Source organism: Urocitellus parryii, chromosome 10 (genome assembly GCF_045843805.1).
Source record: "Urocitellus parryii isolate mUroPar1 chromosome 10, mUroPar1.hap1, whole genome shotgun sequence".
Classification (NCBI taxonomy): domain Eukaryota; kingdom Metazoa; phylum Chordata; class Mammalia; order Rodentia; family Sciuridae; genus Urocitellus; species Urocitellus parryii.
Genome location: NC_135540.1, coordinates 126027369 through 126171547, shown reverse-complemented (window position 1 = coordinate 126171547; position 144179 = coordinate 126027369). Strand labels below are relative to the sequence as shown.

General features: G+C 46.7%; 1 protein-coding gene across 1 annotated transcript; it reads right to left on the bottom strand.

Moving 5' to 3' along the window:
- Nucleotides 1–41198: 41198 nt before the first annotated feature.
- On the bottom strand, nucleotides 41199–139006 carry Sel1l3 (SEL1L family member 3). The gene is made up of 24 exons (XM_026403106.2): nucleotides 138782–139006; nucleotides 125827–126397; nucleotides 115395–115521; nucleotides 113702–113823; nucleotides 112942–113057; nucleotides 110051–110109; nucleotides 103085–103217; nucleotides 101202–101334; nucleotides 99578–99718; nucleotides 87913–88124; nucleotides 85967–86146; nucleotides 77944–78063; nucleotides 76065–76205; nucleotides 71999–72061; nucleotides 68705–68881; nucleotides 66355–66482; nucleotides 63428–63511; nucleotides 56071–56161; nucleotides 55854–55938; nucleotides 54526–54635; nucleotides 50606–50733; nucleotides 49915–50017; nucleotides 49764–49836; nucleotides 41199–42289 (listed from the first exon to the last, which is right to left on the bottom strand). The coding sequence occupies exons 1-24, from the start codon at nucleotides 138944–138946 to the stop codon at nucleotides 42150–42152; spliced, it is 3402 nt and encodes a 1133-aa protein (XP_026258891.2). The 5' UTR covers nucleotides 138947–139006; the 3' UTR covers nucleotides 41199–42149.
- Nucleotides 139007–144179: the final 5173 nt, after the last annotated feature.

Here is a 144179-nt window from a genome sequence, read left to right as displayed (position 1 = left end):
AGAGATAACCACCAGAGGCTGCGCATACGGACTTATTGAAAAGAGTCTGCACAGCACAATCATAAGGCACAAACTGGTAAGTCAATTAATAGTACAATAAAAAAATGACCACCCGTGAACTTATCAAATTAAATCAGAAGCACATGGATGCATGGGCATATCAAGTACAAATCAGAGATATCAGACTCAGGAACTTATCAAACACCCCAGACCCCTCTCCTGAGATGCATAAGAGGAAGGTCACCTAAGACAGTGGCATAGTGGCACACACAGAGCCACCATCTTATCAGACCACCTGTGACCATGTCATGAAGTTGACAGGTGATGCGCTTCAAGCTGTTCCCCCAGGGCTTCAGCTCAGCTTGATCTCCCTGCTTGATATGCTCACTTTGAAAGCACCTGTCTCCTGGAACTCTGCCTTGAACAGCTGCACCTTCAACAGCTCTGTGCCCTGAGCAAGTGACTCTGCTGGTTCTTAACCTTATCTGACCACTCGCAGCAACTCTTTTATGTTTGCATCTGTTCTCTGCCTTGGCTCTCAGTGCTTCCTCTGGAAACCCTGTGGCTGCCTTAACCTTTCCAGAGCCTTCTGTTATGATATAGAGTAGTGAAGCTCCAGTGTGACTGGAGGGTTATAGAGATAAGTAATTAAGGGTTATCGAGTAAGTAATGAAGATTAAAATGGAATAAAAGAACCTGTGATTGACTTGCTCCCAATACCGAGTGAACCATGAGTGTTCGGTAAATGAAAGCAAAGGAATGTGATGTGCCTAGTGAATTTACCGTTATTCAACAAATTCTGGCCTTGTGGAAAGACAAACATGTCCCGTCTATGTTAATGGCAAAGCCCACTCACCACAAGCCCTTTCCCTAAGCCATGCAAGCTGGAACGTGTTGGCTTTGAGCTTCACAAAGATGACTACAACAGATCTCGGGTAGACAACCTTCAAGACAGCTGCTCCCATGTCATGCAGGGAGTTCACCAGAGCGCCAGTGACAGAACCAGAGCCACCCAAACGGAAAAGCAGAAGAGCCCATCTGGTCACACCTGTCCTCATTCCACCAGCCAAGATTCTTCAAACTCAAATCCTCAAATCTAGAAATCTTCTCAACTTGCTGCAGTAGACTCAAAACTTTCCCAATTTGCTCAAATATTAACCTTCAGATTCATTTTATTGTCACAGTGCTACCATGAATTCCAGAAATACAATCTGAAATGAAAACTTTAGTTCAATAGTACCCAGATAGAAATTCTTGTCACTTAACAGCTTAACAAGGAGTAGCTTATGCTCTATTTGTAGAAGATGCTGTTTCTATGTTAGTAAATTAAAAATCACTGCCCACAATTTGAAGGACACTAAGAAGCAAGTCCAAATCTTTCACTGATAGGTGCTGCTGCCTCCATTGATTTTTTTTTCAGTTGATTAAATCTTGTTTCCTAGGATTCTCGGTTTTGGGAATTTTCCAGGCTTTGGCCCTTATTCTCCTTATAGTCACATAGTGAGATGCATTTTTTCAGAGGTTTTAAGGAGTCCCCACTGCCACTCTCTCGTCCAATGATTGCCATCAGGACCAAACATTTGGAGAACTAAGCAATCTTACTACCCAAGCTAATAGTGATCATGCAAGTTCCGATAATGAGGACTGTGTGTGTGACTTCCTATGGATGACAGCATCATCAACCGTTGATGAGAAGGTATACTGAGTCTATTTCAGCGACCATGTCAATAGTGAAACAATGTCTCACTTCTCTTGGGAACCATTGTTTGAGTGCATTCTCAGTAAGCCGAGAAAGTTGTCAGAAAGGGGGATTTTGTTAAGTAAAGTAAAACGAAGAGCAGATCTGAAGGAACCCTGAGCCAACCGAGCTGGTTAGGCTTCGTAGTGACCTGACCTGCTCGATTTGCAGACAAGGGAAACTTAACCTGAGTTATTTCTTCTATTTGTTAACTTGTTTTGGTGCTAGGGATGGAATCCAGGGCCTTAGGCATGCTAAGCACCCACTCCACTACTGAGCTACACCCTCAGTCCCTAAGCTATTTCTTACAAATGCCTTCAGTCAACAAAAACAGAACTGAAGCCAACCAGTCAGAAGTAGCCAACAACATGTAATTATATAACTAGGGACATTCTAAAGGGACAGACCAAATACGGCAACGGTATAACTGGAATCAATCAGATTCGTCCTTCATGTCACATCCGTCCCATGAAGCCTCCCTCTGTGTCCTTCTATGAAGCCCCTGAACCACTTGTGGCTTGGAGCTGCTGACCATGGAATGTGCTGCATTTGACCATGCCTCAGTTTACCTTTTGAGCAGTCCAGAGCTGACTCTGACCCTCACCTTTTCAGAACACTGCAGTTCAAATTCCTCTGTGAGTCAAGCGGAAACTTGGTGTTGATTAGATGGCTGTAAAGGGCAACCACGAGCAAGGTGCCCTGTGATAAAGTCTTTCCGATTGGTCAAAGTCCTTTGTCCCAGATCGATTCTGGGGCACTGGGCCTTCTCAGGGAGGGACCAACCCTCCTCACTGAGGGTGTGACCCCAGCTCCAGACAAGAATGAATCTTTTCTGGCAAACTTTATCTTTTATTTCTGCTTTTCTAGGCATGAATTTTGGCCTAAAAATTCATAGGGAGAGGAAGAGGTAGGGTGCATGTGTGGCTGTGTGTGTGTGTGTGTGTATACACCCAGCTGTTGCTATGTTCCCCAGAAGTTTCCTTTAAAATTCACCCTCTATTTAAACAACAGGAATCTCTTCCCCTCCTCTCAGATTCTGAGGCTTTCTGAAAGTGTGCCCACACTGGTTGTGACTGGCTGTCACCTCTCACTCACACTGCAGCTGTCTCCTGCTCACCATCGCTGGCCTTCAGATCACTACTTACTCATTGGGCTCCACTCCACCCATTCCTTTGGGCCCTCAAAGCATCAAGATGGAGCTGTTTAAAGGTTTAGGGCTTTCCTAAAACCTTGACAATGCCACAGGACAGGCAAAGCGGGAAAGAAAACGTGAATCTCAACTCTGCCTGCTGGCCCCAAGCAGTCACCTGAGTCCCTTCCTGCCTGACTTCTTTCTCTGCTGACCTCCATGATGCTGGGCCAGCTCCTTCCTTTCTGCGCTCAGCCTTGTTTCCATTTCCCCTTCTGTCTGGTCCTGGGACCTGGAAACTCGCAGTGCCACAGAGAAGCTCCAAACCAGTTAAGGCCTGGCAGGCCTTGGTGGGCACAGTTACCCTTTACCATCCAGCACGGCTGAACTCTCTTAGAACCGTGGGCATCCTGGCCAGCCCTGGCATGAGCACTGGAGTGATGTTTTCCCCCACAAACCACTGCTCCCCATCCCTTCCCCCCCACAAGGATGACTTTGGAGGCCACCTGCGCAAGCACTGTTCCCAAGGTGGCAGGACCCAGGTCCCATCTCAGGGACTGCGATGCACTGGGTGGGAGCCTAGAATCTGCACTCGTGGAGAGTGCCTGCTGTGGAACAGTGGGGATTCTGCTGCAGGTGATGCTCAGCCCTACTGTGGGGACTCTGTACCCAGCAAGGGACAAACAGCAAGACCTTTCCAATGAGGCTTGCCAGCCTTCTCGTTCTCCTTATCCTCCTCCCTCCCTCCTCCTCATCCTTTTCCTTTTCTCTTTTGCTGTCCTTTCCTCCCCTCCTTCTCCTTCTCCTCCTCTTTATATTGGAACCGACATATTAACAGTCATTTGTGAGAGGTGAAGTTACACGTCATTTTAATTTTTCTATGTATATTTTTGCCCTTCTCCCAATTTTTCCACCATGAGCTTATTTTTCATTAGTAGGAAAATATAATCAAGAATATAAATCCTCAAATGACTGAACTACACTCCAAGGCCCTTAAAAAAAATTATTTTGAGACAGGGTCTCAGTAAGTTGCCCAGACTGACCCCGAACTTGAGATCCTCCTACCTCTGCCTTCCAAGTCGATGAGATTACTGGTGTGAATCCCCGCACCTGGCCAGTCCCTCCATCTCTTGCTCAAATGGAAGTTTGAGATGTAACCGTTTGCATGATGCACTTTCATCGTGTGTCACCTTCATCACAGGCCAACCCAATAGGCTCACCTGATTTGAGGCTTGAACCTTCACAATTGTGAGATACATCAATCTTTTCTCTTTTTAAGGTTAGTTGCCTCCAGTATTTCATTGTAGGAATGCAATACACTCCATGCCACAGTTCTATTAACTTAAGCAATTTTCACCTTCATGACCCTTAGGTTTCTATCTAAAAAATGGGAACAAAATTCCTATTTCACAGAGTTGCTATAAAAATTAAATGAGATTTCCCCAAACCTCAGATATTAAAATCTCTCTTTTTAAATGTTTGCTCTATCTCCCTGCAACCTCTACAATTTGTTTATAAACCTCGCAGCCTGCATTTGCTTCTTCTTAAGCAACAATATTTGTGGTCATGAGGCTGTGTGCAAGTCCTTTTTTCCCCTAAGAAACATTAGATCAAATGCATAACTATTAGAAATTTAAAAGGTCATTTGGGTCCCACTGCAAACATCTCATATGCCTCTAAGTGTATAAATAAAGGACTGGGATCTGTGATGAAAGCACCCAGCACAGCGCCTGGTGCTGGTAAGGATTCAGAACACAGAATTTTGTTGATCCTGAGAAGTGGGTACAGGGCAGTGCAGAAAGTGGGGTAAGAGGAGGAACAAAGGCTTCCCAGAGGCAGCAACAGTAAGGAGGTACTAGAGCCTGAGTTGTCACCAGGCAAATAAAAGGGGCAACTCTAAGATTGCCTAGAGGGCAGGGTGAGAGGCCCCTTGGAGACAAAGGAGCTGAGATAAAGAAGGACCTGCATGCTCCCTGGGGAGTGTGGACTTGATCCTGATGGCTGCATGCAACACAGGAATTTTAGACTCTGGAGTCAACACATTTCAGTTTCCAGTCTAAGAATATCTCAGGAGAATTACCTGATGTGACTCAGGACACTACATAAACTGTTCCAAGGTAGATACTGAGCTATTTGTAAAAAGATGACTTTTTTTTTCTTTTTTGGTACTGGGGATTAAAACTGGGTGTGCTCTATCACTAAGCTACACATCCAGCTCTTTTTATTTTGAGACAGGGTCTAAGTTGCTGAGGCTGGCCTCAAACTTGAGATCCTCCTGCCTCAGCCTCCCAAATCCCTGAGATTACAGGCATGCACCATTGTACCCAGCCTAAAAATATCTCTTGTGCTTTTCATTCTTGTTCCTTTGTGTTTTTCCCCTTGTTCTTTGGGGCTTTCTAATAAGTCAGCTATGTGGAGCTTTTGATTTATCTATGCGGAAGTGAGTGCCTTGTTTCTGGGGTCAGCCTCTGCTGTCCCCAGGAACTGTGGGTATTCCAGAAATTGGAAGTCGTCTGAGCATCTTCCTCAGTAGCACCCCAGCAGCCACAGTTAGCAGGTCGGACAATCTCCCCTTTTCAGTACTGAGCAAATCTTGTCCCTTCTTGGCCGCCTGCTACTCCTGCAGCTCACACCCTCATGGTCTCTCAGTGTCAGCCTGAGGGTACCTCGGTCCCCATACTTAGCATCTACGGGATCCTAAGGAAACCGGTAAATCTTACTGAATCTCAGTTTTATCATCTATCAAATGGGGCTAAGGCAATACTATGTCTTTTTTCATAGGATTGTTGTGGGTTATGTCAGATAGGGCTATGGTTTGGATATAGGATATCCCCCAAAGGCTCATGTTGAAGGTTTGATCCCCAATGAAGCAGGGTTCAAAGGTGGGACTCTTGGGAAATGACTGATTCATAAGGCTATGACGTCATCAGTGGGTTCAGCTATGGATGGATTAATAATCTGATGATCCTATTGGGAGGCAGTGGAAACTGTGGAGGTGAGGCCTGGTTGGAGAAGTAGGTCACTGGGGCCATGTCATAGAAGGTATGTCTTCTCCCTGGGCCTCACTCTGCTCCTCCCTTCCTACCACCACGAGGTGGGGCACTCTGCCTTGCCATGTGCTCCCCACCATGAGGTTCTGCCTCATCTCCACCCCAAAGCAATGGAGCTCGGACTGAAACCATGGAAACTGTGAGGCAGTATAAAGTTCTTTAAGTTGTTTTTCTCAGGTATTTTGCTAACAGGGAGGAAAAGCTGACCAGCACAGAGGGTGTAAAACACTTCTGCTGCATGGTGCATGACAGAAGCGCAGGGAAGACTTGGTATTGACAATAGAACCCCACCTCAGCCCATTCTGTTCATTAGGGCTGCCTAAAAACCCTGCGCTTGGGGGATGGAAGCAACAGTGATCACTTCTCATCACTCTCTCCGAGTTCTGGGAGTTGGTTGGAGGCCCAGTGTTCCCCTCAGTCTCTAGAGCAGTTGCAGTCAGACTGTGGCAGGGATCCCAGCAGAGTCACTTCGAGGCTAGTTGCTCACATGCTTTGTAGTAGTTGCTGGCTGCTGCAGGCTGAGCCTTGGTGGAGGCTATCACCCAGAACACCCGTACAGGGCCTCTCCTGATGGCCTGGACTTATTCATCATAGGGCACCTGGGGTGTCAATATAAAACGTCCCCAAAAGGAGTCAGATGGCAGCTGTAACACCTTTGTTTGACCTGGCCTCAAAAGTCACAAGGCCACTCTTGCTACTTTCTAGTGATTAGTAGTCAATCACTAAGGCCAGACCTTTTTCCAGGGGAGGGAAATAGACCCCATCTCTTAAAATGAGAAGTCAAACAGTTTGCAAGCATGTTTTAAAACCACCAAAGTGCACTCTCTGGTTATAAATTATTTACATTCTCCCCACATGCAAAGTACACCCCTTTCCTTTCCAGGACCCCATAAACCTCTTGTGCTACAGCATCAAGCTTAGTTTCATAGTCCAAGATCTTGTCAACCATATCAAGTCCAAATGCAGATAAATCTCACTGGGTATGGTTTCTCACTTACATGTCCTTGGATAACCTTCCTCTTGGTCTCAAATCCTGTGTGCTAAAGAAACTAGAAATCGGCCCTATACACACCTGACATTCCGTGGTCAGACTGGCATACATTACAGACTCTCACATTCATGAAGGAGGAAAATCTGTGGCACAGTCAAGTATGGCCAGTGTGTTGATCAGGAATCAATCCTTCCACTTGGGAAGCACTCTCCAGATCTTGGCTCCACTTTCAGAGCTCAGGTTTTTATATTCTGAATTTGTTTTTCTTTTCTATAAAACATAGCCCAATTTTGCAGCTGAATATCCATTCTCCCTAAAGAAAACTGGAAGGCCCATAGTTCTCTTCATTTTGCAATGCCTCTGTCCTTTTGACTTGGCAGTGTTTCTGCCAATACAACTCTCTTATAAACTTTGTGGTTTTCTTATTAATCTTATTATGGCCTACTAAATTAGGCAAAACCATAACAATGAATCTCACAGTGCTTAGCCTTTCTCTGTCCTGAGTTCCCTGTAAGTCTGCTATGGGAAAATTTCCTTAAGATCCTATTGATTGTTTGATGGAACAGGTCTGAGAAGAATATTCTTAAAGTCCTTACAGATAGCTGTATCTGTTTGAAAGGATCTATAAGGTACAGCCTTAGCTTTCTCTGAGATATAACTTGAAGGTTTTATATTCACATCCCTGACTTTGTCATTAGGTCATCTTTTCTTTTTTCTGATTGCCTCTGATTTGACCTTTGCTCAGTGTTATTTCTTGATATATCATATTTCACATTTTGATTCAAGTGGGTTATGAACTCCCATTTTACCCCGTATACAGCTTGCAGAATCACATCAGTTACACTTCCATTGATTTACATATTGATATACTCATGTCTGTTGTATTCTGCTGCCTTTCCTATCCTCTACTATCCCCCTCCCCTCCCCTCCCCTCCCCTCTTCTCTCTCTACCCCCACTACTGTAATTCATTCCTCCCCCTTGTATTATTTTTCCCTTTCCCCTCACTTCCTCTTGTATGTAATTTTGTATAACCCTGAGGGTCTCCTTCCATTTCCATGCAATTTCCCTTCTCTCTCCCTTTCCCTCCCACCTCTCATCCTTGTTTAATGTTGGTCTTTTTCTCGTGCTCTTCTTCCCTAGTCTGTTCTTAGTTACTCTCCTTATATCAAAGAAGACATTTGGCATTTGTTTTTTAGGGCTTGGCTAGCTTCGCTTAGCATAATCTGCTCTAATGCCATCCATTTCCCACCAAATTCTATGATTTTGTCGTTTTTTAATGCAGAGTAATACTCCATTGTGTATAAATGCCACATTTTTTTTATCCATTCTTCTATTGAAGGGCATCTAGGTTGGTTCCACAGTCTTGCTATTGCGAATTGTGCTGCTATGAACATCGATGTAGCAGTGTCCCTGTAGCATGCTCTTTTTAGGTCTTTAGGGAATAGACCGAGAAGGGGAATAGCTGGGTCAAATGGTGGTTCCATTCCCAGCTTTCCAAGAAATCTCCATACTGCTTTCCAAATTGGCTGCACCAATTTGCAGTCCCACCAACAATGTACAAGTGTACCCTTTTCCCCACATCCTCGCCAGCACTTATTGTTGTTTGACTTCATAATGGCTGCCAATCTTACTGGAGTGAGATGGTATCTTAGGGTGGTTTTGATTTGCATTTCTCTGACTGCTAGAGATGGTGAGCATTTTTTCATGTACTTGTTGATTGATTGTATGTCCTCCTCTGAGAAGTGTCTGTTCAGGTCCTTGGCCCATTTGTTGATTGGGTTATTTGTTATCTTATTGTCTAATTTTCTGAGTTCTTTATATACTCTGGATATTAGGGCTCTATCTGAAATGTGAGGAGTAAAGATTTGTTCCCATGATGTAGGCTCCCTATTTACCTCTCTTATTGTTTCTTTTGCTGAGAAAAAACTTTTTAGTTTGAGTAAGTCCCATTTGTTGATTCTAGATGTTAACTCTTGTGCTATGGGTGTCCTATTGAGGAATTTGGAGCCCGACCCCACAGCATGTAGGTCGTAGCCAACTTTTTCTTCTATCAGATGCCGTGTCTCTGATTTGATATCAAGCTCCTTGATCCATTTTGAGTTAACTTTTGTGCATGGCAAGAGAAAGGGATTCAGTTTCATTTTGTTGCATATGAATTTCCAGTTTTCCCAGCACCATTTGTTGAAGATGCTATCCTTCCTCCATTGCATGCTTTTAGCCCCTTTATCAAATATAAGAAAGTTGTAGTTTTGTGGGTTGGTTTCTGTGTCCTCTATTCTGTACCATTGGTCCACCCGCCTGTTTTGGTACCAGTACCATGCTGTTTTTGTTACTATTGCTCTGTAGTATAGTTTGAAATCTGGAATCGCTATACCACCTGATTCACACTTCCTGCTTAGTATTGTTTTGCTATTCTGGGTCTTTTATTCTTCCATATGAATTTCATGATTGCTTTCTCTATTTCTACAAGAAATGCCATTGGGATTTTGATTGGCATTGCATTAAACCTATAGAGAACTTTTGGTAATATCGCCATTTTGATGATGTTAGTTCTGCCTATCCATGAACAGGGTATATTTTTCCATCTTCTAAGGTCTTCTTCAATTTCTCTCTTTAGGGTTCTGTAGTTTTCATTGTATAAGTCTTTCACCTCTTTTGTTAGGTTGATTCCCAAGTATTTTATTCTTTTTGAGGATATTGTGAACGGAGTGGTTGTCCTTGTTTCCATTTCAGAGGATTTGTCACTGATATACAGGAATGCCTTTGATTTGTGCGTGTTGATTTTATAACCTGCCACTTTGCTGAATTCATTTATTAGCTCTAATAGTTTCTTTGTAGACCCTTTTGGGTCTGCTAGGTATAGAATCATGTCATCTGCAAATAGTGATAATTTAAGTTCTTCTTTTCCTATTTTTATGCCTTTAATTTCTTTCATCTGTCTAATTGCTCTGGCCAGTGTTTCGAGAACTATGTTGAATAGAAGTGGTGAGAGAGGGCATCCCTGTCTTGTTCCAGATTTTAGAGGGAATGCCTTCAATTTTTCTCCATTCAGAATGATGCTAGCCTGAGGCTTAGCATAAATTGCTTTTACAATGTTGAGGTATGTTCCGGTTATCCCTAGTTTTTCGAGAGATTTGAACATAAAGGGATGCTGTACTTTGTCGAACGCTTTTTCCGCATCTATCGAGATGATCATATGGTTCTTATTTTTAAGTCTATTGATGTGGTGAATAACATTTATTGATTTCCGTATATTGAACCAGCCTTGCATCCCAGGGATGAATCCTACTTGATCATGGTGCACAATTTTTTTGATATGTTTTTGTATCCGATTCACCAGAATTTTATTGAGGATTTTTGCATCTAGGTTCATTAGAGATATTGGTCTGTAGATTTCTTTCTTTGAAGTGTCTTTGTCTGGTTTCGGAATCAGGGTGATGTTGGCCTCGTAGAATGAATTTGGAAGCTCTCCCTCTTTTTCTATTTCCTGAAATAGCTTGAAAAGTATTGGTATTAGTTCCTCTTTAAAGGTTTTGTAAAACTCTGCTGTATACCCATCCGGTCCTGGGCTTTTCTTAGATGGTAATCTTTTGATGGTTTCTTCTATTTCCTCAATTGATATTGGTATGTTTAGGTTGTCTATATCCTCCTGACTCAATCTGGGCAGATTATATGACTTAAGAAATTTATCGATGCCTTCACTATCTTCTATTTTATTGGAGTATAAGGATTCAAAATAATTTCTGATTATCTTCTGTATTTCTGAAGTGTCTGTTGTGATCTTGCCTTTTTCATCCCGTATGCTAGTAATTTGAGTTCTCTCTCCTCTTCGTTAGCATGGCTAAGGGTCTGTCAATTTTATTTATTTTTTCAAAGAACCAACTTTTAGTTTTGTCAGTTTTTTCAATTGTTTCTTTTGTTTCGATTTCATTAATTTCAGCTCTGATTTTAATTATTTCTTGCCTTCTACTTCTTTTGCTGTTGTTTTGCTCTACTTTTTCTAGGATTTTGAGATGAAGTATGAGATCATTTATTTGTTGGTTTTTTTCTTTTTTTAAGGAATGAACTCCAAGCAATGAATTTTCCTCTTAGAACTGCTTTCAATGTGTCCCATAGATTCCGATATGTTGTGTCTGTGTTTTCATTTAACTCTAAGAATTTTTTAATTTCCTCCTTGATGTCTTCTAAAACCCATTGATCATTCAGTAACCTATTGTTCATTCTCCAAGTGATGCATGATTTTTCCTTCCTTCTTTTATCGTTGATTTTCAGTTTCATTCCATTATGATCAGATAAGATGCATGGTATTATCTCTACTCCTTTATATTGTCTAAGAGTTGCCCTGTGACATAATATATGATCTATTTTTGAGAAGGATCCATGTGCTGCTGAGAAAAAAGTGTAGCTGCTTGATGTTGGGTGGTATATTCTATATATGTCAATTAAGTCTAGGTTGTTAATTGTGTTATTGAGTTCTATAATTTCCTTATTCAACTTTTGTTTGGAAGATCTGTCCAGTGGTGAGAGAGGTGTGTTGAAGTCTCCCATGATTATTGTATGGTGGTCTATTAGACTCTTGAACTTGAGAAGAGTTTGCTTGATGAACATAGCAGCACCGTTGTTTGGAGCATATATATTTATGATTGTTATGTCTTGTTGGTGTATGGTTCCCTTGAGCAGTATGTAGTGTCCCTCTTTATCCCTTTTGATTAACTTTGGCTTGAAATCTATTTTATTTGATATGAGTATGGACACTCCTGCTTGTTTCCGCAGTCCATATGGGTGATATGATTTTTCCCAACCTTTCACCTTCAGTCTATGTATATCTTTTCCTATCAAATGCATCTCCTGTAGGCAGCATATTGTTGGGTCTTGTTTTGTGATCCATTCAACTAGCCTGTGTCTCTTAATTGGTGAGTTTAAGTCATTAACATTTAGGGTTATTATTGAGATATGGTTTGTTCTTCCCGCCATATTTGTTTATTAATGCTACTAAACCTGATTTGTTTTTCTCTTTGATTATTTTTCCCCCTTTACTGTCCTACCTCCCACTGTTGGTTTTCATTGTTGTTTTCCATTTCCTCTTCCTGTAGTGTTTTGCCAAGGATTTTTTGAAGAGATGGTTTTCTAGCTGCAAATTCTTTTAACTTTTGTTTATCGTGGAATGTTTTAATTTCATCTTCCATCCTGAAGCTTAATTTCGCCGGATACACGATTCTTGGTTGGAACCCATTTTCTTTTAGCGTTTCAAATATGTTATTCCAGGATCTTCTAGCTTTTAGAGTCTGTGTTGAGAGATCAGCTGTTATCCCGATTGGTTTACCCCTAAATGTAATCTGCTTCCTTTCTCTTGTAGCTTTTAAAATTCTCTCCTTATTCTGTATGTTGGACATCTTCATTATAATGTGTCTAGGTGTGGCTCTCTTATGATTTTGCACATTCGGCGTCCTGTAGGCTTCTAGGATTTGGGATTCTGTCTCATTCTTCAAGTCTGGGAAGTTCTCTCATATTATTTCACTGAATAGATTGTTTATTCCTTTGGTTTGGAGCTCTGTGCCTTCCTGTATCCCAATGACTCTTAAGTTTGGTCTTTTGATATTATCCCATAGTTCTTGGATGTTCTGCTCATGGTTTCTTAGCAGACTTGCTGAGCTGTCTATGTTCTTTTCAAGTTGAAATACTCTGTCTTCATTGTCTGATGTTCTATCTTCTAAGTGATCCACTCTGCTGGTAGTATTCTCAATTGAGTTTTTAAGTTGGTTTATTGCTTCCTGCATTTCTAGGATTTCTATTTGTTTGTTTTTTATTACCTCTATCTCCCTGTGAAATTGATCTTTTACTTCCTGGATTTGTTTATGTAGTTCCTTGTCAATGTGATCTTTCATTGTCTGATTTTGCTGTTTCATGTCTTCCTTGAGACTCCAGATCATCTGAAGCATGTATATCCTGACCTCTCTATCTGACATTCCATCTGTTGCAGCTATTACCTCTTCTAAAGTTGAGTTGACCTGCATTGCCTGTGGTCCTTTCTTTCCTTGTCTTTTCATACTGCTGGCGTTTCTTTCTGCTTGGTGAAACTGTTGTGTTTTTGAAATTTTCCCTCTATTTATTTATATTGCTCTTGTATAGTTGAAAAATCTCCCTTGCAGAGCAGGTAGTGGCTGTGATCCTCCTCCAATTGGTGTGATCTGTCTACCATGCTGGCGGGCCCTAGGTCTGCTCTGCTGGTCGGTCGAAGGTCCGCCTACCCAGCAGGCGCGAGGGGCACCTCTGTCACTCCGCAGGTTGCTGGGCCTAACCTCCCGGTGGCTCGCAGGCCCGCCTACCTTGCAGGCGCGGGGGGGAGGAGGCGGCTCCGCCCCTCAGCAGGCAGCTGGGCCTGATCTGCCGGTGGACACAGTCCCGCCTACCTTGCAGGCACTGGGGGAGGGGGGGCCTGCCCCTCAGCAGGCCGCTGGACCTGTCCTGCTGGTGGGTCACAGGTCCGAGTTCCCTGCAGGCGCGTGTAGCAACTCCATCACTCGGCAGGTTGCTGGGCCTGACCTGCCCGTGGGTCGCAGGTTCGCCTACCTTGCAGGCACTGGGGGAGGGGCTGGCTCCGCCCCTCGGCAGGCCGCTGGGCCTGATTTGCCGGTGGTCACAGTCCCGCCTACCTTGCAGGCACTGGGGGAGGGGACGGGCCTGCCCCTCAGCAGGCCGCTGGACCTGTCCTGCTGGTGGGTCGCAGGACCGAGTTCCCTGCAGGTGCGTGTGGCAGCTCTGTCACTCGGCATGTTGCTCAAGTGTTATTTCTTAATTTGAGAATTGGTTGCTATCTGTTGAGGATGGGAATAACAAATAGTTTCATTTTCAAACCCAGAAAATTCTAGCTCCTTTATATTTAACAATTCATTGTTTATCTTTTACTCTTCTCTCTTTTTTATTCTAGAACAGACAAAAATAGCACCTTCAACATTCTGTCTGGAAATGTCCTTAGATAAATCATCTTTTCATACCTGTTATCCATTTTCCATGTGGCCACATGTAACTGTGTTGATAAACTTTCCACAGCATAACAAGGGTCTCCTTTTTTCCAGCTTCTAGCAGCATTTCTCTTACTTGCATTAGGGACTCCCTGACAATAACCCTTTAGGCTTCTCACTGCCTGCTGTCCCGTCCCAATGCCAATGCCACATATTTAGGTTTCATTCAGGCACACTTCCTTACTATATCAAAATATGTTTCCATTTACTATAGCTGTGTAACAAACTGCCTCAAACTTAATGATACACAGAGCAGTAATCTTTTGTTATTTCTCCCAGTTCTAGAGGGTGACTAATGTATTAGTTTGCTAATGCTGCTATAACAAAGTACTTCAAATTGGGTGACTTAGAAACCACAGAAATGAGCTAGAAGCAGTGGAGCAGTGGTGCGGCCCTGTAATCTCAGTGGCTTGGGAGGCTGAGGCAGAAGGATGGTGAGTTCAAAGCCAGCCTCAGCAATGGCAAGGAGTTAAGCAACTCAGTGAGACTCTGTCTCTAAATAAAATACAAAATAGGGCTGGGGATGTGGCTCAGTGGTCAAGTGCCCTGAGTTCAATTCCTGGTACCAAAAAAGAAACCACAGAAATGTATTGTTTCACAGTTCTGGAGACTGAAATCAAGATACTGGCAGACCCACACTCCTCCTGAAACATGCAGGGCACCTCTCCCTTGCCTCTTTCTAGCTGCTGGTGTTATGACAACAATCTTTAGTGTTCCTTGGCTTGCAGATGCACTGGGCTAATGTCCCTTCACAAGGCAGCCCCCATGTGTCTTTGAATTGTCCAAATTTCTGTGTCTGTCTCTACGTCCAAATTTCTTTCTTTTTTTTTTTTTTTAAAGGACAGCACTCTTCATTGGCTTAAGACTCAGGCAACTACTCCAACCTCCCACAAAGAATCAACACCTGGCTCTACTTTCTTCCAGTAGTATTACATTTGTAAACTATTTTATAAGCAGCAAGTCAACTCCATGTTATAAAGCACCATAGAGTATTTCATTCCATACAAAGGAAATAAATTAGAAGATTTTACAACAGGATTCCTGGGAAGGCACTTTAGTTAAAAAAAAAAAAAAAGACTCACCTAGAGGACATCGTTTTAACGTAATCGCCTCTGTAAAGACAACAATTTCTACATAAAGTCACTGGGGCTTAGACTTCCACATGTCTTTTTGGAGGAACACAATCAATTCCACCCTTGACAACTGGGCTCTGCTAGGTGGTTCTCTCTCAGTCCCCAGCAGCTGCTGCCGCATGCTGGTTTGGGCTGGTGTCATCTCGAAGGGTTCTTTTTGTGTAAGTCTGATTTTTGATCTGGGGTGTTGGCTGGGGCTCATTGGGGCTGTCAGCCAGAATACTTACATATGGTCGCTTCATGTGTCATGGGTTCTCAGAGCAAGGCCACCAGAGGGAATAATTGGAGACTCCACTTCTTGAGGGGACCAGTGTCAATACATTTGCAGCATAGGTTTAAATTGCACTCTCCACCCCAGTCTTTTGACTGTGCTGCCAATAGTGCCAATGTCACAAATCCAATTGTGACATTCTTTGCTTGAAACTCTTTAATAGTGTCCCATTTCCAGTGAGACAGAGGCAACACCCTTGAACATGACCTTGGAGGCTTCTGCTTTCCTCTCTGCCAAGGACCACAGAGACGCCAGGGAGCCTGTCAGTGCGCGGCATCCTTAGGTGCTGGAAGCAATGAATCCTAATTCCCATTTGAGAAAGGCAGGTTTCCAGATCAATAACAATGAAATTGAAGCTGGCATATGCAGTCACCCACAAGAGACAGAGTGGCTTCCAGGCCAAAGGACTTGGCTGTAAAACCAAGTGAAAGAGTCTCCACATCCAAAGTGAGGCTGTGCTTATCAGAAATGGGGCTGGTCAGCCCCAGAAGCCAGCGGGCAGCTCCACTCCAGTGTGGTCAGGAGATGGGGAGCCCTGGCCTAAGGGCCTGGCCTGTTGATTCTGGAATTCCTGCTGCAGAGATTAACTCTTGGAATCCCTAACACACTGGGACTACTTCCTACTCTCAAGATGCATATAACTGCACCGTGATTACCACCGGGCTCCCAAGTAGCTTGTGCTGAGAGAGCACGTACCGCAACACATCCACGTCTCTCCACACGAAAATGAACTGGGCTCGGGTGTCTTCTCTAGCCTTCTGCATTGGGCTCCTGGCAGTTGTTCAGATCTGCTCTCCGGAGTCTTACTGTTGGTCAGATCTCTCCGAGGTCAGCAGCAGATCTCTGAGCTCATGTGACTAAGGAGCCACAAGGGTGGAGCTAGGATGAGGCCAGAGGGGCACAGACCCTGAGGAGGGGCTCACTTGTCTCCTTCGTGTTGGTGATGCTTCTCTTGGGCATCCCAATCTCAGCTGTGGTGCACACAGCAAAGCTAATGCATATTTGGGGTCAACTTCATCCAACTGAGACTAACTTCCTAGTGATGGAGGTGAGTCTAAAATCTCTTGGGTCGCCTCTAGTCTGAGTGGTCCAGCTGGGACTAAAGAGCAAGCTCTCATGTAGCCTGTTGGGTGCCTTGCTCTTGGCCCAAGAGGATAGGTGGGATTGGGGAGAGCCCAGGGAAGATTAGGTTTACAGGGTCACCAACGGAGGGGGCTCAGGCATTTACTGATTGTGGAGTACCAGTGTCATGAGTTCCCAAGCACCCAGTAGGGATCTGTGCCGCAGTCTGGCTGGGCACAAAATAACTGAGCCACCACACAGCCTTGTAGGTTCAAAACAGGAACTCCTTTATTCTCCGCACTCCCGCGAACGCCACGCACCCGGCCTTCTCCGGGACACACCACACACCAACCGGAAATCCCTCTCCTGGCACTTCCCCAACCAATGGGAACTCTCCAGGAATCCCCAGGAGAACTTCAAAGTAGCAGGCCTAGGCGGACAGCAGGGGTCTAATATACACAGCTTAACATAACCATTATCATCTCAATGGCTTGCTGTCACCTCTCAACCACTCCCTTCTGGCAAAAATGCCATGTGGCTATGGCTGTCAGCACATCTGCAGCAATTCCAGCAGACAGAGGCTGGATAACGGGGGCTGGTACTAAGATGTGCATCTAACTTCCTGCCCCTCAACCTCTTGTAAAGGAGAAAGCCCTCCCTCTCAGCTGCTCTCCCATTGATCGGGCTTCTGGTCCTGAGCTACTAAGGCACTTGCTGATTGGAGGAGGTAAACTGATTTCTGATTACACAGGAAGAGCCCTGGCCCTGAGGTTGGGGTCCTGGGGGTGGCAGAGGGCAGGGACCAGGCATCATCCTATCAGAGGGGGTTCAGGCAGACCTATGTCTCTGTCTTAGACTTGTCATTGTGAGCGGGTGATGGGAAAGGGGATCCACTTCACAACGATGGGAATATTTTGGTGTTTGCGCAGCACTGAACTTACTATATGCTACTTAACTTCTCACTTTAAAATAGTGGTCGCTCTTGCTAGGGTTGAGTGATGCAGGGGACATAGGAGAGGAGTGATGGAAGTAGAGGACACAGGGAGGTCTCAGCTATCTTGTGCATCTGTCCTGGCCCATATTTTAGAACTCCTTTCAAATCAACGGGTTAATGTAGCGAAACGAGACCACATCAGGTTGGTCCCAATCTGGTACTTGGGATTAATGTATCATGAAAGGAATGAAGTGTGCAGATGAGGCCAATTAGGAAGTCAGCGGTGTTAGGAACGCCAGTCAGCAGGGTTTGCACCCCGTGGGGCTTTCCGTTTGTCCTGCTGTTGTCCCCCCTGCTTCCCCTTTAGTCCCTGCTCTACTCCAGCCCAGAGGGAGTGCAAGCCATGGGGGAGTCTTAGGAGGAAGCCAAATGTGGCTTTGAATTCTAGATCTGCCACTGACCATTGGTGAAAACAGGTTGAGTTGTTTAACATCTGTGAGCCTCAGTTTGCCCACTGCAAAATGGGGACTATAAACCCACCCAGAAGTGGAATGTTAAATGGGGTAGTGGCTACAGAGCATCAAGCAGGTTGTAGAGCCACTGATGCTAGTCATACCAGTGAGTTTAGCAAGTCTTTTTTCTTCTTTTCAAACGAAGGGCCGATGATTTTTATAAACTTAATAGGAATGAAGGAGGAGGTAACTGCATTGGAACTTTTTGAAAAGATTTCTAGTGGGTTCTCTGGGCAAGAATTCATAATAACGATGACAGATGACTTAGGGAGCATTTGCTGTGTGTGTGGCCCTGGTCTAAGTACTAACTCAGGGTCCCCACCAGCTCTGTGAGGCAGATCCACACAGATTTAAAAATGAGGAGAAATACCAAAGTCACTTAGAGCACATGTTCACCTTTTTATCTCTCTTGGAATGTTTCTTTATTTGTTAAATAGTGGTTTTATGCTTCTCCCGATTTCTTAATAATGTAATGAAGTGAAATTCCCATAACATGGAATTAAATATCTTAAAGCAGACAGTTCAGCAGCATTTAGTATATTCACACTTCCACCCAACCACCACCTCTAGTCCCCAGACATACCCATTATTCCAAGTGGATCCCTACCTAGTAGGCAGTTTCTCCCTATCACACTCTCCCCTCCCCAGACCCTGGTGACCACCCATCTGTGTTGTGTTTCTATGGGTTTATCTACTCCAGGTATTGCATACAAACAAAATCATATGATATGTGACTTTTCTCCTTTTTTTAGATTCATCCAAGTCCTAAGCTGCATCAGAGCTCTACTATGCATGTAAAGCATGACTTCTCCATTCATGGGTTGATGACGATAGGACTCTTTCCCCTCTTGGCTATGAATGCTGCTGTGAACAACTGTGCACGTGTACTTCTTTACCTGTTCTCAATTTTTTTCTTTCTTTCTTTTCTTTTCTTTTTTTTTTTTTTTTGGTACTGGGTATTGAATCTGGGGGTGCTTTACCCCTGAGCTACATTCCCTGTCCTTTTTATTTTGATATGACTTTGCTAAGTTGCTGAGGCTGGCCTTGAATTTGCAATTCTCCTGTCTCAGCCTCCTGAGTTTCTGGGATCACAGGTATGTCTCACCCTGCCTGGTCCCCATGTGATTTTGATCTCTCTGGAACAGGTATAAAGACAGTCATTCCAAGCCTTGGACTAGGAATGAGGAGAGATGCCAAGACGGGTGACTCAGCATGCCAAAGGAAGGGAAGAAAACTCCTACAACTGTTATCTCTTCCTGTTAACTGGGAGGACTGCTCTCTATTTATGATTTTATCAAAGGTAAGTTGAGTGGCCCTTTGAAATAATTTATTTGTAAAACTCAGTGGGAAGAGCAAATGGTACAAACCATGTGGCAACATCTAGAGCCCGTCAGAGCTTAGTGCAGGTAACGTATCTATGCACAAAACTCATCTTTGTATAGGGAAGCAAAATGATTTCCCATCATTTGAATAATGTACCTCCTCTGTTGATTTTTCTGATATCCTGAATGTGAAAACCTTCTCCAGGTTGGTAATTTTAATATAGAATTTTCCGGTTTTCGAGACATGTTCACAGTCTGTTGTAGTGAAAAAGACTTGACCTGAAATAAGACTCCACTCTAATTCGAGGTGGTCAGTGACCTTGAAATAGTGAATAATGCACCTGAGAGGAACTCCACGTTTATAATACGTCAACCACACCAGACTTGCTGCTGGATGAAGAGAAGAGGATTACTGTTTTCTAAGCATTTACCACTGGATGCAAAACCTTTGTTTTCTCATTTAATCCTTGCAAATGCCTGTGAAGTAGATTTTTTTTTCTTTCTTTCTTTAAGGTATTCTTATTTCTATGTTATAGATATGGAAACTGAGATACATCGAAGTTAAGGCTCTTGTTCTAGACAGAGTTCTAAGAAGTCTAAGAGCCAGGACTACATGATTTTCAAGTCTACACATCATCTTTTAGAGTCAAAATATCAGCAGAAACACAGGTTAGTTCAATTGTAACAAACAAAAATGAAAAGAGGCCCCCAAATGACCCAACTAATTCACATGGAACATTCTCTTGCCTATATATATTTAAACTAATTAAGCTGAACAGTGTATGAGTCTCTGGTGGACTTGAACAGAACATCATTTCACAGCTTTATGTATTTATTTATTTGTTATTTAGTTAACTAGTTAGGTAGGTTAAATTGTATGAGATGATTTTTTTTTAAGGTACTAGGGATTATACCCACGGGTGCTTAACCACTGGGCCACCTTCCCAGCCCTTTTTATTTTGAGACAGGGCTTGCTAAATTTGTTAGGGCCTCGTCAAGTTGCAGAGGCTAGCTTTGAACTTGTGATCCTCCTGCCTCAGTATCCTGAGCTGCTGGGATTCTAAGCGTGTCCCATTGTGCCCAGCCCAAGATGATATTTTGATACTCATATACATAGTGAAATTATTATAGAAAAGCAAATAACATAGCCCCCCCCACCCACCCCATGATTGCCTGCTTTGGTATGTGGTAAGAGCACCTAAAATCTACACTCTGAACCAGTTTTCATATACAACATTGCCAGCTCCTTGAGTCGCTTACTCAAATTGCTGATTGCAGAGGGAGTTTCATTTTCTCCTTCCCCCAGGAGGTTTCCAGAGCAGGTTCCAGGGTAAAGTGACAGTTCTAGGGTGCAGAGGGCTTCCAGGATTGCCCTTCCCTTGAGGCAGCTTCCGGAGTTAGAGCAAGAGAAGAGAGTGTTTCTGTTCCCTGAGAATCCAAGGCCAGCCACCTGCTGTGTCCTAGACTATCACTTCACCCTTGGAGGCCAGAGAAACTGAGAATCTGTCTGGAAATCCAAGCATCTTAAGGGAGAGGTCTGGCCAGGTCCAGCCTGAGGCCCCCTGCAAGCCAGCCACCATATTCCTTTCCCAGGCACTTACCACCTAAGCCTGAGAATTTATCCCAAAGGAATTAATATGACCTAGTAAAGATTTGATTACAAGAGTTTACCCCCTTCAGACTGATTATATGAACCAAAGGTCAGAGATAGCATAAAGGTCTACAGTGATGTGAATAAATAAACAAAATGGGGGAAAATCCATATAATTAAATAAAATTCATACATTAAAAATATAAAGGAAAGGTAATTTTTTCAGCATAGAAAGTCATTCTGTTTAAGTGCAAAGAAAGAAGTCCAAAATATTACAAAGCAGTATCATTTGTCTGTTAAACCCATCCAAGTCCTCTCCCAGTACCCATCTCCAAAGGCTGAAAGTACAAACCCTGTTAGCCACGGAAAACCCCAGCTATAGGTGATTATGGAGATTTTTGTTCTTTCCTGTTCTCTCCAGATTCTTGGTAAACTACATGTTATTTTTATAAATGGTGTGAAATTTTATTAAAAAAACAAAATTTAAAATAGAGCTAGAGTTTCATGTTTGAAGAACATAAAATGAGAAGGCTTCAGTTGAATTTGCTTCCAGGGATGAGATTTTAAATGTATGTTGAGGCCACAGCCCTGATCCACCTGCACAGCTGAGTGCAGATTAGGCCATGGTGCTGAGTTTCTGGGAAGCCCCTCTCCTGGTTCCTCGGGAACACCACCACTCATGTCATGTTGGGGAAGATTCTAATGCTCTGCACGGGACTCCTGTGTTTGGAGTCCTGCATGTTAGCTATGGCTAGACTCCTTGACTGACCTCAAGGCCCCTCCGTAGCCAGGAGGGAGTTCTACCTGCACTCCACAGTTACCTCTTCAGACAGGGGCTCTGACAATGTCTAAAAGGCATTTATCAAGATGAGACACTTTCTTATGTTTCATTTGTATTCATACTTGGCATTAGAGGGCTGGCCTTGGTTTGGGGGCATTAAACCAACTATTCCTGGAAATGCAGGGAGGAGACTGCTAGCTCTTGAGGACTTGGGGACCCCAATCAGCCAGCTTGGGTTTGGAGGCAGGCAGGGAGCTTGCTTACATCACATTCTGCATCCGGCCTGCAGATAAACTCGCGCAGCTGTTCATCTCTCTACCACACTGTTTCTGCATTTAAAAGCAGAAAAAATAATCCTCACTACACAGGGTTGCTGTGAGTTTTCAGTAGGATGTAGAAACATGTGGGCCTCTTTGTGTCACAGATTCCATGGTCTTTCAGTGTCTACCCCACTCCTGACTTCTCTCCAGGGGACCCCTTGTGAGTGTGTGTATGGTGTTTTAGGATCTTTTAAAAACCATTCTGCAAAGGCAGAGCAGTGAGCTTCCATCCCAGCTCTGCCACTACCAACTGGATGACCCTAGGCAAGATGAATAACTTCTCAGTGCCTCAGTTTCTTCATCTCCAAAATGGGAGTGGTAATAGGACCACTCAGTAGGACTGTTTTAAGTTAGAACAGGTATAGTTCTCAGTATAGTGCCAGGCTCTATACTGAGAGTGGTAGCTACTTGTACCAGTCTCCCCCTCCATGGAAAGAGTCCCAAAATTAATCTATAAATTCATTGATTTTAAAATTATTTTGGAAGAACAAAGGCAAGCAGAGTAGTTAGGACAAATTTGGAGAACACAGAGGAGCGATTTGCCTTGCCAGACAAATATCAAGATGACATCAGACCAGGGAAGACCTAGAAAAGCAGATAGCTCAAACCACAAAATAAAATATAAACATGACCATTTGCATGAGAAAAATGTCAGTATAGATGAAAGACCAGTGAACCATCTGGGAAAAAATGAACACATCACACCACAGACAGAGCTCTAATTTCATTAATAAATAACTTGTAAATTAATGAAGTGCCAATAATTTGATGGGAACAGGCAGACCACAGAGAAGTATGAAAGAGGACTCTTAAAAATCTAAGTTAGATTTTTGTGGCTTAAGTTCACTAATAGTAACAGAAATGTAAAGTAAAGCCACGTTGAGATCCCATTTTCCATCTATGAGATTATAAAAATCCAGATGTCTGACCGATGTCAGTGTCCATGGAAAAGGAAATAGACTGTGGTCAAAAATCAAAGTTACTCAGTTTGTAACAGCAAAAGGTAGGAAACTGCTAATTATTCACCAGCAAGGAACTGGTTAAATATGAATTACAGTACCTTTATATTATGGAGTTTATGGAGCTGTTAAAAAATTTTAAAACTCTGATGTCTGATATGGAATAACCTCCAGGATACATAGTAAAGGAGAAAACCCCTCAAGATATGTATGGTGTTTACAATATGCTAACATTTGGGTAAAAAAGTAAAAATGTTTATTTATATTTTCCTCCTGTGTGCATAAGATAATTCTGGAAGGGTACCAAGGTATGTACAGTGTTTACAGTATGCTAACATTTGGGTTTAAAAAGTAAAAAAAAAAATTATATTTTGTGTCTATAAGCAAGATATGATAATATAATTGTGCATAAGATAATTCTGGAAGGATATTAGGGGCAACTGGGTGACTTAGAGGAGTCAGGAGAGACTTTGATGTGTGCTTTTGGTATCTCCTGAATTTTGAGCTATATGCATGTATTATCTTTTGAAAGAAGGAATAATATACTTAAACTTAGCAAATTACATTGAAATTAAAAATTTCAATACCATAAGAGAAATTATTAGAAAGGTAAACAAGTAAGTAACATAGTGGGAGATTATATTTCCAACACACATAACTGAGAAAAAATCAGCGCCCAGAATTCCCAAGCAAAACAATCCCATAGGAAAATGCACAGAAAGTACCATGAAAGCAGCCACAGGAGAAGCAACGTGTGGCCAGGACACGCTGCTGCTTCTAACAACCAGGAAGCCACGGGCTGAAATGAGCTGCCATTTACCCCATCAGATTGGAAAGTAGATAAAATTCTGACAATACCGGCTGGCTGCAGAGGAGATAGGAGAACAGCCAGACCTCCTGGGGGAGTGGGCGTGGCTTTCACCACCCTGGAGAGCTCTAGGGCCAAGTGGTGGAAAACAATCATGCTTATCTGACAGCTCCTGCACTTTTGGTGTATTCTAGGAAACTTCTAGAACATACTCATAAAGAGGACACATACAGAAAATACTCACCGACACATAACCAAATCCAACAGAGAATGGATAAATAATGCTATTTAATCACACTGAATTAGAAATACTGAATAGAAATAAAGGTGGCCTCTGGGTAGAGAGGGAGGAATTATGGGATATTTTTGGTTTGTATTTCTTAAAAAATTGATCATTAAAAAAATTTTTTAAAAGCCCCTTTTTATTTCAAAACTGGTTGATGGGTACCCTAGTATCTTCCACACTTTTTAATGTTTGAAATAGTTTATGAAAATTATATGATCACAGTAGGGACTTGACATAGAAAGCTCAAGAGCAAAGATTATTTTTCCAGGATTTCCTTCCCAACTTCACCATCTTGTAAGTACTGGGATGCAGGGAAGGTCACAAATCTCTTTAAGATGGATTTTCCTCAGATGCAAAAGGATAATAATTATACAGCAGAATCTAGAAGATGAAGTAAGAGGAAGAACAAAGTTGATGGATGAATGACCCTGTGCACAGGGAGGGAAAAGTAAGCATCGCCAGTATTAGCCTCATCAGTCTGAGAGGGAAGCCTTTCCTGAGTTAGCTCCCAGATTTTGACTGTTCAGGTGAGATTTTGGTCTCAGGTTTGCATGAAGAGTAACTCAAAATAAGGTTATAAGCTTAGAATTCTTCCTTTCTTCCCTCCTACCTTCCTTCCTACCTTGTCTGCTTTTAATAAGCTGAGTTCTGGCAAGGAGCTACTAATTAAGTCTTCCAGGACGCAGTGCTGATTAATCTAGCCATACCTGCTGATGGAAGATGCTGTCAAATTCTCCCAGCACTGTGGGGCCACAGTACTGTGCTCACTCTTCGGGGGCTTGTTTCTGTGGAATCTGCCAGGATACCCACAGTGGTGCATACCACAGGTTTCTTGGTAGGAAGGTAGGAGAAAATGCACCTGACCAGTCCTTCTACAAATTATGGGCTGGGGGTACAGCTCGGTGGTAGGACCCACACATTTTCCATGCATGAGGTTCTTGTTTTGATTGATCTTTAGGATTGCAAGAAAGAAAAAACAATACCATTGCCATTACAATTACTCACTGTGTACCTTCTCTCAGCCAGCACGATCAGTGCTAGGGTGACCCACAAGTGCCCTCGATGAAATAACTCAAAAATTCTACTAGGGACACAAAGCAAACACCAAAGAACTAAGACCTGAATAATGTGGCAAAAGTATGTAACTAATTGCTTTGTTGGGCAGTAAAGACAACAAGATAGAGGAATTCCTAAGGGGGGGCCACAATGGAAGCAGCTCCAGCTTTGGTATCAGACAATGGAAGCCTTAAACCAGCTCCTCTCCTCTCCGCGGGAGGTGTGGCCCGTGATTTGACTTGGCTGCATTCTTGTGCTTTGGCCAAGGGACCTTTAGTGGAAGTGACAGGAACAAAGCCTTCAAATGTGAGGCTCAGCTGTGCCTTTGATCCTTCTGGCCATGAGATTGTTGAGAAAGAAAAACTTTTCCTCCATCTTTTTAGATTCATTCCTGGAGGTCTGTAAATTTAAAGGTAACAAAAGAGATGTACAGAAGAAAAGGCATACAATTTATATCAGTATGTTACATGCATGGAAGTTTATAGAAAAAAAGTGAAACTTAAGTGGTCAGCCTCGGGGCCTTAAGTACCACCTTAACAAAGGAAAGGGGGCTTGGGCTTGCAGGAGGGCTGAATCACTGGGAAGTGACTGGGAAATAAACAGGGTAAGGTTGTTTCTGCAGAGTGACCAGGAGCTGGCTTTCTACCTCTGGTCCTAGAGTCTCACCTCTTTCTGGTATGGGAGAGGTAGACCCTTTCTCAAGGGAAATTTATGCCCTGATTTTAGGCAGAAAATGGAAGGAAGAATCCTCTTCTGCACCCATGACTCTCAAAAATTCTTATACCCAAGTGGCACATTTTTTGGGGGGGGGAGTACCCAGGATAGGTGCACTCAGCCACTGAGCCACATCCCCAGCCCTATTTTGTATTTATTTAGAGACAGGATCTCACTGAGTGGCCTAGCGCACCGCTTTTGCTGAGGATACAGGCATGCACCCAGGTGGCACATTTTTATCTGACATATTTAGGATGAACGTGCCCTAGTTGCCTGCTGATCTCAGAATAAAGGACACACAGAGAGTGGCTGGACACAGCCCAGCCTGGACCGGAGCCTTGCTGAGTGCAGCCAGATCCACTGAACCACAGCCAACCTGCAGGTGTCTGGTGAGAAAGACATGTTTTAGCTATGTGTCTCTGAGATTTGGTGGGGCTTGGCACTTGCATTGTTGTGCTGAAAGTTTATTCTTCTGTAAAATGGGGATGTGTCTCTCTTTTAACTTATGGGAATTAAATGAAATGTAAACCTAATATCTCTCAACACTCTGAGAATACAACTGTGGGCACATTAATATTGTCACATGATTTGTAGCAGTCCTTAGGTAGGATAGAAAGAATGAAAAATAGGTAGAAAGGAGACATAAAGAAAGGACAAGAAAATAAAACTTAGTCAGAAGTCCCACCTGCTTTTCCAGGTCTGTCACTTCCTAAGCCAGTCTCTCTCCTAGGCCTGTTAACTCCCAAATTCCTGGGAAATCTGTAAATCTACTTGTGCACTGTCAATTATCCTCACCTACCAATAAATTGATGAAGTCAAGAGAGATATGATATTTTGAGATAATTTAGGGGATCCAGTACTATCTACTGATCAGATAATGAAGACAAGGATCCTGAGGATCTGGAGATTGACCAGCTTACCAGAAACCATCTTGAGATCACCTGACTAGTGTAGTTCCTACTCACCTTCCCATACCCTTCCCTTAAAGGAAGAACTGGGAACCCAAAAACTGTGCCTCTCACTCTCCAGATGGCCCGATTCTCCCTTGAATGAGAACCTACCTTCCTAAGTAACCGAACGTCTACACTTCTGACTGTTATGTGCCGAGATCCTATGCCAAGAACCCTCTGGTCCTGGGCAAGCTCCCCACTCTCTGGGAACTCCTTGGACCCTTCTTTGGAGGAACCTCTTCTCCCATGACAATTCCCCTAGGCAGAAGGAACTTGCCTTCCCAGAAAAGAGGTCCCAATGTTGCTCAGCCTTATAGGGTGCTCCCCAGTGCCGTCGCCAGCTGCTGGGCCTCACACGTCCTGGAGTGTCACTCAAAATTTTGGGTCAGCACCTTTTGATGGACTTGGGCTGGTCATCTGGGGGAACTACCATGGAGAGTCATCAACCGACAGCGGATGACTTGAGCTTCAGGAGGCAGGAGAGCCCCACTCACTTGGTTACTTAATACCTACCATGTACCTATTATGGCCAAGCAGGGCACAGCGTCCACCGAGCCAGGTTCTGGACTTCCAGAAATTCCTTTACTAGGGAGAAAGAGGAGTACAGATATTAGGTTCCTCATTCGCACTCAGTAGTGAACTCCATAGCTGGTCAGGCCCCTGGAGTCAGAATCAAGGGAACACCTCCTTCAGTCTTGAAGAGTTTCTAGAATGGCAGGCTTGAGGAAAGGTCCTGGGAGAGCGACAAGAGCTCACCAGGCCGGTTCTCTGGAAGCCCTCAGGGTTGGAGCTGGCCTGGGCCCAGGGCCCTGGGATCCTCTTCTCTGCACCTCTGCAGGTCCTTCCCAGAAGTGGTCCTCAGCTCTGTCAGGCCTGTCTGGGAATGCTGGGTCCCAGCCACGAACAGGGGCGCAGATATTTTCCCAGAGGGTTTCCTAGTCTCCAGGTAAATCCATTTACAAATAGCTTCTGGGGTACCCTGGGTGCTCCCAGGGCACAGATGGGGTCTTGCTAGGACTTGTGCTTTCAGAAATCAGTGTGGCCAGCCCTCAGAGGGTGGGCCACAGCAGCCCTCTCTTCCACGCCCCGAGGGAGAGAAAACTTGAGGTGCATATTGGAACATTTGGATTGAAAAGGGGAAGGGCCAGAAGTCTCTGTGCCCATCTTGAGGGGGCAAAACCCAACTGTTGTACTTCAGGACCTGGGGTGGCGAACAAGACCAGGAAGTGAGCCTCGGTGCCACCTCGGAGCTGCATGATCCCGTCCCTGGATCCCTGTGTGGGATGATTTCTACAAATGTTAATTGATGTTTTCATTTAAACCAGTTATGGATGTTTTGGTTGCTGCATTTCTATTGGGGGTAAAGCAGGACCCTGTATAACTGATCATGTTGGGAGACACTCCTGTCTTCCAGGCTTGTCCCCACTGAGCTCGCCCGTGGTCCTGCCCAGACGGCTCTGTTCTTCGTCAGAGCTATGACTCCAAGTCCTCGGGCTGCTGGTGCCAGCCTTACCAGCAAGTCACGCTGGCCGCAGGTGCAGACCGGAGCCTGGGGTGCATCCCATAGTACGCAGTTGGGGTCAAAACAGCCCCAATGGGCAGGGCCTCGCTGGCCCACACCCGCCTTATCCTGTGGCATCCTGCAGGATGTTCTTCCTGCTTCACTGAGCAGCTCAGCCATGGAGGGGGTGCAAAGTGTGGGTCAGGCCAGTCACTGAAGATGAAGATGAAGAGAAACTGGAGGACAGAGCTCCCGATGGCCAGCCGGCTCTGGTCTGTCGCTGGTTCACTCATGTCGCCGTACATTATAGTGGACACACTGCCCACAAACGGAGCACAACTTCTCATCCTCGGCTGTACGAGGTGCAGAGTCGCAGTGGTAGCGCAATCGTAAGTATGTAGGGTAAAAGTGTCTGTCTCCATCCACCGTCCTTCCCATCCACACACCTCCCCCCTCTCTCAGTCCTCTCTGCCCAATCCAAAATTCCTTCTTCTTCCCTACCTCACTTCCTCATTAGGGATCAGCAACCACTGGTCTTTTCTTTTTCTGGGATTGGCTTATTTCGCTTAGCATGATTTCCCTCCAGTTCCATTTACATGAAAATGCATGATTTCATTCTTTACAGCTGAGTAATATCCTGTTGTGTACATTATCCATTCATCTGTTTAAGGGCAGCTAGGTTGGCTTCATAGTCTAGCTAATTGTGAATTGAGCTGCTTTGAACGTTGATGTGGCTGTGTCACTATAGTATGCTGCTGATTTTAAGTCCTTTGGGTATAAACCGAGGAGTGGGATAGCTGGTTAAATGATGGTTCGTTCCAAGTGTTCTGAGGAATCTCCAGGCTGCTTTTCACAGTGGTTGCACCAATTTGAAGTCCCACCAGCAATGTATGAGTGTGCCTTTTCCCCATATGCTCTCCAACATTTATTATTGCTTGTGTTCTTGATAACTGCCATTCAGTCTAGAGTGAGATGAAATCGTAAGAGTAGTTTTGATTTGAATTTCTCTAATTGCTAGAGATGATGAACATTTTTAAAATATCTTTTTTGATGGATTATATTTCTTATTCTGTGAAGTATCTATTCAGTGCCTTAGCCCATTTATTGATTGGGGTATTTGTTTTTTTGGTGCTAAGTTTTTTGAGTTCTTTATATATACCGGAGGTTAGTGCTATATTTGAGGTTCATATGGTAAAGATTTTCTCCCATTCCGTGGGCTCTCTCTTCAGTTTATTGTTTGCTAAGAAGCTTTTTAATTTGAATCCATCCCATTTGTTGATTCTTGATTTTTCTTCCAGTGCTTCAGGAGTCTTGTTAAGGAAGTGAGGTCCTAGGCTGTGATGGTGAAGATTTGGGCCTACTTTTTCTTCTATCAGGCACAGGGTCTCTGTTCTAGAGCCTAAGTCTTTGATCCACTTTGAGTTGAGTTTCATGAGGTTCAATTTCACTTTGCTACATATGGATTTCTAGTTTTCCCAGCACCGTTTGTTGAAGAGGCTCTTTTCTTCAATCAATGTTTTTGGCACCTTTTTCTAGTAAGATAACTGTATTGATGTGGGCTTGTCTCTGTCTTTTAATCTGTTTTTGTGACTATGGCTCTGTAGTATAGTTTAAGATCTGATATTGTGATGCCTCCTGCTTCTCTCTTCTTGCTAAGGATTGCTTTTGCTATTTTGGGTCTCTTCTTTTTACAAATGAATTTCATGACTGCTTTTTCTAGTTTTATGAAGAATGTCATTAGGATTTTAATAGGATTTGCATTAACTCTGTATAGCATTTTTGGTGGTATGACCATTTTGAAAATATTAATTCTGCTTATCCAAGAACATGGGGACTCTTTCCATCTTCTAAGGTCCTCTTTCATTTCTTTCTTTAGTGTTCTGCAGTTTTCATTGTAGAGATCCTTTACCTCTTCTGATTGATTGATCACCAAGCATTTTATTTTGTTTGAGGCTATTGTAAAGGGTGTAGTTTTCCTAATTTCTCTTTTAGTGGATTCATCACTAATGTATAGGAAATCCTTTGATTTACCCCAGTCTTTTTTGATGTTTAACTTTGAGACCGTCTTGCTGCATTGCTGGGGTTGGCCTGGAACCTGCCATTCTCCTGCCTCGGGTTCCCTAGTGGGGTTACAGGCCTGCACCGCCCAGCCCAGCTAGGACTCAACTTTTTTAGAAAAAATAAGACTGCAACCATAAATGGCAAAATACCAAGCCAACTGCAGCAAAGTAACTGGCCAGCCTGCCCCCCACCCAGCAGCCCTTCCATTAGTTCTTCCCAGAGTTGCAGCTGGGATTCAGGTGTGTGCCACTGTGCCCAGCTTGTCATGTGTTTTCTTTATTTTCCTTGCAATCCAGCTTTTCTTTTAAGCCTGGGTTCTCTGGGTATCCATGGGCTGGGTTGAGGGGAGTGGGCTGGGGAATTGACTTGGTCCATGGCATAAACCAATTCCCTGCCTGTGTGATGCTCCTTCCCTATGAAAATGCCTACTCTCAGAATCCTTCACCACACCCATGATTCCCCACCTCCAGGTACAGCTAATGTATGAATCCGGAGATTGAATTTCCAATACATGAACATGTTTAGCCGGGGCCTGGGCAGGAAAATCAGCCAGTCTGGCACATTCCAGTGGCGAGGACAAATGTCTTTATGCCCAGGGCTCCTCTGTGTTTAAGCATCAGTCTTCCTGGGGAGAAGATGTCGAGAGGAATTAAAACAAAAAACAACTGTTGGGCTCAGTGGCCCACACCTGTCATCCCAGAGACTCTGGAGACTGAGGCAGGAGGATCACAAATTCAAGGCCAGCCTCAGCAACTTATCAAGAACAGGATGTAGCTCGATGCAGTACTGCAAAAACAAAAACAAACAAGCCCTGGCATCTGCTTTTGTCCTCTAAATTATTTTTCTGTTCTCTCCCCGGCCCCTCCTTCAGACCAGAATCAGTGGGTTCTCCTCCTGCTTTCCCTAGTCTAGTCTCTCAGCCCAGTTAAAGCTGCCATAAGTGGATAGGACCAGCTCTACCAAATGTAGAAGAGCTGTGATCCCATTCTCCACTCTGTTCCTAGTAGGAAAGCCACTCCCTCCAGCCACCTGGCGCCAAGCTCAGTGTTCTGCTAATGAATACTGTCGTCTGCTCTCCTGGGCTCTCTGTTACAGCCTTCGGGGCTTTCCCTGAGGAAGAAGGTCGCACAGGGATGTGAATTGTAAGGAAAATTAAAATACATGGCTTTACTGTTTGCCAATCTCATGCCCCGTTTTATCTTGTTTAACACTGCGCTTTTATGTAACCTTTTGTATTTGTTGGTCTTTTCAAGTGAATAAAATGGTCATCTTATCTGCCCTGGATTTCTAGAAACGACTATATTCAGAGTAAACACATAAGATGATTAAAAATCAAATTACTGGATATCTTCACTGAGGTGTAACTGATCTGTAGGAACTGCCTGGGCTTAAAGAACACCATCTGATGGGTTTTGACGTATGCACACACCAGCCAAGCCATCATCACAGTCTGATAATGACCGTGTTCATCGCTACTGAAGGTTAAAGGCCTCCCCCACCCCACCCCGGCCGTCTGATCGGGCTCCGCTCCCCGCCACCCAGCTTTCTGCTGCTGTAGATGGGTTTGCATTTTCTATTACTTAAACGGACTCTTTCGACATGTACTCTTCTCTGGTGTGGCCTCTCGTCGCCCACCGTGATGACTCATCCACGTTAGGTGTTGTCTTGGTCCATTCTCTTTCCTTTCCCCTCCCTCCCTCCCTCCCTCCCTCTCTCCCTCCCTGGTTCCTGGGAATAAAGCCCAGAGCCCCGCACATGGCACACAAGGGCTCTGCCGTTGAGCCCTATCCCCAGCCTGCTCATATAACAAAGCACCCGAGGCTGGATACTTTAAGAGACTGGTTTAACTCACAGTTCTGAAGCTCAAGGGTATGGCACCGGCATCGGCCCGGCTCTGGGGAGGGCCTCGTCACAGTGGCAAGAGCTCTGGGGAGACTAGCAGGCAGGACGAAGGGAGATTCAGGAGCACCGGCCAAGCGCCCACAGAACAGCTTCTTCTCGCAAAAAGCTAAGCCAGTCTCTCGAGACCTGCGTGACTCCCTTCTGAGGGCGGAGCTTCCATGACCTAATCACCTTCCGGTTCCGGTTCCGCCAACTCAACACTAGCACAGTGGAGACCATGCCTGCTGCCTGTGAACCCCTGGGACAGACCATAGGCGAGCCACAGCACCTGTGTATTGACGGTTCATTCTTTTTCACTGCTGAGTAGCATTCCATTGCATCAATATGCAATTTATTTATGCTGCTCTTTCTTGGTGGACATTTGAGCTTTTTACACAGGACGCCGCCATGAACATTGGTGTACAAGTGGACGTATATTTTCATTTTTCTTAGCAAAATATCCAGCAGTGGAACGTCTAGGTTATATGGGAAGTAAACTCACCAGATTTAGCAAGTAAAAATACAGGTTACTAAATTAAATTTTAATTTTAGACAAACAACCAGTAGCTTATAAGAATACATATCTCTTGTGGGGCTGGGGTTGTAACTCAGTGGTAGAGCACTTGCCTGGCACGTGTGAGGCACTGGGTTTAATCCTCAGCACACATAAATAAATAAATAAATAAATAAATAGTGTCCTTCTGCAACTAAAAATTATTTTTTTAAAAATATGTCTTGTGCAATATTTAAGACTGATTGAAGAATGAGACACTGAAATTTCAATTTAACTGGGAGTCTTTTTTTTTTAAATTTGACATATAAATAAAAATAAATTAGAAAGCATATGCCCAAGTTTTAAAGAATCTGCCAAATTGTGTTTTCCATAGTGTTGGTACCACTCACATTTCCACCAGCAGCTAAGGTGAGATCAGTAGCCTCACAGCACTGCTTGGGATGGTCTGTCTTCTTGGCTTTGTGTAATGGTGTCTCAATGTGGTTTTAATCTGCGTCTCCACAGTGACTAATGATGTTAAGCACAGTTTTGATCTGCTTATTTACTATCCCTAAGCTTGGTGAAGAGACTGTTCAGTTCCTTTTCCATTTAAAAATGTTTTTGGAACGGGCTTTTGATCTTTGAAAATTGGATTGTAAGTGTTCTTCGTGTTTTCTATTTATAAGTTCTTTGACATGTGTATGATTTACAGTTATGGTCTCGGGGCTTGGGTCTTCATTTTTGTAGCACTGTTTTTTGAAAAGCAAGAGTTTTCCATTTTGATCAAGTCCAATGTATTGATATTTCTCTTTTCTAGTTCATGGTGTTTTGTGTCCCATTCAAAAAGTCCTTGCCAAGTTCAAAGGGAATAGTTTCTCCTAGAAGTTGTATAATTTGACCCTGAACATTTAAGTCCATGATCCTCATGTGTGTGATTCTATTTCTGGAATAACTGTCCCATCCTGTGTGTCTGTATTTTTATATTTATGCCAACACCACACTGTCTTAATAATTCTAACTCTCTAGTTAACAGTCCGGAAATCAAATAGTGTTAGTTTTCCAACTTTATTCCCCCATCCCAACGTTGCTTTAGCTGTTCCAGGTTCTTTGCATTTCCTTATAAATTGTCAACTCCGGCTGGCAATTTCTACAGAAAGCAAAAATCCTGCTGAGATTTCGCCTGGAGTTACATTAAATCTATGAAATAAATTTGGAGATTACTTACATCTTGAAAATATTAAGTCTTTTGATCCATGAAAATGGAACATCTCTCCATTTTATTTATGGTTTTACCGTTTGTCTTCAGTACTGAATATAGGTCTTACAAATCTTTTGGGAAATTTTCTCCCTAGCTCTTATTTCCTGATGTCTTGTAAATATTTTTATTAAAATTTTACATGTTAGTGATTTATTGCTAGTATATCAAAACAAGTTAACTTTGGAAACTGCAACTTTTTAAGATCATTTGATTTTTTATGTTTTTTTTTAATATTCCTTAGGATTTAAATTTTTAAAAAAATTTTTTTAAAGAGAGAGTGAGAGAGGAGAGAGAGAGAGAGAATTTTTTTTAATATTTATTTTTTAGTTTTTGGCGGACACAACATCTTTGTTGGTATGTGGTGCTGAGGATCGAACCCGGGCCGCACGCATGCCAGGCGAGCGCGCTACCGCTTGAGCCACATCCCCAGCCCTAGCAGTGAGTTCTTTATTGTAGTGGTTTTGGTTTTGTTATTTCTAATGTATTTTCACTGTTGTCAGATAACATATTCTGTAAGATCTCTATATTTTGAAACATAGTAAGGCTTGCTTTACGGGTCTGGATAGGGTCTACCTTGGTGAACATTCCTGTACCTCTACAAAGAATGTTTATTTTATAATTTGGGGGCATAGTATTTCATAAATGTTAATTTGATTAAGGGGGTTGAGAGTGTCACTGAGATCTTCTGTATACTTACTGCTTTTAGTTCGTTCTATTGCTGAGAGAAACGTATTAAAGCCTCCAACTATAACCACAGATTTGTCTCTCTGTTCTGATTTATATCAGGTTTTGCTTCAGATGTTTTTCATTATGTATATGTGTATGCATGTATATATATGAAATCTTCTTCATATACTGATCTTCATGCCTCTTGTTGATAAAGGCATCTAACTTTCTTATTCACTGTGCCTTTTAATAATATGTTACTCTTGGACAACTATATTATATGCTCAGCCTCTAAGAGCAACATACCACAGACTGGGGTTTTAAAACAGCAGGAATGTCTTTCTCACAGTTGCAGAGGCTGGGCAGTCCCAGGTCAAGGTGGGTGTTATTCTAAAGTTCTGTCGGTGGGAACTTTGGTGGCTGCCATCTTGTGAGCTTGCTTGTATCTCCTCTTCTTGTATCTCCTCTTCCATGGGCGCTGATCTCATTGTGAGGCGCCACCCTCATGACCTCATCTAACCCTAATTACCTCCCAGAGGCCCTGATTCTAAGTCCCATCACGTTGGAGGTTAGGCTTCAACATATGAATAGGGTGGGGAGACATAAACATCTTGTCCATAACAAAAATACTACACATTTTCAAAGGCTTGCTTTTTGGATTTTTCTAATTACCAAATCCAGTTAAGCTCATCAGATCTGATGTTTTCTCACCAGATTGTTCTCTGCCTGTCTGTTGGCTCATCAAGCACCATCTTCCTGACATGAGAGCTTTTGCATCCTGTAAAGAACGCTTCAGCATAACTCATTTAGGAGAAACGAAGGCTTCCTCGTTCTGCTAAAGTCACAGTGAAAGTCCAAAAGCCAGAGAGTCTTTGGCGCACCAAAAGTCCTTGCTTCCCAGGATAGTCAGGCTGCCCGATGTGACTGACACAGCATGGGAGACTGGGCTTCCCGTGTGTCTTGTCTTCTTGGCTGCCCTGACCCGTGTCAGATCTCGCTCAGCACTGCATGCAGACATGTTGATCATTTGAGGTAGTTTTCTCCAAAACAGTAACGTAGGGTAAACTTGGCTTACACCTGCAGAGTCTCTCTCCCTGCTTTACAGTTAAAACACCTGCCAGTCATCATGCCCAGAATCCCCGTCCATGACAGGAAGGACAAGAGCTGGCACTTGAGTTCCTGGAGGAACGTGAATATTCCTCCCTTTATCACCCTCTCCCTCTCCCTCGTCATCCCTCTCCTGTATCTGTGACCCTTCAACCTTCTGGAACCGAGAAGCTGATTTGTGAGCAAAGCTCCCTCTTCTCCACTCTTGGGCCATTAAATGAAGCCTTTTTTTCCTCTCCAACATTCGTCTCTCAGGTACTGATTTTTCTGTGGGATGAGCCTCCGAACTTGGGTTCAGTAACACCTGATTATCTCACTAACACTCTCAGTTTGACATGCGATTTAGGTCTGTGGTTCTGAACCAGGACAATTTTGCTTCCCCCAATCCCACTCCAGGGGACATTTGGCAATGCCTGGAGATTTTTTTGGTTGTCACAATTTAGGGGGTGCTACTAGTACTTAGTAGAGTACTAAGCTCTGAGGTTAAGGAACCCAGTACTTAGTAGAGTACCAATAGCTCTGAGGTTAAGGAACCCAGGTTTACAGCTTGTGTGTATGCTGAAGAGAAAAGCATGTGCGTGCGTGTGTATGCATATGTGGGTGTGCATACGTGTATATGTGTGTTGTATAGACATACTGTGTTAGCTTTTTCACTGCCATGACTAAAAAACCCGACCAGCACAAATGTAGAGGAGGAAAAGTTTATTTGAGGGCTCACAGTTTCAGAATTTAGTCCGTAGAAGGCTGGCTCCATTCCTTAGGGCTTGAGGTGAGACAGGACATCATGTCTGAAGAGTGTGGTGGAGGGAAGCAGTTCACATGATGATCAGAAGGCAGAGAGAGAAGCCTCCACCTTGCAGATACAAATATATACCCCAAAGCCAGGCCCAATGCCCACCTCCTCCAGCCATACCCCACCTGCCTTCAGTTACCACCCAGTTAATCCCATCAGGGGATTAATGTACTGATTGGGTCAAGGCTTTCACAACCCAACCATTTCTCCTCTGAACCTCTTACATTGTCTCACGTGAGCTTTTGGGGGTCACCTCACATCTAAACCATAACATATACATACAAATGAATCTGTGTGTGTGTGTGTGTGTGTGTGTGTGTGTGTACACACATGCATTTGGTATTCTTTCAGGGTTTGGTCTTTAAACAGATCGTACTGACATATATTTAATTCAGTTTCTCACTTTTTTCACTGCCAGCATATTTTTAATATCTCTGTTTTTATAAATATGGTCTCTCCACTTTCTGCCTGGTGCATCACTTACCCCTGGACCTCAGGGGCCCAGGTGACTCCGTCTCCTTGCCCTCTCAAACGCTGCTGGGATGTCATCCTCCCTACACGGATCTCTTAGTGGGTCTGTGCAGACTGGGAGGACTGTTGGGGGCTGGGATTCCCAGGTCATGACACCCTCCCTAGGTAGATTCTGCCACATTGTTCACGAATCTTCTGCACAACCCGTGAGGCATGAGAGGTTCTGTGTCCACTGATTCTTAATGTGTTCTCTGTATTTCTATGATACGGTGGGCGTGAACTGCTCTTTTGATTTTAATATTTACTTCCTTGACTTCAAGTTAGGTGAAGCAGTCCTTCATCCTCTTTAAGTTATGGTGTCTTTCTGTGAATTGCTCAACTATGTGCTTGGAATCGTCTTTTCTCCTGGGTTTTCTGCTTGCTGCACAGCTGATTGATGAGCAGTCTTTGTTCTTTGTTGGATGTTTTGTAGAGATGCCTCAGTCACCTACCCACCGACGCTGTTGGGTTCTTTCTTGAATAGAAATCCCTCATTTACAAAGAAGGGAGCTCTACTTATATTTGCATATTGTTTAAGAAATTATTTTCTCACTTAAAAATGCATAAAACATTCTCTTAAATTCTCTACAACTAGCCTTGTAGTTCTACCATCACAGCTACGTTTTTATCCACTAGCCCTTTATATCTATAACGAGAGAGAATTTCAATGTTAATTTTCAAAATGTAATTGGCCAATTTGCTAACTATATACTAAATATTCTTCTTACCCCCAATTAATTTGTGATTCTACTTTATTGTACAAAATTCCCATCTGCTCCTAGGTTCTATATCCTTTTCCCTTAATCTTTGTCTAGTCTTGCACTACTGCCCCACTGTTTCTGTTACTGTGACTTTGTACTACAACAATGTGTGGCAGGACAATTCCTTTCCCTCATTTTCCTTCAAACTTTACATTGCTGTCTGTGGACTTCTATTCTTTCATATAAATTCAAAAATTACTTTGTCAATTCCTCACATATTCACAAAATCAGGACTTTGGTTGGGAGACCCATAAATTTATGAGTGAATTCCGAGGAAATTGTATACAGACTTGTATGTTGTTATTCTATCTATGAACATGGTATATTATTTTATTTATATCTTCTATGTTCTGTAGTAGAATTTCAAGATTTTCTTGGTAAAGCTCTGAGTGAAAGGTTAATAAAATAGGTACTTGTCACTCCGTTTTTCTATATGCTTAACAAAACACTGTTGAAATCTTAATAACTTTTTGCTAATCTTGTTCCCAGAATGTGCTGTCCCCAACTGTGAACTGTTTGCTAATCTTGTTCCCAGAATGAGCTGTCCCCAACTGCCAAACTACAAAATGTAACTTCTCTCCCTGCCCTCTCTAAGGAAAGTATATAAGCTCTGCTTAAGCTGTTCTCAGGGCTCTATCTCTCTTTGCTATAGTGAGCTCTGAGCCCCAGCATGCTGGTCTCCAAATAAACCCTCCCTTCTGCTGTTGCATAAGACAGTCTCTTGTGGTCTCTTCCTCCGACGTTTCGCCAGACCCTTACATGAGTTCATTGTTTAATTATTAGACCCTTTATAGTTGTAGATGAAACCTTATTTATCTTTAATATTGCTTAATATTTCATTTTCTAATCAAGTTATTGCTGGTGTAGGAAAAGACTATTGTTTTTTTTAATTTATTTTTATTTTGTGGGTGCTTTACTACTGAGTACATCCCCAGTCCTTTTGTACTTTGAGACTGGGTCTTGCTAAATCCCTCAGGTGGTCCTCAAACTTGTGCTCCTCCTGCCTCAGCCTCCAAGTCACTGGGATTTCAGTGCACCACTCACCTTGCTATTGATCGTTTTAAACAGATGTTTTATCCTGAAACTTTGTTGAAAACTTTATCAAGATTCTGAATGACCCACAGCTTGGCATCTTCCTCTCCCAAAGAGTGGAAGGGAAGACCACCACTTCTCCAGCTCTCCAAGGATTAGCAGTGATCAAATAATCCATGAATCTGGAGGTCTCTCTGAGACTTGCTGAAACGAAGTCATTAGTTTGAAGAGAAGGAAGTCCATGGGCTGTAACTTGAAATGCTTGCATGAAGGGCATAAGTGGCCTAGGTGTAAGGCAACAGGAAGTGGTGGGGCCTGGGACAAGCCAGAAAGCACCGGCTCTATCCAAAAGGGAAGGATCTCTTCAGCCTCACCTACTTCTTGCCACCCAGTAGCAAAAGCCCAGGTTTTTCACACCTTTACATTTTTAAGGAGAACCTCATATGATGGATTATAACATGTTGGCAACTAATTAAAACTTTAAAAATTACCAGGTGGGCCCCCCAAAAAAATCATATCTATGGGTTAGATTTGTTTCCCAATCGACTGGCCCACAGCCTCTGGTTTAAGAATGTATGGAGTGGAGGGACAATAGGGCAGTAACCTACTGTCACCTTTGAACCTGGCCTTTCCGTTCCCTCTTTCCTTTCCACTCACTCTGCGCTGTGTTTTCTGGGCGGGTTTTTACTCCAGCCACTGGGACACCAGCTTTGGGGAACTTAGTCTAGAACTTAGGAGAGAAGGGGACGGTCAATGCAGGAGAAGGTGTGGGTTAGACCCAGAAGATTCAATCTTGAGGGGTCCCCAGAGAACGGAAGTGTAAGAGGGGTCTGAATTGACAATTAGTCCTCCAGCTTCACGGAGGCGGCTGGCCCCGGAGCTCTGCCCGCATTTCTAGCCTTGAGTGGACAACTGGAGCAGGCCAGGCTGGCTCCATGCGTCCACGGTCTGCACTTGAACCATCCTCTCCTGTTGTTCTAGGTGGGACAACAGGCTGATTGTCCCCAGTCCCTTAGAATGTGACGGTATTTGGAGATGGAGTCTTTAGAGAAGTGATGAAGGTAAAATGAGGTCCAGTGTCTGGACCTTAATCCAAAGGGACTGGGGAAGGATCTATTCATTATTAGAAGAGATTCGGGCCCACGCAGGGAAGACCATATGAAGACACCGAAGAAGACCATCTGCAAGCCAGGGAGAGGACATAGGAAGAACCACTCCTGCCAACACCTTGATCTTGGACTTCTGTCCCCCAGAAGTGTGATAAAATAAATTTCTGTTGTTTGAGCCCCTCAGTAAGTAGGGCTTTGTTATGGAAGCCCTCCTGAATGAATGCACTTGGGTTTCTTGGAAACTGGAGTACAGAGTTGGGTGTGAGGACTGTGGGGAAATCCTGTAAGTGAGGAGGATACAAATGGGCACAGTGAGAAGTTGGGTTCAGTGAGATAGAGCTCTGGAGTTGTTCTGAATTGAGGCATGGGGACAGTTTTCCCATAGGAATCATTCTCATGAAGGGAGACGGTATGATCTTACTCCCAGTGTCTGGAGACACTCTTGGCTGTCACAACTGGGGAAGGAGGAAGGAGTGAGGGAAGAGGGCAGTATGTGCTACTGGCCTATAGTGGGTTGAGGGCAGGATGCTGCTTAACATCCTGTCCTACAACACAGAGCCACTTGTCTCAAGTGTCAATAGTACTGAGACTGAAAAAGTCCTCCTGTATCAGCAGCCACAGGCTGCTCTTGCAAGGGCATACCTCAGGCAGATCCCACAGCTAAGGAAGATGCCCAGCAAGCAACCTAGGTTCCCAGCAGCTGGGGAGTGGAGTGTTTGCCTTGAAGAGTGGGGCAAAGAGCCCACTGTCTGGCCCCTGAGATTTCTTTTTCTAACAAATATAACAACCAACCATGTTCAGGGTACACACATGATCTCTGTTAAGCCTCGTGTGAAGCCCAAGAGGTGATAAGATACTCCTACTCCCATTTTATAGTACAAGAATCCGGGACCCAGAGAGTAATCAATGCCCGAGGTTACTGAGCCAGAAGGTTTCAGAACCGGAATTTGCACTCCGGACAGCTAGACTCCAAAGTCTGGCTCTTGTGCAAATCTCGAAGGCAACCTTTGTAAAACAGAGCAATTAACACAGCAGAAACAGGGCCAACTGCAGGCTTAACCTAGATTAACATAAAGCCCAGCCTCAGAGCAGCCAGAGGTCCCTGAACAATATGTGACACTGCAAACATCACGGGGCCAGACCTTGAGCTCAGGGTTCCTGGAAAGAAGTTTCCTGCCACCTTTATATCCACAATGATAATGGGTTACCAGAAATAATCTCTCATAAGGAGGACTTTTTCTTTCTTCTCTCTCTCTTTTTTTAATCCCACTTAGGGAGAATGCATGAACTTAGCACTTTGTATGATAACCGCAGAAACTATAAAAAAAGGGCACTTTCCAGTAGTCGATTGTATAAAAATAATTTTATTTACTACTGTAAATAAAGTAGTGCAAAGAGTAGTTTAACCCCACAATATTGCATTACTGATTTATTTTTACTACCTTAGCAGCATACAGTATAACGACACTCTGCTCTTCCTTGCCCTCTTATACACACACACACACACACACACACACACACACACACACGCACACCCCTATACAGACTCAGGCAGGCATCAGGGGTGGGGATGAGACTATGAGCTACAGGCTTGGTTTCTGCATATTCCGTTGTGGCCGGTCTATTCTAATGGGTAATTCATGGAGAAGACTACACTTAAATACTAAGAATTTTCTGGATGATATTTTATGGATTGCAATTGAAACATAAAAGATATCCAACAATGTCATCAAGTGGTTTGGAAGCACTATGACCCTAGAAAAATTCAAGGAGAAAAATGTAAACCAATTTACAAAGCCATTATCTTCCCTGCACTTCCAGCCACAAACTAGTTCTTTCAAGGTTCCTTATAACCTCTGGGTTTTGGAAGTCAAAGATTAAATTGGACTTTGAGGAGCAGGCTCTGGCAAACATGGGCACTGAAACATTATCTACCTTGTGCAAAAGTCAGTTTTCTGTTCTCTGATAAAAGAGAATGAACAAAGGACGAAGACTCTTCAAAATGCCTCTCTGTGTCAAAGAATCCAGATGAGCCACAAGCAAAACTGTGACTCCCCAAGCACACGATCACAAGAACAGAAGTTTATGGGGTCCAGTGAACCTCCCCAGATGTCCCTCTGACCAAGATGTTCCTTGGATTTCTTTGAGAACTTTTGGTATGACCACTGTCTGCTCTGGGTACTTCCTTGTAATTTGAGTTTTTTAAAAAAATCACACCAAGTGCAAAATTTGCATACAGTGGACAAGATTTTTAAGGTGTTTATCAGGGTAATGCTCTGGCCCTAGCCTCCCAATACCGGCTGTCGAAGGGATCATTGCTCAAGTGGAGAGACCTGGAGTGCACAGTTCACCCACGTGGCTCTGGGTTATTAGTGACTGTGGACTGGTCCTGGTCAGAGGCGTCGGCAGCGGAAGACACAGCTGAAGTTGCAGTGGAAGAGGAGGGGCCTGGGGGAGCCCGGGCTGGTGCTGGAGGAGAACCACTGGCTGCAGAGACACATGCACAACAGGGCTGAATATTCAGAACAGAACCTTTAAAACACCCAACCACACCCAGACTCTAGCAAGCCCGGGAGATGCTTCTAGCCTAGTGCCGCTGACACTAAGCTGAAGGCAACCTTGGAGTCATTCCCTAGGTTCTTGGAACTTTGGTGTCCCCTGCTGTAAAATGGTAGACTGGAATGGATGCACAAAGATCTCTGATGGTTCTGACAGCCTGGGAGTCTAAGTTACTGCATTTATGCCAGAACTTACAGGGCACAGGGCTTCTGGTCCACGTTCTACCCCCACCATGATGCAGACGCAGTGCCAGTCATACATCATAGCAAGCAATGAGAAAGGAGGGTCGTTTGACTCACACTCTTATTCCGTTTGGATGGTGTGCCAAACTCAAAGCTCGTTATTTAAATTCATGTGCATAAAGCTTGGGTCTAATGACTTAGCAGTCCGAAATCCTGAGGAGGCTGGGTCTCTACCAGTCCTAGCGAAGCTTATGGTTTTATACTTGGTGTCAGCAGTTTCTGAATGACAGTGATTCTGCCCCGAGAGGACAGCTGACAGTGCCTGGAGACATTTTTGGTTGTCATTCGCCTGGGGTGGGGTGGTACGGCTAGCAGATAGTGGACAGAGGCCATCCAACCCAAATGTCATCGGTGTTGAGCCTGATAAACCCTGCCTTAGGTGCTGAACCCAAGAAGAGCCCCCTGTTAAGACTGTGGGCCCTGGAACCTGTCTGCTTTGCTCTTTAACAGCTGTGTGACCTTGGCAAGTTACCTACCCCCTACTGCCAACCCCACCTGACAGTACCCCTACCTTCTGGAGCTTTTTCAGGGCTGAATGAGTTAATGCTTACAGAGTGCTTGGAACAGTGCCTGCTAGCACATGCTACGACTAGACCTGGTCACCGGGCCAGTGTATTAAGATGTCTTGATTTCAGGTGCATGGCTTCTAGGACTGATAAGAGATGGTGCATTTCTTTCTGGGATGCCTACCCCCCCCCCTTTTTTTTTGAGACCTCAATAGCCTGAGACAATGCATACAACAGTTTGCCTTTAAGCAGTGATATTAATTAAGCTCAGCAATATTTTTTTAGTCTTGTGCAGGTTTTAGTAAGTAGGAACACTTGTAAAGTTTCCCGAATGTCCACCCTGAAATGTGTAGATTTTAAAAAGATGTCACCACATACTGACAATCTGACTTCTAGATAAAACCTTTCAAGAGTCCATGCCCAAGTAGCTACGGTCATCTCCCAAGGAGGAGGGTGAGGAAGGGGCCCCTGAGTCCCTGGCTCTGTACAGGACTTCTGTAAGGACTTCTCCCTGGCTCCCCTCCCAATAGCTGCAGACTCTGTGGATGCAGAGATGTCCTGAAATAATACGACAGTGGCAGGGGGACCCCAGGGTGTTGTAGAATGCCGTGACATTTCTAGGGTCATTAAAACCATCACTCTGGCTGGTGATGTAGTGACTGCAATCTGGTGATGAGATGTAAAGACCATTTCGAGGCAATCAGGAGACCTGGTCTGGGCAAGTCTCATTTATCTGCCACTAGCTAATAATAAGTGACCTTAGCATAGGTACAGAATGGCAGATGTTTCCCTCTAAAGTGCTTGAATTTTGTGGGCCTGGCTTTCCCCACCTGTGAATCAGGGGCTTTGAGCAGATAGTGCCCAGACCCCCTCTGACCCTAGGACCCACCTGCCTGATGATCTCTGAGGAAGTTAACACGACACTAAAGCAAGTATTTTTAACTCAGGGACTGTGTAAATCACCATGGTAACAAGATAAATCAGCAATCAGTTTTCCAATTAAGACAAAAAATGCCAACGTGTAAATGTAGAAGGAACGCCTAATCAACTCGGCCACCACTTACACCTTCTGGTAAGAGCACAAAAGAAACGCTGGTGCTTCCACAGTCAGTTTATTACCGTGGAGTTAGGGACCTCGCTCCCCTCAGTGGGGGCCTGCAGTAGCTGCACAAGCCCCCCCCCATAGCCCATCCTATTTGTAAAGTGGCCCCTTTGTTTCTGCCCACCTGGATTGTGTGCTAATTTCATTACTGGACTTGGAGTCAAGGCAACCAGGAAAATAAGCGTGCTGTTTAAAAAATTACAGAGTATATTCCAGAGCCAAATAGAAGTGATTTGTGGATGACTGGCTGCCTGGGGGACCATTGCCTGCACATTAGTGAGAATAATCAGGAGCTGGCCCCACTGCAGCCGTGGCCACAGGCAGCTGCTGCCTGCTTTTGTATGGCTCTGGGTCTAAAAATGGTTTTTACATTTTTAAACGGGTGATCGAAAATTCAAAGAAGAGGAATATTTTGTGACATGGGGAGAATATATGAAATGTAAATGTGTCCACGGGAAAGTTTTGTCAGAAACCTGGCTGGAATGGCTTCTTCTGAGCGCTAGTGGCAGGATTGAGCTGTGACAGGGACACCCCTGAAAGCTGAAAATGTTTCTTACCTGACCCTTTATAGAAAAAAGATTGTTAACCCTTGTTGTAGAACATTGTTAGAAAGATGTCTGCAGGCCAGCTGACCAGATGTGGATGTAAAAGAATACAGGGGAACCCAGTGGGAACCTTCCCAAGAGGAGGTGCAAGGGAGAGGAGCTTGAAATCTTACGCTAAGATTTGGCTACTTCACTTTGCCGTGGGCTCAGCAGGGCCCTGTGCAGGTGTAAGATCACTGGTCACCTAAAATATAAGATTCTTTTTTTAAAGCACTGAAACAAAGGCACTGGCTCATCCATCAAGAGCACTAAAACCTTTCTTCCGAGTGGAGGTGCTGTGGGGTACCAAGGTGGGGCAGCCTTTGCGGAACCTCACCATGAAGTCTCCCCAGCTCAGGCTTCTGCTTTTCTCATGGGCACCAGGTTGTGGCATTTTACTTTAAGTAGCAATATCATTAACTGGAAGTTTAGAGAACAGGAAAAGAGTAGGGAAAGGCTTAGTTAATCTTGCTTATATTAGCTTACTCTTTTTTATTTTTTTGGTACTGAGGATTGAGCTCAGGGGCGCTTAACCACTGACTGAGCCACATCCCCAGCTGTTTACATTTTTTTATTTTAAGATACAGTTTTGCTAAGTTCCTTAGGGTCTTGCTAAGTTGCTGAGGCTGGTTTTGAACTTGTGATCCTCCTGCCTCAGCCTCCCAAGCCACTGGAATTATAGGCGTGCACCACTGTACCTGGCTCATCTGAACTCTTTAAGAGAACGGCAGGCTAACCACTTGGCTGGATAGGAAGCATTGGCTTACATGAGAAACGCACCAACCGGGCTGGCCTGGCCTTAGGTTCCTGATGGTACCTCAGAGCTGGTGGATCCATAAAGTTTATGCTGCTATTATAGGCTGGGTATCCCTTATCAGAAATGCTCAAACCCGGAAGTGTTTCAGACTGCAGATCTTTTTGGATCTTGGAATACTTGCACATACATGACATATCTTAGGGTGTGACTCAAGTCTAAGAATGAAATTCATGTATGTTCATAAAACCCTATTCACAGCCTGAAGGTCATCATATAGGATATTTTCAGGGCACCTGTGTTTTGACTGCGACCCATCACAGAAGGCAAAGGTGGAACTTTCCCTTTGGGGCATTATGTCAGTGCTCAAGAAGTTTCAGATTTTGGAGCCTTTCAGATTCTGGATGTCTTGGATGGGGACTCTCAATGGCCTTTAAGGAGGCAGGAGTCTGTCTTTGAAAGGTGGTTCCTGTTTTATCCCTCTGCCATCCCTTTGCCGTCCTTTGAGCAGCCCGCGGGCTCCAGGTCTTTTGCTTGGGGGGAGGTTTGGGGCAGGCAGAGGTGAACAAGGCTCTAGACATACTTCACTTTGGGATTTTTTTTGTTTTGATTTTTAAAGCCTGCTCCATTAGGGCGATTATGCTTGGCGTCCTTGACAGGGAGGGAGAGGGAGAGTGCTTTTGAGAGGAAGCGAGGCAGGGAAAAGAGTTTTCTGGAGTCTGGAAAGGGGCTGGGCCTGTCTGTGGCTGGACTGCAGCAGGCCCTCTCCTGGCCCCTGCAGCAATCTGCAGCAGGACTCAGAGCAAAGGCTGATGGGGCCAGACTTCAGCAAGAACTGGAGCTGCCAGGTGACCCATCCAAGGGACATCCGAGGGACCTAGAGGGACAGAGTAGATCTGGGGCCATGTGTGTTCTGTGCTTAGGCCAATCAAGTGCCCCTTGGGCTGTCCAAAACCAGGGACCTTTGCACTACTCCGTGAGGCCTTAGCCTCTGGAAAGAGAGAGCTCGAGGGAATGGAAGCCGGCGGACAGCGAGGTCCCTTGAAGGGGCCTTGAAGTGCCTCTTGCTGTTTCAGTGCTTTAAAAAAAGAACCTTATATTTTAGAAAGAGTCACACAGCACAGAAAAGCAGGCGGCTCTGGCAATGCTCTGCTACTGAGGCCAACCAAACTCCTGAAGTGCAGGCGCTACCTGGTTCAGCACGCTTCTATCACAGGTGAAACACTTGGGGGACATTCCCGGGGGCTCCCAGCTAATGTCGGTGGAATCCTCAGAACCATGTACGGTGTCGCCAGACTTGGTCCTCTCAGCTACGACAGGAGCAGGTGCACTGCTCTGCATGCTGTTTGACAGAAGAGGAACCTGAGGTGCAAGAGGCTCCCTCCCTCACCCAGAACCGCAGCCTGATTCTCACAGCGCTGGGGCTGCTCACTGCTGTCCTGCACCGCCAGCCTTCGGAACGCAGGACAGTTCCTTATGACAAAGGCTGTGGCGTGCTGGCTGTATATCCCAGAGCTGGCAACCCCAGCAGGAGAGTGAAGTGGGTTGGAGCTGGACACAGAATGGACGGCGAGAGCCTCCATGATGAATTGTTAATTTTTAGAAACAATTAAGGAAAAAAGGCAAATCATGACAAAGATGGCTGTCTTCTGGCAGCAAGTCTTCAGCAGTCCTGAGCCTTCTGCTGTCACAGGTTCAGCACTGTGCTTAGCCCCCGTCCCCACCCTACAGCTTTGGCCAGCCCCAGCTGCTGTCCTCCCCTTCTGTGGGGCAGGTCCTGGGCCCTTGGGTGCCATCAGCTCCCTGGAGAGACACTAGCAGCAGAAGCTTTGGCCCCTATCAGCCCAGCAGCTGCCCCTCCTCCCTCCTGTGTCTCTGTCACCTGCCACAGCACTCCCAAGGTCACCTGCTCTGCTGTGCTGATGAAGAACCTCCCTATTTCACGACTGACCGTTTGCACTTAGCATAAGTGCAAGTCACAGCAGGAACGTACCCAGTCCCTCACTCCCGATGTGACTTCTGTCGGGGTGGCAGGTGCCCCCGTGGGGCCCCCTTCTGTAAATGAGAGATTTTTTCCTTTGACTTCCGCCCTTACTGGCCAAAGTCCAGGCTGTGGAACAGCCATGTGGGCATCGCCTTGGAGCAGGTTAGAAACGCCCCCAGACCCCGAATCAGAACCTGCCTTTAATACAATCCTTGTGAGATTCCTGTGCACTTAAAACTAAGGAGCTAGAATTTACATACGGAAAAGGTTATTTTATTAGAACTGATTACTTTGGATTTCTTTATATTCCTGTTGTGGCCTTCTATTGGTGTAGGTTAATTATCAGGATTTCACTTCAAGTGGAAAAGTGTTCCAGAATATCCTTGTGTGAGGGAGCAGTGGGTTCAAGACAGTCGATAATCATTGTTTTAAAGTATTGTGATTCTGAAAAATTGTCGGCCACTCTGTGGCCCTACATTTCTCTTGCCTTTATTTGGACTTTGGGAAGCTATTTCACCTCTTGGGCCTCAGTTTCCTCATCTGTCTAATGAAGGGCAAAGGGTGAAATGGTTTTCAAGATTTTCTCTCGATTGGTCAAGAGGAAAGGAAGCAAGTGCCAGAAGAGGCAAACAAAAGAGTTGAAAAAAGCCAGGAAAATGTGTGAAAGAAGCGAGAAGACGCTGGCAGGGCCTGGAGGGACCGGGCGACCCGAGTGCGGAGACAGGAGAGGGGCCGCCTCTGATGGCAGCAATCCCCTCCGCCCATGAATTTTCATGGCCACCAGCTGGCACGGAATCATAAAGACGATTTCGGCGCCTCTGATGGAGCCACATTCGTAATCATCAGCACAATATTTCCACAGAGTCAAAATGACAAAGATAATTTGAAATGGAAAACAGTCAAGATGCAAAATAAATGTCTTCTACCTGGTGACAAATGCCGGGGTGTGGGGGGGAGAATGTGCGTGGGGGTGACTTATCGCCCAGCAGTGGAGGAGGCAGCCAGCCTGGGAGGACCTGGAAGGGCTGCCTGTGACTCCTCAGGCAAAGCAGGGAGGTGATCGGGGACAGCAAGGGCCTTGTTCCTTTCGCTGTTCATTGTCTGCTACACAAATAACGGCTAGGCCCAGGCTCCGGGGCCTTTCTCACCCTAATCGACCCATTTGTGAATGTCACTGTTGGCCTTTGTGAGTCACCATGTCCTTCTGGAACCATCCAAGATGGCGAGAAGCTGGAGTTCTCACAAGAGGCATCCGTAGGTTTGAGTACCTGGGAGGTGGGAGCTGCTGGGCAGGACAGGGTGGGTCCCCCCACTCAGCCGACAGCGCAACGGGGGAAAATGAGTAGCTCACACTTATCCAGAGGGCCATGGATGCCAGAGAAGGAAAGAGCAGGCTTCGAACTACATGTGTCTTTCCAGCAGTGTGGTGCATTCAGCCCCTCCCCACACCCACGGCAGAATCTGCGTTTAATATTATTCCTGCAGGATTCGTGCACCCATTAAAATTCAGAAGCACTAGGCTAAAATTTTACATATGGAAATGGATAATATTTTATTATAATTTTAAACATTTCCCTTTATATCACGATTAGGGCATCTTGTCAGTTCACTTTTCTTTTTCATATTTTATCTCTCGGGAAGTAGCGAGTGTTAGATGAATAAGAAATTGGGAGATCAGTTAGGTTAAGTAACTCACCAGAAGTCACACAGCTAATGAGTAGCCAAGTCTGGACTTTAAGCCCAAATAGAAGTGACTGGGACATCGCTCCCTTAACTACCAACTCAACTCAGAAAAGTAACAGTGATTCAGTGGAAACACAGCTAGGTGACGTCCTCCTCGGCCCCTCCCTTCATGTCCCCGTGGCTGGGGAGGTTTGTGCGCTGTGTATTTGCTTGTCTCCTCACGCCTTTGCTTATTGGACTGGAACAAAATGGAAGGCCTAATGCAGGAGGGGCTTTTGAGCTCGGTTTGCAGAGGTACAATTTTGCTAGACGATGTATTTTCAACAGGAGAGGATATTTTGGTTCCATTTCTTTCAGCTTTTTAAAAAATCCTCACTTTGAAAAATCTATTAGTTTTGTGACCTCCTGGCAACCAGGGAGTATGATACGCTCCTGGGGGGTCCCCATGCTGTGCATGCCCAAGCTGAAGTCGGGCAGTGGCACTGTGAGGGTGTGGGGAGGGAGTGCCCTCCCTCCCCCGGACGCGGTGGCTTTGAGAAGGCTTTACCTGAGACGTCCCGGAAGTGCTGCACTGTCCCAGCGATCACCACGGACAGCAGGAAGGTTCCCAGAAAGTAGATCTGCAGACACCAGAACCACGCCTCAGATGACTGACCCAGGCAGGGGCCACAGGGCAGGGCTGCGGGGACGGTACCTACCAGGGCAGAGTGCAGGACAGCGCCCCAGATAAGCCGCAGGTGGAGGTACCCCCAGGCCAGGGAGCAGGGGCTGAAGGACTCCTCGCTGCTGTGGCTCCAGCACCTGCCGACAAAGCCAGCCTCCGTCAGGTGGGCGACTTGGTGGCCCTTCCCACGACCGGCCTCTCCAGAGCTCACACCTGCACGCCTCTGCTCTTGCACACGCGAGCACACTCGCAGTGAGGGGGGTGGGAGCAAAGGCACTTCAGTACTCTGCGCCTCACCTGGATTTCTGAGATCCTCGAAGAAATCTGAGGAAAAGGTCACTTGCACCCTTCGCTAGGAAGGATCACACGGAGCAAGGGGCCTGTTAGAACAGCATTTCTGTTGGAGTGTCTGTCCAAAGTCCAGAGACAGGAAGGCCTCCCTATCTTTCAGAATCAGATGCCTGGCTTTTTTTTTTTTTTTTTTTTCCACTGTCATGGAAAACCTTGGTCAGCACTTGAACTTCAGATCAAGCACATTGTATATCATGAGCCTCAGAGACTGGAAAAGGAAGACACGTGGCTTTGGCTAACTGTTCACTACTAGAAGCAAATCCTGGGCCCTTTCTCTAACAATTGACATCACAAAATAAGAACTGAATCAAGAAACAACTCCCACCTCCTTGGGTCCCCCAGATGCCATGGCATAAAGGCATCTCTGAACTCACCGTTCGTATAGTTCCCGGAGAATGGAGATGTTACTAGAATGGAGTGATGGGTCAATTTCCAGGAAATCCAAAATATGGTGTGGGATGATAGCACCTTCCTCAATTAGCAGGGCCAGGTTAAAAAATCCCTAAAGGTAAGGCACAAATGAAACCCAGACACACACCCTTCATCAGCATGTAAACTTTTAAAACCTCTACATATTTTTTCCCAGCCCCTATAGCCAGATGGTTTAGTCATCTTCATTGATGAATTGTTTCCCTAAATATATGCATCTCAGAAATTTATTTGCAAGAGAACCGGGAGGCTTTCAAAGGATGCTGCGTCCCATCTGCTCAGCAGCCAGTCAACCGGAAGGTCTGTCCTTTCCTGTTCGCGCTCTCAAAACAGAACGCACTGCAAAACCAGAGCACCGTGTTGGAGGCGATGTCCATCACGGACGGTGGCCTCGGTCACCATCAAATCTGACAAAATATTTCTGTGGCTGCACGCTACCTGTGACTGACATTCTAAGGTCAAGCGTGTCAGAGTCACAGACGGCACTTGCCTCAGCTCTCCTGGGTCAGCGTGGAAAACCTCATGATTTCTGTTGGCACAGACCTCCGCATGTGCGTTTCCCGGCTCTTCCTTGGTACCTTATTCTTGACCCTCAGGGTGGGCCCACCTTAATGGACTGTGCAGATCCTGGTTCAGGAGCCCGGCAGTGGAAATGGGTCCCACAAGATGGGTGCCACAATGCCAGCTGGAGGTCACTGGCCATCATGAGCTGAGCATGCGGCCAGACCACAAAGCCAGCAAAACATGAGTGGGGCTCACCACGAGGAGCCTTTCCAATGGAGCTGGACTGTGGCCCTTCCAGGAATCCATGGTCATGTTTGAATGGCTCCCGTCCTCCCTCTGCCTTGCCCTTTAGCTGCCAAGACCACAATCTAAATGAAAATCACGAACTTCCAAGTTGCACAACCGGGACTCTGGAGAGCATCCTGCATGGCCACCATGAAGACATAAAACAGTCACATTTTCTGAGTGCTTGCTGTATGCGAGGCCTCACTCTTTTGTGTATATTCACTTAATCCTCACAACAAGGAGTCGAGATGACACTACTATCCTGTTTTACAGATTGAGAAGCTGAGGCACAGAGAGGTTAAAGAACTTGCCCTTGATCACACAGCTGGAAAGTGGCAGAGCTGAGATTCAAATATAAGCAGATGGTGGGGTCCAGGTTCTCTAACCTCCACCATGTTGTCAAATAACCTCTAAGTGGATTTAAATGTTAAGTATCTTTAAGACGTACACACACACACACACACACACACACACACACACACACACAGCAGCAGCAGCAGCAGAGCACCAGATATTCTCTTCTCTTTGAAAAGAAGATACTCTTAAAACTTGAAGTCTTAGCAGAAAAATGACTTTGTAACATTTTAAAGGTTCTTCTAATCAGTGGAAACATATTATGAGAATAAGTGGTAAAATAGTCTGGGGAATATTTGTATGCAATGTAATAGCTTTAAGGTTCATTATCTACTAAGCAAATAAATAAAGAACTAATTATGGCTTGAAGAAAAAAAAAAGAATGAAGACTCCAGTAGATAAAGACTAAGAATAGAGGATTCACCTAAGATGTGAAGACCAAACGACCATCAGCAAGTACAGGTAAAGGTGTCTGTCCTCACTAATCATTAAATAAATGCCATTCAAAACAACAAGGAAGCATTAATTTGCAGTTGTCCCATTTGCAAAACTCAATCGTCCAGGGCCGACAGGATTTCAGGCGAGGCATCCATCAGAAAACGGCTTCAGAAAGCAGCTCCACGGCGTGCCATAGCGGAACCGTAGAGGCACTGGGACCGTGTGCCTCCCTAATGCCGTCTCAGAATATAAATTATTCAAGTGAAAAGACGCGAAAGTGCTCAGGGCAGCATTAGCCGTGGCCGCTGCCCCCTGGCAAGCAGCCTCCACGTCTTCCTGGGTCGACTCTGAGCCCCACGAAGGCAGGAGGTTGATTTTCACCTCGTGCCCTGCCACTAAGCATGGCCTCAGACGTGGCGGGACGGGACACAGATGGGCTGAATCAGTGGACAAGCCAGCGACGGCAAGCAGCAGCGCCCGGCAGCAGGCAAAGCCCTGCAGCTCAGCAGAATGTGGGGTGCCTGAGAGCAGCGAGCAGAGAGACCAAGAAGACCACAGGGCGGTCCGAGTGGCCCGCACACTAGAGGTCACCTTGCAGGTGCATGTGCCAGTGAGCAGGGACCAGAAGTGACACAAGGACATGAAGAAGGAAAAGCCTCTGCTGTGTAATGAAGGATCTTTTGATTTTTTTTCTTTAAATGTTATCCCTTATTGTTTTTGAAGCATTGTCTTCCTAAAAAAGTGATCATCAAAAATGAAAACCAAATTATCCAGGCTTCATTTAAAATGATGGCCAATATCATCTAAGGGAGTTTGTTTCTGTACAAATCCCTGTAGCAGAAACTTCTACTTCATTCCAGAAGAAATAGCACATCACGCTCCAGTTAGCATCCTGGGTGTCAGGGCTCAGAACTGGACACAGCACCTCACTTAATCCTCACCTCCAAGGAGAGGATGCTGTCATCTTCCCAGTAAACAGACGAGAAATGGAGTCTCAGAGATTTAGTGACTCCCCATACACAAGCAGCTGTGAGTGGAGAGATGTAGGATCTTAACCCTGGGGACCAACCCCTCCCATGTAATATCCCCACTAAGAAAAAAGAAGGGTGGGGGAAGCCAAGGTGAGGATGAGTCTCCAACTTCCGCTCTATGATCAGACTCTAGAGCATAGTCGGAAACTATTCCAGTTTCCACTGCAAAAAAACCTGCCCTGAGATCCTCAGAGAGATCCCAATTAGCAAATGGAGAGGGAAGGAGGCAAGTGAGAACTATCATTAGTCCTAATAGTGGTTGCAGGCACCATCTATTAAAATTCATAGGCAAAAATTTTGAGGACAAGCAGCATATCTGCATAGTCTCAAACTATCTCCCCAAGATATTTATAAATTAGAAATGAAACAACGTTAACTTTACAGTGGAGAAACCCAACAGAAACCAGAGACGCTTAACCTCACCAGGGACGAGAGTCACTGACACCACACAGCCCCGACGTGACGCGCCAAGGACACGTGACATCTCTACCATTCCTGCCCCAAACAGCCTCAGCCGGTTCATGAAAAAAACAGGCTCAAAAATGTCCAACCACTTGATGAGAGTGAAAGATGAGAAAGCAACTAGGTGTAATGTGGGACCTTGCACTGAATCCCAGAACAGAGAAAGGGTATCAGTGGACAAACGTGAAATCCAAATAGTATGAAGAGTGGGTACGGATATTGACAGTGGCCTGGTGGCCATGCAGGAAGTTCACGTTAAAAGAAGCTGGGGGGAGGTGTATGGGGATGCTCTGAGTCTCTTTTGCAACTTTTCTATAAGCCTAAAGTGATTTTAAAATAAGAAGCTTCAAAAAAAGTCATTGAGAAAAAATCCTGTCACTTAAGTATTGAGCTCAATCGCACATGGAAAGCACGTCCTGGAACAGCCACTCTTCTAGATCCTTGAGTTTCTATCTGTGAGGTATTTTGACAGAATTCAGTAGAAAACTCCTCAGGATTGGGGCCAGAGATCCAGGTTTAGGCTCTGGCTGTTCTATTTTTTACCTGATTATTTGGCCTGGAACAATTCATTACCTTGCTGTGGCTCTAACTATGACATAGATATAAAATCTCCAGCTCCATAGGATTGCTTGGGGAACACAGTAGGCGCTCAATCAAGGTTCCCCAGGTCCTCATGGAGTTGTCTGAAGGACGTGTGAACGTGCATGGACAAAGACCAGATCATGCTGTGGACGTACACAGAGAAGACTGCTAGGTCTCCGGGCCTTCAGAGCAGGCTTCGCTGGTTTTACCTGGGAGTCTCCCTCCAGCGCGGCCTGGGCGTACATCTGTACAGACAATTCAAGGTCTTGTGACTGGTTTTGGTGGCCATAGTAGTACAGGTCTCCCATTTTCAAATATGCTGCAGAACACAAAACATATCCACTTGTCAAGCAGTTTTATTTTAGGCTAACATTGTCAATTACTGGGCCATTCACTCAACAGAGTGTATCCTATTAAAATTTGAATGCAGAATATTTTTAGGTTTCCTTTCTGTGTCAGGAGAAAACAAAAAAGATTTTCTTTTCTTCCTTCTTTCCTTCCTTCCTTCCTTCCTTCCTTCCTTCCTTCCTTCCTTCCTTCCTTCCTTCCTTCCTTTCTTTCTTTCTTTCTTTTTTTCCTGGAGCACCCTATCTAGACACTTTCCATGCTCCAGGTAGCTCCCCTGAGCAGATCTGTTTGAGACTGTCTGACAGCGAACTCAGCCCAGCGGCCAAGGTTGTCCCTGGCCCTCTATTCCACATCTGAAATGCTGCTGCTGTGTTTGATGTGTCTCCTATCTCTTAGCTTTGCGTTAGCCGCGTGTTTCATGTTTACTTTGAGGAAAACATTTGAGAGCATAGGTGTCCGTCAATATCCAATCAGAAAATCCAGAATCCACCTTGGGTAGCTCAAAGAGGGATTTTTATCATGGGAAAGTAGATGCCTGGGTACCGGAAGAGACAGAGGCAAGTGGGAGATGGAAGGAAGCTACTGTCACCTACTAGGCTGGGGAAGTGGGGGTGGCTGTGAGGTTCCCAGAGCTTCCCAGTCCCTGGGAGCTGGACCAGAGAGGGCGGAGTTACCAGGCAGGGGCTGGAACCATGGGACATGTGGCCACTGGCAGAAAACTGGTGAAAAACAGAGAGATGGGAAGAGAGAGCTGGGCTTCCCCCCTCCTCCCACTCTGCAGCCTTCCCTGGTGCCCACCACTGGTGATGCCCATCAGAAGCCTCTGGGACAGGGGCCTGGCACTGCATTCCTGGTGGCCACCCCCTCCCACAGACAGCAGAGCAGAGCACAGGGCTGGCTGGGAACACATCTGAGGGCAAAAAGCAAATGACAGGCCAGGGTGGCCCTTTATAGTAGGATGGCTTTTGCGTTCTCTTGGTTTGAAGGTGGGTCTGGTGAGTGGGATAAGGTGCCTGAGTGCCCTGCAGGGGCTAAGAGCAGGTTAGCCAGGGCCTTAATAGCAGAGATTTTTCACTTTCATTCCTAATTGTTTAGAAATATCACACTTCACACCACACTGTTAGATGTTCCCTGTTACTAAAGATTAAAAGCCTCTAACGCTGTTTAGCACCGTTTTTTCTATACATACCAAATGAAGGAGCATCGATTTGAAAAACAGAGAAATTATAGTATCTCCAAACACAATTAACACCCAAGTATCTCCTGGCCAGGTCCTAAGAGGTAAAGGAGAGAGAAAAAGTTAATTCATTAATATTTTGGCCAAGTGACTAATTTTGCTTTGGTAAAGCTTAATTCATTATCTTTAACCTTACAGCTTCTGCTTGCAGAAGAATCCATTTACTTACCGGCCTTTCCTCACAGATGTGTGCTAAATTTGTCTGTGACACTTCAATTCCAGTTTCTGCTGCTAAAACATAATACAGCAAAGCTTCATGCCTAAAAATAGATGATTAATAATAAATTTCATATAGTGGCTCTTACTAATATTCAGAGAGCTTTATATTCAAACATAAGAGGGTACAAAATAAGCAGTTTTTTAAAACCACAAAATCATGAGTTTTTTTTTCTTTTTAAATAAATACTGTTGTTAAAAATACTGCATGCACTGATTTATTTCCTATCTTAAAGGCTGAGCTCCCAGATAAGGCTGGGGACCTAGTTGGTACAACAGCTACCTCTACTGGCCGAGAGGGGTGCGGAACGCTGGCTGGGGACTTGTCCTTTAGTCTTTGGTTCTTGAATCTTTCCTTCCTCGCTTAGAGGAGATGAGTGGTATTAAGAAAAAACCCTGGGCTTTACAGTCCCCTGTTTTGTGAAAGGCTTTGCAGGACTTAGGATTCGGAACAAGCTTAATTAAAGCTGAGCTTGTGTCATGCATTAGAAGTTTGGCAAAGAAGAAGCAGTTTACAAGGGATTGATGACAGTGGCCAAAACACATGAAAAATAAATGCCCGACACCAGTAGCGACTGAGCAAGTGCAAAACAAAGAGAGATCACTTTTCATCAGTTGAAAGATGGGCACAAGATTCACTGATGGCACAATGGCAAGGACCCAGAGAAATGCACACACTCCCGTGCCCGCGGTGGAGGGCCAGTGGGTGCAGTGGTTCTGGGGTCAAGGAAGGAAGTCTGAGAATTCACACACCATTTGTGCCTACCGCTTTCCCTTGGGGGTTTATTCCAAAGAAACCAGATATGTGCAAGGATCCCGTTGCCAAGGGATTTGTGATAGGGCTATTGGCAAAAGCTGCTACATCAAACAAACTCGAAACAAATACCTGAAAGTCACTGACTAGGCTCAGTGAACCTCGTGCAGCCACATTCAGATGTGGCCAATAAAGACAATGTCATGGAAGAATATTGAAAATACTTGTGCAAAACCTTATAATTAGTACCCCAAAAAGGCAGAACATAAAATTGCATCCCACTTTTGCAAAACACAAATGGAATATGCACATATGCATACACCTGTAAATACATATATGTAGAAGAATAAATTCTAAAAACTATCCACCAAATGTTAACAATACTAATCTCTACATGGTTAGAATGCAGTAATTTCTATTTCTTCCTTTTAACTATCTGATTTCCTCAATTTTCTATGTTACCCAGTTTGTGCATAAAATTTGATTTTCACAATAAGTAGTTGTTTCTAAAGCTTATTTTTCATTTTAAGTAGTTGACACAATGATGCTTTCTTAATTTGAGCCCCACCCAGAAGCTGGTTTAGGGAAGGATGGGCGAGAGAAAATGAGGTAACAGATTCTGAAATCACCTTTCTACAGTGCTCAAAGCACCTACTGAGAGACTATTTCATGGAGACATACAGAGATGGCTGGGAATCAAATTAGGACAGGCAGACCTTCCGTGAGACAGGCTGCAGGTCATGGGACACATGGCTTCTGAATGAGTCAGTTCCCAGCCTCTGAGATACCTAAGGTGGCTGACCAATTAGCTGTGACTCATGCTAAACAGAGACAAGGTCAGCTAAGCAGTGTCCCCTGCTCAGGCAGTCAGATCACAAGGCCACTCTGCAGGTGCAAACACCACTGAAAAGATGCCTAGGGACTTTGTTACACAGGCTGCAAAAATCATTTGGGGGCATCAGAATCCTCAGAGCTCACCTGACACCAAAGAGGCACCACAGGGAGGTCCTGCAGAAGGTCCCCATCCTTTTATAACAGAACCCTGTTCCCAAGGTCTCAAAACCTCAAATTTCTTCACATACATATGAACACCCATTAGTGTCTCAGTCTCTACCAGGGATGCTTGAGGAAAGGAGATGGGGCAGACCAGTCCCCCAAAGTCCAGTACTGAGCCAATGCCCTGAGCTGCCATGACCAGCTAGTATGTGGCTCAGATTACCGAAGTGTCGCCCAAGGAGTTCTTGGACAGCAGAAAAACAGCCAAACTGGCTGCTAGAACTGAGGGGTGGGGTGAGAGCTGGTGGTTGACACTGTCAGCAGGCTCACTTAGAGAAGCTTCCTAAGACAATCTCTTGCCTCTCAAGTAACCTTGGCAGTAGGGGAGGGACAGGTTTCATAGGAAGACTTCTATTGTTCAATTATTACATAGACTGGGAGGAAACACTGTAGAATTCTTAAGCTTTTCCATCAAGGGAGAAACTAAATCCATCCAAACGAGATGTCTAAAAACATTGCTGTCAACTCCTCCTGGTTGCATCCATCACCCAGGCCTGTGCATGCTGATGTCACCACCACCCACTTTTATATAGTGAAAGACTAGGCTCTAAAAGGGGGATTGACGCTTCCCAGACCAGACTCCCCAGCTTGTTAAAGCTTGGAGACATGACACCTATCAGAGGCCCGACCCACATGCAGCCTCCCGGCACTACTTAACTGTGTGTTTCAACAGAAACCACCTGAAAGTATTAATTACAGATATTTCTACACTTATATTCTGGAACAAACATTTACTCAGCACTTGATAATTGCAGGAAGCCCAAACACAGACCTCAAAATGCTCCTGTCTTCCCATTAATTTCTTCAAACTTTAGAAAGATGACCCAAGCTTCAAGTTTTATCTCCAATGCACCAAGTGGATTGTCTTCCAGACAGACAATGTTGTTAAAGATGGGGAATAAACGCAAGAAGGAGGGGATTTATAGGAATGAATTTAGAGGCACATTTGCTTCCCTCTCATTTTCAGACCACAGACAGACATTCCTAGCACTTTTATAATGATAGGTCTTAATAATCAATTCTTGGACCCCTTGCTGTGAATTGTGAATTTGAATACCTCTGAGCAGTTGCTGGAACAATTATATTACTTCCTCTGTGCTCTTTTCTTCTAATGCCTCAGGCAGTTCAGATGGGAAAGAGAAAAAAAAGAGAAAAAAAAGTCCTGAGGTCTCGGTGGAATTCACTGCAAAAAGGTGAATCTCTTTCAACTGGAACTTTGCATGTCTACTTCTCTCGCCTCAAGTCCACTAGAAGCGGCTAACCTCTGGGGTTAAGTATTCTGGGTACATTTAAGACAAAGCACAATAAAACAGTAGCTCGTAGATAAAACACACATAAGGAGGAGAGAAATGAAACATGACAGCCGGCCTTTCCCTGCTAAGGCGGCTGGTGTCCGAGGACAGCCTCAGGCATGACAACATCATCTTCTGTCTTACGCTGATCCAGCAAAAAGCCCCTTTCTCCATCACGCTCCTCTTTACGCTCCCCCACATAAATCTTGGAACAACACAGGAAGGCAGAAGCTCATCAAACTGACACATGTAATTTGAAAATAACGTCCAGAATAAATTCACTTACACAAAAATGAAGAAGGGGGATGGGCCGGAGACATTGATGGATGATTTTGTTCTATTAAGGGAAAATAGATGGTACCCCCAAAGCCACACTGCAGTGTGAGAAGGCCAGCACGCGCTTATTTCCTATTTAACCCCTGGGCAGGGGCTGGAGACTGGAGGGGCAGGAAGCAATCAGGATGCGCTTTGCCCCAAACATATTTTGACAAAGATCTTCTCATTGTAATGGATACCAGATGTTTTTTTTTCTTGTTGATACTAAGAAGTCTCAAAGCCAGGCTGAGATTTACCTTTAACCATTCTTACCATCAGCACCAGGATTGGCAAGGATATGGAGAAACAGAAATCTATAGATGGTGGACAGGACAGTGACTTGGTAAAACCACTTTGGAAAACAGTTGTCTCATAATGCTGACCAGGTGCCATTCATGGTCACCCAGAGCCTCACTCCTGAGTTGATAGGTAAGAGCAACACTTCCCTGCGTGTCAGAGAAGAAATTAAGAAATGTTTGTGGCCGTGTGGCACAACCAGCACACAAGAAGGGGGTAGGGAGGGAAGAATTATATTATTTCCTCTGTGCTCTTTTCTTCTAATGCCTCAGGATTAGAAAAGTCCTGGGGTCTCAGTGGAATTCACTGCAAAACGGTGAATGAAGGGAAGAGAGTGGGGATGGAAATGGGAGAGACAGTAGAATAAATCGGACACAACTTTCCCATGTTCATGGATGAATACATGTCAGGGGCAACTCCACATCATGTTCAACCACAAGAATGGGGAGTTACACTCCATGAATGTGTGATATGTCGAACAAACTCTACTCTCACGTATAACTAAAAAGAAAAAAATTTTTTAAAAGTGAGGAAAAAAAAAACAGTAACAGCAGCAAAAGGGAAATAACATAAATATGCATCACCATGAAAATTAACAAACAGCAACATATTATAGCAGTGAATATGAATGACCCACAGGTACAGGCATCAAAATGTATGAATCTTAGAAGTGTAATGTTAAGTCCAAAAAAAGTTGAAGATTATATATGATATGATTTTAATAATATAAAGGTCAGAAATAAGCCAAACTAAATCCATTGCACAGGAATATATCCATATATAGCAAAACTATACAGAAACAAAAAGGTGGAGGAGTAAGACTCAGGCAATGGTGACTTCTAGGGGTTAATCTGGGAGGGGCAGGCAGGGCCTTCAACAGTGCTGGCAATGTTTGATGTTCGCCCCCCTAAGTAGGGTGAAAATTAACAGGGGTCCCTTTTATTGTTGTGCTTTTATGAGTCATATTGTCACATATCACATATTATTTTATATTTGCCAAATGTTACATAAGAAAAAGCCCTCAAGAGGTCATGCCACATCTTTGGCTCCAATGCTCAGCGCCTTTTACCTGGATCTGAGCCAGCCCCCTTTCAGGGTCTCCCTTCCCATCGCCATCACACTCAGCTGTTTGGTTTAAACATCTTCGAGATGGGCTTTGTCCCGTGACTGCCCTCCACCACACCACCAATGGCTCCCTGCTGCTTCCTAGACCAAGTAAAAAGTGTACCACCTGCCATTCAAAATCCCACCCAGTAGCATTTCTTTGGTTTTGCCCTGTAGGTTCTCAGTCTCACCCCCCTGGCAAACTGGATGGCTTGAATTTTTCTACACTTCCTCAGGCTGTTCCTGCCTCTTTGCTTTTGCTCCTGCAATGCCCTGGCCATCAGTGCTGCTCCCTGTGTGGCTAAGAGGAGACTCTATTCATCCCTCAAGGCCCTGTTATCCCTACTGCATCGTCCAGCTGACCTAGGCCTCCCCAGAGAGCAGCCTTCCTCCTCCGGTCCCCAGGGCCCCCCCCTCCTGCTCCTGGCCCCTGAGTTGGCTTGTTCTGTCTATTTGCTTCCATTCCTCCACTGGTTCAGTAGTTTCTGAGCACTCCCCGGCGTTGCCATGTGCGAGGCCCTGGGACACAAGTCACGGGACAATGGACAATAAAATGACTGTGATCCCAGGACTGGGCAGGATTCCTAGGTAGAGGAAGCAGCAGGTGCAAAGGGTTCGAGGCTAGACCTAATGTGGGCCATGTGAGAAAATGTGCATGGAGGAGAGAGAGGGCAGCAAGCGTCCCCAACCCTGACTGGTGACATCCCCTGCATGTGAGTGTGCACAGCAGAACCTACTGGACTGAATCAAAAACACACACAGCACAAAATACATGTGGCAAATTTTCCTTCCCCGCTACCAAGGGACAGGGTGGGACGCCCACACTGAAGCTGAGAAGTCTAAGGCAGAAGTCAAGCCACAGGCATTTCATTCAACTAACCCTTCATGGCAAAATTTCAGCTGTCTAGCGAAGGGCTTTCTGTTAAATGCCAAAGTAGGCAAGAAAGCCGAGCTATTCCCCAGGTTTTTTTATTCACTCTTTTTCTGGGGGGAAAAAAAGTGTCAGATACCTTTGTGTATGTAGGGGCATGTAGGTGTGAATGTGTGTGTGTGTGTGTGTGTGTGTGTGTATACAGACCTGCTCCCCTTTTTGGAAAACCCCACATAAAAACCGAGGGGTATCTTGAAGCATTCGGTTCCCCCTCGGAAGCTTATGGGGAGCAGAGAGCACAAGCCTCCTGTGGAGGCTGGAGAGAATGAGCTACAGTCAAGTATCTGGAGTTTTATGAACTGAAGTTCCCCCGGGAAGCAAGACACCACAGAAACTCCAGGAAAACAGGAAGGTACAGTTACAGTCGGGAAGAGGTAATTTCCTTCAAAGAAATTCCTTTCTGTTTGTGCAAAGCGAGGCCACAGATAATAAACTTTCACAAGATGATAATAACAAACATTTGTATTTGGTGATTTTTTTCCCCCGCTGGGCTCATTTCCCTGCACTCTCTAATTTAAGACGCTTGCTTCCGGAGATGCGATCTGATGGGTGCGTGACCAGCTATGGACCCAAGGAGGAAATGGCACCTTTGGGGGAATATTTTAATTTTTAATTACAGCTTGGATCCGCGTGTGATCAATGGTAGGTCTCACCTAATGTCTTGGAGGCAGTGGACCGAGGGGTATCTGCTGATTTGCATGTCCTTTTTAGTTATTACAGAAATACCCGGATCATTTAGACAATAAAACAGCCAAGAAAATGTGGCCCAAAGGAAAATGAGGATACAGTGTGAGAACCGACAGTGTGGAAACGGGCAAGTCTGTAAGTCCCCCATCCTCAGTGTCTCATCACTCACAGGGCAGGTGAGACGTGCCAGCTCCTTGAGAAGCCTAGGAGGGGACACCTGTTTGGTTGACACTGGATACCGGTGAGCGGCTTTGGCATCCCCAGCTCCTGGTCATGGCTGAAGATAGTCAACTATCTATGAAAGGAGGTGGCCTGAGCCGGTTTTTTTGTTTGGGTACTGGGCATTGAATCCAGGATCACTCTACCACCGGATGACACCCCAGCCCTTTTGATTTTTTATTTTAAGATAGAGCCTTGCCTGGTGGCTCAGTCTTGCTATCCTCCTACCTCAGCCTCTCAGTTGCTGGGACTATAGGTGTGTCCCATGAATCAGGTAGAAATCCTGAACTTTCTGTGGCCTGACAGAGAGAAGAAGATCTCACCTAAGGTCCCTCGTGCTGTCCCTAGACTCTAAAGCCAAGAGGAACAAACTCGGAGGAAAGAGAAGCCAACGTATTTGTGTATCTCTCAACTTGATGAACGTGGCCACCCCTCCGGAGAACTAATTTTTGTGTATAATTAAACATGGAAATGCTATGTTTTCCAATCAACAGCCAATCAGTCCGTGATACTCAGAATACCATTACTGGAAGCTGTGATTTCCCTGCAAATTGCTCTTTCAGTTACATTTTTAAGATTCCATCTCCTAAGACTCTAATGACAGACTGAAAGTTCAGGGCTGAGGAAGTTCACTTTCAGGTGGGTCCGAGCTTACCATGAGCCCTCCAGGTAGGCGTTGAGGCCTTTGCGAATGACGTGGCCCAGGTAGCCATTTTTCTCAGCTACGTGCTTCGCCCATCTGAAAAGGAACGGGAAGAAAAAAAATATGCAAACTGTGGCAAATTAAATAATCACTTTTTTTCTTCATATGATCTCAATAAATCCCACTTGGGGAATATTTTGCTTGTTAGAATTTTTTATAAAGCAACAAACCAGAACTGAATGTTAAGAAGGTGAAGAAAATGTATTTCGAGAGCTTTTCATTCAGTGCCCCTTCTTAGGAACGCTCAGTAGCTTTCTTTTATGGAAACAAAGACATGCAACATACATAATGAAAAATGCCTACCGAGATGAAAAAATCATCTCCACCAAGACTTCTAGTAGTCTTTCCATGAATATATGTTTTTCTTTTTTTTTTTTTTTAATATTTATTTTTTTTAGTTCTCGGAGGACACAACATCTTTGTTGGTATGTGGTGCTGAGGATCGAACCCGGGCTGCACGCATGCCAGGCGAGCGCGCTACCGCTTGAGCCACATCCCCAGCCCGAATATATGTTTTTCGTAGTCTGTTCCCTGTCCCCTAATATATCCTAGAGGGGTATATTAATAATGAACTAGTCTGGACTAAAACCACTAAAAGAATAGCAGAAGAATGCAGAACTAACAAGCTCATAGGAGGGGGAAGAGAATAATATTTAAACAGACTTGATTAATACACAGGAAAGAGAAAAAAAGACACAAAGAAAGAAAACTAGGTGGGACAAAGAGGAAGTAATAACAAAATGGTAGATTTTAAAAAACGAATATATCCAGAACTACATTACATGTAAATGAACTAAATACACCAATTAAAAGCTAAAATTGTGAAAAAATGTACAAAACCCCAATTATGTGCTACTTACAAAATATATACTTTAAAAGTAAAGGACAAAGATAGAAAACAATAGTGGGAATAAGGTACATAAAACTCTTAACAATAAAACCTGGTGTAACTTCATGAAAAACAGAAAAGAAAGAGAAGGAGAGAGAGAGATGAAGGAAGAACCATCAACCGAGACAAAGAAATTATAGATGAGGAAGCGGTCAACCAGAAAGGCAAAACAATCAGCATCTGTGTGACTCAGGAAAGTAAAGTGTCTCCATGTGAGGCTGAACCAACAGAACTAGACACAGACACAGCTATCCACACCTGGGGAATTTTAATGCAACCCTTTTCAATAACTGATATAGCAAAACATAAAACGTCAGAAAGGACATAGAAGAGCTGAACAATAGAATTAATGAACTTGCGGTAACTGATACGTAGGTAGACATTGCACCAACTCATTTAGAAATCACGGCTCTTTTTTTTTCAAGAGACCGGAAAACATCTACCAAAATTGACCATATCCTGGTCAGCAAGCAAGCCTCAGCAAATGTCAAAGGACTGAAGACATCCAGCCTATGTTCTCAGACCACAACGGGAATTAAACTGAAAATCAATAACAAAAGGATAATGAGAAAGTTCATGAAACATGAGTGTTCCACACCAGATAGCCTTCCTGACGATGATAAAGAGCCCTGAGGCCATTCAAGGTAAGTTCTATGCTGCGCTGAGGTCAGGATGGGTCTGACTCCACGCTGTGCAAATAGCCTCTGGAGAGCCAGGCTGCGGTGTCAAGTGGCCTGAGAAGTAAGCAATTTTTTTTTTCTATAAAAGGCAAGATCACAGGTAATCACTGCTGCATATTCATTTTTCTTTGCTTTACAACTCTCTTCAACTGTTAAAAAAAAAAACAAAAAACAAAACCAAGCATTCTTTGTTCTCGGAGCCACACAATGGGTACTGAGCCACACTGCAGCTGCTGGCCCTCGTTTGCCAATCTCTGGACAACATTTTAGATATGCAAGACCTCAAAAATATCCTCCTGCTCACCATCGTGCAGGAAGCTACCATAGGATGTATCCTTCCAAAATGTAGGTGCAGAGCAAGAAGAAAGGGGCTCAGCAGAGAGAACACAACCCCCCCCAAAAAGAGATGGAAGGGAAGGAAACCCCCACAACAGTGATGAAGGTGCTCTGGGGGGATAGCCCTGCCCTAAACAAAGACTCCAGGAGAGATGTGGGCAAGAAGAGTAACTAAATAGGATACAGGGCGACAAAGAGAGAGGAGACTGACATCTGGAAGAGATGGAGATGGAGATCAAGTACCTACAAAGTGATGAGAATATACAGCTAAGCAAATAAACAACGATAAGAAACAGTTACTGTTGTATAGAATAGAGAAGTTTTGCAGGGAAAAAAAAAGCAACCGTAATATTCTGCATGGTCCAGCCACTGACGGCATTTACATGGATGCAATGATGTGAACTCTGATACTGGGCTGACCCCCAACATATGCTCATTGGGAAGATGAGAGCTGGCAGGATGTGTGAGCGTGTGGGACAGTGGGAGGTGGCAGAGGCACAGAGGGCTGCAGCCTTGACTCTCCCCGGGGCATCACAACACAAAGCCCATGTACCAAGGCACAGTGGAATCTGCCTGCTGTTTAGAGAGAAGCCAGTAGAGAAGGAATAAAAGATGGAAAGTGATTTACTCCAGGGAGCAGGAAACAGAGGCTGGGGGTGGTGGTGGGGTGGGATGGGGGTAGCGAGCAGGATTCCCTGCCTTTCCTTGTCAAATTTTTTTCTTATTTCTAATTTAGAAATTTTAAAATTTTGGTCTTATTAATTAATTTTTTGGCGCTTTAACCTACATGCCTGTATAATTGATAAAAATCAATTTAAAAATGCAAAAAAAGGGAGGGAGGGAGGGAGGGAGAGGGGAAGGGAAAAGAAAAGAAAAAGAAAGAAAAGGAAGAGGAAAAGGAAGTCCATCTTCTCAGGCTCGGTGAGTGGAGGACATGGATTTTCCGTCACGGGTGACACTTGACAGATTCTTACACAACCGCTTTCTCGGGATCCCTCGGGAAGGTGTCCAGGTTGCCTGTGATATAGTAGAGAGAACACCACAAGGTCCCTTCGATGTGTCCCCCTTGCGCAGCCTTATGGAAATATTCACCAGCTAAAGTCTGTAGGGAGAGACAAACAGACGTCACTGTCATTAGCAAAAGGTCCCGTGGCAGCGCTGGTCTCACCAAAGCCAAGGTGGTGCAGTGCTTGAAGTCAGATATTATCACTGGTTTGAAACTTCTGATACTTGAGAAAACCAGGTCAAGCCATAGTTCCAGGAAGACAGCTCATCACCGAAGCCAGCCTCCGGGATGTATGACCTCGCCCAAAGCTATTCTGTTGATTAAAGTTTAGCCAGGAGGGACAACGACAGGTGAAGGAGGGTACCACTGCCTTCTCATTTGATCCTCACATAACCCCTGCGCGCTCCACCAAGACTGTATCAGGAGTCACACCAGGTGAAAATTCAAACATTTGCTTTCCTAACCTTGCTCAGTACCTTTCTTCAAACTCCTGTACGAAAACTGCATTTCCAGTAGGAAGGTGAGAATTAGAAAATGACAATAAAAAATCGTCACTCACAGATGTGTGGGAGGCTCACCAGACATTTGCAATGCATAAAAATATCAGCCTCGTGGGCAATCAGACGGAGGCGGAGGGAAAAAAAGAAAACAAACACTTAGATGGGGGTTCGTACTTCCCCTGATTAACATGAGTTTTTGGAGGCAGTTTGCTATTATTTTTAAAAGCATGGGCTCGAGAGGCGGGCCGACTGGGGTTCAAATCCCAGCTCTGCTCTTGATGAGCTCTGTGGCCTTGGGCTTCTCAGTTAATCTCTCCAAACATCATTTTCTGCAATTGTAAAATGTGGCTGCTGATTGTCCCTAGCGGGAAAGTTTGGAGTGAGAATTAAATAGAACACCATAGTCGCAAGGCTTAGCCCGGTGCTTCACGGAGAATAAGCTTCCAATCCTCTCTCCTGACCCCGCCAGCTCTGGTAGCCCCAGTCTCGCCCACTCCCACCAATGCTACCTCCCTTCTCCCATCTCAATGAATGCCAAACACCTCCCTACCTCTCATGCCCCACAGCCCGCCCACCTGCAAACCCTGTCCCCTCGCCCTTCAGATCTGTAGATGCCTTCCCTGACATGACCCTGTGCTGGCCGCTGCCCCCTCTCGCTGGGACTCATCTGCTCCCACCCTGCTCTGTCTTCAGTATCTGCTGGGACCCAGGAGGAGGCTCTTCAATCGCAGCCTGTCACGTCCCTCCAAGACTGTCAGCAGTTCAGCAAAAGCTGAGTCAGGTGGCCTGGTCAGCGCGCCTTGGCCTCTCTCCATCTGTCCTGCTTTCTGCTCCTGCTGTCCTGGCTTCCCTGCGGTTCCTCTCGAACACCAAGCCTACTTCCCTCTCGGGGCCTTTGTCCTGTGACCTCCTTCTGGAATGTTCTCCCTGATAGCCCCAGGTCTCCTTTGGGAGGCTGTCACTTCACCAGAGAGGCCTTCCCTGGTCTCCCTTAAAAAACAGTCTCCCTCAGGGTCCTCCCTCCAGCCCTCCTCTCTGTTTTATTCTTTCCCATAACACTTTCTCCACTTGCCCTTTGGTCAGATATTTTTTTTTTCTTTCCCTCCTACTGAAAGCAAAACTTCACGTGAGCAGGACTGCTTTGCCTGCTCTGTGTCCTTACTGCTGTAGGTGGGTGGCCAATAAACGCAGTGGGATACAATGGAGCTGGGGGTATTGTCACCATATGGATATGATTTTAACACAGGAGCTCCATTTCCCACAGAGTCCAGGCTCCGGCTCGACTACACACACGACTCCAAGTTACTCAACCCTCAGTTGCCTCCTCCATAAAATGGACACGATCAGAGAAGACACTTCAGAGGGACACAAGCCTACACAGAGCCACGCGGGGCACAGAGGAAGGGCTGAGAGGCACCGAGGACGCCAGGGCTTTCGTTATCATGAGGTCTGGCCTCACACGGGCACCCCACCTGGACTTGGGCTTCTAGTAGGATCAGTCCCAGCTTTCACCCTCAGCCTGCGTCACGTCCTCCTCTCGCCCTGCTCCAGACGCCTTCCTCCGTGGACCCTGCACTGGCCTTCGCTGTGTTTCCTCTCCACGTGGCACATGTGGCACCTGGCTAAACACCTGCCTTTGCTCTTCACTCTCTTCCTAAGGGCACTCTGAGCTCCTCGAGAACAGGGCCTGTCTCAGGTGACATCCTCATGCCTGCCCCTCCCGGTGCCTAGTCCAAGTTTGGCCCAGAGGACGCCTTCCATCCACACCTCAGGGCAGGGGGACTGTCCAGCTGCAGTGCTGGTCTCCAGTCTACTCACCAGATTCCTCCCAGAAACTCCTGGGAAAATGCCATCCAAATACAGGACTCCAAGATTGTACGACGCGTCCGGGTTCCCCATTTCTTCTGCTTTTAACCAGTACTTTGCTGCTTTGGCGTAATTTTTCTTGAATTTGTGGTAATACCATCCCAGGCCATTGACGGCCTGATGCAATCCCTGAATTTTTAGAACAAGAAAGAAATTATTATTATTTTTTTAATGAAATCTAAAGAGATGCAGAAGCAACTGCTGTGAAACATTAAACCTTCTCTTTCTCTTTTTTGGGGCAGATGGCATTAAAGAAAAGCTAAGCACAAGAAAACATGAGTCGGCCTGAGAGACTTCCCAGGTGGGTTCTGCCCGGCTGCTGCTGGGATTTCAGCCTTCCAGCTCAGCGGTGAGGCTGGCCCCCAAATCACCACTCAGCGCCTGGGGCCCTGAGGCAACGCCCTTGTCTACACTAGCCTCCACTGCCCGGTGGGATCAGCGGTGCCCTTGAAATTCCTGAGTACCTGACTGTGGCGGGAGACCTGGAACCTGCAGCTGGGATGGTTTCTAGGTGATCCACCTGCTCATCTGTTGATTCCTCGGCCCTGACACCAACAGCCCCTTGGAGGGACGCAGCTGCCACAGCCCACGTGCAGAGCACTGGTGTTTTGTGACTGCTGGGCTTCCCCATTTCTGGTTGGGCTGAAGCAGAAGGGGCGAGTAGAGAAGGAGGAGGGCTTCAGACCCTGCTGAACTCAGGAGCTGGCGCTGGGGAGGGGCCACTCCAGCCTGGAGCCCACGTACCTACTGAATGCATCCCATGAAGCACGGGCTGTGCTCACACTGCTATGGAAGCTCAGGGGCCCTGGTAGGGCCTCCCGCCCACCCAGAAGACCCCTGGGTGCACACCTGGCCATAGAGTGCACACCTGGCCAGAGAGCGCTCTCATTCCTCTTTCCCACCTGACCCACGAAACCATGAAAACCAACAGCAAAAAATGATGTGAGGGTCAGACAGTGGCCTCGCAGCAGTGGACTTGTGAAGTCAGAATCTAAGTTGGAACCACATCTCTTTCGACTCCCCTTTCCCCAGTGAAGACCAGGTGTCTCTAAAGAGCAGGTGACAGGGTTCTTGCCTGTAGCCCGGTCAGTCAGCAGAGGCCTAGAAGGCCATGCCTTCCAGTGTTCATGTTGTAATCTGGGGTCAGGAAGTTCTGGAGAACAAACTAGCAGAACCCAATGGAGTGGAAGCTCCCTGAGGGCTGCGACTTCAGTTTTTATCCCAGACACAGAGCAGGCACTCAGTACACACCTGCTAAATGAATCGGAGCGCTTTGAATGCCAATGAGAATCAAAAGGGATTCCAAACTCTATGCCCTTAGGATGGAGGGTGGGGTTTGGACCCATAGGCTACCAAGTACCCACCCTGAGAGTGCCACTTGGGAATTTCAAGGCCATTGACCCAATCTTGGAAGCATTCTTCTTGAGCCTGTAAGCTCCCAGTAAGCTCCCAGTAAATGCTGCAGAATGTGTTTATGAAGTAATAGACCAGGTCACAAGTGACAAGAATCTGCTTTGGGATATACCTACAGAAGGGACCCATGGAAATGACTTTTGCAGTTCTTAACTCAAGTGGCCTTAGATGTATTCAGAGATATCTGCCACTGACCAAAAACTTTTCCAAACTGCTCCTCTAGGAATTGGTTTTGGGTTTAGGGGTCCAGAAGAAATTCTGTCTTATTGCTTAGTACTTAGACTTTGCCTATGTACATTCACTCGGTTGGATCAACAAGATCTGCCTCTGTGTGACTTCTAATTCCCAAAATCAACTATATGCAACCTTTACCACAGTCCCTGACAAATAGTAGGGCCTTAAGAAATCCTTGCTGAATGAATGAATGAGAATCACAAAGCACTTTGAAGAACATGACTATGCCAAACCTCAAAACTACATTTCCCCAATAAGTTCTGCAAAAAAAAAAAAAAAATCTATTCAAAATAAAGCAGATTAGACTTTAATTCACCACTAGAGACCTGAAGAGATGCAAATTTCACACCTGTGAAACCCATCACTATCCCACTTTAGAATATTCTGGAACCAGTACTCTAAATGACCACCATTACGCTCCTGTTCTATTTCTGCCCTATACTTTCTGTCAGGTCAGGAGCAGGTGTGCACACTGGCAAGTCCCTCTTCCTGGGCCATGTGTCCTCTGAACAACTCCCATTCTGAGGAGAGTCTCTGCAGTGTCTTATTTTGGGCTCCACTTTCCTGCTCTGGGGAACAGGACATTCTGTCCCCGCCCAGGGAAAAGTAAACAGGGATAAAAAGTCAGTAAGGTTGCTTCAGGAGTCTCCATAGATAAGGCCATCATTTGCAGCCTTGGGAACAGAGGCACATCCACGAGTCACAAGGGTATAAAGTGTCCTGTCAATGCCAGGTGCAATGGCACATGCTTATAATCCCAGTAACTTGGGAGGCTGAGGCAGGAAGGTCATAAGTTTAACTCCAGCTTTAGCAACTTAGCAAGAGACCCTACTCAAAAGAAGAAGCAGAAAAAGGGCTGGGGATGCAGCTCGGTAGTAGAGCAACCTGGGGATCAATTCCCAGCACTGAAAAAAGAAATCCAATTAAGATGTAGAATTAGAGTGGTTTCTACAAATCTATTAGTTTGCAAATCTGTATGCAGGCTCATGTGAGTGTATGTGTGTGAGTATGCATGCATTGTGTGTGTGTGTGTGTGTGTGTGTGTGTGTGTGTGTGTGTGCGCGTGTGCACGCGCGCCTACTCTCAAGAGCTTTCATAACCTCCTTTTTGTAGTGCTACATGGAATCTGGCTCTTAGCATTAGAGTGAAAAATAGGGACAAAAGCAAAATAATTCCTAAACCTGCTAATAACCTTGGTAAACAGTCCCCTTATCAAAGCCCAAGAAGCCAATGGGAATTGGACAGGACGGGGTTAACCTCCTAAAGAATTAGACTTTTGGTTTTCCTAATTCATTGGCGTTGACACCATTCAATTTCCAGGAGCCCCCGCTGCTTGTTATCAGGGCAGCTCATGATTATAATTTTAGCCTTCAAACAAAATCAGCCTGAATTCTATTGACTGGAAGGTGAATTCAGCTTTTGAATCCGACTGTCCCCATTGTGGCTGGATTCTGTGTGTGCAGCAACTCAAAAATGACGAACTGCTGCAGCCGGGACCCTGCCGGTTCCACCTCCAGTAGGAAGAGCTGCCTTTTCCCTCAGCCTCTGAGGGCGGGGGTGCAGGGGTGCACTGCTCCCTCCCACAGGTGCCCGAGGTACCTTGAAAGCTGCTTTCTTCATCAGCTCCAAGGCGAGCCGTCTGTTCTTTTTCACTCCTTGACCCTAAACATTGATAAACAGCAATAATCATCAGGAAAATCAACTATGTGCACTGACAAGCGTCACATAAAATACTTACAAATAAACCCCCATCCTAATTAAGATCATCCTAATTAAGAACTCCACCTTAAACATTTCTATGCTCAGCACCGATACGTCTCCATCGCCACCAACGCCGCCATCGTCATCATTAGGATTTTGCTCATATTTGTGGAACAGAGGCAGCAAACCTCAACCTCCCAGCTTAGCATCAGTACAAAATCCCCCTTGATCCCCGTGTGAATCATTTTCCCGACACGCCCCGGGTCCGGTCGGGAGAAGCCAGGAATCGGGTTAACTGTGTTTGGTCTCCTGGATGCTTTCCTCTGGGATTATCTAGTATGCCAGCCAGACAAAGCACGTTATCTGGGTTGGACAGTCAGGAGTTATTGGGCAGTTGCTGGTAGCCTCCTTGGTCCTGGCTCCAGACCCCAGGGTGTGACGCTGTGGCTTCAGAAGCAGCTTGAGAACCTGCTGCGAAGGAGATAGGACCCTGTGAAATTGGTGGCCCCAGAGGCAAGCGACAGACACTAACAAGGTTCTTCTAGCAAAATCATGATTTTCCAGAAGAGTTGGTTTATCCTTCTGCAGAGACATGGTCTCTGAGGCTCTTGTTACCAGAAAGGAACTCCATGGCCCAGGCTGAGGTGTCTGCAAGACCACGTGCAAAGTGGTGGGTCTGAGAGGTCTCTGGGGACACAGGTCTGACAGGGAAGACGCCGGGCACGGGGAGCGAGTTGGCAACGCTGCTGCTCCAGACTCACGGAGAAGTCCAACACCCTCAATCCTCCAGGGGCCTCATGGGGTCTATTACTGTTTGGACCTGGAATGTCCCCCCAAAGCTGGGGGGAAAGCCTGGGCCCTAATGCAGAAGGTTCAGAGGTGGGGGCTTCCAGGCAATGCCTGGATCCTGAAGATCCAATTAATAGGATGATGGATTAATCCACGGATAGCAGAAAGGACGAGTGGGAGATGGGATCTAGTTGAAGAAGTAGGTCACCCGAGGCGCGCCGTCCCTCTTCCCTCCCTCTGTCTCTCTTTCATCTTTCTGCTTCCCACCTGCCCTGTGCTGAGCGGCATTCCCCCACCATGCCCTGCTGCCATGTTTGTGAGATGGTGTCAGCTGACCACGGATTGAGACCCAGGGAACTGTAAGCCAAAATAAAGCTCTCCTCCTCTAAGTTGCTTTAGTCAGGTATTTTGGTCACGGCCATGCAAAACTGACGACCACGGGGTCCTTCGGACTCAGACAAAGTCAACAGGGTCACCTGGGAGGTGAACGTGAGAGGCTTTTGCAGGAATGCAGCTATTAGCTCTGTTGAAATGCTTAAGCTCTGAGCGAATAGAGGCGGCACTAAAAAGTGCTCCTGGGTTGACTAACATGGGCCACCAGAGTCCTATCATCATAGCAGCCCACCAGAGATGACACTGTCATTCCCACCCAAGAAGCCTCTGAGAGTCACACACTGTGTGAAGCCCAGAGCCAGGGTTTGGACCCAGGCAAGTGAACTTCTGAGTCCAAGCAAGTGATTCATAGTCTCCTGCAGGATACAGGAAACACCTAAGGTAGGCTGGACTCTGTATTTTCCAGGACCCCAAATAACATTATGAATGGAACTAAAGGTGAAATTATATGTACCAAGTTTCGACTAGACTTTAGCTTGCCTCTTAATAAAACTGATGGGCTGAAGCAAAGGAGATGATGGAAATATTTTTCAGAAGTGCACCATTACTTCACTTAATTACAGAAGAAGAGGAAAGAGAAGGACACAGAAGGACGTTTGGAATAACTGGATAGGGAATGGGGTAACCTTTTTTTGGACTGCTGGAAAGGCATCAGAAAAGCCAGAATCACAGAATGGTAAAACCTGGTTGAGCTCAAAGCTTATCTTCTTCAATTTTCTGTTTTGAAGGAATAAAAATGGGGCCCAGAGAAGCTGGCTTGTGCAAATCTATAGAGTCACAGCCACAATCGCAACCCAGATATTTCAGTTTCTCAGGCAGGGATGTTTCCCATGTACTTGCTATTTAATCAGAAGTGGGATGGCTTCTTGTACAAAGCACTGTGCACAAATCTGAGTAGTATTGGAAACTGTTAAATGTGGGAAATGTCAAGTCCTGGCACAGAGTGAGTCTCAGCAATTATCTACTGTTGCTACAGTCAAAGTCAAGGCTTCATCCTCCTGTGGATGCAAATGGGATGCACCTGACTGCCTTGGACTCTCCACAGCTACCATCCTGGTGCCATCTTTGCACACAATGACTTAGGTGCCCCCACACTGCCAAATGTGTCAAGGACACAGCTGTTCTTTACATTTGGAAAACCCATTTTCCACTGGTTTCTTTCACATGGAATACACTGGGAAAAGCCTCTTAGCTAGAGGTGAAAATCTTCCCTGAGATGCTGATAAAGGGCTTCCTGCATCCCACCCAGAGATAACTTAGCTAGGATGCAAGAAAACAAATCAACAACAAAAAAGCTTTCAGGTTTGGGAAATCAGAACGGAGAAAACATGTCACCAGCAGAATCATTTATTTATGTACGTGCCTTTTCCTCTCAATAGCTCCTAGAACAGAAATAATGTCTGATGCATGCCTTCACAATTTGCACAGTGACCAGTCTCAACTCTGTGGGCAGGTATTTCTCCTCTGTCCTCTGCCCTCCCCTCCAGTGTCTGCGCCCCCTGAGGCCAGGGATGTGACTCATGCACCCATATGTCCCTCCACCTCATGCAGAGTCTGGCACTTTGTCAGCCCTGAGTAGATGCCTGCTGAATAAACACACGGATGCATTGGCATATGGCGAAGATTCAAACAATTTCTATGTTGATTTGATGCCTGGAAAGAGAAGAAGGTCCAGGCTCTCAATTTGGAAACCATAACAACCAATAGCATTTCAGGCTTTGATGGGGTTTAGAGGGTAGAAATGTAGCAAAAGTCATGGTTGTTAATCAGTAAGTGTCCACAGCTGTGGTTCTGGAGATGTGCCTCGCCATGTGAATACACGTCCTTGTTCGAAGACACTCACTTTTAGGGGAAGCTGCATTCTTTGGGCATGGAAATAAGGACCAGGGGTTTCCTTACTACAGCCAAAGTGTTCTGTTTTTCCAAGGTAGGTGAATTTATGACTCTCTGTTTGGGGGTGAAGAGCACAGATTGGGAAGCCAGTCTGCCTGGATCCTTATCCCAGTCCAAAATGTTCATCTGGGCAACCTTAGGTAAGTGACAAAATCTTCCTGTGCCTCTATTTCCACAAATATAAACTATGATCATAATACACTAAGGCTCCCGCCTTATACACTGTCTGTAAAGATTAAAGGTATTAATTCACCTAAGAGCAATCAATGAGTGTGAATGATTATTCTTTTGTATAAGGTACACACATTTCACAGTTCTCCAAGCTCATTGATCATGTTATCGCATTCAATCCATGACCGTGACCTTGTCTCATGAGATGAGATGGTTCCAAGGACATCCATGCTTGCCGAGGTTGGGACTGTAACATCTCTGTCGGTCTCCTGGATTCTTCCCAGGCCCTTCTCCTTATTCTTCCACGGGTTCAAAACCAAGATCTTTGTTTTCTTTGGTGGGATTGATGAGATGGGGCCCCAACCCACACTTTGTTGAAGCAGCAATTCACTGAGAACGCTGGTGGCCAAGTGCAGCACCTGCTGTCTGGCAGCCCTGCACCAACCCATAAAACGGGAGGTCTCCCTGGGAAGGCCACAGCTTTTGAAAAGTACAGAGAATCCAGGTGACCCATGTAAGATTAACAGTAAAAAATGCAGCCAGCGAAATGCTGTGCCCCTGCCTCTTTCGGCAGTACCCCTCTCCATCAGGAGTGACAGAGGCGTGGGCTAACTGCTTCCACCACAGACTCCAGGTTTGCCTGCTCGACCCTGGAAACTGCTCAGGAAGGCCTGGCAGTACAACCACTCCGCTCCAGGACAGACCGAGTGGTTCTTACCTTGAATAACACAATGGCGTAGTCGTAGATTAGCGCGGGATCCTCGGTCTCCAGGGCTCCCTTGGCGTACCACTCGATGGCGGCTTCGGGATTCTTGGTCACACCTTGCTGCCCCCAGAACAGCATCTGGGCCAATCGTTGCTTAAAGACAATAGCAATTTACAACAGTGCATTTCCTGTTCAAATCCTAATGTAAGACTTAAAAGTGTGAGGAAAAGCCTAGTTTAAAATGTTTTATGTGGAGAACAAGGAATTGGAGAGACACACTCTGTCTTCCAGTGATGGGGGGGGGCGGGGGGAGAGCCTGAAGGTGGATTTGTATTAATTCAGCCCCCAACAGTGGTGTCTGTGTGTGTGTGTGTGTGTGTACTGCTGTGTGTGTGTTTGCTGGCATCTAGGGCCAGAGGTGGACAGAACTCGGCCCACATTTCACAACTCTCTTTTTCTCGTCTAATGCCCACTCCTTTGAGAGGTTCTGCTGTCTTTCTGGACCAGTGATCACCATGGAGATGTCTACAAATCTCCATTGCTCCGCCATCCCTCTAGAGCACTGAGCACAGCTCCCGTCCTGTCATCGGTGGATGGATCCACCATCAGAGTCAAGGCTGGGAGCTGTGGAGCAGCGAGACCCTCAAGATCTTTTTAATCTTTCTCCCTGCACCCCCGCCCCTCGTAGAAGTTCACAGAAACTTCTCTGCCAAGAGTTTCTGAAGCAAAGAAGAAAGAAGTATCCCTTGTCAGGGAGGCGATGTCAGTGGAATTTCCAAAACCACACACTGGACTTCTCAGAACTGGGGAGACGCAGCTCAAGGCCAGATGCCAAAGACAGGGGCTGGGTCTGCGGGCGGCCTGGCCCCATGGCTCCCTTCCTGCCTTGGCTCCTTCCTGCTCCGCCTGTCATCTCCTTCTCTTCCCTTTTCCCCCCAGATACTTTCATCTTCCAGGAAGTATCTGCCGACCTGCTGGGGGGATCTGTAGGAGGGCGGGAGGCCTATTCCACAGGAGGCCCTGAGCAGGTGGCTTTGTTAATATCTTTCATTCTCTTTTTTCTTTCCTTTCCCCCTAGCTGCTCCTCTGTCTGCTTAGCAGCCAGGGAGGCTGCTGGGCTCTGGGTGCACTCAGCAAAGGCTGGATCCCTTGGGTAGGAAGGAGGCTCCCTCCCCGTGCAGTCACCTGGGCAGGCTGCTGGGGGGGGGGGGGACAGCGCTTTTCACAGTGAAATCTAAGCAAGGAATGAGACAGAGGACCCTGCCCCAGTGTGCTGCCCTTCCTTGCACATCTCAAAAGTCCATTTAAAGAACACGAGATAGTGGAGAGCCAAGGTCCATCCGTTTGGCTTGACACACCGTAATGATTTTCTATTGTTCTTCCAGCTGAATACCTGGGCTTCTTTTCAAAGCCCATCTAATTTCTCCTGAACGCAAGATGCTTCTTATTTTCTATCTGATGCATCCAAAATATCTGAAAGGAACCTGCAGGGCTGCTCACAAAGACTGTGGTGCTCTCCTTCTGGGTGGCCACTAGGACGGCACTCTGTCCCACCCACCGGACGTCACGAGCAGCCATGTGACTTGCCTTGCCAGTGAAACATCAGTAGTGACCTGTGCCACCTCTGAGCGGAGGCCTTAGGAGCCAGCCTGTGACACGCCATGGTGTGTCCCTGCTGCAACGGCTTTGGAAGCATATGTGGAAAAGCCTTGGTCAGCCAGGGCTCCAAGGGACCGAGAGAGCAGAGCCCTGGCCAGGCCCTGCTGGACAAGAAATCCTGTGTTGTGAGCCAGAAAGACACTGGGTTGTTTCGAGCCCCGGAGGTTTGAGAGGTTTAGATGGCCTGGTCCACCACGGCCAGTGGGATGTCTGGGACGGGGAAGCGTTTTACCTGGGCTGCTGCGTTGCCTCGTGAGGCTTCGTGCTTCAGCCACATGAAGACGTCCCCATCTTCTTTGGTTTGCACCTTGAGTATTTCATCATCTTTTAGTCTAATGGTTTCAACATAGGCCTAAAAGGAAGGAAGGAAAGAATAAGGGAAGGAAGGAAGGGAGGGAGGAGGGAGGAAGGAAAGACGGACAGGCAGACAAACCCATATGCTATGGGCATGCAGAAGACCTGAGGGTATTTTTAAGGCAGCAGTCAGTTGCTCCAGCACAAACTACGTGAATAACCGAAACCGGAGGCGGCCCACCACGCCCCAAGACCACATTCTTTTTAAACAAACGTATTCTGTCTCACATCGCCACACGCGTGTGTGTTCCTGTCAAAGTGTTTGCTTTGAGAGGCCAGACTTTTTTTCCGCTTCCACTTCTAATATTCAAGCTTGTTTGGCAGTCCATCTGGTAGCACAGGTTTCAGAGCCAGAAATTACACACACACACACACACAGCCTCAAAAAAAGGTAAATCAATATTTTCTGAATATGACCTGAGTTTTTAATCCCAAAGTATTACTATCCTGCATGACTAACCCTTTTTATTTTCAGGCTCAGCTTCAAATATCTTTGGGCTATTTCCAAAAATTTGAAAATCTACTCTGAAAAGAAGAAGGCATGTTAATTCTCAGAATTGGAGAAAGAATGTTCTGGAGGCTCTACAGATGGACCCAAAGGGAGAGTTCATGAAGTGTTTTGAATTTGCACACAGCCTTTGAAGAAAATACGATTCATTTTGATGCATGAATTTTGGCTGTTCATTAGAAGTCTGGTCCCATTGTTCCAGGCTCCCCCTGCCCCCCCCCACAGGATGACCCTGGGCCAGTGCCAGGAGGGGATCCTGAAGAGCACTTTCCATGCCCAGCACTTGCCGCAGGCAGGTGCTGAGGACTTGGGAAAGAAGCATCAAAGCCCAGGGGCCCAGGCCTGGTTTCCCTTCTGACTTCATTGGTAGTTTAGGAAATACGCAGAGTCCCTGACTCTGGGCCACAGCCCCAGTCCTTCTGTGTCTCCCAGCGGCTCCTGCACTGTGCCTGTGGAGGCAGGTCCCCTTCAGGGGCATCAGAGCTCTATCTGGCTTACTCTTTGCCAAGTGACCAGTGTGTGCAGAGGGTGCAGCCTGAATGCCCTTCAGCTCAAGCTCCAGGGGACACTCTGTTCTCTGCGATGAGCCTGAAATCAGGCAAAAACTCGAGGAATTCCCTAATAAGGGATTCTCAATGGCAGGGTTTTTGTTCATCTGGAGAACTTGGGTGTTCTGACTTTTCGATTTCTTTTTCTTCTTGTTTTATTTCCTCCTCCTCCTCCTCCTTGCCATAGGACTTGAATGAAAGAAATAACACGGGAAGACACTGGTTCTGCCCTACAGGGAGGCTCATACCCTCGGGTCTTCCTGCCCATCTCTGGCATTGATGATGTGCATCAGAACCTGCCTTACGGCCTGCTTGGCACTGTGCCAACTACTTGCCCAGGTGGATGCATCGCATCTTTGTAACCTGGTAAGACAGTCACTCTGGATATCCCTATCTCACACATGTGGACACTGAGGCCCAGGGAGGTTAACTAACTTGCCTGAGATCATATATTCACTTCTTAGATTTAGGAGTTTGGATCCACGTTGCGCAACACTCTGCACCTGGCCTTGGTATTCTGTAAGGAAGAAGCAAGTGGCGGGTTTCACTGTCTCCCAGGTACCTAAGGAACTCCATTGAACTGGGCTGTGGGAGTCTGGGAAGAGACCATGTCTCCAGGGGGCCCTAGAAGCCAGGCATCACTGTGAAGAAGGAACACGTTTGTCTTTTATATCCCTGACCCAGCCCTTGCACTCTGCTGAGTAGTGCCATTGGGCTTTGCAGCAAGGTAGGGCCATTAGGAGCACCCTTAAACATGTGACATAGGGGACTTGAATTCAAACTCACCACCAACTACCTGAAGACCTGGGCCAGTTGCTTTATTTATCTGATACTCATGTTCTGCACCTATAAAAGGTAGCTTAGCATGGTACCTGCTATGTCAAAAGCACTCAGCCTACTAACCATTATGTTTTACACTGCAAACAGAAAGACTTGGCTTCAAATCAAGGCTCCACAAATTATTTGTGGTGTGACACTGGGAAAGTTTTTTAGTATCTCTGTATCTCAGTTGCCTCCTCCATAAAATGGGAATAATATATTGAGCTTACAGGTTGGCATGAAGATTGAGTGAGAAAGTTCATGTGTGAGCTCAGCCGCTCCCCGGTGCAGGGCCTGCTCTTACTAACCAGAAACATCATTTTTAGGGCCTTGTTCACTCTAAAGTGAGAAGCGCTGACAGCAGTTAAGAATGTCAGCCTTCCTATTGGTATTTGCAGTTTTGTACAGCTCAAAGCCTTATTTTGTGGGGATGAAGATCTACATAGGGAATTTTGTGCTTAGAAAATGGAAGGAATAGAACTTGGGGAGAGAGTGGGGGGCTGGAGACATGGGAGAGCGTTCACGCTGTGTGCTGGCCTCCGTTCAGCACGTGGTGTGTGGACTAACTTATTTGTGCTGCAAAACCCACGGGAGCTGCAGAGCGTGATGGCTCCCGTTTTACAGGTGAGAAGCTGAGGTGGAGAGGTGAGAGGTGAGGGGAACTGTCCAAGATTCCCCACTGTGAACAGCAGGCCCGGGGTGTGAACCCAGGCAAACCCGGCCCTGGAGCCACACATGCTGCCTGCCACGCCCAGGCAGGGGGCTGCTTCTCCTTAGCAACTAGTACCACGTCAGAGCCATGTGTCTGGGCCCTGGCGTGAAGAGATCGTGTGCGAGAGCATCTGAAGACAGAGCGACCCTTAAAGGGGGCAGCATGGGGTTGTCCTCTCACCCAATTAGCATTTGGTGGCCCAGAAAGGAGCTGTGACATGAAGAAGCAACAGTGGTAGGGGACGCAGCAGGGTATGTAGAGCCAAGGGATGCTGACAGAGATCAATGTCCCAGACTAGCCAGTTCTGGAATCTTCTACAGTTTCCAGAAGGTTCTTTTGTGGCCATTTATAAAATCAATGTCTCCAGAATGAGCACCGAGGTTCACATCTTATATTGCAGGGTTGAAACCTGCTGCCAGGTCCCCGGAGGCCCAAAGTCTGGAAACTCTGCAATCCTCAGACCACCCTGGGCCACACGCCCGAAGCAGGCGCCAGGCTGTCCTGGAGATGCTGGTGCTCAGAGCTTTACTGCCTTGCCCTCTGCTCAGTCTGCAGGCTGCCATCACTGATTTCAGGAAAATCCAGACGGGGGAGGGTAAAGGAAGGGAGCACAGAGAGAAGGGAAGAGAGGGAGGGAGAAAAGAGAGGGTGGGGGGAGAGAGAGAGGGAGGAGGAAGAGGGAAGACAGGAAGACAGAAGAGGCCAGGAAGATGAAAACCCTCCAGACGTGGAGCTGGAGAGGCTCTCAGCAGCCTCATGTTTTCCAGAAGCATCTGCCTTCTGCAGACTTGTGAAATATAATGGCTCTGCCGGCACTCCCGGGAGCACGGAGCAGCTGGCAAGAGGAACGGGCGGTTTCACAGCCTCCACTTAACCTGCCTGCCTCTGCTACCTCCCTTCAGAGCCCGTCGGAACTGCCACAAAGAACCTGCCTTTTGAAGAGCTGAAAATCAGCTGCATGTTGGCCTCCCAATAGGGCCGTGTGTTTTCTTTGTTGAAATTTAACATTTTAGGACTTTTAAAGTAAAGATGGGGAAATATCAACGGTAACTGAAAAGAGACAGAGAAACAAGATTCCCCAAATGTGGGATGTCAAGAGACGCAGGGTTTAAAGCCACGTGCTCTGGGCACTCACCGTCTGTGATGAAGCCCTTGTCACATCTGAAGGCACTGGCATCAACAAGACACAGCTGTCACCAGCTATTCATCCCTGGATGAGCTCTGCCCTCACACCCCTTCCATCATTCCATCAAGGTAAACGCTGGGCGCCAACTGCACGTCCATCAGCGTGTGGCTCTAGGGTCACCCAGGAGAACAGACAAGGTCCCTACCTTGAGAGCTTATGGTCTGAGAGGGAGGCATCTCTGTAACCCTGGGCACAGGAGCCATGACAGACATGGGCTGGGCTCTGTGATGACATTGCAAAAGGAAGATCCAGGGAGGAAGAGGTGACAGGTGTGCCACTGTAAAGGGGGAGGTCCCCAGGGGAAACAGGGCGTGGAGAAAGCAGGACAGAGGAGGAGCCGGGCAAGGCTAGGGGGCAGGAGCACCACAGTGTGACCAAGATTTGCTATTGCCAGAGCTGGGGCCAAGCCAGGGTGGTTAAGAGCTGAGGATATGGAAGAAGAGGGTGGAGGCATGTCGATGTGCTCTGTGACCAGCTAGCTGGACTTGGTTCTCCGGGGGCAGTGCTTCTGAACCCTGGCTACACGCTGCACCCACCTGAGGAGCTTTAAATACAAACACTCGCCATCATCCCTCAGGAGCCAAAGGAGATTTGTTTTGCATATAACCTAGGCACATCCCCCACATATTTTCAATCATCTCTCCATTACTTTTCATACTTCATACATTGAAAATGCTATGAAAATGGCCATTCGACTCGCTCATTTAGGGAATAATGACAAGGGGAAAAGTCTGCACATGGTCAGTACAGACACAGGTTTTTGGTTTTTTCTTTTCTTTTTTTCTTTCCAAATATTTTCAGTCTGTGGTTGGTTGAAGCTGAGGGTCTCGAACCTATAGATATGGAGGGTTGGGGGGACACCAGCACTCCTGGGCCCCGCCCCTGTCGCTGCATTGAGACCCTGGGATGGAGCCTAGGCACAGGTATTCTTTGAACCTCTGCTGATTCTGACACTCAGCCAGGTAGAGAACATCCTCAGTCCCTTGTGAGAACAGTGGGAAGGGTCAAGATGACCGGAAGACCAGAGAGGAGGCGTGTTCGCTCCTGTGGTTGCCACACACTGGGTGATTTACCAACAAAAACTTATTTTCCCATAGCTCTAGAGCCTGGAAGCCCAAGATCAAGGTATTGGCAGGTCTGATTTCTTCCAAGGAGGCTCTCTGTGGTTTGCATATGGCTGTCTTTTCTCAGTGACCCAACACAGCTGTCCCTCTGCACTGTCTGTGTCCTAATATCGTCCTAAAAGGACACCATTCCTATGCAATTAGGGCTCATCCTAATGGCCTCATCTAAAAGCATCACCTCTTTAAATATCTTATCTTTAAGCATAATTCCATTTGCAGATGCTGGGGACTGGAACCTCAGCATACGGATTTTTTTTTTTTTTTTTTTTTTGTGGTTCTGAGGATAGAACCCAGGTCCTAGCAAATGCTAGACAAGTGCTCTACCACTGAGCTACATCCCCAGCCATCCTATGAGTTTTGAGGGGACGCAATTCAACACATAGGAGACGGTGGCTGTTGTAGCAGCTCAGTGGAGAGAGGATGAAGGACAAAATCAGGCTGTGGCAATAGGGATGGAGACAGGGAGGAGAGAGAAACTCGCATGTAGAGCTGTTGGGGGTTGTTGGGGATCAGGATGATGGGGCATCAGAGACGATGCCCCAGTTTCAAGTATAGACCATGGTGCCACCAGAGGAGGTGCTGCAGAGGGTGGGAAGGAGGAGGAGGAAGCTTCCTTTATGATGCCTCTGACTGCAGACAGGGACATGTAAGAAAAGCCTCAGCTGGAGATGGAAGGGTGGAGTGTCATCAGCACTCAGACAGTCACTATAGAGAACCCCTTGTCCCCCCACCACCCAGAAAATGCAGAGGGAACAGGAAGCCACCATCAAGCCTGGAGGGAGAGCAACTTCTAAGGAGTGGGCAGAACAGGAGGAACTCATTCATGTGTCGTGAGCCACAAAAGCAAACAAACAGAAACACTAGCCATGTTCTTTCTGTTTAATCTGAAGCCGAGTCCCACTAAATCATAAAGAAGTGACATGGAGCGAGAGCCCTAATAAAGAAGATGAAATGATGTGAACCACACATTACATAAAAGAGAAAATGAAACAAGAATCAAGGAGGGAGTTATTGACAGATCCTTGGTTTGTTAATTAGAGGTCTGGCTTTCTATAGATCCTCATTTGCTACATTATGCTGGTGAATTAATAGATGTCTCAACAAAAGGACATTTAAATCAATGTATGACACCTGCTTAAATTCTCAAGAAGCCATTAATTACACATTCTTAAGAAAATGAGCTATGACACAACTCTTCTAAGTGTATAATTCCTATCTGAGATCCTTAATCATACGACTTTTCAGCTGCAAGATGGATCTTTTCTCTGGTTCTAACCAATTAAACATTTTCTTTCATAATCATAACATTTCATATGCCAAATCTTCAAAAGAAAAGGAGCTTGTTAGCAACATACCATTTCCCGTTGCTAATTTATGCTGAATTAGAATTCTTTAAAGTATAATATTAAAAAAAGTATAACATGAGACATATAGGGCACTATTAACACATCCTGGCTCTATGGAAAGACAAAGGAAATGTTATTTTTGGAGCCTGGTTTTGTAAAAATGTCTTTTTTCAGGGTGATTCTTTTAAGATACTTTATTAATAAGTTAATTCTTATTGAACGGAGGTCAAATTTTGCACATGGTTTATGTACACTTAAAGAATATTCAGTATAAATAATAAGGGGGTGTGAGTTGATTCAGCAGGAATCATTTTCTAAAGGAATTAAAATGTCTCCATAGACGGGCTTTGGTGGTTACAGCTTCACTCACGTTTAATGTTCACTGACAGCACATATCTTTGAGTTGTTTATTTCATAACCGTACAGTGGCCTCTATGGATTTCTTTTACGAAAACCATCCATTCCCAAATATCAAAGCATGCATTTTTTTGCACTTTGGATTTCTGGTACAATCCAGCCGCGCAGCTGGGGACCCAGTGTTCTGATTCTCAATCACCCACTAGCCCAAGATTCGCAATCCTGACCCTCAGGCCTGCTCACCAAGCAGGGGAAAAGCAAGTTATGACACAGATCACAGCCAAATCCTGCCACACGGTTATGTACCATCCCTGCCTGCACAAGCCCAGGCACCCTGTTCTGTTTCATATTCCTGCGGCAGAGTAGAGTAATTGCAAGGACTGTCCAGGTAAAGTCGAAAATATTTACTATCTGGCCCTTTAGAGAAAAAAAAAAAATATCACACTTCCCAACTCGAGCAGCTCATGTGCTGTGACCCTGAAGCCAACCTCCTGTCTGCTGTCCCATGACGCAGGCTGGTGTCATCAGGCCGGAGCTCTCCTTTTGTCCCTTACTACTTTGAGCCTGTTAGGTCTAGAGATGATCCCTCTGTCAGTCTAATCTAACATGTGGCTTTGTTTGGTTTTGGCAGATGTGAGCCACTGATTTCTTTGCCCAATGAGTCAGTAAGATTTGGAAGCCTGCAAAATGAGGGGCTGGAGTTGGTGCCCCTCATCTAGTCCTTAGACCAGGACAAAGTCATCAAACATCACCCTGCTGTAGACGGTCACCCAGGAGCACGGGGCCAAGGAGGTTCACGTGATGGAGACGGACAATTTCTCAAGTGTGTAGCACTGGGAGCCTGGCCGGGTGTGGCACTGACGTCTGTGTATCGTAGTCCCGGCTTGCTCACTGCATTATTGATAAGCACCCCGGGAGATTAGTGCCTCTCACAGTTGGACTCAGTCCTCCCTAACATCTCCAGACCTTGCCATTGCACAGTTTTGGAAGAAAGACAAAAGGCTTATGCTCCTAATGCACTTTTTTTTGTTTGTTTTTGCAAAATCCAAATCTGTCCGGGGCCAAATCTCCCCTGAACATACCCACTCATGGAAAGTTTTCTGTGTAGGGACGCGGGACTATACAACCTGAGAACAGAGTCAGAAAATGTAAACTAGAGAGGGCAAGAAAGCCTCTCTCTTCATTTGATCATGCTCGCTCACCCTCTGAGACAAAAAAAAAAAAAAAAAAAAAAAACCCTTTATAGAGAGTTCAGAAACCCTGGTAAACAGCTCCCTCACATTTCCACCCACCCCAGGTACCTGGTCTCCTTGCAGCGTGTGCTGGTCAAGGGGCGTCTTCGTGGCGATATTGCTGTAGTAGGCATACGACAGTTCCCAGTCCAGGGGGTAGCTGTCAATACCCTGGTAGTGCTTGTACCCAAGATTCATTGCAGACAGTCTCTCGCTGCCCTGGCCTCCAACCAAGCTATACAGCATGCCCTGTTAGGGAAATTGGCAAAGTGTTCACAAGATTGAGGACAGGCTTATAAAATCCTAACACTGAAAGGTCATCCAGCTCAATCCCTATATAGGATCCTGCCACTTCAGAAATTGTGAACTTGCCTTTGAAAAAAGTCCATCTCTAGTAAATCAACTAACCCAGACCTCTTATGGCTTACAAATCCCCAGCTGTCATCCTTCCTAACATCTAGTATCTTAAAATGAGAAATGGGGACCTTCCTGAATTCCCTCAGGACTTTTTTTTTGCCTCTCAGCCAACTGGTCTAAAGACCCCTGTGCTGCTTCAGCTGCATTCTCTGTGAACACAGGCTCTGAATGTGGGCACACACACCAGCTCACACTCTCAGAGTGTCTTGATAGGCTGGCTGGCCCAACAAGGTCATTTCCTATTGGAGGAGATGGAGACCTAGCAAGGTAGAGCACCCAGCCACTGAGTGGCACAGAGAAAGCTAGAATTTTCTACACTCGTCCACCTTTGTGGGGACGGCTTCAGGGACTCAGGGAAATATCCTATTGATCAGGAGCATCTATAAACCAGAGGCATTGCAAACGAGTCACTGAAAAGGAACAAGGGGCCGTCTGGGCGTGTGTAAGAGGATGGGTTTCCCCAGATCAGGGACAATCACGTGTGCCAACATGAAGATTAAAGGTGACCAGGGAGCATTTAGCGCTCTTTCTTAATTTCTCTCTCTCTCTCTCTCTCTCTCTCTCTCTCTCTCTCTCTCTCTCTCTCTCTCTTTCCGTTTTTGAGATCTCTCTGTATTGCTGAGGCTGACCTCAAACTCTATCCTCCCGTTTCAGCCTCCTGAGTAGCTGGGACTATCGGCGTGCCCTAGACTCAGTCACATATTTTTGTGATGATGGATTTTATCTGTCAATTTGTCCAAGCAATGGGGTCCCGGTTTATAGGTTATTTCTGGGTGTGTCTGAGGGTGTTTCCAGAGATTAGCACTGCGGTGGACTGAGCACAGCAGATGGCCTCCCAGTGTGGGTGGTCCTCATCCAATCCCTGGAGATCCTAAATAAAACCAAAAGGCAGAGGAAGAGGAATTGTCTCTTTTTGCTTCCTGCCTGTCTGTGTGAGCTGGGACATTGGGCTTTTCCTGTCCTTGAACTGGAATTTACACCATCAGCATCCCTAGTCCGCTCTGGCCTTCAGGCTCAGGCTGGAAATATACCACCAGCCAATATGAGCCAATTCTTCATGATAAATCTCTTCCTATATATATAATCCCATTGGTTCTGTTTCTCTGGAGAACCCTGACTAATACACTTATGAAAATGTGACTTTAAATGTTAGGCAAGTTGCATAATCAATTTGGATTCAAAACCCCAAACAAAACTGTCTGGGATGGCATTTATTTTGATGGTAGAAAGCTGGATGTGACAATGCTTTGCTTAGAGACCCAAATGACTTCTCTTAGCAGAGAAGGAATATGGGATAATGGTCTCACCCTCAGACTAGTCACGCTCATGGGGAAGAGGACACTGTTTTTTGAAGGAATGGGATTCTGGAAAGCACGGATCAGCGTGCTCCCAGCGCTGTGTGCAGAATGACACAAAGGGCCCTTTTCCACTCCCTGAAAGCAGGGTATCCCGTGTTTACGCAGCCCCAAGACCCTTCTCTGGGCGTAAAGATCTTTAAAGGACTCCAAGGAAGTGTGACACGTCCAGTTCTGGCCAGGGTGCTGTTCTGCAGACACAACACAGGTGGCCGATGCTCCTGGAACCCACGAGATGCTCACCTGCAGCTGGTCCCGAGGCACACTTAATCCAGTTTCATAGAAGACTGCGAGGTAGTAGGATGCTTTATGGTATCCGCAGCAGCTGGAATCCATCAGAAAGGGGGCGACCGAGCTAATTTGGTGAAGACCATCAGAGCTGGAGAGTCTCTTTACAGCCTTCTCGAATATCCTCCTACCGATTTCTAACACAGACTCGCTCTGGCTCCTTGGCCCTGTAAATAACACAATTCACAGCACACGGGATTAATTACCATGGGAGCAACAGGGCCTTAGAAAGAAGAGAGAAAAACCAATTAAATCACCTGAGTTATCGATATGGCGGGTTCCACAGTATCTTGAAATATACCACCTTCCAGGGAGGTAAATGAAACCCTTTAGGGATGCCCGGGCGTCGTTCTGTAAATAGCTTTTTCTTTGGCACTAAATGACAGCCTAGTCTCCGGGGGAAAGGATGGGCCTCACAGAGCTGAGCGAGGGCCTCAAGAGGGTAATTTAGCCGGTATAATTCACCACCCAATCAGGACCACTGCAACTGCCACAGAGACGCTTTCCTTCTAAAACTCTCTGAAGAAGAATGTGTTTTATCCCAGAAATAGTTCTTAGGAATTGCTCTAAAAATCTGAGCCAATGAACCTGATTTTGACACCTCCTGCCTGCTTTTGGCCTCCGGTTCCTCTTGTGGGTCTCTGAACCCAAAACAACGGACAACTTTGATGGGGGACTTCTAGCCTGCCAGCAGAGAGGTGTGTCCTGTGTCCTGTGCAGATTGTCACTGGATCCCTACAACCTTAGGAGGTCTGTGCTATTATTAGCCTCCTGGGTTTTCTCTGGAACAAGGCTCCCAAGAACACTGAGGCCTAGAGAAGTGAACGTGACCATTTGTATCTGGGACTTGGGCATATAAGACACTAGTTGCTTGGTCTAGTAACTTGTCTAAAGTTACCAAGAGACTGAGGTTGAGCCCACCCTTGAACCCAGCTTTGCAGGCCGCTAAGGCCTGAATTCTCAGTCAATCTGCTGCATTCACCCCCTGACAGACAGGCAGCAACTTGTCACTGTGAATAGAGACATGTCACTCAACTGCCCCGAGCCATGATGCTTCATTTTATAGAATTCTCCCCTAAATCTACAAGCAGAACAGCATCGAAGCCCAAATGAGCAAGTCTGAAGGTCGTATAATGTAACTGTTAGAGTCTTCTAAAATCAATCCACATTAATCAGCCAACAAATACGTCCTTTCTAGGGCAGGTAAGGCACTATTCCAGATGCCATGTTACAAAGGTAACGTAGGATTGCCCAGATGTTATGTACGTATAACTTAGGACTTAATTACATGTAAATAATGTCAACCTGAATGTGAAGCTAAATGTCAAGACTAAAATTTCACCTTCCTAAGAACTGTTACATTCAACATTTTTATTTTCTTCATCCTCTCTAAAATAAAAGTGTTATTAAAAAGCAAGTTTCAGAAGGCAGCAAGAGACCCCCCTCTTCTCAGCCCTCCATCAGGGAACGGGCAGAGGTGCCCCATGGGAAGGCTTGGCATGGGGTTTATTTCTGGGCCACTCCCTTGCAGAGGTCTATGCTCAAAGCAGAGGTCAGAATCAGCAAGGTCCAGGGTGACACTGTGAAAGCTGATACATTGTTTACGAGCTGATGCTGGTCCCCGTGGGCAGGGTGGGCCGGCTGTCCCTGAGAGGGGACAATGGACCTGCACTGGCAATACCTCAGGCTGTGGTGTCCCCCCTCCACCGCTGTGCTTTGTCTCCCTTGATCCCAAGCACCCAGAACATAAAAGGCTGAAAAAAATTATCTTACTGAACAAACAGTCGCCCCATTTCCTACATCTTTTTTTAATAGCTGCTTTTTGCGAGAAAAATCAAACCATGCAGATTTGTACAAAATAAAAACAGAAGTGCCCTCTTCCCCAGTCTTTCTTTAACAGTGAAGATAAAAGCTTGGTATGCATGCTTTGAGACATTTCCTTTTAGCATATACAATAATTCATACATACATTCATTTACATACATTCATATACATTTTCTTTCCCAAAATGGCATATTATGCTATTATGAATTCCAACTTTTTTTAAAAAAACGAACTCTACATTATTATTATACAGTGGTCAGAAGCTCATTTTTTCTAATGTCTCAATAGAACAGTCATCCCGTGCTCACCACGGGTGACTGCTTCCAGGACTTCTGCAGGTACTAAAATTCTTGGGGGCCCAAGTCCCACATACAAAGTGGTCTGTGTCTGCCTTTAACCTACAACCTCTTCCTGTGCGTTTTTAATCATTTTAGGATTACTTATAATACCTAATACAATGTAAATGCTATGTAAATAGTGGTTACTCTGTATTGTTTAAGGACTAATGACAAGGAAGAAATGTCTGTGTTTATTATTATTCTTTCCTGAGGCCCTTTTTACCACCCACTCAATGCTGGAGGATAGAACCCAGGGCCTTATGCATGCATGTTAGGCAAGTGCTTTACACCAAGCTACTTCCCCAGCCTTCTATTCTTAATTTTGTGGGTGCATGGATCAAGCTGCAGATGCCGAACCCATAGGCACAGAGGGGCAACTGTCTTGCATTTGGAGCTGTACCATTTCCCAAGCAGTTGTCTATTTTTAGACTCTTGTGCTGCTTCCAGTGGTCTTGCTCTGAGCAACAGCATGGCGGTGGACATCCTCGTTCGCCTGCGTTCGCCTGTTGGGATATATCTGAATGATAACAGCCTTTCCCATCAGGAGTCTGGGGATCTTGTTTTGGATTTTCTTTGTGTAGTTGAGGTAGGAATCCCACCCTCCTCGACCATTAGCTGCCTTCTCCTCTGGATTCAATATGCACCGTAGCGTTCAGACAGGGTTGCAGCATAAATTCTACTGCTACTTATTCATATATTTACTTTTAAATATGTTCTCATTTCAGGTGCCCCTCTGTGCACAATCTCAGCAAAGCAGCATTAACATTTTGTTAACGATTCATTCCTGCCTCACCTGCTTTGCCAAATGCCTACCTAAGAAGATGGGTTTTGCCTGAGTACACACAGATCTGAGCTTTGTGGGCTCAGAGGAGGGAAGAGACTCTAAACAAATGAAGCTCCACATAAAACACTTGCCCTGCTGACCCCTGGCTTGGAACTCCAGAAATCATTAACAGGGCTGCCCAGGTACCTGGGATCCCTGGAAAATAAGGAACCAAATCAAATCCTTCACAGCGCTCAGTGAAAAACCTCAGCACAGAAAAACTTTGCAAACTGAAACATGGGCTGATTGTAAGGGCTCCATTATTTCTTTTGTATATTATAATTCTTAACTCCCCCCAAAATATTGCAATCACTTTTTGTCTGCATAAGAATCTAAACAACTTTCTGCACCAGTGACTATAATAGAAACTAATAATTCTAAGGTAAAATTGCTCATTTCACACATTTGTTAAAGTTTAAGTTCCAACTGTTGCCGAAAATCAAAGCTGTGATGTCTTTGGTGATATTGTGAAACTGGCGATTTTAAAGTCAGTTTAATGAAACTGTTAATTTCACCCATCTGGTTTAGCATATGCATTTTTTTTTTTTTTAGCGGATCTGCAACTAAAACATGCCTTGTTTATAGAGATTAATGGGGGTAACAAAGAAACAAACAAACCACATAGAAGGAGCCATTCCCCCATGCTCTGTCTCCCTGTACTAGAAGCAAAGGGACAAAAGTCACAGCCACCTTGAGTTCACCTCTAGTATTTTCCAAGGGGCACAGCATCATTTATTTTGCCCTCCCCCTTTTTTTTCTTTTTGACAATAATGGCATAAGGTCCCGATTTGTGTGCTCATCATTAGAAGAGGCAAGAAGCAAACTATGAGAAGGTGGCCACTTGCCGAAGGCCCTGGAGCTGGAGCCAGCATCTGATTGAGAATTCAGAAGGAGAAAGGCACCCTCGTTTCCTGTGAGAGGGACAGGGACATCAATAGGAAAGTCATTTTTAGTTTCAAGCTTCCGAAAGGCACACTGCATCCAAAGTAGAAGTTCGAAAGATAGAAAAAAAGGAAAAGGAGAGAATGTCACTAAGCCATTAGAAGGAGTGTTCATCAAGTTTACTGATTGAAACACACAGCGCGTCCCTGGTTTGCATTCTGATGCAGTGAGCCCCAGGGGCTCCCCAAGCTTTAGGGGCTGGTTTATCTCTCTCTCTGGTACCTTTCAGCACTGTGTAAACTTCCTGATCTCACACGAGTAATCTCCCTCTGTCCCTCTCTCCTTGTCCTCCTTTCTTCCTCCATCTCTGTCTCTCTCTCCTTTCAGGTTATTCTCTGGGTTGGAAAGTCAGAGCTCATTCTTTGTGTCCCCCCCCCACCTCCGTGTATTTTTTAAAAACGAAAAAAAAAATATGTATGCTTTAAAAAAATAATAAAGATGCTGGTTCTTCAACAAACACAAGTGAAACTGCCCTTAAAAGAAAACAGTGTCCTGGTGTTATTCCACAACATCATTGCATTTTGAACACATCCATGCTTGCATTATAGGGTCTCCAAATAAATGCTGCGGTCCTTGGCGAAAAATGAAATGGAAAACAAAGTAGCGTTTTGCTAGTGAAGCCGGTAACTACTGGGCACCTCATGTGGGGGCACCTCTTCCCTCCATCAGCACTCCAAAGCCTGGGGCAGGAGGCAGCAGTGGCCCCCAAAGAACCAGGCAGATGGTGTCCTCCCTGGGAAAAGAGCCCAGCCTCAGGCCTGGTCTCCCCCCAGAGAACCATTTATTGGCAGATCTTGGACTTCCTGTAGCCACAGGCACCAGCTCCAAGGTACCCAGGAACGAGGGCAGATGACCCCAGAGACATGCTGTCCATCTCCCCTGTCTTCCTCCGCATCCCTCCCTGCTTCATGTCATCTGCTTAGAACCCTGGACCCCGCCTGCCTGCCTGCACCTGAGCCTGAGTCCTTCCCGCCTGCTCCCTGTGCCTGCCGAGGTCTCCAGCTCCCTCGCCATCGCCATTCCTGCAACCTCCCTCCAGCCTCGCTTTCCGGGATGTGAGCTGAAAGGGGTTTTGAATTCAAACAGTTCAGTTTGACAAGAAAAGTGTGACAGGAGAGTGAAAGAAGTAGCCAGCACAACTCTTAAATAATGAAAAAGCATTCATACTAAACACGCCTGTACCAGCACTAGAAAAACCCACAGGCTCATAGGACGATTCCTAGGCCCTGGCAGGAGCCATTTTACTAGAGAATCAAAAGCTCCCCAGGAAACATGGCACAGGTTGACTGATCCAAACGCCCCTGGAAGTCCTGATCAGGGGTCTCTTGTTGGATGACACCCCAGAGCCTGGACAGATTGAACGTGAAGACAGAGCCGCACAGGAGAATTCCCCATTCCAAGCTAAGATATCAGGATGCAAAGCACCGGCTCTGGAACCTCAGGGGCCCGAAGGTCTCAGGACCCATCTATAGGCACTGCTGCTGGGAGCCCAAGGAGCACAGCCATCTTTAATTCAGAGGCTTGGCATTGCTGGGAGGTGAGGAGCACGTCCTGTTACACCTCAGAGTGGGAGCACATGGGAACAGCTGTGTTCTCTACCAGGTCGGTCCATCAGCTGTCAACCTGTAGCGTCTTCCCCTCGGCAGCCCTGGCACTTGGCAGAGAGAGCTGCGTGGGGGCTGGCTCTGCTGTTCACTGCAGCTGCCGTGGGGCCTACCTCGGTGCTGGGAGAACCCAAGACATGGCTCCCAGATGGAGTTTGTATGCACCACGGGCTCTTCTACCCTGGACACCTGTCTATCTCAGACACGGATTATAGACAACAGGAAAGCCAAAACCATGAGGGCCACATTTCTGGAATTCTTTTAAAAATGGGTGTGCAAAGACCCGAGAAAGAGTCTGTCTACTTTGGTTGACCGTGGAAAGCTGGCAAACAGGGCCCGGCCAGAGCTGGGAAACAGAGCTCTGGAACAGGCTCAGGAAAGGTGGAAGAAATGGGGGAAATGCAGGAAGGAGGGCAGCCCAGTGTGCTCTATCGGTCTGGAATGGAGCCACGCACAGTCGATGTAGACCTTGAACCTGTGTCTCCCGGAAGGCACATTCTTCATCCTTCAGTGACTCACTGGCCACGCAAAGACGTCTGGAGCACAGCACACACACTGAGGTTCCCTGTGCCTTGGGGAGGGCACTGCTGCTCCACAAAGGCTTACGGAGGTGAGGGTCTTCGAAAAACCCTAGAGAACCTGCAAACGGTTCCAGATCTGAGGACTCTAAGTTCTAGTGTGGAATCAGACACATCGACCATCAGGTGGGGAGATGGTTACTTTAAAGGGATACATACGAAACATCCAGCGGGGCAAGGGCGGAGGAGCTGGGGGCCTGGGAGACAGAAAACATGATGGGGGGTACCCGAGCTGGGACAGGAAGGCAGCGTACCAGGTGAGCAAGCAGAGGCATGGGAGGGTGCGGTGGCTCTCTGAAGAGGATGTGGGCCCAGTGTGCTGTGCGGGGTCACAAGGAAGAAGGATGGATTCCACGAGCTGCTAATGTACGCCCAGCACCTTTGCAGGTGGAGAATTAAAAGGACAACCTGGACACCTCCACCTGCCGTGCTGCCCTCAACGGGTCTGCAGCTGAGTAGGTGGCAGCGACACACAGACTCCAACAGTTCTAGTCGAGGCAGACTCTCCTCGGGCCCACAGGGGACTTTCCCTCCAGGAAGCTCTTTCATAGACACGAATCACCTCTAAAAGCCTTCCATTCCTAATTCCCATGAAACTACTGTGAAACTGTTGCACAAAAATGGAAGACACATCACACCTATGAGGATGGAAGACAACAAGTGTTGGCGAGGATATGGAGAAACCGGAAGCCTGGAGAACCGCTGGTGGGAACAGAAAATGCTGGACCGGCTGCAGAACAGCATGGAGGTTTCTCAACAGAATTGCCACATGATGCAGCCCCTCTGCTTCTAGATGCATCCCCCCAAAAACTGAGAGCAAAACGTCTTTGAAGAGAGACATCTGTACTCCCCTGTTCAGCATTAGTCCCGAGAGCCAAGAGGTAGATAAAACCCAAGGGTCCATCCTAGAAGAATAAGTGAACGGAACGTGCCGCATGCCCAGAATGGAACATGGCACGCAGGGTGTGAAAGGGAAGGGAATTCTGATAGGCGCTACAGTGGGCGAGGACGTTGTGCTAAGTGAAACAAGCCAGCCACTGAAACATAAAAACGGTGCCCCTCTACTTAGGGGAGCTACGGGACGTTGTTGGACTTTTGGGAACAGAGAGCGGGATGGTGGTTTCCCGGGCATGGATAGAATTCCAGTTTTCAAAGAATCAAAGAATTAGAGACGCATGGCAAGGCAGTGTGGACACACTTAATGCTACTGCACTGGATTTAAAAAGGTAACTTAAGTGTATTTACCACCATTAAAACTTCAGCACGCAACTACCGCCCTCAGGAGCAGAGGTGTAAATACCTGGCGATTCTCCCAGTTTGGGGGGGATCCAGGTATTCTGGGAGCACCTGGGAGGCGCTGTCCCTGCTGCTCTCGCTGGCTTGGGGGTGGAGGCCATTCTCCATGCTTGTTAATGGAGCTGAAGCCGGGCCACTCCACCCCTGCGGTCCTTTGAAGTATGCTGTTGGCTTAGACAGAGAGCAGATGATCCAACTAAAATCACACAGTGTGGGGGGAAATCGCTTTCAAGTCTGCCACGTGCGTGTGTGTGTAGCAGCCTGGAACTGGAGTGTCGGCCATGTATACGGGGAGATGCTGCCAAGAAAGAGATGATTCCCTCCTAAGGAATCAGAAATAACAGACCAGCATCATCTCCTACCATCCTATCTGTTAAAAAAAAAATCCGGGAAAAATAATTCCACGAATTAATTCCCCTGGGGGAATCAAAGGAGTTGATGTTTTCTTTATATTTGGCCTAACTCACTCTAGCTCAAAGCATGGATTTTGTTGCATCTTGGCTCACAGGGGGCACTCAGTCAATATTTCTTTAGTGAATGAATGAATGAAATATTGGGAGTGACTTAAGAGCCCACTTAGATGTTCATCTTTCTATTCAGCTCCTACAGCAAAAATTCCAGGCACTGCACTCCGATGCTCCTGTCTGTTCTCAGAACTTGTCTCAGGTATGAAAATGCAATGTGAATGCATTAGTCTGTTTGGTGTTACTATAACCAAATACCTAAGGAAGGCTAACTTCATAAGGAAAGAGGTTTGGTTTAGTTCAGAGTTCTGGTGGTTCAAGGCATGGTACCGGCATCAGATGGGTTGGAATATGAGAGACAGGGATAGCACATCACCAACAGGAAGCCAGAGAATGGGTCAGGAGTTAGACTTACTCGTAACTTACTTTCTCAAGAGCTCAGGGGTCCCATGGCAATGACCTTAATACCTTCCAAGGTCAGTCCCTGCAATGACCTTAGGACCTCCCACTGGGCCCCACCTCTTAGAGCTTTCCTCACCTCCCACATGGCCATGCTAGAAACCAGGCTTCTGACACATGCACCTTAGAGGACAAACCACATTCCAACTATGGCAAAAGGATGTTCTAATAAAGTCTGTTAATCAGCAGGACAGGACAGGTCAGGACAGCAGCAGAGAACAGGACCTAGAGTGGTCTGAGGCAGGCCAGGGCCAGCCCGACACTATGCCCTTGGAAGGAAGGGTCTTTGAGAGACCAGGAGCAGACGGTCACGCCTGTCTTACTATTATTCTTTTATAAAATGTATGTTAAAAGTGTAAACCCACTTTTACCCTCAACTTGCAAAATCAAATTTTCTACCTATTTTTCAGTCTTGTTAGGAAGCTGGGTACAATGTATGACACCAATCTCTCCTGGGTGAGCTGGAAGATGCTCTTATAGCCCCAAGCAGTGTCACTGTGCTAGTGAGAGAGATGAATGGGAAGGAGCGTGGGCCTGGCCTCTGCAGGAGGCACCCCAGTCCTTCCAACGTGACCCAGAAAGGCAGGCACTGAGGGAAGAATGGGGCCTTCTCCGCTCCCCTGCCCCCTGCTCCCAGGCCACCAGGGCAAGGCTGAGACAAGCCGGTGGCTGCACGGCCCAGGGAGGCGGAGGCCTTGGCAGGGGAGGGAGACACAGCAGGGCCAGGGGGTATGTACACTCCTTGATGCTGTTCTAATTTGGCCCCAGAAGCACCTGACTGACGGGTTTGGCACACACGGTGGATCCTACGGTGGCCACCCGGCACTGGAGCTCCAAAGCCAAACCCAGCCTGACTGGATGCAGCACCTACATCAGGAAGTCTTGTGACTAGAGAGCTCCGGATTTGAGTTTTTACCCAGATTCCATATCCAGGCCTCCATGGAGAATAAAATAGCCCTCACTTCTCATAAACAAAACTTTGAGCTGTAAAAAAAAAAAAAAATAATGTGAAAACATTTTTATCAAGAGTATTTTCTTAAAAAAGAATGTATTGTGAAAATGATTCACTCCCATTCCCAACAAGCAACACGACATTCAAAAATGATCGGAAATCTCATAAAAACAATTTGGAGGTGGATGTGGTCATAGCTCATTTAGCCTCGATTAGTCAACGGTCAACAAGCACCTCGACTCCCGCGGGTCTGTCTTGGGGAAAGAGCAGGGGCAGCCCTACCACGGTCCAGGCCACCAGGAAAACCACAGCAGTGACACTGACACTGCGGTTCTCAGCCAGAGGTGCTTTGGCCTCCTGGGGGCATCTGGATTTGGCAATGTCTGGAGACACTTTTGGAGATGAGGGGATGATGGGGGAAACCCTGTGGAAACCAGAAACACAGCTGCATACCCTACAGTGCACACGAGAGGTCCCCAAACAAAGAATCCTCTGGTGCAAAACGTCTAGTCGGTAGCACTGAGTTTGAGAAGCGCCGCCTCTGAGGGGCCTCCTGTGTGCTGGGACTGTCCCCAGCATTTTAGTCAGATATCAACTCACTGAACCCAACACCAGGAGACAAAGGCTACTATCACCCATTTTGCAGATGATGACACTGAGATTCAGAGAAATTAAGTCCCTTGCCAAGAGCACACGATTAGTGAGTATTGGCACCATGGCTGGAGGCCACGCTGTCACAGGATGTAACACAGCCTCTCGGCTTCTTGTCCTCCCTGCCCACATCCCTGCAGCCACAGATCCTTCGGGGCCACTCTCTTCAGGTCCTTTAGCTCTGTCTCCGTCACTCTGTCCCGCCCAAGCCTGTGTCCTCTCTGCCTGGACCACGGCCATCCTCTCCCCACTTCTGGCCCACACTCCTCTAGCTCACCTCTCTCTCCCCCACTGCCACCAGAGAGACCTCAAAAAGCCCCATCTGATACATCTGCCCACTGCTTGAACGCCTCTGGTCACCTACAAGGAAAAGCCAAACCCCTTCAGGCTGGTGTCCCTCTCCAGGGCTCCTCGGGCCTCTCCAGCCCTTCCTGCTGCGTTCAACTTGCTGTGCTGCCCTCCCCTCTCTGCTGTCTTTGGTCTCCAACACCCACTCCGGAAGACACCTATGACCTTTCAAGAATCAGTCCCAAGGTCGCCTTCTCCAGGAAGCCTTCCTGGCAAACCTGGGCCTTCCTGGCTAGAAATGACCACTCCCTTCTTTGTGCTTTTATTAACATGTGTTACACTTTCCCTTTCCTTTCAAGTCTGTCCCTCCAAGGCAGGGACCTTGTGTCATTTCACTTATCTCTGAAGGTGGCCAAGTAACCAGGGAGTCACTCAGTAAGTCTTGAAAGAATGAAAGAGAAAAATCCCATCCAGCTCAAAATTTTCCAGGACATCAGAGTCACCATCTGCAAAGAAAAACTATGCCACTGGACACGGTCATTCTTAGGAGGCTGGTTTCTAGATCACCTTCAAGCAGGAACTTCACCTTGGTGACCCCTTACCACCAGGACAGTTACCCTTCACCCTCGGTCTCCCCTTCCCCTGGCTGAGCCTCTCAAGCTTCATCTCCTCTTCCTAACAGCCACGGTTTTAAGTTCCCTTGTGACCCTACAGTGTGTGTTTAATTAACTGAGCAAATCAAAATAGCTATGGGCCTAAAGAGAAGCTTTGCAGCATTTAGAAAGGATCTGCAAATTCCTGAGATGATGTTTAAAGTGGAGTTCAAATCACAAGTCCCAAATCTAAATGCCTAAGGGCCCAGGCAGGTCAGACCCCTGCGTGTAGGAGGCAGGAGGGGAGAAATAGAGAAAAGGGGCCCAGGATGGTCAGACCAGGCCCTGGCCACGCCCCACCTCCAGGATCATGGCCTATAGGAGTGAAGGGTGAGGATTACCAGATCTTTGAATGTTTCCATAAAAAGCTAGAAATGTGCATTTTTTTCCTACAAGTTTTTAGATACTGATAATCAATTTTTTTTTTTTTAATCCGCAAAAAGGTACTTTGCAAACCAACTCCATGTGGGAGCCGGCTCCAGCCACACAGGCTGTGCATTTGTGGCCTTGGCTTTAAAGAATTGCTCAGGCAATTCCTAAATTTAAGTTTTTGTGTGTGGAGTTGGAAATATGCACAGATATATTGAGAGTGGTGGACATACAAGGGCAGAATTTAAATTTGAAATTAAACTAGAACACTAGGGTTAAAAATAACATTGAGGCATAAATCACCAAAGAGGTTGAGAGAAACAGAAAAACAGGGAGCCTCTCTAGCCAGCAGCCCAAGCTCAGGCAAAAGCTCCATTACCGGCCAACAAATCCATCTCCAGCAAGGCCTGGAACAAGCTGGGGTGCTTGTCTTTCAGCTCCTTCTCCCAGGGGAAGGCTCTGCACGTCGAGGGCCTCCCGTACCTGCGCCTGAGGTCCAGGTAGGAGTTGTGGAGGTCACCTGCAACAGAAGCACAAGAGACCACACCCCTCAGAGAGGCCAAGCCTTCGCCCCTCTAAGACCCGGGAGCCAGGAATAAGAGGTCAGACCTAACATTCCCGGATGTTGGCTGGGTCCTTTAGGGATCTGAAATTGGACACGCTTCCTTTGCTTAGGGTCAATATTCAGAGCTGAGTCCAAGGGAAACGTGCCAGAGCCGCTGATGGCTGTTGAATAATTCTACGGAATGAGCAGCTGGCCTCTGGCTGGGCCCCCGGAGGCCAATATCTAGGCCATTTTTGTGGGCGTATGAGTTGGAGAAAATAGCCCAAGGACCCCCCGCCCCCGGGGGTGAGGCAGTTGAAGACGTTAAGAAAACCTCCCTAATGCCACCCAACAGACAGGCACGACAGTCTGGCTCTCCGACTCTCTCCTGATATCACGGAAGTTGCCCAGATCAGTTTCTCTCCTGTTTGCCACATTACCGTGCCCCTGGTCAGCCTCTCTGCTGACCACGTCACATTTTCTAGACAGCTGAGCGGTGAGCCCAGCTGTGGGCCCAGAAGAGCCTCTTCCTGAACGGAGCTGCAGTTCTACCCTTGCACACTTACCTGTGGGTGTCCCTAAGCCTGTGTAAACTCAAGGGGACTAGGGGACTGGGCTGTGATGGACACATGTGGCCCTCCACCCCCAGGGCCTGGAATGGGGTATTCTGCTCTAGGGATGGTGAGACACGTAGGCAGGACTGAAATACTCAATTCCTGTTTGCTGATGGCAGAGACCCACAGGAATTTCTCTTCCAGAAGGAACATATGTGACTAACTCTAGTGCCACCCTATCGAACAGGAAGATCTACAGCACAGAGAAACGTGTCAGTGCCAAATCCAAGCTGGAACACTAGAGACAGGACTGGACCACGTTTGATCAGCATCCCGGATGAGTGGAGGGGGTCTGGGCACATATGACCACACACGAAAGCTGTCTATTTCAAATTCATTCCTTCTGTCAAAAATTTCCCATATTACCCGGAATTAGTTGTAAGGATTTAAAAAAAAAAAACAATAATAAAACTGAGCCCCAAACAACAAAGTCAATGTTCAAATATATGAAAGCTATTATTCAGATATTAATAGCCTAAGACAAAAGTGCACTGATGAGAAAACATTTCTAATGGTTAATTTATTTTCCAATTCGTTCTTATTTTTTTTCAGCCTGGCATCATGGATAGGGATAATGCCACACAAGGCTCAAAACACTCTCATTTGTATTCTTAAATAAGATGAGGTGTGGAGGCAGCTGTGAGCCATGTTTTGGTCTTTCTGGAATCCAGGTCGCATGCAGACTCTCACTCTCCTCCCTCTATGGAGGCTCAAATGTGCACTTGTCCCCACTGGTATTGGAGCCAAGTCATAGGTGCTGTATTTTAGCCCCGTCCGGGAGAAGCTCCCTGTGTTAATCCAAATGCACAAAGCTTCAGGCAGCCCTCCTGATCCTCAGTACTCACATGCCTCTTCTCTGTCACCTCCGGACTGTGCGGCAGATGTATACACAGATACGATTTCTTGAACCTCGGCACACCGTTCATAATATAACTTGATTTGTTCAGCAAGTTGCTTCTCGAGGAGGGGATTAAAGATCTAGGAGAAGGCAAGAAAACCAAATGAACAGCCATTGTCGTCAAATACTCATTGACCGAGGTCCGCAAGGGTGTGTTAAGGCTCACTTCATCTCCCATTGACGCCCCCAGCCGGCTTGCTTGTGCACGTATCCTCCACTCTGGATTTGTAAACCAAGGTTCTTAGTATTAGTTCAAGGCCATGCCAGTTCTGGCTTCTTTGGGGCTCATGTTTCCCTCTGCAGAGCTTTTTAAATGTAAGGTTTCCTAGAGACCAGGCTCCGCCCCCTTCCCCCCAACCCCTAGCCTGCGCTCCCTAGAACATCCCATTTCTCCCCACCTGCGATTCTCACCAAGGGCTGCGGGTTCTACCCATGCCTTGCCAGCTGCCTGGGACCCCCTCTCTCATCTCCTGCATGGCTCCAAGAGCTGGATGCAAGTCTGTGCCATGGGGACAGGCTTCCCTGGCAGCCCTCCCCACCACGGTCACTGGTGGGCAGAGGCACAGCCCCTGCCTCAGGGCGCCCAGAGCTGTGCTCACAATGAATGAAACCAGTCTTGAGTTCTTTTGGGACTTACCAATCGAAGCTCCAGAAAGGGAGCTTGTCAGGATCAGGCGACTTATCTGAACTCAGTGTGTTTCAAAACACAGGTTTGGACCCAGTCGAGGGTCATAAATCGATGTTAGTGCTTTGTAACCGGTTGTTGGATAGTGTTTTGTTTTTATAAAGTAAAATACAAAATATCAGAGTACACTGAACAGAGCAAGGGTAAGAACCCTTAGTAAAATTTTTGTCTCAGTTTTGTGTGTGAATATATATACGCTCATATGGTATGTGGTATTAATGATACTAAATCAACTACCTTCAAAAACAATTGAAAGCTGCTCTCTGAATCCACCTTGCTTGCCCTAGTACTCAGCCCAGAGCCTGTTACATCACAGACAGGCAGTATTTATTGTACAGTGAATAAACAAATTTCCCTTCTTCATTTTCATAGAGATCTCTCAATAGCAGCTCTGTGACATACCCATGGGCGGTACAGCTTTCCATTTTCCTAATTAGGATTTTGTCTAGTGAGTCCTGCTTTCTCCAGAACAAACTCTCTGCAGGCAAGGGACGGAGAGAATGTTCCTCTTTCAGGTATCACGTGGGGCTCCTGATCTCTTCCACACTGCCAAGAAGCTAACTGTTATGAGGGCTCTGCATAGGAAGCCCTTGACCCTCAGCCCAGCTGGGGGTCTCCTTTGTGGTGGGTTTGGATGTGAGAGCCTGGTGCAGGAGACTTCACTGGGAATGCAGAGCCCTCTTCCCTCTGTACAAACAGAGCTAACAGCCCCTGGACCCCCCGCAAACCCACGCCTGTGCTTCTGCAGAGAGCAACTCGTGGTTCCAGGATTTTAATTTGCTGGAGCCTCTCGTCTTCTGATACTTTAAATAATAGCGTGTAAGAGAAGCTTTACCAAATAACTAAGAATCTCTCCTTTCATTAGCGTAATCACTGGATAGGCAACAGCCTGATAAAAATCTACTCTATAATTAAGCTAGTAGTTATTAAAACAGAGGAAGTAAATGGTTTCCATTTTATGAGTGCTAAATGAACCGAACATTAACAGAAATCTATTATCGCATTGGCTGGCTGGGGGGGGGGACCTGATATTAATTATGCTTGATGTCCAGCTGGGGTAAATCTTTTGTTTACACTGGGTCCTGTGTTCCTGAAGGCACACCTACTACCCAAGCCCACTGCAAACATCTAGGTGCGGGGCTCACCTGTGCTGGCTGCAGACTGTGGAGGCGATAGTACTTCAGGGGTCCAAAGAATCCTTCGATGCCAGCCACGTACCTGCTCCCTCCAATAATGAAGTACCCAGCTGTGTCATTGTAATGGAAATCCTCTCGGAAGCTGGAGAAGAACAGAAAGGACTGAGAGAGCCCTGGACAGGAACCAGGTTATTTAAAGAGACTTTCATTGACCCTCCTTAACTTAACCCAAATTGCCACAAGCCTGTCACTTCCGGGTTTCAGCAGACAAGACCACCTGGGTCAGGAAGGCTTGGGCTACATTCCAATCCTGCTACTTACCAGGTATGTGACTGGTCCAGTCACCTAACCTCTCTGAGACTGTTTTCTTTTATAAAATGATAGTACCTGATCTATTGGATTGTCAGATTAGGTAAAGATGTCAAGTGTCTACCAGAGTGCCCCACCTGCGGTACAGTACATGACTGTTGGTATTGGCGATATGGTTTGCAATCGATGGAATTATTTGAAATTGTTGCTCTTAATTGGAAATATTTTGCTCTGCAAGGAGGGGGGAACTTGTGGAATAAATAGAAGCTGGTTGTGTGGGAAAGGTAAAGTGCAGACCACGGCAAGGTCAAAGGCTTGGCCAAGGACAAGAATTCAGCCCAAGTGATGTGTCACAGGTCCACCTTGCCCTGAAAGGTCTGAAGCATCAGAGACACAATGAAGGAAGACATGGGTGGCCTGTATAAAGTGTGACGAATTCCTCGCAGTACAGCTTATATTGCTCATACTGGGAAACCCCGGGTGTCCATCACTGGCCCATCCAACCCGGGAGCTTTATTTACAATGCAGCTTACAAAAGGTATGAAAGGACCCGAGAGATCGCCAAAATATATTAAGGGGGGGAAAAGTGCAGAACACTGTATGGTATGTACCCACAAAAGAGAGTAGATTTTTTTTTATTTGCATGAAATCTGTACTTGGAGACAAGAAACCATTAAAAGTCTATGAGGAGGGGCTGGGGATGTGGCTCAAGCGGTAGCGCGCTCGCCTGGCATGCGTGCGGCCCGGGTTCGATCCTCAGCACCACATACCAACAAAGATGTTGTGTCCGCCGAGAACTAAAAAATAAATAAATATTAAAAATTCTCTCTCTCTCTCTCTCTCCTCTCTCACTCTCTCTTTAAAAAAAAAAAAAAAAAAAAAAAAAAGTCTATGAGGAGAGGGGGTGGGGTGTATGGGAGCAAGACATTTAACCGTATTTTCATATAAATGTTAGGGTTTTTTGTGGTTGTTGTTGTTTTAATGTCCTTAACCATGTGCATTTATTACCTATTTGAAAATTAAAGCAGGAATGATAGGCCGAGGTGTGACGGGAGCATATGTGAACCGTGGGGGTGGGGTGAGAGTCGAGAGAGGACAGGGCCAAGGAGCACAGAGGGCAGGTGGGGGCACCAGGGAGACAGCAGAATGCCAGGCAGACTGCCAGGAGCCAGGGAGCAGAGGACTGGGCCACAGCGCCAGCTACCCACAGAGGGATCAAGAAGCCGGCCACCCAGGGTCATTCCAGGACAGGAGATGGACTGCCTGCCTCTCCGCAAAGAAGCAACTCCTAGCAGGTGCATCTGGCTGGAGAGGAAGCAGGTTGGGGTGAAGCAACTCGCGAGCTCCCCAGACATCCACCGACAACAGCAGGAGCGAGCGCTCGGAAATTAATTAGCTTTATGCAAACACAACCCAAATGGGAAAGAAGGGCTTTATCTCCTGGTATTTGTCCTTTTGGAATCTCGGCCTTGAAGGACTGTGAGGAGATGAAGGTCTCTTCCCCCTTTTCCAGGAGAGAACACGAAGTTATCAACTCTGAGACTGGGAATTGACCCTGTTTTCCAAGACCTTGGTAAGACTTGAATATTTCAACAGTTCCCAGGAGACTACACCAGCACTCGACAGCTGGAAGCAATGTTTCTTGAAGTTTTCTAAGTGACCTCTACTTCACCAACTCACAAGCCTACCTGCGGTCTCCACTCCTGTCAAACCGACCAACTAAAGCCCACGACAAGCTGGATGCTCCCTTACTAGACGCCATTCTCCGGAGCCTTCAGGTTTTAAAAAATGGGAACAGTAGTAATACCTACCTATATGGTTGTTGTGAGGGATAAATGAACGACAGGTTGCATGTCCCTTATCCAAAATGCTTGGGAATGAAAATGTTTCAGATTTTGGAGTTTTTTGGATTTTGGAATAATTACATAGACTTTACCAGTTAAGCATCTTTAACCTGAAAATCTAAAATCCAAAATGTTCTCACAGAGGAAATTTTTTGAACATCTAAAATGTTCAAAAATCTGGTGTGATGCTTAAAAATTTTCAGATTTGAGGTCATTTTGGGTTTCTGACGTTCAGATTAGGAGGAATTTGCTCAACCTTAAATACAGGAACAAAACATTTAGAGCAGTGAACATAGCAGGCACCACACTACCAGCCACAGTTATTATAGTTGACCTTGTCCTCTGCTGGACTTCTGCTCCTTTTGAGCTGCCTTTTTAGTACGAAATGTGGACTCTCAAGCCAGTCAATGGCGAATCTGTGGTCCTAATCATTTACTATTGACTTCAATCTGGTATCCAATAAAACAGGAGCGAAGAAGAAAGGGTGGTTCCTTTTATTAAAACTAAGTTGAATGTTTTGGTAGAGTCTGTAGATAGAGGTTACAGAAAGCTTGGGGAAAGAAGCGGAAGAATTGGGAAGGGTTTGGGTCTAATTATTTCACAAGTATCTTTGTTTCTTTTCATTTGGAAGAAATAGATATTAGGCATTGTCTATGCCAAAAAGACATCACAATTTTCAGGTCAAAGGAAAGGCCCTATTTAGAAAAATAAGCAAAAGAACACACACTTATTTAGTACTCCCCCAGTATCTATGGGGGACACATTCAACGATTCCTAGTAAATGACTGAAACCTCGGATAGTACTGAAATGTATATATGCTGTGTTATTGCCCTCACATCCTATATACCTAGGATGAAGTTCCATTTATAAATTAGACACTACAAAAGACTAATAATAAATGATAAAATAAGTACAGTAACATATACTTTTGTAATAGAAGTCATGCGAATGTGGTCTCTCCCTCTCGAAATACCTTACTACTGTATTTATGGTACCTACTCTTCTTGTGATGATGTAAAATGATATTTAAAGGAAGCACTTTATGCCTTCTCTTTGGCATTTCTGAATTGCCAATATCACTACTGTTGTGCTCTAGGGCCATTATTAAGTAAAATAGGTATTACTTGAACACAAGCACTTCAATACCTTGATAGTTTATCTGAAAACCAAATATTAGATGACTAACAGGAGGGTAGCATATACAACATGGAAACATGGACAAAGGGGTAATTTGTGTCCTAGGAGGGACAAAGCAGGGCAGTGCAGGAATTCATCATGCAACTCAGAATGGCATGCAACTTATAACTCATAAAATGTTTATTTCTGCATTTTCCACTTAATATTTTAACTGACTTCAGTTGATTATGGGTAAATGAAACATGGGAAGCAAAATCTTGGATAAGGAAGGCCACCACATTTTTTTTTTTTAGACTAACATGTTTATGGTAACAATCCTTTTATGGATCTTTGCTTTAACTGAGTTTTTCAACTAATAAAGAATTACTTGGTCACTGTGGCACTGGACTGTAATTCTTAAATTGTCATTATTATCAACCATCAGGAGATCTGTCTGGCTTGGTCTCCATCTACATCCCTATATTGATGTTTCCACATCTTTCTCCTCTGAAATTCTCAGTGTCTGCACAAAGATTGCAAGAGATTTCTTGTACTGTGCATTGTTTGATGGTCATCAATTTCACTGACATAATAGCTGAGTTAGACTGTTCCAAAGCCCAAACCAGTCTCTTTCGAAAACCTCAGACATTATGGCAAACTATCTTTACTCTTATCTGGACACTGAGTGCCCTAGTTTATTACTGCGGAGGACCAGTGGCCCGAAAGAATTGCTGATATTGTTAGATGGGCCTCACCCAGAGGCAGGAAAGAGATGGGCTAGAGGGTTCTTGGGTAGGGGAACTTGGAGCATTGAAGTAGCTGCCCTCTCACCCCTGAGAGTAATTCTCATCTAAAGTATCACTTCCCAAGCACCCTGTCTAAATTCTGACCCCCTCGTTATCCTCTCAGCTAACCCTATTTGTTTCCCTCCTAGCATCCACTGCAACTTGTACTTTTAAATTAATTTGTAAACTTATTTATTCAATCTCGCTCTCCCCTGCTAGATTTCCTTTAGCTCTCTGAAGGCAGGGACTCTGTTCTTTTTGTTTATTGTTGCATTTCCAGAATCGAGCACTGTGTCTGGCACATGGTATATGCTCAGTAAATCTGTGTTGAATGAAGGAAACACTCCAGAGGCCTGAGGCCGTTGCCTATCACCCGGTGTCACTGATGGCCCTCATCTGTGCACAACGTTGTACTCCTGAGCGCTTCATCCATAGTCTTCCTACACCACCTTCATGGGACGATAGCCAGCATTGTTTACGTCACAAGGATGTCACAGGGCTAAAGGTCTTCCTCAGAGCACCTGTGGGCAGGAAGCTGAGCTATCTCATCTTCTGTCCATGCCCTGGCCAACCCTGAAAGCAGGTTTTCCCGCAAGGACAAGATCCCCAACATATAACCAGAGGAACCCCAGGAGAGACATGCATGTCCTGGGGGCCTGCTCCCTCCAGCTGCTCTGGACACCCGAGGGCACAATCAGGGCTGAGGAGGTAGAGGTGTAGCCTGCTCAGGTCTGGACACTGCTATTATTACGACATCAGGATTAGTTTGATGCTTTAACTGGGATGTTGCCCTGTCGTGCACTGAAAACCAGTCCTGATCCCTGAAATCCTTCATGATCAGATTGGCCCTTTACTTAAAATTTTGATATTTGGTTCATTATGGCTTCTTGGATTTCATTCTGATTTTTTAAAAAATATTGTATTAAAGGGTTGTTTTGTCATGATAACTGTCGAGTCACGTTGTGACCCTCCTCAAAGTCTGAAGACCTGTACCTTATTTGGCAATAGGGTCATTGCAGATGCAACTAGTTCAAATGAGGTCATGCTGGACGCAGGTGGCCCCTGATCCTTTTGACTGGTATCTATTGAAGGGGGACATTTGGACATAGACATGCACGTGGGGAGAGCGCCATGTGAAGGCTGTCGTTACACTGCTGCAAACCGAGGAGTTACCAGAAGCTGGGAGAACGGTTTAGAACATATTGCTCCCTCGCACCTTTGGCGGGGACATGGCCTCACTGAGCCTGTGATTGGACCTCCAGCCTCTGCAGCTGAGAAGACAAAGCTCTGCTGTTAAACCCGCTCCCTCTGGGCACCTGGCTCGGACGGCCGTGGTGCTGAGCGCTTAGGGACTCTATGCTCCAGGCTCATCCCTCACAGGCCTCACCCTGGCCCAGCCCAGATCTGTCTATGATTTACCCACGGTTCACCTCCACATTTCTGGGATTTGGGAGGAAAGAAGGTCTTCCATGGAAAATGAAAAGGAACCTGTGAAATTCAAATGGTTTCCTACAGCTGGAGTGGGTGATGGGGGGAAAGAGGCTGTTATTTTAGATTTCACACCCTGAAACAGAACCCCTGAACTTCTAGTATCTTCTTCACAGAACGTTGCACTAGGAGAGATTCCCAAAGGAGCTACAGAACCTCCGTTTCTCCAGAGAGAACCCTCCTGTCCTGTCTATTCTTACACTCACCATAGAAGCCCACCGCCATTTAGAGTAACAAGAAACCTGCCGTCTGTGGACTGTCTCCTGTGACACAAACCCACCGGGGTGTGCCTAAGGCTTCCGCCGTTCTTCACCTCTCTGTCTATGCTTCCCTGCAACTATCAAAACCCTCTCGGACCCTCTGTTTGCAGGCAAAGGTATAACTCTCCTTTAGCCTTTGTATAAAACTCTAATCCTTTAATCCAGCCATGAAAATAAGAATTGTCCTAGGAGCCCAGAGCCTAAAGGAACAAGTTTGACTTAAATCTAAACAGGAATGGTTTGAAAAAGAGTGTACCCTCTCTACCTCTCTCTGCTTTCACTTCTTTAATCATCAGTTTCCAAGAGAATTCGGGCTGTGTGGGGCTGGGGACCAGGAGCCTGTCTGGAGAGGTATCCTCCTTAGGTTACAGAGAGACAACCAAGCACTAGAGCCGTACAGCATTTCCCCACCCCCACAAGTACCCGGCTGTCCTGACACATATTTCAAAATTATATATTACAAAACTGGTAATTTTTATCTCTGATCTTTACGCTTATTCTTAAACATTGAATTATACATATATTCTGTAGCTTTGATGGGGTATCCCAAATTCCTACTGAGGTTCGCCTTGCTCTGACACTATAAAACCTACTATTATATGCAGATCGAGAGGCAAATTAAAAAATCATGAAACACAAAGCAAAGGACTGAGCTCTCAGTTTCTGTAACTTTTGCAGAGAATGGTTACATAAGGATGAAAAGTTACACCAATATCAATAGTTGCATACATTTCAAATCTAGATTATGAACATAAATATAAAGACTGCCTGCTTTTATGTTTTGCACTAAGCCAACGTCACCAGCCATGCTCAATAAGTAACAATAATACTTTGATTTATTATTTTTTTTTCAGAATCCTTCGTAGGAGATAATTTTCAAAGAAAATGAATTATGAAGTGCCGTGAAAGGAAGAATTTACAATGAGATCTGGAAGAAGGACTAGTTTCTCTTGCTTAGAAAAAAAATAAAACGTTGCAGGAAAATGAGGAGAGTTTGTGACTGAGAAAAGAATAAAGAAGTACAAAGGCTAGCTATAAGGCAGAGGGGTCCATGCTTGGAAAGCTGAATAGGGAGGGGATGTGGGAACAGCACTAGGGTCGAGGCCTGAGGTATAAAGATTCCTTAACTCTCATGCAGCCAGAGTTTGAATAAAGGGAAAAGTTGCACTTACCTAATTGTCTGATTATGGTAACCTGTCAACTCTGGTCCAATGCTGGTGGTTACTACTATCTATGTTGGGAGAGAGAGAGAGAGAAGGGTCAGTCATGCCTCAACACCCCACAGTACAAACACACTCCCTGGCAAAATTCCTCATAGAATGTGCTGGACAGTCTTTGACCTGATCGATTTCTGCAAAAATAAACAGTTTACTAGTCCTGTGCATGTTTTACGACTTGGTAAATTCAGCTTCCCCAAATGACTTGATGTGGTTAAATATATCTACAATGCAGTTTCTGCCACTGGATCATTCAGATGCTTCCAGACTCCGAGACAAAGGTTCATTTAATGTGTTTGTGTATACAAGCTTGTCGCATAAAAAGACAAATGTGTTTGGCAAAAGAAGGAGTTCTGGGAATTTCACTCTGACTCTGTGAGAGCCTTAGGGGAAAAGCAAGGTGGGTGCCGTGTTCCTCATACCCAGCTCTTCCTCCTCCCTTTCCCTGGGCACCAGGGATCGGTGGGGACAGGGCTTTGTCTACATGGTTCTTCTTGTGTGCTGGACTACACAGGGAGCCCCTGGACCTAGGGACCACTTTGACTCCCTTAATGTCCCACAGAAAGCGTTTAGCAGATTCGTGGAGGCCTCTCTGGGTCCTCAAGACGTGGACACCACACTGTGTCTACTGAAGACAAACTCCATGAAAACCAACTTGGCCCAACGTGGGTTCAGAAAAGAAAACGACTCAAACCAGTCATTTCCCTGAACCAACCATTTCCTGGAGTGACCATGACAGTCCCAACCCAGAGGGGGACTCTGTGTGGGAATCATTAAGCATCGTTAGGTCCTATGTGTATCAGAGAGGCAAATGGGAAAGGAAGACAGAAAAATGGGCAAAAGTCTACAAATGCGGAAAACAACTGTTTGTTTTTTTTTTTTTTTTTCTTTTTCTTTTCACCTTTCTGGTCCTCCTAAGTCTTCTCTCCTGCTTTAGCCCATCATGCCTTGTGCCATTAAATTTGTGTCTTTAAATAAAGGACGGCTTTTATTCTTATCTGTTTGAAAACCTTCCACGGCGGCCCCCTGCCCCATTGCCAGTTAAAGTCCAAATTCTCTGATACTCAAGATTCTGCACGTTTTAACCCCAAAGACTTTCCCCCTCCTTCTATTAGTTTTCTATAATCTGCAAATTTCTATTCCAGTTGCAATGGTTTGAATGTGCTCCTCAAATGTTCATGTGTCCTAAACTTAATCCCCAAATTCCTATGTCGATGGTATTTGGAGGTGGGGACTTAGGGAGGTGATTAGCATGAGGAGTTGTGAGGGGGGTCCCGCATGATGGAATTAGTGGTCCTAAAAGAAGGGGACCAGAGACCCAAGCTTGCTTGCTCTTGCTCTCTGGCCGTGAGATGTCCTCGCTGTGTAATTCCACAGCAAAAAGCCCTCACCAGATGCCAACAACTTGACATTGGACTTGGCAGCCTCCAGAACCGTGAGAAATAAGCCTCTTTTCTTTAGAGATGACCCCAGCTCAGGTAATCTGTTGTAGCTACACAAAACAGACTAAGACCCAAACAGGTTTATCTCTTAGCTCCAACGATATGCTCCAGCGTCCCCTCCTCTCTTTTCTGTCTACATTCTGCCCATACAGAGAAACTTTTTTCAGGAAGCCTGCCTTGAGCATCCCAGTATGAAACACTGTCTCCCTTCTGGAAATCAATCTGAGTCATTTGGCAATTAAGCTTGCCTTCTGACTTCTCCTCACGTGCTTCATGTTACTTCCATAAATAGTCTATAAGCAACCGGAGCCTGGTGCCTTACATACAGCAGGTGCAAAATAAGATCTATGTATTTGCTCTGACGTGTGGTGCCTGTCTCAGTGACACCTGGCACGGAGCTGACCTTCTCCTCGGCAGAAAGCAGCAGCCACGCCACAATACCATCATAAGACTCCAGTGCAGGGAGCGAAGACGCGGGCCACAGCTATGTCACCTCACATTTCTAAGGAAACAAACAAATAGACAAAAGCTGCCCACTAATGTTTTACAGAGTCTTCTCAGGGAGGCAGCAAGAACTGACCTGATTTATTTTCTTTTCAGAAAAAAGGAAATGTGATAAACCTAAACACCAAGGGAAGACGGTGTATTGTCTAATGCAGGAGACAACAGAACGCCTTTGTTACAGGAAAATCACAAATCAATAAGAAAAGCTGATGAGAAAATCAAGTAACCAGAAAAAGGTAACACCCCGGCATCTTGTGTATGGAGCAGTGGAATTGTCTTCAATTATAACAGATTTGCCATAATCCATAAAAGCTGTATTATGAAAGGGTGGAATGGTTATGTGCAATGTTTTATGTGCAAAGTAGATAAAGACCCTCCATCCCACCAGAATTATCACTTATGTTTGTTGGTTATTATGACTGTGTTTAATGCCAAACATAAGCAATTGTTTCAACTGCCAAGAACAGTCAAACCAGATCTTAGCTGAACCAGCCAATAAATTTCCTTTTTTGAAAAAAAAAAAAAAAAGTTGTAGATCTGATAACACAGCCTGAACATGGCCGATGGATGCTGTTTTAACATTTATCTCCACAAAGCCCATCTCCCTGGGGGAAAAGGATGGAATTGCTCAGATAATTGTGGCTGTAGAGCCGGCTATATTATTTACTCATTCACAATATAGTCGAAAGAAAGCACTTTAAAAGTTAATTAAATGGGATGAGATTCTTATGATTTAAACTTGCATCTATAAAAGTTTGATTTAGCAAGTGCATAGTTGCAAAGAGTCTATCATTGCGTACAAATTTGCTTACAGATTTTGTTGCTGTCTGGCATTATACTAACGCTTGACTTGGAGTGAAAATGCTGATGGGATTCCTGGTGGAGCCTCTTCCCTCATACCTGGCCTCCATTAAAAGAGATATCCAGTCGAAACCACTCCCTCAGAGGTAGGGTGAACTTAGTTTTTACAGCAAGGTCTTCTCCTTTGACAAGATGCATTTGAATATGCAAATGACCTAAGAGGAAAAATCAAAACTCATGAAAATGACCCAAAAAAAAAACACCTAGGAGTGAATGACAAAGACGTACCTTTTTCAACAACATTCCTAAGAAGCTAAAACTAAATCCCCTTCCTTTTTTTTCTTTAAACAAAATGAAGCAAAACCAAAACGCATTTTTTTTTAAATAAACGAGACATTTGCTTTAAGCTTCTAGGAAAAAGAAGTTTAAAGTTCGCATTTGGTTCCCTGTGGCCTTTCTTTTATAAACAGTGCCCGGTATCTGTTTCTTCCAAATGAAAATAAAATAAGACACTTGTAAAAACTATCTGAGCCCAACACCCATCCAGATTTCAATCTATTTTCTCAACTGTTTCTAGCTATCTTACTTCCCCCACCCATTTTTAGTAACTCCTCTTTACCGAGTCTACCCCCAAATAATCAACTCGTTTTTGTAGAAAGAACAGAATTACATATTTAAGTAAATGGCATCCCAACAAGGCCCATACAATTGCTATCGCCTGGTCGGAGAACAAGCCCATCCCACACTTGTTGAGCAACCACTTGGACAATATCATCCTCATTCTAGACAGATATATCTGCCAGTAGACAGAACGTCAGAAAATGACGATATCACTTTAAAGGTTCCGCTTTATACTTACCGTCTTCAGTAAGAAACACAGAAGGTGTGCCATACATCTCATTAGAATCAACAAAATACAGAATCCCACAGAGATTGGCCTTGCAGTAATGGAGTAAATAAAGCCACATTGAAACAGTAAACCTAAAGGAGTGAGGAGAGAAAAAAAATTGTGCAGATTGATATCATCCAAGAACAGGTAATTATAGTTAACAATGACCAAGTAAATTGCTTTCTTTCCAACGAAGGGATGGATTTGCTTTAGTGTTCATCATGGGAGATCAGCTCGCAAAGCCTGAGTTTGGAGACAAAGGAGGTAGTTATAGTAACTGCGGAGACGGGAGTTAAGCCTCATTGTACAAAACCACAGACAGTCTTCCTTGCACCGAAACCAGCCTCGCTGCCTCTTAGATGAGAATCTGACATGCCTGCCACTTGAATTCTCGATGACGGCTTATAAAGTCAGATGTGGGACAAAAATATGGATTTTAATAACAGGTGATTTGATAAGAAGCTATTCTAATACCTATGATTAAAAGAAAAAAACATAATTAGGGCTTTTTGAGCAATTTTGCTTCTTTCAAAGATAAAAGCCCCAAGGTAGAAAAACATACTAATCTGTAAATGGCATCACCACGGGGTAACTGGGACACATACAGACTACCTTAATGACCACATTAGGCTGCTCCGAGACCCGGTTCTGGCTGACCAATATGAAACAAGTAATCTAATTATTCTATTTCTGGACTGAGGCTACTTAGGTGAGAAAATATTGTACAAATTTTGTGCATCTGTGATTTGTGGAGTGAGGATGATATAACAGCAGCCAACTTAACTAGGGCACATTCAGCTAAATGTGTGATCCGTCAATCATTCAGAAAAAATTTGCTGGACACCTGTCTATGCCATGCATTGCACTGGAGGCCAGTAGTTCCAAGAGAAGGAGCTGGGAATAACCACATTTCACCGGGGAAACCGACTCAAGGTCACACAAATACATCAGGTTCTCTCCACTTACCCCCCTAACCAATTCACAGTGTGGGTTAGAGTGGCAGCAGCCTCGGGTTCTTATCCATATCCAAACAAGTCCTTTAGAATATTCTGGGCTTTATAATCTGGCCTCAAAACCAGTGGCATGATATGCAAACAGATGGTGTCACGAAGCTCCCTCCTGACCCACCCAGCTAGCAAGCTCATGAAGACAAGTTATTACAAGGAAGCTTAGCAAGAGCACATGCTTGGTAAAGCGACTCAAGATCTCTCTACAGCCAGCAGCACGGGAAGAATTAAATCACTCTGCTAAATCCATCTGATCTGGGGAGAACCAGGAACCGTTTTCAGCATCTCCAATTCAGCAAAAGGAAAAAATACATATGTGTGGATTTTGCTGAAATAGATGGAGGATACGGAAACTGGGAGACTTCAAGCAGCTCTCCCAACCCTCCAAGAAAGAATAGGCCAAGCCCGGCTGCATCTGCGTGGCCTTGGATGGCTGCAGCTGAAACCTCCCAAGGCCTTGGGTCCAACACCTTCAGCTTACTCCTGCCATTCCTGGATCTGTATATAAAGACCAAGAGCCTGTTTCCAGGTCCACAAATTTGTCTAAACCCTGTAGATCCCAACATCTGTGAATCTAAGGAGCCCTTCCCAGAGCCTGCCCTGCTCTGCAGATAAAAACCCATCACCAGGCCAGCCCCTGGGCCGCCCTCCCTTACACGGGGTAGTCCATCCGCTGGTGTCGGGCGGCCTCCAGCTCTCGGTTCTGGAACCTCAGGAGCTTCTTCACAATGCCCGTGTTTTCTCCACTGGAGGCATAGAGATAGCCAAGGAGGGCCACCACATCTGCAAACAGCAAAACAGTCGTTTCTGATTATCTCCGGCAAAGCCATCCGACCCAAGCCACCCTCCTCCTGGCGCCCTCTGCCCGGCTCCAACCAACATTTAAATGCGATTCCTACAACTATGAGCAAATGCATATGACCACCGGATACGTGCCCGGCACCGTGCTGGGCACCTGACCGAGACTGTCTCCCTCAGTCTTCAATCACAACCCTGCTGAGTTGGTTCCATCAACGTCCACTCTACAGATGGGACACCCAAGGCTAAGTTTGCAAAGTTCAGAAGTGGTAGAGCCAAATGGCAGGTTTCGAACTCAGGACTCTATGCTCTTAACCCTTTTACACACTGCCCTCTTCATGCCGGGGAAAACATTTTGAAATCGTTTTTGTGTTACAATGAGAAAGATTCCATAGTGCTCACGATGGTGCAGACACTGAAGCATGCTTTCATGCACTAAATCCTCATTCTTATGCCCAGTCTACGGATGGGCAAATGGAGGCACAGTCAGTTGCCATATGGCAACTGTTAGAGAATGTCATGCAATGCACTGAGCATGGTGTGGGATGATCTCACTGAGTCTCACAACTAACTAGGAGGTGGGTCCTTTTTACTGTCCCCATTCAACATACCACCGACTGAGCCCTAGAAAAGGTTAAAGAATAAGAGGTGAAGTTGGGATTCCACTCAAGCAATTTGGTTTCAGAATTCCTGTTCTTTCAACTGCAGTTTTTTGTTGTTGCTTTGTTTATTTTGTCTTTGGCTTTCCACATACACGAAACACATCACCCTACACAAAAATCACCAACCACTCCCCGTAAAACTGGGTGTGAAAAAAAAAATTATTTCACAAACGTGGGAGACTTCTTCTCTGTAGTTCTAGAAAATAGGGATGTCCATAACACATCTTGAAGGGGAAAATGAGTTTCAGTTCTATATTTAATATCTACTGCTTTAAAGAGGCTAAGTATAAATTTCCTGTTTTCCATACATCCCCCACCAAAGAAAAGAGAATTCCCTTAACTCAACCTGGGAAGAAGGATGCTTTTCTCTTTCTAAAATGCTCCTTAGCTGAAACACCCCTGATTGGATGGTGGCCACAATCTATGCTCCTGGGTTTCATGGGGAGAGAAGAACTGGCTTCTTTGAGAATCATCAAATATCAACATTGGCACAAATTTTGGGGGCCCCAGTCTGGAGTGCTGGATCTTCAAGCACTCCTCTTTGCCCAAAAGGAAATACAGAATTCCACTAAGTAGAGAGGTACTTTGGGTTTAATATAATTTGGAAATCTTAAGAGCAGCATTTGGACTCTCAGCCCCTTGTGTACAAATGTAATACGATGAAATGAGCCAATTTCCCCCAAATGTCCATAAATCTACCTAGAGATACATTTGGAAACCCAAAATGATGGACCTAGTTCCAACAGAAACAGTGGAGCCATTTAATTTTCTTGTTTTAAACTTGAGCTCAATTCGGTAACATTGAACTGGCTGGTCTGTTATGAGGGATTAGAAATGGAAATATTGCAAAGATGTCTTTGAAATCTGAGGGGAAAAAATTCACCAAAGAGGTCGACAGGAGCTCAGCCTTGGTTTGTTCTCCACTCTTTCAAGTGGAGAAGAGATCAGATGGTCACCCCAGAACCCAGGAAGGCTTCTGCCAGTGACTGCTGCTCTCTAGTACCTTGTAGGAACATTTATCCAAGCAGGTGAGGTTCTATTCTTCCCAGACTCACACTAGTAAAAATAAACTTGGTGGAGCAGGTTTCCAAAGTGTAAGGAGTTTAGAAGCAAATACTGGCGAGCCCTTCCCTTATCCACGGATCCCAGCCTGAGGGGTCCTTTAACGCACTCGAGACAAAGGACAAAATTATAGAAGGGAACATCTCAGAGACCTGAAATAATTTTATAAAAACACATGCTGCTTGTACCCAGCAAAACCAAAGTGAAGGTCATTTTCTTGTAAAGTCTGTACCTTCAATGGTTCTGCAACGGGAGCTCTGCTCTAGTTCTCCCTCAGTTTAATACTGTCTTCCATTACGATCAGAAGCAAGGAACAAGGATGAATTGGGGAGCAGGAAGGACTTCAGAATTCCTTTAGCCCAGGAAAACATAGAGACTTATTGTCTAATCACTGGCTGCAGCTGCTGGGAGGGCCCAACGGGTGCTCTTTAACTTAGGATGTCAATAAATATCAACAGCAAAAAATGCAGTTCCTACACCTAACCTACCCTAACCATGACCTGGTCAGGATTCAAGCCGGTTTCCCTTTCCCTCAACACTTCCCATAATTCCATCGTGTTCACCACATGCTGCCTAAGGCACGTAACAGTCCCTGTCCTTTCAAATTCTTCTCCCAAATCCAGGTCTTTGACTTTTCTTGCATGAGGAGGTTGGTTGGGGGTAGGGGGAGTTGTTAAGACATAAACATAAAAATAAAATGCCAGGAAAACAACACGTTTTGAACTCTTCCCCATGACTGTTTTTGATTCAGTTCCTCAGATTTTGGAGCGGGTAAAGACCCTGGGTGTTCTATGGTGCAAAGCCCCTCGTTTGGAGATGAGAACGGTGTCCGAGTCTTATTCTGCATTGGTAACAAGAGGCCTGGCTGGGGCTCACACCTGGTCTCCCCAAGACAGACCAGTGGTCTTTTTATTAACCATACTGCCCCTCGTTGCACCCCAGAGAAGTGTGGCTGACTCGCCTGGCCCTCCCCGCGTGCTGCCTGGCTGCACTGAGACATTGCCCTCTGCTTCAGGAAGCACTGCTGTCCTCAGCTCCCAAGGACCCACCTCCAGGTGAGAGCAGCTCAGTGGGCCCTCCAGTGCCCCTGCAGCAGCCCTGGGGCCAGCGCCGCCCAGGAGGCAGACTGGGCCCCTCTCCTTACTGGCTGGTAAATGCTTTGAATCCCCCCGCTGGAGAGGGTGTGTCTGGGGGATCAGGCAGCCTACTCCCTGGTGCAGTGGAGGGAAGGTCCTGTTTCCATGGAGCGAAGCCCGTCCCAGGACGTCTACACCACAAGTGCCCCGCTGACTCCCCAGCCCGCAATCTGAGAAGTGACACGAGCCCCTCTGCCAGCAATCACTGAGACTAAAAATGACTGCGAGGGGCCTGGGGGAAAAGACAGTATGATTTTTCAGCCAAGAAGTAAAGCCAGAGCACAGTAACTCAATAACACTTTCCAAACACAGAACACACAGAGGCTGGGCCGGGCAGGTGTTTTGTTTTCCTTAAGGCCAAAGACTAAGGATAAAAAAGCTATATATATATTTTTTAAACAGAAATGATTTAAGTCAGAACTTCACCCAAAGAGGATACTGGGCCGTGAAGTGGTTACTTTGGAAGTCTGTGGAATATTCATTAGCAGGAGTCTTTGAAAATGAAATAAATTCCACTTCTAGTCATTTATCCCCAAACCTGCTTAGATGCATGCACAAAGATACAGGCACGAAGATGTGCAGTAAAAGCTTGGCTGTTGAAAGCAGAGGATTCAAAATGACCTGCAGGCCCATCAACAGAAGGTGGGTAAGTAAGTTGTGCATGCTGAGCATCTGCTGAAAAGCACGGGCCGGGCGACACGTGCAGAAAACCCTCCGAGTGCCCGGATCCTCTCTTGTGCATGAAGACAGGGGCTAAACTTACTGCTTCTATGTGCAGAGAATATTTCTGGAAGGAGACAAGAAGCTGTTGTACTGAGTTTGCTTCTGGGAAAAGCACCAGGAGACTGGGGGATGGGGGTGGAACATCTTCTTCCCTCTAAACCTTTTACACGATTTAAATTTTTTTTACCTGGTACATGTATTACTTTCGCTGCTCAGAAAGAACAGGACAAAAGCCCTGAACGTTCCCGCCCAGGAAGAAGAAGGCACCGACCGATTCTGGGGCCTCCCTACCCTGGGCTCAGCCCTTCCCTGGGCTCAGCCCCATCAGCTGCAGAGACAACGTCCAGTGGGTGAAGGAAGAGGATGATTCACATCCATAAAAATTCAACTTTAAAAAAAGTATTCCTGCTAATTTAGAACCTGGGTTAGGACGGTATTAGCATATTTCAGAGAGGCGGCATAGCAAAGTCGAAAGCATCAAGAAGTTTAGGCCCTAGTTAAATAAACTCCTTGAGTCCCGTTTCCCCCTTCATAGACCAGAGGATGACAATAATACCGTCTTTCCCAGGGGACTAGGGTGAGAAGTCAGCGCAACAATGTGCATGGGAAGAGGGTTTTGAAAATTGTAAAGGGCAATGCAGATGCTAGGCAGTAATTAGTGTTATTACTGAAAAACTCAGAATACCATGATTAACTGGAAAAAAAAAAAGAACTAGGTCTGTGGTGTTTTGTTTTTTTTTAAAGTACCAAATATATAGCTTATAATTAGAAAAAGTATCATCACATCATTGGGTTGAACAGTCCTGCTGCACAAACTGTTTTTTTTTTTTTAATTTTCTCCCCACATATGCAAGTCAAACCCGGCTCCAACATTTGATAGGACTTTCGATCATTTCATTGTCATGGAGTTTTGTTATAAGAAATCACACTTCCAGTCTCTTGAAACTGAAGATGGGAATAATTTTTGGTGAAAGGAAAAGAGGATAGAAAAGAAGGAAAGCGACATGTTCTCCAGGAGATTCTTAGCTAAGAGGCCAGGTCAGGGAGATATTCATAAAGGTAGACACGAGGGCAGAGTATTTAATAGCCATCGGCGTGGTGCTTAAGAATATTCGAAATGTGCTCCTAACCTCAATTGTCTGTCTGATTTCCCCGAATCACACCTCCAAGTACACATACACACTGAGCCTGTACTGCTCCCCGTTTCCACCCTGTGATGACGCTAGTGATTAACTGACCTGGCCCTCCAGCTCACAAACGCACACTCAGCCCCAGAATCCCTCTCAACACTACACTCCGGGCAGCTACCCACCATCAATCCAAGTCGGCCCCCAAAATGAAACCTATCTGCCTTCACACACGTCAAGGGATACTTGTGATAAAACCTCCGGGGCTGCGACCCCTCTGTGTCCTCATGCTGTCACCTCTGCCTGGGAGTCCCCCAAGTTCCTTTGTGACTGAAAATCCTGTTCATCATATTGGTGAGGATGAGGGTGAAAGTCCACTCATCCACTGCTGGTGGGACTGCCAATTGGTGCAACCACTCTGGAAAGCAGGATGGAGATTCCCAGAAAACTTGACCCAGCTATCCCACTCCTGGGCATAGACCCAAAGGACTCAAAATCAGCATACTACAGTGACGTGGCCACATCAGTGTTCACAGCAGCTCAGTTCACAATAACTAAGCTATGGAACCAACCCAAGTGCCCCTCAACAGATGAATGGATAAACAAAATGTGATTTCTATATGCACAGTGGAATATTGCTCAGCCAAAAAGAAGAATGAAATTATGGCATTTGCCAGTCAATGGATGAACTGGAGACTATCCTGCTAAGTGAAATAAGCCAATCCCCAAAAACCAAAGGCCGAATGTTCTCTCTGATGCGTGGATGCTGACACACAATAATGGCGGCCGGGGTGGGGGTGGGGGAATAGAAGTTCCCTGGATTAGACAAAAGGGAATGAAGGCAAGAGAATAGTGTGGGAATAGAAGACCATAGAATGAACTGGACATGACTTTCCTGTGTCCTGTGTTCATATATGAATACACGGCCAGTGAAACTCCACATCAGGTACAACCACAAGAATGGAAGTTATATCCCACGTAGGTATGATATGTCCAAATGCACTCTATTGCCATGTAATAAGAACAAATAAAAATTTAAAAAAAGAAAATTCTGGGGGGCTGGGCTGTGGCTCAGTGGGCAGAGCGCTTGCCTAGCATGTGTGAGGCCCTGGGTTCAATTCTCAGCACCACATTAAAATAAATAACTAAATAAAAGTTCATCAACATCTAAAAAAGAAAAAAAGAAAATTCTGCTCATCCTTCAAGTCTCTCTTCAGCTATCACCTTTTCCATGAGGAAGCTTAGCAAAGGGCTATCTCATTAACTTTTTTCTGTGCTTAGTAGCTTAAAACATTACAAATAGATAGTTCCCTGCCCTCATGCAGCAGCAAACCTTAATGGTTACATGTGGGGTTTGGGAATCAAATTCTCCAGGTTTAAATATCACCTCTCTCATTAATAGCTGTGTGACCTTAGACAAGTTATTCTACCTCTCTGAGTCAGTTTCCTCCTCTGTAAATATGACAGTAGAGTATTGGGAAGATGCAGTTAGATACACAGAGCACCGCACACCAAGGCCGGCACCTAATGAGCTCTCATCTCAGACGGAGGCCATGACTGTGGGAGCTGCTCACCTCCCACAGCAGACCTTAAAGAGAGGGACTGCGTCTCCATCCTTGAGCCTCCAGATTTCAGAGAAGAAACGGGAACATAGTAGCTGCTCAATCTTTTTTTCACGGAACTGAATGATGTGATGTTATGTGAGAGCCACCCATAGAGGGAGTCCAAAGGTTAATTTCTGAGGGTGGAAATTTATATATATATATCATTCTATTTTCAGGGCAGGGGTGGGGACAGGTGGAAATGTGAGTTGGATTGCAATAGGAGCATGCTTTTGCCCATTAGACGTGGAAGGGGCAGTGGTGGGAGGTTGGCTCTGGGGTCTGGGTTGGCCGGGACATTTCAGGACACTTTGGCAAAGGCACAGCAGGGGAGCCGTGGACTCCCTGTCCTGGGGCTCCCTGGGGCTTACCTGGGTTGCAGGTGGGTTTCGACCCAGGTAAGAGTGCATGAACGGAGCCCCGCAGCCTTAACCTGCATCGCCCACCAGGGTTTCACCTGGGCAGCCGTGGTGCCCCTGCAGGGGCCCTCAGGGAGGGCACACAGCCACCTCCCACCTCCTCGCACTTCTGGGGGCCACACAGCCATTTGAGGGTCTCAGCCTGCCATCGCCATGTGAGGTTCACAGATAAGCACGAGACCCGCGTCCTAGCGGCACCACTCATTCGGTGGATGGCTGTGGGATGCCCACTGTGTACAGGCGCCAAGCAAGCAAAGACCCTGACCTGGTGGAGCTTTTGCTCTAGAGCGGGAGACGGTCAGCAGCAAATCAGCAACTAAGTCTATTAAATTCCCAGGTGCAGGAGTGAAGGGCTGTGAGGGGAACTAACGGCGGGTCATGAGGGAGCGGCCACCAGGCGGTCAGGGAAGATGACGTTGGGGCAGAGGTCTGAGTGGGGTAGGGCAGCAAGCCACACAGCCACCTGGGAGAAGAGTGTTTTCAACAGAGGAAACGGTAACCCTAAAGTCCCAAGGTGGGGACGGACTTGGTCTAAGAAGTGAGCGGGCGGGTGTGGCTGGAACAGGTGTGAGGGGAGCCCAGCAGGAGAGGGAGCTGGCAGCGGGCAGGGACAGGCCAGAGGGAGGGATGCTGGGCAATGCTAACTGCGAGGAGGCTGCTGCTGCCAGGCCAGGGGCAGAGCCAAGAGGCCCCTCGCAGGCAGGCGGTGGCCAGAGTCCAGCAGGGTGGTGACAAACCAGGGCCACAGCAGTATAGATGGTGACGAGTGACTGGACATGTTGGACCTGGGACATACATAGGCTGAGGCTGGAGCCAATGACACTGACGGATTCTCACCTTAGGGTGTGGCAGAAAGAGAAGTCCGGGTCTGAGTCACCAGCCTGCGTGGCTGGTTTTTTGTCTGTGTGTTTATGCATGAGTCAGGAGCTCATGTGGCTCATTGGACAGCAGATAATGTCCATCCCTCCCTCAAGGAAACACACAACCATAGTGGAGCCCCAGGTGTGGCCTGCTAACCACCTATGGCCCGCATGCCTGCAGGCAGGGACAGGGACACCAAAGGGCACCTGGCTGGGCCTTTGCACCCACATCTGAAAAGCTGCTGGCTCCTGATCAGGGTCAGATTTACTGGGCAGGCCGGACAAAACTCTGCTCCATCAAAACCCAGACCCACAGCCTGGCCAGATCCTGGCCTAGGAGATGACCGGCCCAGGTGTGGGTCTGACCACACACAGCCCTCGCCTCAGGACCACACACCAGGCCGGTGGCAGAGGGCACGCAGACTTTTCCCCAGAAACTGAAAGTCCAGGAAGTGATTCAATTCAGAGACAGGACCATCCTAGGACACAAGGCACTGGACACAGAGCCCACTCCCCAGGCTCCTTGGCAGTGGGCCCTGCAGTGGGTACAGACACGACAGGTGCCCCGAGGCTCAGTTCTGCTGTCTCACATTGTCACTTGACTCTATCCAGGACAGTGGCATAAAGAAGCCTCTGCTAAGAACAAGCCAGAGGCCAGGCCCTGCTGTCCCACAGCCCGTGTCCAGAACAAAAGTAGCTCACACTTTCCCAGAGATGGCCCAGGCTTTTAAAGAGAGCAGGAGGAAACGCTCACTTTTCTTGGACAACGAATCACAGATTAGCGACAGAGCTGGTTTGGGGGGGTGCATGGAGCCCCCCATCCCGTTTCCAATGCTTTTTAGCTCTTAGGAAAGGTTTTCCATTGCGTTATAATTTTATTCAATGGGTTTTCACTCCAAAAATAAAGCTCTGCGGAGTTGGGGAGAGAAACCCCGCCATGCCCTTCTGGAGCCTTGCAAATGCGGGAAGGAGCCACAAAGGAAAGACGTTGCACATTTTAAGGGCCTGTTCAGGTGCCCTGAGAACTTAGTAAATGATTTCATTTGAAAACTTCCAACTCGCAATTCAATCATTCTTCAATGAGAAATATGTGATTTGCCAAACATGAAATGGAATCATTAAGCCCCGACGAAAAGCAAAACGTGTCCTGTGCCTCCCTCTGCTCAACAAATTAGGGGTCCCTGTGGAAGGCACGAGGTGCTGCCCGGAGCAGGGATGCACACTGGTCATGCAATCCCATGCAGCTCAACATATCGGAGACATTTAATCACCCACCCCATCCTATCTGCCGCACGTGCACACACACGCAGAAGGGGAATCTGCCTCCTCCTAGGTGTCTCTGTACCCAAAGCACCACACAAAGACAGAATAAACCATAATGTAACATAAGATCGTGTAGAAACACACACACACACACACACACACACACACACACACACACGCATGAGCACTGGCGGAATTGAATTCAAGTTGGTAGTCTGGTGGACACTATTAGATCACATTGGCTCCCTGGTTTTGATATTGTACTATAGTTATTGAAGAGGGTACCGAAGGGCAAAGCTGGATGAAGATGCACAGGGCTCTCTACCATTTTTGCAAATTCCTGTGACTATAGTTAATATAAAGTGTTTTTAAAATGTCCAGTGGGCTGATGTGATGGCCAATGGACCAGGACCAATGGAAATACACGCTCACACATGTCCTTTACATTTCCGCTAGATGCCCACTTTGGCATAGCGCCCAGAAATCACCATAGCCGTTGTTTCATGAAATTATGCCCCAGAGGTGACAGGAAGTTGATCATTAGAGGAAGAATGTAGAGCGCGTGTCCTTAAGTCACCTTGTCCCAAACCAGGCCGGGTGAAGACCCATATCCTGGGCAGGGGCCTTCGGCCCATGACATGAGCTTCCTCGACTCCAAGCCTACCTGGGACCCAGCCAGGGTAAGAGAGGGATCAAAATCCCACTGGCCCAGCCCCTGAGTGATGAAGGATGGAGCCTGGGAATTTGCATTTATAATGGGGGTGCTGGGCAGTACCACCATGGGGGTCCTGGGGCGCCACTTTAGGAAATGGTACAAGCCTGGGAGGGGGTCTGGGAGCATGGCTGCCTTGGCTTCCTGATCCAGGGCAGGGAGAAGAGCTGGGGTGCTCAGCATCCCAGAGCCAGGAAGAACTTCAGACCCCAGAGATGTCCAGCTCCTGTGCAATGCCATCTCAGTCAATCCTCACCCCTCTGCTCCTGGGGAATGGTTTTCCCACTGAGCAGATGAGAACACTGAGGCTCAGAGAGGCCCCCAGTCACAGAGTCAGAGGAAAGCCGGGCAGGAGTTTCCCTTCTGGGACGCGGCCTCCCTGTCTGACACAAAGCCTCCTTGAGGGCTCATGTCCTCCTGAGCAAACGTCCTGCTCAAAAATAACAGAAACTTCAGGGCAAAGACTCCCTTCCACGGCCCCTTTATCCCTTCCGGCCTTCCACCTGGGGTCCTAGTCTCTCCTCATTTTCCTCCTCTCTTCCCCTTGACCCTGACTTTTTTGTTATCTTTCTCCTTTTGTCCCCGAAGTTCAAAACCACAGACTCGACATGTCCCTCCATTTTTCGCGTCTCCCCGACGGCTGACGTGTGACTCTCCAGGGCCACCCCACAGCGCTGCGCGCTGTCTGAAGACACGAGAAGGTTCCTAGCCAGGCGATGACCTACCGTCTTCCAGGGGACACTGTGGAATCTTGTTTGCCCAGAGGTTCCAGATGTAGTCCATGTTCCACTCGAGGCACACCCGATGGTCCTTGAAGGGACGCTCGAAGGGCGGGACCGTCTTCAGCAGAGTGTAGTTCTTGGCCACGGCGTGCAGCAGGTTTTCCTCCCACTTCACATTCGCGTCTCCGCCGCCGCGTTGGTGAGAGATCCAGGCTCTCAGTACCACCGTGGAGACGGAGATGGAGTGCCTGATGAAATAGTCGTCTCGGTAGACCATGATGCTCGGAAATCTCACCTGGACCCTCTGCGTCCTGCTGGTGTGCAGATGCTTCTCGTTCTTCCACCGTTTCTTGTACACAGGGATGCTGCTCCTGAACTCGGAGGAGACCACGGCCTCCAGGCTGACCACACAAGGCTGAGAGCACAAGTACTCGACCGAGACCTCGGAGACGTTGCGCACGTCTCCTTCCAAGACGGTGAAATAGATAAAGTCTTTGTAAGTTGCGCCCTGCTCGGCTTTGGGGACCACAGATGTCGTCAGGGAGGTCTGCCTACCCAGAGACGGCACGAAATTCTGTAAAGGAGAAAAAAAAAAAACGTGAGAGAGATACAGAAGGTCAGACATGATCATGTTAACACACGCGCATACATCATTATTTTCCTGGGATGCAAAACACCAATCTACATAAGAGATGTCAAAAACACCATTAAGGATTGGAGCCAATACAACACACGCATGCACACACACAAATTAAACCCTCTCCGGGGCTCAGCAGCATCTGCTGGTCAGAATGTGACTTTCAAAGCTACGTGGTAACCATTCCAAAGCCCGCTTCCCAATGGAAGAGTGAATCCGTGGCAAACCCAGTAGCAACTAAAAGCTGCCTTGGAATGACAAAGAGACAACCTGGCTTCAGACATTTCCAAATTATTGTTCTGACTTCAAATGGCAGTCAAAGGTTGCCAGATCAAAGGTGGCACAAGAGTTCAAAGTGCACCTGCCAGGCAAGAGGGCAGGGATGCCAGCCTGTCCCCAGTTCTCCTGGAGGTACAGACAGGACACATCTGCATGAGGGACCGACCCACAGATTCCCACAGCTCCAAGCCACACTCAGGAAGCCAGGGCCACGAACTGTGGTGTCTGAGTCTCCCGCCATGACGGATGCCACATGGACCAGGAAACGTCTGAGCTGTGTGTTTGCTGAGCTTGTTCTTTAAATGATCAGGCCTCTCACTCTGGACATTTCTTCCAGAAGACATCCGGGAAGCTTGGATATGAAGTCAAGGCAATGTCTGAAGCGTGTGGTACTGAAATAGGGGTGCCAGGATCTCTTCTAAGTCTGGCTTTGTGCTTCACTGTCCAAACCACAGTAGCCCAAAGGTCACTTTGGATCACTTCAGACCCATGAGAAGGGCTACTACAGGAGCAGGAGGAGGAAGAGGAGGAAGAGGAAAGAAAAACAGAAGATAATGCATGTTGGTGGGGAGATGAAGAAATCAGAAGCCCTGTGCACTACTGGTAGGTGCACCTGCTATGGATAAAAGCACAGCAGTTACTTTTTTAAAAATGACATATCTAGTCGGGCAAGGAGGTGCACGTCTGTAATCTCAGCTACTCAGAAGCCTGGGGCAGGAGAATCACACGTTCAAGGCCAGCACCAGCAACGAAGCAACCCCCTGTTTCAAAATAAGAATTTTTAGAAAGGGATGAGAATATAGCTGAGCGGTAAAATTCCCCCGGGTTTAATCCCTAGTGATGAAAAAAAGGAAAATTAGAGACACAAGTAGCACCCGAGCTGATTCAGCGATGGTACTTCTGGGTATAGACCCGAAAGAGATGAAAGCAGGGCCGCGAGGGGAGCGCTGTGTGCTCAGCATTCTTCACGGTAACTAAAAGCAACTCAAGATACACAAAGGCGGAGAACACGCACTGGGATGGAACGAAATTCTGATACATCTGTGACACCGAGGAAGCCGGAGGACGAGCTAAGAGAAGTGAGCCTCCGGACCAACAGAACAAGAAGTGAGCCGGACCAACAGAACAGCGTGGTGCGATCCGCTTACATGAGACACAAGCGCAGTCCCTTTACAGAGACACAGGACAATGGGGTTGCCAGGGGCCAGGGCAGCCTGTGTCGGAGGGGTCAGAGCTTCGGTGTGGGATGACATAAGTGTGCCGGAGATGGGACGTGCTGGCTGTCACACAGCAACGTGAATTCACTTAAGACTACCGAACTAGACGCTGCAACGTGGCTAAAATGGCAAGTTTTATGTTATGAAAAAGGTCACTCTGGTCTCCTCCAAAAAAAAAAGAAGAAGAAGAAATAGAGTCTCGTTTCTTCAATTCTGGCTCGGAGCCATGCAGAGGCCTGAAGTGTGACATTAGGGATGTCTAGAAATCACGGTGGTGAAGGGGGAGCACGGTCAGGGCTCAGATGCCAAAGCCCAGGGGAGACAGCACCAGGGCCCAGGGACCTGCCTGGGGCTCGAGAGCAGGCTTCATGGAGAGGTGGCATTTCGGTGGGGCCTTGAGGGACGAAGGGAAGTTCTTCAGGTGAGGATCCTGTGGCCAGTGAACACCAGCAGGGAGGTACACATACACACAGGGAGACAGGACAGAAAGAAAGTAGGTCCTGGCCCTGAAGCGTGGAGTCCCCGCCCCAGGAAGGTGACTTTCTCTCTACAGACAGCGAAGACCAAGGAAGGGTGCTGTAAAAGAAGGTGGTGCGTCCCTCTTAAAGCCACTGACAGCCAATCAGAAACCTAGCCAATGATCCACAGGAAAGTGAGCCACGGCTGTAGCTCATTGATAAGTAAATTCTCACTCAAGTAAGAGGAAGGCAAGTAGAAACCACACCGGGGTACCGTTTCTAACCTAGCAGACTCACAGATCAAAACTTCAGGTCGCATGTTACTGGCTGGAGTCAGGAAGCAAGCTCTCTTAGGTATGGTTGGTGGCGGTAATCACCGAGGACAGACGCTAATCCCATGCTAGGAGCGTATCCTACAAATGTATTCAAACCTGTGTGAAATGATGGACACACAGCTGTCTCACACCAGCACTGTTTCAACAGCAGAGGATGGAAACTTCATCAATAGGGGCTGATTAAATCATAGTACATCCACCGGGCACAGCGGCACATGCCTGTAATCCCAGCAGTTGAGGAAGCAGGAGGATCACAAGTTCAAAGCCAACCTCCGAAACTTGGGAGATCCTAAGCAATTCAGGGAAACCCTGTCTCTAAATAAGATATGAAGGTGACAGGACTGGGAATGTAGGTTGGTTCCGCACCCCTGGGTTCAATCCCTGGTACCAAAAAAAAAAAAAAAAGTTATAGTAACTCCATTCCTGGAGTACTATACAACTGTGAAAAGAGGAACATCTTCATGTGCAGACCATGGGATAATCTCTAAAGGGTTTTTTGGTTTGAAGTTTTTTTCTTTTGTTTTGAAACAGATTCAAAAATACTATATTGAATTTTACACACACACACACACACACACACACTCACACACACACACGCAGTAAAAATATATTCCTTGAATACACATAGCACTGATTGTTCACATGGAACGAGGACAAGGATAAGGTGACCAGAGACAGGGCAAGAGGGTGCGAGGCCTTGTGCTCTCTTCTTTATCTTTGGAACTCTGCATCACATGAATACTATTCAAAGAGCAGGGAGGGCTACAGTGCCGAAAGGTGACATGGAAAATGCAGTTTCTACACATGGCAGAGAAGAATCAAGGGCTGGCCACTTCCTCGGATCAGTCATGGGAAACCTGTAGGAAGAAATATGTAGAGTAGGTACAGTCCCAACTGTGGTCCCCCACGGGGAGCGATTGCATTGTTTTATGTTCTCATTTATGCTGCCAAATTACAGGGAGAAAACAAATATGAAAACGGTCTTATAATTGGAAGAGGAGAACCACCGTAGGGCAGGGGAGCCCTGGGTGGCGCCTGCCCACGCCCTCAAACTGCGAACCAGGAAGCCACAACTAAGAGCAGAGTCTCTCGCGCGTGGACCAGCTGCTGGGTCCGCAGACGTGAGCCCGGGTGCCACCGGGTGCCAGGCCCCGCCCATCGCGTGGTGGCAACTCGGAAGACCCACTGCTTCTCGGTGGCCTGTGCCAGTGCAGGCTGAAACAGAGATGTGCCCAGCGCTCCTGCCCAAGCAGCGGTCCCTTCATTCCGCCCCCAGATGGGCCAGGACCACGCAGCTCGGCGTGAAGCAGTTGAGCGCGCCCCAGAGCTGCGCCCAAAGCCAGCGCTTGCGGTGCCCCTGGCGCTGAGGGCGGCTGGCCCAGAAGAGCAGCCCAGGGGCGGCCAGCGCGTCTTGATCCCACAGCAACCGGCCAGATGCTTCCCTGCCAAATTCAGCGCAAGGAGACGTTTGCTGATTTAGTGAGACAACAGGGAGTACTGAGCCCAGGACATGCTATGGTATATTAAATATCAAAAACCGTGTTCTGTTCCAAAGAACGATTTCAACCCCTTCCTCCTTCGTTTTATTTGTACTTTAAAAACTCACCCAGGCCCAATTCTCCTGCTTTGCCCTTTTTTTTTTTCCTTTCCTCCCTCGTAATGGCTTTAATGCGGATGCAGCTAACGCCAATGAAAACCTCTTTTAAACAGAATGCTGGCGAAAGGCCATTTGATTTCATGAGATTTCATCGCAAAGTGCAGTTAATAATAATCCACTTCATTATTTTACATCTGATTGCTAAACATGCACCCGTCACACTTTTCCGCATTAATAAGCACAGCGGCCCGCTGGCCTGGTTTCAGTTGGCTTGGTGTGTTACACATACCACTGTGCATGAGGAGGTAGAGACACACCTCGCCCGGGTCCTCTCCGAGCCTTCTCTGCAAATTCTATTCCCAAGAAAATCTTCATACACCCCAATATGAAGATTATTTTATTTTCACCTGCTTCAAAGTCTCAGTAAAAGCACACCCCAGGGACAGGAGCTCTAGACACAGGCTACTCAACATGGCAGTCCCCTGGCAGATTAGACACTTGCAAAGTGGCTGGTCCTCGCTGAGATGTGCCCAAAGTACATCAGAAACACTGATTTCAAAGCCTTGGGATTTAAAGAAAGTCTTTGAAACATCTCATTAATAATTTTATATTGATTGCATGTTGAAGTGATCATATTTGGATACCTCAAGTTAAATAAAATATTAAAATCAATTACACCTGTTCTTGTTGACGTTTTTGATATGGAAACTACTGAATACAAAATCATATTATGTGGCTTGAACTTTTCTCCCGGACGGTGATATTCTACATTAGAGGCTAGCAGATTTTGCTGCAAAAAGTGGCCAGATGGTAAATGCAGTCATCCCTCCGTAACCATGGGGGACTGGTTCCAGGACCCCCAAGGACATCAAAATCTGTGGATGCTCAAGTCCCTTATATAATGTGCTCATTTGCATATAACCCGGGCACAGTCTCCTGTATACTTTAAGTCATCTCTAGGTTGCTGGCAGTAGCTAATACAACTCAGGTGGTACCTACGCAGTTATTTTTCTGTATTGTTTAGGGGATAATGACAGGAGACATGGTTTGGGGGTTCGGGGGGCATTTTTTAGCCTCCGTTGAACCTGAGGCTTATTTGAAATATTTGGGCCACTCAGTGTCCTCAGCTCTGCTGCAGTGTGAATGCAGCCACAGACACCATCGTCCCATACAACTCTGTTTTACAAAAACAGGCAGCTGGGTGGCCTGGCTTATGAGCCCGAGTTTGCCAACCACCGTTCTAGATTATCAACTTTTATTCTAGATGGGGTTTTGAAGCACACAGGGTGACAGAAGTCATGCTTTGTACGGAGCCATCACCTAAGAAAGGGGAGGAAAAACCCCACAAGGAACATTTCATGCCCAGCTAGGCAACAGGGCTTGGCGCCAGGTGTGTCTAAGGTGTCCAGGTCGCCGCTGCTGACACCTTGATCTGGTTTATTTCAGAAAAGCTCTAAATCAGACGAGAACCCAAAGCCAGGCTGGGGACAGAGATATAATTTCGCAGACGGAGAGGCATATTTGAGAAGCAGAAGAAGCGGGGTGACAAATGAAACACAAAAGAAAAGTGACGTCAGGACCCGGCAGTGGCTGAAACGTGATCGGGTGCTTCAGTACCCCCCGGTGTGGTGGGAGCGGAGCGTGGTCTCCGGCCCTCCAGAAGGCCTCCGTCTTCAGCTTTTGGGGTCCCTCTGGAATGCAGGAAGCTGGAACCTCGTGGTGGAATCCACCCCGTGGGTGGCTGCTACATCATGAGTGGTGGCTACTTCTACCACGTACCAAACCAACACCGATTAGCAACACCTCACACTCCAAATATCGATTAAGCTGAAACTGGTTTCCTGGCTCAGGTCCTCTGTGTGGCTCTCAGCTGCTTCCTGCCAGGAAAATAAAGCAATGAACTTGAAGAGTTCCGGCTACAGGCACAACATGTGTCCAGCCTTCACAGGTATTTTCACATGCCAGGTTGCATTAACATAACCTAAAAGATAATCCCGCGTGTCCCTTCGCCTGGAAACTGGGAATTCAGATGGGCGCCACTGCTCTGTCTCCAGCTGCTCGGCTAGAGCGTGGCACACGGGAGGAGCCTAGTGTTTCTTGCTGCGATAAGGGATTGGGCATGCGTATTCCCGCCAGGTGCCTCAGTGACCCCTCCTGCACCAATGCTGCTCAGCCCTGGCGGGACCTGCATGTAAGCCAAAAGACGGGATCCAATCTGGAGTACCCACTGTCCTTCTCCAGCGGTGGGGTGGGGTGGGTGTCTTATGCATCCAGTCTCATCGACTTACCTTTTGGCACCTCACCAGGCCCGCGGGGTCAGAGTGGACCTAGCGACTCTGAGGATGGGGAAGGTGGCACTCTTGACACCACACACCCCGCCACACCTATTTGGGGGTGTACTTCTGTCAGCTATTTTGTTCCTCCAGACCTTTCCGACAACCGCACTACCCTCGAGAACGTTTCCATCTCTCCACACCAAAAATACGAATTAAATTCTAAACATTTCCCATCCCGCTAACCCTCGGCTGGGTTCCTGTTCATCTGGCAAGTTCGCCCATGTTAAGGGGATAATGAAAAAACACTGAGGTAACGTCACCTGTCGGCATTTCTGTGCCAGCTTTGGGAGAGGATGCCTTAAAAGCACAGTCCAAATGCACTACAGCTCCAAGCAAGAGAGGTGCAGTGAAGGGGGGACCCCTGCACCCCTCTGATGATGACATTTAGGCAGCCACGTGGAGGTCCCACCTCAGCACGGCTGATCTGCTCTGCACACACGGAGCTGGAGCTGAAGGACGCCTGGGCCCTCCAACGTCTGCTCAGCAGAAGTGAGGCCTGACCAAAGTCAAGTTTGACATCACACTGTCACAAAACAGACTTCTTTTGTCTTTATGTATGTATTGTGATTTTTAAAAAGAAGTGGGGAAAGAAATGGGCCAGTTAATTTGTGTTCATAATAGAAGACCCAAATTTGGAGACCTAAATGCATTAATTCAGCTTGGGAATCAAAAAAAAAAAAAAAAAACAGGTGAATTTATGTATCTGGTGAATGGAAAAAAACAAAATTCTCAGCACAGCCTAAACAACTTCTAGGATGACTGCATTTGGTTCCTTTAAACAAAATCAATAAGGAGAGACTCCATTCAAATAACCCTGTTTCAGAGAGCTGGGAAACTTGGCTCTTTCTCTGTATGGCCCATGAGCTATTTAAAGAAGAAACAGAGATTGGAAAATCTTAAATCGTTCACATCTCACTGTGGCAAGTTCATTTAGACTTACACGTGTAGGTGCGTAGGTCTGATATGCAAACAATAATTGAGTGTCTCATTTCTCCCCATTTCTCCCCATCAGTCACCTAAGAAGACCTTGGCTCATGAGCACTCTCTCTCCAAACTGGCCCGATCAAACTTCCACAGGTCAAAAAAGTAATTGTATCAGCCTAAAAGGGCCTGGTTTTTCCGATTTCTGCTGACTAGACATAAGCAGAAATTCTGTTTATGTCAACAAAGCATGCAATTAAGGAGAATGGACGATGATGTCAATATGGACTTTAAAACCACCATGTACCTTGGGAAACATTTCCCAGTCAAGCGCCACTCCTCCCCAAACCTGGGGGCTGGCCAGAGAAATGCCATCACAAAGATGATCCATGTTTCCGGTTGTGTGAGATCCATCCCTCCACCCAGGCTATTGAATGTGCTGTTTCTTGGCAACTCAAATCACCCGAAGGGAACTGAGGTTGGTTGGGTTCACTGAGGCCCTATCGCCTGCTGGACGTTGGGACAGGTGTGTTGAATCTTTCTTCTCATCCACATCTAGCCTCATCCTCTCAGATACACCTTTGTGGAGATTCTCACTTCTAACCTAATCCCCGCCACAGGCCCGTGAGGGAGACGGCATTCCAGCTTCCCAGCGGAGGGCATGGAATGGACTCAGAGTGGGTAAGCAACTTGCCCAGCATCAATCAGCTACCAAAAAGCAGATCCAAGATTCAAATCCTTGTTGATTGACTCTAAAGTCAAAGATGATGGCCCCTTTCTGTCCAGAAACACCCAAATGATGCTCCCACTCACCCACTTGCCTCTGGCTTAGGATGAGGGACTTTCATTCCCATCTTGAAAGAGTGGGGGAAGGGGACTACAGTCCCATCTTGTCAACAGACCTCAAGTCTCGGGAGAACAGATGTTGCCTTGCACACAGGATGGGGCCAACGGGCCAGCACGACTATGGGTAAGGCTGGGGGACATGAGCTGCAGAAGCTCCTGGGCTGGGCCCTACACAGCTCTGCCTCCCACCCTCGGCTCCTTTGCCAGGAGGATGGGACCAGCCAACAGGGCAACTGAACTCACTAAAGGCTATTTATGATCTGCGCGAGTCTATCCACCTTCTCAGTGAATTGCCTGGGTTCTTCATCTCTTCCCTTCTACCTCTCCCCTGGATCTTTCCTCTGCTCCCACACTTCTGCCAACAGGCAGCCAGAAGACACAGAAGGCACATGGGAGCGCCGTGATGGAGAGTTTAGGAGCACCAGGCAGGACGAACGTGGATGCTCTTGGAGTTTTGAGGTCATCTCTGTATTTCAAACGCCCACATCATTCTTCCTGCAGCTGACTGACTGGGGGTCTTCCTATGCTGTGCATTGCCCACGGGGGCTAACGAATACCCCTGGATGGCTACCTGACAGGACGTGGCCACTTAGAGAGGTTCCTGTACAAGACAAAGGCAGTGACCGTCTGGCAATGATCCTTACGTGTACCTGGGCTGCTGATGTCCTCATTTCTTTGTCCCCTGCTTGTCTAACAAGCGCGAATGTCCATTCTGAATATTTCATCTCTACCGCTGACATCAATATTGGCCATTAGGAGATTTATTCTCTCACTTAAGAAAAAAAAAATCAGACACTGGAGACTAGAGCTCGGGGTGGATGGAACTGCCGTCTAGAAGCACCATCGCCACGGAAGAGGCGGCTAAGTGTTAGTGGGGTCGGTGGGGCAGGGTGGGCGAGTCCTGCATCGAGCAGGCCTCTCAGCCCCGGTGACCTCAAGGGAAGCCACTCCAGTCCTTTGCTTTCCAGGCCCTCATCCCCTGCGGGGAAGCTCCCTGCATCTTGACCTTTGGTGACCTCAGAATTTTCTGGCAGTCGCTGGAACCAGGGATCATCTTTTCAGAAATCTGCTTGGCGTCGATCCGTGACTTATCTTTCGGGCCTCATCACAATTATCCATGCTTTGGCAGTATCCTAGCTACAGTCACCGTCCTCACGGGCTGATGTGCAAGGTTGCTCTGCCCCAGCTGGTGGAGAAGGCAGGATTCCCTGTCCTCGGTCCCCTGACTCCCAGGGGGACAGGGGCTCAAGGCCTTCTGTGGAGAAAGCCACTTTCAGTCTTTAGCTCTTGTGAACAGACTGACACAGAGCAGGGCCTGGTCCCCAAATCACTGACAATTTGGCTCTGAATGCATCCCAGTGAACACTTGCTAGACACCGGGACACACAGCTACACAAACTAAAATGCGAGCCGTCCAGTTGCCTGGGGACTATATAAAGACCCACTCCTTTACCTCTCCATTATGGATGGCAAACATTTTCTGGTTTGTCTGTCTGTCTATTTTTTCCCCCCTCTACCTAACATCCTGCTTCGATTCTGTGGCCTGTGCTTCCTGCTTTGTGTATTTCAGTTTACTTTAGAAATGACCTCACATCCTGGCCAACCACACAGTAGCTAATTGCTAGAGCTTTGCTAATGGACCATACATTATGCACGAGGGGACTGGGTTTCATGCAGCAAAATCCAGAGGGCAAAAAACCTGCATGGGTTAAAGCCAGGGCTCTAGAGATTAGATAGACTGTGTGGCTTGGGGCAAATGACTTAACCTCTCTGTGCCTCCCTTATCTCATCTGAATAGAGATCATAAAAGCTCCTACTTCACCAGGTTGTTGCTAAGATTCATATTAGATAATGCCTATAAATGACTCAGTACAATACAGGCTATTGTTACTTTGTTTAGGCTTCCAAATTTCAGAAGTGCTTTCTCACTCCACTGTCTACATATACTTGAGATCCTGACTGGCTGTTCTGCTCCACTTCTACCCTCCACCTGCCCACTTCTATCCCCCTGAACAACTGCCTCCTCCAGGGAGCCTTCCTTGGTTCAACAGACTGTACACAATGATGCATCTGCATTGCTTCTCAGTCTTTTCACAGTGCTCATCACATAGCAATGCTAATATTTTCTCCAATTCACACACCAAGCCTGTCTGGGATCAGGAGGCCTTGCCTTTTGGAAGTGCCTGAGTTAGGACACACCTGGAGAACAAAAATCCCCAGCATGTGGCCAGACACTGGAACAAACTAGAGACAGCCTTCTGAGTCAGGCCTTGGCTTCCCAGGGTGCGCAAAACCTTCTCATTCCGTTGCACAACGGCCCTTCTTGCTTATCAACGTCTCTCTTTGGTATTGGGAGCCCCTCGGAAGGAAACAAGCACAAGCAGAAAGCACTGACAGGTCCCCCTCCATGATGATCCAAAACCCATTCCTTCGCCGGCTGCAAGACATTCGTCCATGCTCTAGTTATTTTCCACATTACAGTATTTCTATAATCTCTTTCTGGAGCTCTACCTCACTGAGTCCCTATCTCATTCCAGTCTACCACGTCTCCAGTCTATCATTTTCCCTCGTTGTGATCCCTTCTCTCCAGTCCCCTCCGCCCGTGCAGAACTTCTGAGCTGTTCCATCCTCTGCCTCGGATCAGAATCACTCAGGCCACTAGGGTTTGCACTCGTACCTCTTGATTTCTAGAACTCTCGAGAAGTGGTCCCTCCTTGCCAGCTCTAGAGATTTCCACGTGGAACTTTCCAGACCACCTGTACGTGCATGTCTCGTGCTCAGCTCTACCACATCATTTCTGCTTCTGTTTGGATAACCAGCAGGGCCTTGTGGACAGGGATCATCTGTTTAAACTGAAACCCTGCCATTTGTTGTGGCAGTTTTATTTATGAGCCTGTGTGCTGTAACCCTGTGGCATAAATATTAAATAATAATATCCTCTGGGCGAAAAAAAAAATCACTCATGTTAACTGACAAATTCTTGTGAAAACATGAACTAAATCCAATCACAGAATTTGGTATTGGCTAATTTTGAAATATGAGCGAAAGCCTGGGTTGCTCAACAGGTAGATACAAAGGCAGAAATACGATTTGCATTTTTACACTCTTGCTTCAAGAAATGAAGCATCCAATAAGTAGAGTGTTAAAAAAAAAAAAAAAACCTTCAGCTGAGTGGCAAATTTCTTCAGAATCAAATTCTAATCCCTGCCAGTATCTCCTGGGGAGTTTTGAGCTGCTAAAAAGAAAGACTCCAGATAATGACAATGATACATAAGTGAAAAGAATTCTGGACAATGACACTGCTCAATTTTTTTTAAAAAACATTCTGTGAATTTCCTATTACATCAGTTTCATGATTCAGCAGTTTCCATTTCATTTATTTACAGTAATATATGGCGAGATAACCCGGGGTTTCTGCAGGATCCTGGAACATAAGGTAGGCTGGGCAGCAAGGGTGTCGCCTTCTGTAAATCTACTATTGTTTGGGAGAATTCAAAAACAGGAGAAAGCAAGCCATCATAAAGGAACTGAGGAATATTTCCCCACTGTGTTCTGAGGGTCTCGATAACTCTGATATTTAAAATGAGTTGGTTCTGAAAAATAGACTACTGCCATTTAGTTGATGAGTAAAACAGGAGCCAAGAAGTGGGCAAATTGCAAACTGACGTACACAAGCCCTGCACATTCTCTGAAATGACAACGTTCAAGACGCAGCTAAAGTCACCACTCTGGCGGTAAGCGTGTTACAAAGAACTAGATTTCTTTCTGGCATCCGCAACTTGGCTGGAGTGACCACGGAGGAGTTAAGGAGCGCTGGAAACGCGAGGCGCGTTGGCACAAAACCGTCCGGGCCATGAGGACCCGGTGGAAACTAAAAAAGGGTCGAAGCGGTTGGTAGGTGCTGAGAGCCTGAGCCGAACTTGAGCACCGGAGGGAAAGGAGCCTGGAGAAAATAAGAGGGAAGCCCAGGAAGGCTGGGAGGGGGCTGGAGAGCAGAGCGCGGTGGGGCGGGGAGCGATCTCCGGGTAGCGAGGTTTTCAGACTGAGTGGGGGACAACAGGGGATCCCGAAGGGGACCTGACCCCGGTCTACGACGAGTCTGAGAGGGAGAGCAACAGACACAAGCCGACAGAAGCAAGTCCGATGCACGCTCCCCGGTCCGCGCCCCGGTACCCATCCCAGGTGCCCAGAGCGCCCGGGGCGCAGCGGCAAGGAAGAGAGAAAACTAGCAGCGCCGTCCCCACCCCGTACGGCTGGGGTCCCAGGCCGCCCCCACCCGCGTCCCGGGAGCCCGGCGCAGAAGGGAGGACCCGAGTGGGGTCCGGCGCTCACCAGGTAGCAGAGCAAGAGCAGCGCGCAGGCAGGGCGGCCGCCGAGGCCCGGGGGGACACCGCCGCTCGGGGGAGCCATGGCTGCGGCCCGGGGGCCGACCGCGGGCGGCGGGGGTTGCTGCTGCTGCTGCCGCGGCCACCAGAGCCCCGTGCCGCGCCGCTGCATGGCGAGGCCGCCCGGATCCGGGCCGGAACAGGTCACCTGGTGCAGGGACCGGCCCCCGCCCGAGGCGCCACCTTCCCGCCCGCCCCCGGCCGGGCCGGCCGCCGAGCGCGGGGCCACCTGCCGCCACCGCCGGACCCGCCGCCGCCGCCACTGCCGCTCCCGCCGTCGCCGCCCCCGCAGCCCCAGCCGAGCGCCGGCTCCTCCCCGCCTCCTAGTCCCCGTCCCCTCCCTCCCCTCTGCCTTCCTGCCCAGCCCGCCTCCCGGCCGCTCCCTCCGGCCCCGGGGCTCCCACCGCTCCCGGCAGCGGGCGCCCACGCAGGTGGGGACAGACCGGGTCCCGCCCCCGGCCGCCGCCGCCCCCTGCGCGGTGCGCTCCGCCGCCAGCCGGCCCCTTTCTCTTTCTTTTCTTTCCGCCTTCGCCCCCCTTCCGCGCCCTGGCTCTCTGCGACCCCCTCCTCTCCCTGCGTGCCCTGCTTCCTCTCCCTCGCCTCTCCTGCTGACCCCCTCTTTCCCCCACTTTCTCCCGTGTCCTCTCTCCCTAACTCCCCTCCCTTCTCCTCTTCCTCCCTCTGGCCGTCGCCCTCTCCCACCCACCCCTTCTGGCGGCCGCGCAGCCCAGTTCCCGCCCGTGCCATGGGTTTTGTTTGTTGGCTTTGGGGCAGGGGCGCCATTCCCGCAGGGCGAGCGTGCCCCCTGGAGTTGTGCCACGCAGCGGCTCAGCTTCAAGTCCTCAAGGATGGATTTTGACCCCTGCCAACCTCCACCTGTCCACCTGCAGGGCTGTGGCCGCCCTCCGGCTCTCGCGCTTTCAGCCCGGGCTGCGCCCCACCCTGCAGGCTGATTGGTGACACGTTCTGGATGTTTCCCGAGGATTTTGTGCGGTGCAGCCGCCGCTGCCGCCGCGCTCTTTGTTTTAATTGTCCAGAGTATTGGCGCCCGGAGCGGGTTTGTATTCGATTTGCATCCCTGGGCTCCGGCTCCCACTTTAGACTGAAAAGAAAATGAATTAATTAGGCCAGTCCAATCGTACCCCTGCCGCAAATGAAAGGGGTGAGGCCCTTGAAGTGCACCAACAGCTTTTAGAAAACCAGGACACATCCTTGGCCTCAGGGACGCAGGTTGGGACTGGCTGCTCGCCCGCCCGGGTTCTGTGGCCAAGTGGAGAGGAACGGCGGGGTGAAGGGACTTGGGCGCCCTGGAGTCCGGGAAGCGCTTGGCCGCTGGGACAACTGCTAGAGGCCCAGAGCTGCTGCTCTGAAACAGTTAAGCTACCTTCGAAAGTTCGCAGAAGCTTCCCTTTGGCACTGGTGGATTTGTGGAACTAATAATAGACCGGGAGTCCGTAGAGTTGCCACTACTGTGGGTCAAGTCACCACAGGCATGGGCCTAGACTGGTGGTGAAGATGCCATGCCCAGGGTTGAATAGAAGGTCCCCTGTGCCTGGACGTGCCCAGCCATCTCATCCCAGGCCTGGCAACACTGGCGATGTCCTGGCAGCTGAGTCATCCCTTCCCTCTTTTTTGTTTTTTTTTAAGTAACCTAAGAGCTGTTGCCCTGTGTGAAGCCCCTGGCCCCCAGGTACAGACGCCAAGGTATTTACACCAGTGTTTCTCAAACTTCCACCCTGGCCAAACAGCCGGAAGGATCCTTAGAATGGGTGACTGGAGTCCGCCCACAGAATTTCAGGTTCAGTGGTTCCTGGGTGGGGCTTGAGAAGCTGGCTCTCTGCAAAGCCCTCAGGTAGCACCCATGAATCCAGAGACCCAACTTCCAGAACCAGTGGCTTGTAGGAAAGGGGACTCCTGCCCTTTCTCAGCTAGCTGCCACTGGGAAAATACTTGGGTGGGGGGGAGTTGACAGATGTTCCCACTCTGCCTGTCCCACTTCTGCAGAAACAAAGCATTTAAAATTCTTCCATGTAATGCAGAAAACTATTTATTCTGTTGAGTGTCCAAGGGAACAAAAGAGTAAGTGGCTTTGTCCCAGATCCTATCTCTATATATTTTTTTTCAACAGGCCAAAATACAGACCATACTTAATGCATGTGAGATGAAGCTCATCAGCGGGTCCAGGAGAAGGGGGCTTAGCACTGCAGTGTTCCTGGGGTTTCCACCTGACTTCCTGGGTATTTCTCCTGAATTTTTCTGCTCCCTCCTTGCACCCAGACTCCCTTGGTCTGAATGGTTCCCTGCGGTTGTTTGTAATCAGGATTCATGGAATTGCAGTTTTTCAAAGCTTTTGCGGGCTTTAAGCCTTTGCATTCACTCAAGTACTGTCCATGCAGAGGAGCCCTGCAGGGGGCTGGCTATATTTAACCTGGCTCTCTACTCCGGGTTGCTCACTTACTTATCTTCTATTGCTTCCCTGCTGCATGTGGGCACCACCCAGGGCCCTGGGAATCCAGGACCATCCACTCTGCCAAGAGCAACAGGCGTGCAGAAAATTGGCCTCCAAAGTACAGGAGTCGTCTAAAAGGGACTTTGGGGTGGCTGTGCTTCCCAGGGAGCGGAGGCTGACAAATCCTGTATGGGAGAGAGCAGAGGGAAGGAAGGCCAGGACCTCTTTTCACAGTGGAGCATGACATTTAGCTCTGTGAGACAGTTGCTTTTTCTTATGGTTTGTTAGTCATTTGAAGTGTGTGGTTTGATTCCAGAGGATCCTGTATTTAAAAATAAATATGTTTCTCCCATCACCCCGTGGCAGGGCTGATATTCCACCATTACAATTCATTGGTTTGAATTAAGTTTTAATACTGCACTAAACCCCAAAGGCCCCAGGGGGAGAGTGAATGAATCTGGCCTCCTTCATGCCAATGAGCCACTTTATCACGTCCCCTCTAAGGAGACAGGAGAGAATAGTCCCACACCCCAACACAGAAAGGGACCAAGGCAATGAATCTGGAGGAAGGGTGGGGCCTCAGTCTAGGCAGCTCAGGAGGAGGAGGAAGAGCCAGAGGCCTAAAGGAGAAGAGGGAAAGAGGCCCACAGCTTACCTCGATGGACCAGCCTGGCACCCTGGGCCAGTTGTTCTTAGACTCTGAAATGGACTAAGATGAGTCAAATCTCGGGAGCTGATGCAGTCGGCCAACTATTAACTTGTCAAGTACAAATATATTTTTTAAACATCTAAAATATATTGTCTTCTACCAACATCATTTTATTAGAAGGGGAAGGGATTTTTATCATCAAAAAAATAGAAAGAAACCAACATCATAAAAGCTAGTCTTGCCAGGTGTGGTGATGCACACCTGTAATCCCAGTGGCCCAGGAGGCTGAGGCAAGAGGACCGCAAGTTCAAAGCCAGCTTCAGCAATGGCAAGGTGCTAAGCAGCTCAGTGAGACCCTGTCTCCAAATAAAATACAAAATAGGGCTAGGGATGTGGCTCAGTGGTCAAATGCTCCTGAGTTCCATCCCCAGCACCCCCCCCAAAAAAAAGATAGGCTTTAACCAGAATATAATTGTACTGTGAAAACTCCTGAATTCTTATCCTCCTGGGTTAGCAGAAATGTGCCTTTGGACTGGCAATGTCCACAGGGGCACTTAGAAACCATGTTAATTGGTGCTATGGATGTTTAAGGTAAAGGGATTTGTCCCTACAGAGACAGCTGACCTCTGCGCTGGAAGAGGTGTGGGGGAGGCACTCTGTGGGAGTGAAAAATGTCCCTTTTACCTATATAAATGGCTAGGACCCAGGCACATGCCACCAGCCCTAGGGAGTAGTCCCTCCTGACCTCAGGTCCGGGCACAGTTGGTCAGTTCTCCCTGTGGCCATTGGCCAACTCTGCCAGGTATTGTGGTTGGTTGGACTGCTCTCAAGTCTCGAAGTGTCGTGAAAGCAGGGCTTGTTTCTCAGTCACCTCTGTGTACCCACCCCCATGGCTTATAAACACAAGGTTCTCAGAGGTACTCCTGGCTAAATGGAACCCATCCTCTTCATTTCAGTTACTGTTTCCCTCCCCGCCCCCACCCTTTTTAAACCCACTGTTCCCTCCTGGTCTATTTCTACACTCAGGTTCTCTGGGATTCTGGAGTCCTTTTTGCCTCCCCCTCCCCCTCCTCCTTTCTGTGATTTCAGTTATTCAAAATGAAGATGAATGAATGGCGACATTTGCCTTTCATATCAAAATAGAAGAGAAGAAAGCAAAAATAGAAGAGAAGCTTGCTTTCAGGCTCTATACTCACTAACCCAATAAGGAAACGGTGGCCTTTTTCCCTCCCTCTGCTTAGGTGACCTCTGGAATCTGGCTAAGCCCTGCGTGCCATTTCTTCCTGTCCAGCGTTTTCATTTTTGTTCAGGACCCTCGGCTTCACCTTCCCTAGATCCATTTCCTGGCTCTGTTCTTTGTTGCACATTTACCAGTCCCCTCTTGTCCCTTCTTCAGAACATTCCACCAGATTCCGTCCTCTTCTCTTCAGCCTCCGCCCCATCATCTGAGCCCCTGACCTGCTTGGGGCTCTGCGTGGGGGCCACAGAGCCTGGCTCTGAGCAGCTGCAGGGAGGAGCTGGGAAGCGCCTATCTCTTGGCCCCAGAGCTCTCCCTGGATTTTTATGGGAATGTTGAAGGTCTCTGGATTCACTGGGTCGGCAGCCCTGGCATGCTCCAAAATGAGCTCTATTTCTGGGCCTGTCAGATGAAATGCTGTTGCTCCTCGTTATTTTTGGCTCTTTGCCCTTCTGAATAGGTGCATATTCAGCTCAATTCTGGCCCCACCCTGAGCGGGGAAAGGCAGGCAGCTTCCCTGAGCCCAGCTTTCCGGGTGAGTCAGGAGCACTAACCAGGAGCTCTCCATGGGTTCTCAGTGCAGTGTCCAGGTGGGCAGCCAGGGAATCCACTCTCTGGCCCTCTTGGGCCACTGATGAAGAGCTTTGTGGGCTGAGCATCCCTGGGAGGGTGCAGCCAAGTGTCCGGAGCCTTCTGGCTCATCCACAGGCACAGTCTGCTTCTTGCCCTTCCGGGCATAGTTGCAGAAACTCTGAACATCTTTGGGGGATTTGGGATGTGATGAAGGCAATTTCAGGCTCAGCCAGCATAGAAATACCTGAGAATCTGAGAAAGGAAGGTACATGGGATGCAGCAGATCAAGGGTGCATGTCTGCAGATGTAAGGGTGTCTTGGGGCGAGTGTATTCAGATCACATGTGTAAAAGGAGTGGGGAGAAACCCACGGATCCTTTTGGGCAGAGAGTGAGGGGAGAGAGTGACTGGACACTCCGGAGTTGGGGGGGGGGAAAT

Bases quoted from the DNA above. Each gene is read 5' to 3' on its own strand.
- Sel1l3 (XM_026403106.2), bottom strand. From the start codon at position 138,946: ATGCAGCGGCGCGGCACGGGGCTCTGGTGGCCGCGGCAGCAGCAGCAG. The intron at 113,058-113,701 runs GTAAGTATAAAG...TTTTCCTCTTAG, and splicing joins TGTGTTTCTTACTGAAGACG to GTCATTTGCATATTCAAATG. The intron at 99,719-101,201 runs GTGAGTACTGAG...CTTCTGTTGCAG, and splicing joins AGGTGACAGAGAAGAGGCAT to GTGACCTCCACAACTCCTAC.